This window comes from Oryza sativa, chromosome 8 (genome assembly GCF_034140825.1).
Source record: "Oryza sativa Japonica Group chromosome 8, ASM3414082v1".
Classification (NCBI taxonomy): Eukaryota; Viridiplantae; Streptophyta; class Magnoliopsida; order Poales; family Poaceae; genus Oryza; species Oryza sativa.
In genome coordinates, this window is record NC_089042.1 from 8,134,386 (window position 1) to 8,261,161 (window position 126,776).

Here is a 126,776-nt window from a genome sequence, read left to right on the forward strand (position 1 = left end):
AACTTTGTTCCATTAATGACGAACTCATGTCACTCATATGCATGTTTGGGAAGTGCTTAGGCCGACTCCCAGTGCTTGGTGGCTATGACTAGTTGGGCAGAGCGTTTAAACGTAATGAGTCATCTGCTCGGGGAAATCAAAATTGACAAGAGGAGAAATACATGTTTATAAATATTTTAAAATACTTGATTTTTTCTCGAGTATTATATTTATATCAGATACTACTCATCCTATATGTTTGTTCTGCAGGATCCAGATCCAGATATGCATAAAAGGGATTCATGGCTTTAGGCTTATCTCTTACGCTCCAGGAATGGATCAGTCAGAACATCACCGACTGGCTTGCCTTCGCCGCTGCCGACTGGTGTTTCCGCCTGCACGGCTGGCCTTTATGCCGCCATTGTTGGGCGTCTACGTCTTCACCGACCGGCTTGCCTTCGCCGCCGCCGACTGGTGTTTCCGCCTGCACGGCTGGCCTTTATGCCGCCGTTGTTGGGCGTCTACGTCTTCACCGACCGGCCGCCTCGTCCGCCGCCGACTGGTGCTTCCGCCTGCACGGCTGGCCTTTATACCGCCGTTGTTGGGCGTCTACGTCTTCACCGACTGGCTTGCCTTCGCCGCTGCCGACTGGTGTTTCCGCCTGCACGGCTGGCCTTTATGCCGTCGTTGTTGGGCGTCTACGTCTTCACCGACCGGCTTGCCTTCGCCGCCGCCGACTGGTGTTTCCGCCTGCACGGCTGGCCTTTATGCCGCCGTTGTTGGGCGTCTACGTCTTCACCGACCGGCCGCCTCGTCCGCCGCCGACTGGTGCTTCCGCCTGCACGGCTGGCCTTTATGCCGCCGTTGTTGGGCGTCTACGTCTTCACCGACTGGCTTGCCTTCGCCGCTGCCGACTGGTGTTTCCGCCTGCACGGCTGGCCTTTATGCCGCCATTGTTGGGCGTCTACGTCTTCACCGACCGGCTTGCCTTCGCCGCCGCCGACTGGTGTTTCCGCCTGCACGGCTGGCCTTTATGCCGCCGTTGTTGGGCGTCTACGTCTTCACCGACCGGCCGCCTCGTCCGCCGCCGACTGGTGCTTCCGCCTGCACGGCTGGCCTATTATGCCGCCGTTGTTGGGCGTCTACGTCTTCACCGACCGGCCGCCTCGTCCGCCGCCGACTGGTGCTTCCGCCTGCACGGCTGGCCTATTATGCCGCCGTTGTTGGGCGTCTACGTCTTCACCGACCGGCTTGCCTTCGCCGCTGCCGACTGGTGTTTCCGCCTGCACGGCTGGCCTTTATGCCGCCATTGTTGGGCGTCTACGTCTTCACCGACCGGCTTGCCTTCGCCGCCGCCGACTGGTGTTTCCGCCTGCACGGCTGGCCTTTATGCCGCCGTTGTTGGGCGTCTACGTCTTCACCGACCGGCCGCCTCGTCCGCCGCCGACTGGTGCTTCCGCCTGCACGGCTGGCCTATTATGCCGCCGTTGTTGGGCGTCTACGTCTTCACCGACCGGCCGCCTCGTCCGCCGCCGACTGGTGCTTCCTCCTGCACGGCTGGCCTATTATGCCGCCGTTGTTGGGCGTCTACGTCTTCACCGACCGGCTTGCCTTCGCCGCCGCCGACTGGTGTTTCCGCCTGCACGGCTGGCCTTTATGCCGCCGTTGTTGGGCGTCTACGTCTTCACTGACCGGCGTGCCTTCGTCGCCGCCGAGTGGTGCCTCCGCCTACACGGCTGGCCTATTATGCCGCCGCTGTTGGGCGTCTACGACTTCACCGCCGGCCTGCCTCCGTCGCCGCCGAGTGGTGCCTCCGCCTACACGGCTGGCCTATTATGCCGCCGCTGTTGGGCGTCTACGACTTCACCGCCGGCCTGCCTACGTCGCCGCCGAGTGGTGCCTCCGCCTACACGGCTGGCCTATTATGCCGCCGCTGTTGGGCGTCTACGACTTCACCGCCGGCCTGCCTCCGTCGCCGCCGAGTGGTGCCTCCGCCTACACGGCTGGCCTATTATGCCGCCGCTGTTGGGCGTCTACGACTTCACCGCCGGCCTGCCTCCGTCGCCGCCGAGTGGTGCCTCCGCCTACACGGCTGGCCTATTATGCTGTCACGTCCTGATAAATCCATTCCAAATTAAAATTCATTTTCTAAAAGGAATAATAGAATTAATTAAAAGTCGGAAAGAAATTGGCAAACACTAAAATACGTGCAAGAAAAATTCAAATGTGACCCGGAGAATTTTTGTTAAATTCTCCTTGGTCTAAAAGGAGCCCTCAAATTTCACTTGAATTTTCAGAGCACCGGAAATAATTATTAAACAACAAAAACAATTATCAAAGGTCAATAAAAAGAAAACCTAAAAATCCCTCCTCTTCCTCCTTTGGGCCAAGCCCAGTCCAAAGTCCTCCTCTCCTCCCTCTTTTCTCTCCCTCCTCCTCTTGGGCCCCCTTCCCCTCGGCCCACCTCCCTCTTCCCTCTCCCTCCCGGGCTGCCTCTCTCTTCCCCTCCCCTCCCGGCCTGCCCGGCCCAGGCCGCCTCTCCCTCCTCTCTTCCTGGGCCGGCCGCCGGCCCAAGCCGCCCCAGCCCCCGAGCCGCTCCCCTCCCGCACGTGCCGCGCGCGTGCGCGCGCTGACGCCGCCGCCTGACCGGTGGGTCCCACGCGCCAGGCCGGGCGTCGTCCCCTTCCTCCCGCCCGGCCGTCCTCTCTCCCTCTCCCGTGAACCCTAGCTCGCTCCCTCCTCCAAATCCGCTTGATTCGCTTGGTTAATTCCAAAATTAAATAGGGGAAATTAATCCCCATTGACTCCTCTTCATTTCCCCCTAATTTCCCCTTTGAATGCCGCCCCCAATCGCCGGGAACGGCCGCGCCAAGTCCGGCCGCCTTCCATTGCCGCCGGCCGGCTTTTCCGCCGCCGTTCCGACCTCCCCCGTGGCCGGCTCCCTCTTCTCTCATATAAAATGGGATCCCCGCACTCCGTTCTACCGTTTTAACCCCATCCCGAGCCTCCCCGTGGTCTCTAGCCCCATCCCCGCCGTCGCCCTCTCTCTCCCACGCCGCCGGCGACCTCCAGCCGCCTGTGCCGCCTCGCCCGTGCGCCGGCCGGCCGCGCCATCGCCTCCTCCAGCGTCGCCGCCACCTCCTCCACGCCGGCCTGCCCTCCGTTTCGCGAGGAGACCCCCGGAACTACGTTCCCGCCGTCGCCCTCCTCTTTCCTTCGCGCCGGCCACCTCCAGCCGCCTTCCTCTCCTCGCCCGAGCGCCGCCCGGCCGCGCCGTCTTCTCCCTCGGCCTCGCAGCTGCCTCCTCTTTCCCGGCTTCGCCTCCGTTTCGCGGGGAAATCACCGGAGACGCGTCCTCACCGACGACTAGTGGTGTCGCCACCACTCCACCATCTCCAGCTGTCCCGGCCGCCTCGCCTGAGCGTCGGCCGACGTCACCGTCTCCTCCCTCGGCGTCGCCGCATCGCCCTCCACCCCGGCTGCTCCTCGGTTTTCGCCGGAACGCCGTCGCCGCGCCGGTCTCTCCATCCTCTTCGTCGCCGGTGTCCTTTCGGCCGCCCCTTCCTCCTCCCCGGCTCGTCGGCTCGCTGCACCTCCACCACCTCCGGCATCGCAGCGGCAAGGTCGCTCTTGGCCTCGCTTCCCCTCCATCCAAACCCCTCCGCGGTCCATCATCGTCGTCTCCGATCGTTCTCGTCGTCGACGTCCCGTCGGTCGCCCGGCTCGTCGTCTCGCGGCACCGCCTCCGTCATCGTCATCGCAGCGGCGTGTCCCACGTCGTCCTCGTCTCCGTGCAGCCGCTGCCGGCTGTCCTCGTCGCCTCCTCGCCGGTTCCGGTCGTCGTCGTCATCGTCCTCTCGTCGTTCCCGGTTTCGCTCGTCGTGGCGTTCGTCCCTCCGTCAAGCCGTTCTCATCCGTCGTCCGCATCAGTCAAGCAAGTCGCTGCAGCCCCCGTCCTCGTCTTCGTCCTCGGCTCCGCGTCGTCAAGCCTCGTGCCGGCCGCGTCTCGCCTTCGTTCAAGGATCGCCGCCGAAGCCGTCCCCTCGCCGTTCGTCTCCGTTGTGCCCGTCTGTCTCCGCCGCGCCCGTTCGTCGTTGTCGTTCCCGCGCCTCGTCGCGTGGTGGTAAGGATCCGTCCTCTCGCTTCCCCGCCCTCGTCCTTTCGGTGTCGCCCCGTACCCGTTGTGCGGTTGTCGACACCGGTACCCGTGTACCGGTGTCGGTAGTCGTTCGCTTGTGCGTGTGGTGTCCGTGTTTGTGTGCCCGCTCGGTAGCCGCGTGGTTTCTACGTGTGCATCCCGTGTGGTGTCTAGTGGAGTCCGTTTGTTGGCCACTCGCCTCGGTTGACACACGGGGTCCGCCTCCGTCGACCCGTGGACCGTCTCTGTGTACCCGGTCTACCGCGGTCCTTTAGGTTGACATGTGGGGTCCACATGTCAACGGCGCAGCCTTCCTGTCCTTTCCAGGCTAGCGCTTACACATGTTTCATAGTTGCAAAACCTAATTATAATAATTCGCAAATCTCCATATAACAGCATTAAACTTCGGATGATCATATCCTGGTCATACGAGCTCCGAATCGACCCGTTCAAGTCTCTTAATGTTTGTTATAACCTAAAGAACCCTGTGCTTTCTTTTTATGTGTTGTTATTGCTTCTTTATAGGCTTGTAGCTTTGCTTGTGTGCTTCGCGTAGCTTTCGTCGTTCCGGAGGTTCCCGAAGCGTGGTTCGCGGTTGTCGCCGAAGGTTCGGAAGGCTGTTCTCTCTGAGCAAGGCAAGTCACATCATCCTTGAACATGTTGAATCCCAGTTTATAAAATTATTTTGATTTAAATTATTGCATTATCGCTTTATTTAAATTCCCGCGTGATCACTGTTTTATTTAGCCATGCCCATTTACCTTTGTTATGACCTTAATACTATTGTTATTGATATTATTACCTTGTTCACCCTAGATTAAACAAAACCCCAACTAGTGGGTACTCTATTCATGGTTCCACTAGTATGAATGTAGGTAGATGCTTCGCTGATTAATTAGGCAACATTAGGTGGTTTTTATAACTTTAGACTTTGGGAATTCTCATATCATTTGGACACTATGGAATTGTTGGTTTATGGTGGAATTGGACATACACCTCTCTTCCCCTTTCAAAACCCCTAAAACCTGTTTTCGGTGGGGTTTGGGTGCATGCCAGTTGTGGGAAGTAGCACCCCGGCCACTATAAGGATTAAGCTCGGGCCTCTGTTGCAAAGCACTACCGTACTTCCACATGTCTAGTGGGTAAGGCTTAGTTTGTGGCTCAGTCTAGTTATAAACAAAAGTACACGGATTGGAGATGGATGAAGTCGGGGGTCGATGGACATTCTCCAGGGCAAATGAAGGCTACACGAGCTGCGGCCCGGTAGTCGAGATGTCATATGGCAGAGGGTTGGTGCCCTGCTGCTAGGGGCTCAGTCCTGCCTGCCTGTCCCGGGGGTTCCGGCCGTAGGCGGGATTGGGTCGGTACTCTTGTCTATGGCTAGGATGGGTTGGAAACTATATCACGTCTTCCGTCTGTATACCGTGGTGGTATGTGGCACGTGGTTACACGTGAGGAAGATGTGTCTTGTGGGTAAAGATGTACACCTCTGATCAGAGTATAATCTATTCGAATAGCCGCGCCCTCGGTTATGGGCAAGCCGAGCAATGTACCCAAGTCAGTGTTTCAATTCTTAAAATTTGCTCAACAACTAAAATGTGGAATGGTTGGCCTGGGTTGGCTTGGGACGAGCTGGGACCCAGGGTCGGGTTGCCAGTTCGGTCTGAATCATCGTAGGCCTTGGGTTAAGGCAGGTTCGTGAGGGTTCACGGCCTTGGTTAATAATATTGTATAGCTAGGATCGTCTTTACAAAATAGCTTTGGGCAACTAAGTGACTTTTAAATGCCGTCTACTGCAAAACTTAACCTCTATGTTATTATCCCCTTGTACTCCTTTGCATTAATTGTGCATCTCCGGTGTGGCCTGCTGAGTACTGTGGTTGTACTCATTCTTGCTCAATCTTTCCCCTCTTCAGTAAGAGAAGCTTTGGAGAAGATGTCTTAGGTGGGGTCCTGGCTTATACCCCAGTTGAGCGCCTGTGAAGATGGAGCCGTAGGCCCGCTAGTCCGCTGCTGTTTATTTTTGATTGTCAGGCCTTAAGTGCCTTTGTAATAATGTAAATATTATCGATGTAATAAAGATGTGTCTTTTATATCATGTTTGTATGGTGTACCCCGGCTTTTCCTGGGACGGGGATTAATACACTAGCGTTCGGGAAAAGGCAATTTTCCCGGTCGCGACATATGCCGCCGCTGTTGGGCGTCTACGACTTCACCGCCGGCCTGCCTCCGTCGCCGCCGAGTGGTGCCTCCGCCTACACGGCTGGCCTATTATGCCGCCGCTGTTGGGCGTCTACGACTTCACCGCCGGCCTGCCTCCGTCGCCGCCGAGTGGTGCCTCCGCCTACACGGCTGGCCTATTATGCCGCCGCTGTTGGGCGTCTACGACTTCACCGCCGGCCTGCCTCCGTCGCCGCCGAGTGGTGCCTCCGCCTACACGGCTGGCCTATTATGCCGCCGCTGTTGGGCGTCTACGACTTCACCGCCGGCCTGCCTCCGTCGCCGCCGAGTGGTGCCTCCGCCTACACGGCTGGCCTATTATGCCGCCGCTGTTGGGCGTCTACGACTTCACCGCCGGCCTGCCTACGTCGCCGCCGAGTGGTGCCTCCGCCTACACGGCTGGCCTATTATGCCGCCGCTGTTGGGCGTCTACGACTTCACCGCCGGCCTGCCTCCGTCGCCGCCGAGTGGTGCCTCCGCCTACACGGCTGGCCTATTATGCCGCCGCTGTTGGGCGTCTACGTCTTCACCGACCGGCCGCCTCGTCCGCCGCCGACTGGTGCTTCCGCCTGCACGGCTGGCCTATTATGCCGCCGTTGTTGGGCGTCTACGTCTTCACCGACCGGCCGCCTCGTCCGCCGCCGACTGGTGCTTCCGCCTGCACGGCTGGCCTATTATGCCGCCGTTGTTGGGCGTCTACGTCGTCACCGACCGGCCACCTCGACCGCCGCCGACTGGTGTTCCCGCCTGCACGGCTGGCCTATTATGCTGCCGTTGTTGGGCGTCTGCGTCTTCACCGACCGGCCGCCGCATCCGCCGCCGAGTGGTGTCATCGCCTGCACGGCTGGCCTGTTATAACGCCAACTGATGCTATCTTCTTCACGACTGGCTACATCGCTGTCACTACTAATAGGCATCAGTATCTTCAACACAAGCTGCCTACATTTGCCATGGCTGCATGATTCTGCCAGTGTTGATTGGCCTTACCATCTTCATCGCCGGTCGTCTCGTCTGCTGCTGACTAGTGCCCTCGCCTCTACATTTGGTTTATACAGCTACCACTACTGATGGACATCATCGTCTTCCGCCGCCGACTCGTGTTATGCCGCCGCCGACTAGTGCTTTTATCTTCACAACTGCGCGTCTTCACTACCGGTTCACTTCATCACGGCAACACAACTTTGTCATCATGGTGGAGCGACTTCATCTTTATTATCTTCGGAACCAGCAAACTCTATTGCTGCTACTTAACAAGTTTTGCTACATCACCAACCATGACGTTGTTGTGAATCTCGACATCTCGGCATGCGATGCCGTGTTATTTTACTACAACAAGTGGCTCTCCAATATTCAGGATTTCTACTTGGACATCTTCAACACATATCTTCAATCAAGCAATGACTATTCGACGACAAGAAGCTACAGTTCTCGACTCTATGTTCAGTTGTTTCCCAACTAATCAAAGAGTCGGGGGCTACACAAATACAAGGCTCAAAATTTGACAAATTTTATGTCAAGCTGAAGAAATCAATTCATCAACCAACGAGTCAACTCCAGGAGTCATTATCTTCATTATCATGTTTCGACAATAAGGATGAGAAACTTTTCTCCAAATATCATAATCTTCAGCCATAATATAAGATTGCATCCTACTACACCAATGAGAAAAATCCGTTCCATCGAAAACATGAGGCTTAGTTGAAAACCTTGCGGGAGTAGCCATGGCAAAAACTCTAGATCGATAAAAATCCAAAGAAGAAAACAAGGCTCTGATACCACTTGTAGGAACGAATCACAAGAACTAAGCCAACCAGAGGGGGGGTGAATGATTGGTATACCCAAAAACCAAAAACTTTTAGCGGAAATAAAAGTTACCCTTAATTTCGATGAAATCGGTCTGACCGAAGTAGATTAGCTGGTCTGACCGGTGTTGATCTACCGGTCTAACCGCCGAGATCGCCTGCCGCTCGCTGTCGTCGCCGCCGGTCTGACCGCTGTGCTCCCGCCGGTCTGACCGCCGCAATGCCGCCGGTCTGACCGCCGGTGAGTTGCCGGTTAGACCGCCGAAACCCGGTGAAACACAAATCGAAGAACTCTTAAAGTAGATGACAACTTTATTGATTCTCTCTGTGCTTACAAAGTGCACCAATAGCACTCCTTACAAAAATTTCGACTAAACTCGAAACCCTAACTCCAAACTCAACTCAATTGCTCTCTAAAGCGATACCGGGAAGCCTCACGCTCCCCCTCTATTTATACATGAGGTAGGCAGCCTAAAGCCACGAACCAAACTCATACTAAGAGTCCTAAACTCATACTAGTACAAGAAAGAAACTTTACATAACCAATCGTACCAAATTTGGACTCCTTCCAAATTCAACTCCGCATCCCATATGCACACAATAACTCCATCGTATGACATATAGAATCTCCATCAACCATGTGCATCAACTCTAGCCTAAGTGTCCCGCATGATCTCTGACCACCACGGATGTCGCCTTATCCCCAAGCCGACTCCCGGTCCATCACCGCAAATACTCTCCCGAGACATCGAGTCACCTACACATGGAACAAACAAAGAAACCATATTCCGAGACCAAGCTATCTCCAACTTGACTCATTAGCAGCAAACAATAGTATTACATACGTATAGTATCCATCTAGAAGTCATAATCAAGAAATAAACTCGGATATCCAAACAAACAACCCGAAACCGAAACCGACACAGCGTCGGCCGGTCAGACCGCGGGCTGGCCGGTCCGACCGCTCGATCACCGCCGGTCAGACCGGCATACACAACCCGGTCTGACCGGTCACATAAAATAATGAACCCTGCGATCCACCTATGAATCCAATCATCTCCAAAACCACTTCGTGAATAAATTCCAAATAACAAAATCAATAATCTCCAATGCCCAATTGTTCATCACAGAATAATAATCAAAAACACCTTTGATTTTACAAGGACGTCATCAGCAGTCCGCTTGCATAACCCAAGAACATTTGCCTTGTCACCTGTGCAACATCAGATCCTTGAGAAGCAAAGAAGCTCACCCTCGACAAAAGAACCTCAGATTCAAGCAAATGCCACAAATTTTCACTTCATAACCAACTAAGTAATTTCCAGCCTGAAGATATTAATTTTCACCCAGTCAATGTCAGTAGTGTCGAAACTAGATTTCGGCAATAATAAAAGGGGGTGGCTATCAAGCTGGAGAAGTGTATGGGTTTGGAGACAAAAGATTTATACAGGTTCAGGCCTTCTTATTCAAGAAGTAATACCCTACTCCTGTCCGGGGATGAATCCGCCGAGTGTCTTATTGATTGTATGATTTGGAGAAAATCAACATATGCCCCTAGAGGCACCCGGACCCCCCTTATATATGGGAAGGAGTCCGTGTTACAAAAGATAATCTATATCCCTAACGGAATATGCAGATACAGATAAAATACAGTCGTAACCGACTAAGTCTCAAGGTATTTCCTTGATGTACAAGTTGAGAGACAAACCCGAGACACAAATAAGATATTCTATCTATATTTGGTATCCTGTATTCAATCCAAATACCATCGCCGTGTAGATATGGGATATCCATAATCTCCACAGTAGCCCCCGAGACCTTTGCAGTCAACCATCATAGCCTTCTCAAAGATAATAATCCGAGTGCTTCAAACCTTTCATGCCAAGATCTGCCGAGTAGCGAAGACAAAGACTGTAAAGGGCGAAAAGATAAAGAATATGGTGCATCGAATAGATGCACCTAATTAGGTGTAGCCCCCAACTATGTGATTAGTTAACAGACTAAACATATAGTTGAGAACAAAATAATAGCACAATCGTGCATCGTATGACAAAAGCATACGTGGCGCCTAAAGGGGCATTCTAGCCAACTGCTTTTTAGCCATAATAAAAGGAATCCGAGTGATTAGCACTCTAAAAGGTTCACGAATGAACACACTTGACGGGCATCCGAATATAAAACTCTAAAGATTACCCACCAAAAATTATAAAAATTATGGTAATGAATAAGTCTAATAGCCTAGGCTATGACTATTTACCATAATGAAAACAGGCATATAACATACCAAGGAAATGGCTATGGTAAAAACAAGTCATTCCAAGTTAACCCAGACAGCTTTTGTAGCCTAAAAAAGCTTACAAAAACAGCATAACACCTTTCTGTCGGGCACCTTTTAATTTGCATTGCAATAATTCCAAAGAATTATATGACCGCGTAAAAAGGATTTTATCAGCATTGGGCAACACTATTGTGCGCATAAATTGCCAAAGCAAAAAATGCCTAAGTCCCTAAGGAGCACAATGGGCCACGCTGTCAAAAGTACTGGGCTGAGGTACTGTTCAGGCCTAAGCCCATTTGCACCTCCGATACCCTTAACAAGAAATCCCAAGATCCAAGCGACACTTCATCTTCCCCGCCGGAACTCTCGCCATTTTCCCCACTCCCTGCTACAGTACAGAGCTGCGCCGGCAAACTAGGGTTCACCATTCCACTCGAATCCACCTTCGAAAAGTTCATCAAAATCCTTCCCGTGATCCACCGCCTCAACCCCTCACTTCTCCTTAGCCATCCCTCGAATCAAATCAGCGCATTCGGGTAAAATCAATGGCGGAAGAGAAGGAAAGCTTTGAAGGCCAATGGGCGCCATCCGACGTGACGGAGGAGAACCTGAAGGAGATGGTGGCGCACGGCGTTCTCCCTGCCAAGGAGATCATCGGGTGGCGGCCAGCGTGCGGTGAGGCTTTTCCGACCCCCGATACACACGAGGTTGTGGTCTTCTCCCATTTCTTCTATGGCGGCTTCGCTCCTCCGACCTCAAAATTTTTCCGCGGGATATTAAGCTTCTATGGAATCAGCTTGCATCACCTAAACCCAAATTCCATAGTCCACATCGCCAATTTCGTCCATGTTTGTGAAGCCTTCTTGGGAATTAAGCCCCACTTCGCTCTGTTTCGCCGAATCTTCTTTCTCAAGCCCCAACCGAACAAGAGTAAGCCATGTGTAGTCGGAGGGGCCGGATTTCAGCTGAGGGGGACTCTGAGCCAGAAGTACTTCTCTATGCCCTTCAAGACCTCAAACAAAGGGTGGCATGCAAGCTGGTTTTATATTCAGAATCCTGAGCCTGCCCTTCCCGAGTACTCTTGTCTTCCTCCGGTGTACCAAGATACCTGGAACTCTCTTCCGATTGGGGATGAAGCAGCCCAAGCCTTGGAATTGATGGATCGCATGCTAAAACTCAAAGAACAAGGCTTACAAGGAGAGCAGATTACTCGGCACTTCATCAAATGCCGATTGGCACCAATTAAAGAAAGATCCCGTACGGCATTCGAGTTTGACGGCAAGCATGATCCTAATCGTGAAGAACCAGATTCTCTGGATTTTAAAATCATGAAGGAGAGAATGTATAAAATCTTCTCAAATGCTATTGTCGTCAACTACTCACATCAGCTGCCAGTGGTGCCATATAACGCGTTCAATCCGCCTCCGCAGGTATGTATCTGAAACCTTCAACCCATGACCAAAACATAATCTTGTCTTCATGTTGAGTTAACTAACCGTGGAGGCATCTCATTCAGGAATATGTATTGATGAAGTCTGACCCCCCAATCACTCAGCGCCGGTCTCCTCGCCAGCACACCGTTCAGGGAGGTGGAGGGCCAACAATCAGATCAGACCCGCAACCTCAAACCTCCAATCCAACTGGGCAGACAGGTTCTCGCAAGAGAAAGCTGGTGCTTAGCGACGACGAAGGCGACGATGGCAGCAAATCTGGGAACAAAGGCTTGCCCGACAAACTCCCAAAGCATACCACTCCCAGGAAAAAACTGGCTAGCCGTCCAATGCAAAAGATTAGAACATCTTCCAGGTATAAACCTCTTGATACCATTTCACTTCGGCATGCTGCTCTCATGAAAATAATACTGAATGTTGAAAGAACACTTTGCAGGAAACCATCCGACATAGATCCAACTGGAAAAGATCCTGATCCGGCTGTGACAGAGCCAAGTTCATCCAAGGATTCTGAGCCGACTGCCGAAAGCCAGCCGACTGGCGCCCATACTTCAGGTGACAAGGCCGATCCGAGTGACCAGCCTCCGACTGGAAACCAGTCGGCAGCCACTGAAACTACAACAACCCAAGAGCCCCCGGCTGGAAACCAGTCGGATGCAGGTCCAGATCAAAAAATTCCCGAAGTTGAAGCGCGGACGACAACTTCTCAAGGACCAGAGGCTGGTAACGACTCGATGATTGGGTCTCCAAATAAAGAACAAGGATCACCTCACGCTCAGCTAGGAACATCCTCAGGTAACTCATCTTCTCAAGTGATGCCGATTTGAATAACTCCAGCTTATTCGTCTAACGTCTTGGAAATACATCAGGACCACCAGGCGATGACGAAGAAGAAATTCCTCGCATAAAGGCGGCTGATGATTCTCGTCCTCCTATCTTGCTCAAATGGTGGGACGAAAACTCACAAGCTGCCGGCATCGTCATAAATCGTCAAAAAGAAGATGAGGAAGTGTGCCAGCTGAAGAAGGCACTTGGAGAAGCCACTCGCATCGTGAATGTAAATCTTCCGGGCGACTGCCTTTTGACGACTTTGTTTTCTCTTCAGCAAAACTAAACCATGAACCATCATGCAGAGAATCCATCTTCGTAATGAGGCCAAGACCGCAACTTTAGAAAAGCTGGTTCCTCATTTGGGAACTCTTGAAGCAGTTAGGGACCAGCTACACGAGGCCAAGGAGCTCGCCAAAAAGACAGAGAAGGAATTGAGGGACCAAATTGCTCAGCTCCAGGATTCAAACTTCGAGCTGAGAGGTTCATCAAAAGGTAATCTCTAGATCTGTCCCATTAATTTACGCTGTTGTAACTGTATCCTCAACCATTTGGATTTCAAATAGCGCAAACCACCAGGATGGCTCAAATGGAGAAACAAATTGAAGCCCTGGAAAGAGACAAGGTAGAACTGGCTGCGCAAAGGGACTCGGCCTTGAAGGAGGTTGAAGGTACTGCCAGCTAACAATCTGAACTTCTCTCTTTTCAATGCAGCTGATTTTTATCATAAATGTGTTTTGTAGACTGCAAAATCAAATCTCAAGCTCAATTTGACGTCCTGGTTGGTAAGATCAAGAAGCTTGAAGGAGCAAGAGATGAAGTCGCTAATGTCGCTACACCACTCGTCCAAGCTATGTTCCTCAATAACAGTGGTCCGAGTGCACTCGACGCAACCGAAATCTTCGACAAGCTGAGAGTTGCTCCGGATGTATATTTCAAGAATATCAAGAAAGCTGGAAGTATGGGAGCTAGCACGGCATTGGCGATGACCAAGTCCTTGTACCCGAGAATTGAAATTGACGCCATTGATGGCTTTGCAGACGGGACAAGCGTAGAGGCTGCTCTTGATCTTATCAGCAATGCTCAAAATGCGGCTGACAAGATTGCAAGTGACGTTGTGGATCAATTCCGCAACGCCGACCTTCAGCCGAGTAGTAATAAATCTGATGATGAAAAGACTGATTCTGACTGAGTATAAATGTAGCAAATGGAGGCATAACTTGTACAATACTGGTGTATTTATGCTGTGCTTGATAATTCTAGCCAAGTCTTTGATTTCTTAAAAGCTTTTATCAAGCTTTATTAAGCCTAAAACCCAAAGAAGCTATTAAAAACTTTCAGTCCTCGCACACTAAGTAGAAAAACCAAACAAGGCAATGATAGACCAAGTAAGCAAATTAAATTGATAAAAAATCACACTCCATTATTATGATGATAGCCCCCGACTGACAACTTCAAGAAGAAAACTTGATGTTGACAGTCAAGATAGGGAAGTACAATGATAAGCCTAAGCGTAGAAACGACGAAGATGTTCGATGTTCCAAGAATTGTCGACAAGTGTACCGTCTTCGCGCTTGAGTCGATAGGAACCTGGCCGGGTGACTTCAGAGATGATAAATGGCCCTTCCCATAAAGGAGATAACTTGTGCCGATCTCGTGTAGTTTGAATTTTCCTTAAAACCAGGTCGCCGACTAGAAAGGCACGGGATCGAACATTGCGATTATGATAACGTCGCAGCCCTTGTAAGTATCGAGCCGACTGAATCAAAGCCGCTTCGCGGACTTCTTCCAATCGGTGCAAGTCATCCACTCGGTCCTCTTCGTATCGTTCTTCGCGGAAATTTCGAAAGCGCAAAGACTCGAATTCGACTTCACTCGGCAACATTGCTTCTGCCCCATAGACAAGGAAAAAAGGTGATTGGCCTGTGGCCCGACTGGGTGTAGTTCGCAAAGACCAAAGTACTGATGGCAGCTGTTTCACCCATTTGCCGGCATAGGGTTTTAGCCGGTCAAAAACACGCGCTTTAATCCCTTGAAGTATCATGCCATTGGCTCGCTCCACCTGTCCATTGCTCATGGGATGCGCCACTGAGGCATAGCAAATCTTAATTCCAAAGTCTTCACAAAAGTCTTTAAAAACTCCGCCAGTGAATTGTCTGCCATTATCAGTGATGATCCGATTGGGCACTCCAAATCTATGCACAATGTTGATGAAGAAGTCTCGAGCGTTATCTGCTGTGATTGTGACAACCGGTTTAGCTTCAATCCACTTGGAGAATTTGTCAATGGCCACAAAGAGGTGCGTGTAACCGCCGACTGCCTTTTTAAACGGGCCAACCATGTCGAGCCCCCAAACCGCAAACGGCCAAGACAGTGGGATGGTCTGCAACTCTTGAGCTGGTAGATGAATTTGTCTGGCGAAAAATTGGCAACCTTCGCACGTGCGCACAATTTTGTCGGCGTCGGACACTGCAGTAGGCCAAAAAAAACCCTGCCGGTAAGCTTTGCCGACAATGGTGCGTGCGGCAGCATGGTTTCCGCATATCCCAGAATGTATGTCTTTCAGCAATTGTCTCCCTTCCTCTAAAGATACGCAGCGTTGCAGAATCCCTGAAGGGCTTTTCTTGTACAACTCAGCTTCATGCATAACATAAAGTTTGCTCCGCCTTGAAATCCGCTCGGCTTCATCTTTGTCTTGGGGGAGTTCTTGAGAAGTTAAAAATCGTATGAGGGGCTCTCGCCAGTCGGCTTCAACCATAGCTACGTCATGAGTGCCCGCAACTTGAGTAGTATCTTTGTGAGGTCCTGTCGGCGTATAAAGGTGTTCGACGAAAACATCGGAGGGCGCCACCTCGCGCTTGGATCCAAAGTTGGCAAGTCTGTCGGCGGCTTCATTGTTGTGTCGAAGAACGTGACTGAGCTCGAGTCCATCGAACTTGTCTTCCAATTTGCGTACCTCTTGTCGATATGCCATCATGTTGTCGTCAAGGCAGGACCACTCTTTCATAACTTGGTTGACGACCAGTTGTGAATCGCCTCGAACTATTAGACGCTTTATCCCTAGGGAGATTGCAATCCGCAGTCCATGAAGGAGCGCCTCATACTCGGCGACGTTGTGGGACGCCGAAAAATGTATCCAAAGCACATAGCTTAATCTTTCTCCAGTTGGGGAAATTAAAACCACTCCTGCTCCAGTGCCCGAAAGTCGTTTTGATCCGTCGAAATGCATGGTCCAGTGCTCCATTTTCTCCGCGGGGGTATCCTCCTGGCACTCGGTCCATTCGGCGACAAAATCAGCTAACGCTTGGGACTTGATTGAAATTCGGGGCTTGAATGATATGTCCAAAGACATCAACTCCAAAGCCCACTTGGCAATCCGTCCGTTTGCTTCGCGGTTGTGCAGTATATCACCGAGTGGAAATGATGTGACCACCGTTACCGAGTGACCTTGAAAGTAGTGAGATAGCTTCCTGGTAGTAATTAGAATACCATATAATAGCTTCTGAACCTGAGGGTACCTCGTTTTGGAGTCGGCTAGGACCTCGCTGACAAAGTAAATCGGTCGCTGGACTTTCTGGACATGGCCTTCTTCCTCGCGCTCAACGACCAAGACTGTGCTCACAACCTGGGAGGTGGCTGATACATATAGCAACAACGGCTCCTGCGGGTGTGGTGAGGCTAAGACTGGTGGCTCGGTGAGGAGTTTCTTGAAATCTTCGAAGGCCTTCTGTGCTTCGGGTCCCCACTGGAAATCATCTGTTTTCTTCAGTAGCTTAAAGAAGGGCATCCCCCGCTCGCCAAGTCTTGAAACAAATCGGCTGAGCGCCGCCATGCATCCAGTCAGCTTCTGAACATCTTTCTGGGTACTTGGCGGTTTCATGTTGAGGATAGCAGTAACTTTCTCCGGGTTGGCTTGGATGCCTCTATGAGACACCATAAAACCAAGCAGCTTCCCTGACGGTACTCCGAAGGTGCACTTTTCAGGGTTTAATTTCATCCTGAAAGCGCGGATGCTCGCGAAGGTTTCTTCTAGATCTGAGATCAAATCATCCTTTTGCTTGGTCTTGACGACTACATCATCCACATAGGCTTCAACGTTGCGGCCGATCTGCGTTGAGAAGCATCTCTGGATCATACGTTGATAAGTTGCTCCTGCGTTTTTTAGTCCGAACGGCATGGTGACATAGCAGTAAGCTCCAAAGGGCGTGATGAATGAAGTCTTCAAGCAGTCGGATTCCTTCAGTCGGATCTGATGATACCCCGAGTAGCAATCCAAAAAACTGAGAAGCTCACAGCCGGCGGTCGAGTCGACTACCTGGTCAATGCGAGGCAACCCAAAAGGATCTTTAGGGCAAGATTTGTTGAGGTCAGTATAATCAACACACATGCGCCATTGCCCCGTTTTCTTCCGAACTAGAACCGGGTTTGCTAGCCAGTCGGGATGAAGGACTTCTTTGATGAAGCCTGCCGCTAACAGCTTGGTTAATTCCTCCTTGATCGCATCCTTCCTGTCTTGTGCGAATCGGCGGAGTCATTGTTTGATAGGCTTGGCATCTTCTTTGACATGTAAGGAGTGCTCAATCACCTCTCTAGGAATACCGGGCATATCAGATGGTTTCCACGCAAAGATATCTTTATTGTTCTGAAGAAAGGTGATGAGCGCGCTTTCCTATTTACAATCTAACTCGGCGCCTATTACAGCAGTTTTAGTAGAATCAGAAGGATCTAGGGGAATCTTTTTAGTCTTGGCTTCGCTTTCTCCACTTTTTGAAATCTTGGTAGCAGGCACTTCTCCTTCGCTCGCCGTGGCTGCAGCCAGTCGGATATCCTCTCGGGCAGACGCCATCTCGCGGGTTTGGGCCATGTCGCAACTCTCCTTGTCGCATGTGACGGCTTGCTTGATGTCGCTCCGTAGGGATAGGACTCCTCGGGGACCAGGCATCTTCATCATCATGTAAGTGTAGTGCGGGACGGCCATAAACTTGGCTAACGCCGGGCGTCCGAGTATGGCATGGTATGCTGTCTCGAAATCGGCGACTTCAAAGCTGATATTCTCTGTGCGGAAGTTTTCCCGAGTGCCAAAAGTGACCGGGAGGGTGATCTGGCCGAGTGGAGTTGCGGATAATCCTGGAATTACTCCGTGAAAAGGCGCATTGCTTGGTTTTAGCTCGGAGCGAGGAATCTGCATATCATCCAAGGTCTTGGCGAAGAGGATATTAAGTGCACTGCCACCGTCGATGAGGGTTCTGCGAAGCTTGACATTACGGACCACTGGGTCTAGTACCAGGGGGTACCGCCCCGGGTGGACCACTCGGTCAGGATGATCCGAGCGGTCAAACTTGATTGCAATCTCTGACCATCGAAGATACTGGGGCGTGTCGGGCTGAACAGCATTGATCTCCCGCTCGGTCAACTTTTGTTTCCTTTTAGACTCATAAGCCAGGGGGCCGCCGAAGATATGGTTGAGCTCCTTGCGGTGGTCTTGAAATCCTGCCGGGGTGTCGCCGTCGTCCTTCTTCCTCGACGTGCTTTGTTCTTCGTCGGAGTTCTTCCGTGTAGTCTTGGTGTATTGCTCCGCAAACTGCTTGTAGACGAAACAATCTTTGGCCACGTGGTTGGAGTTAGGATGGTGCGGGCATTGGGAGTTCATGATCTTGTCGAACGTGTTGACGCGCGAACGCTGTCGAGAAGAGTGAGTGGCGGTTGCAACAAGTTCCTCAGGCTTACGCTTGCGGTCCTTATGATTGTTACTTCCACCTCCTCCCGTAGCCGGCGTACCCTTGTTTGGCTTCCAACTGGGACCCGACTGCTTTGATGCGGTGACGGCGTCTTCAGCTTTGGCGTACTCGTTGGCTTTTTCAAACATAAGCTTGACTGTCCTGGGAGGCTTACGCCCGAACTTGCCGACCAATTGTTCGTGGCGAATCCCTTTGGTGAATGCGGCGATGATAACGTCGTCGGTGATGTCGGAGATTTTGTTACGTTGTTTAGAAAATCGCCGGATGTAATCTCGAAGGGATTCTCCGGACTTCTGAATAACGTTGTAGAGGTCGAATTGTGTGCCGGGACGCTCGAAGGTGCCTTGGAAGTTGGCGATGAAGTGATCGCGTAATTCGGCCCAAGATCCAATTGTACCACGGGGCAATCCATGGAGCCAAGATCGGGCGGAATCTGCTAAAGCCACTGGTAAATAGTTCGCCATGGCCTTGCTGTCTCCTCCTGCTGCGCAGATTGCGAGACCGTAGACGGTAAGCCACGATTCTGGGTTAGTGGTACCGTCATACTTCTCTATTCCAGTCGGCTTGAAGCTGGCTGGTCAATCCACTCGACGCAGGTCGTCGGTGAAGGCTGCTACTCCGTCAAGGTCATCGTCGTGGCGGTCCGGCGAATGATGATGGCCTCGAGCTGCTCGGCGCTGTATGATTGTGTCGCGAAGATCGACGGGGCGGCGACGAGGTGGTGAGCGAGGCCGTTCCACTCGGCGCTCCCCATGATGGTCGGGAGGTGAGTGAACGGACCGCTCGTCGTGTCCCCTGCTCCTGCGATTGGATCCTGCGCCGGTGATGCTGAGGCTTGGATGACGGTAGTCATGAGATCGGAAGTGAGGGACTCGGCTGCCAGTCGGCGTGCAGACGCTTTCGGAGTTAACTGGGACCGAAGCCGCAATCATGGTCTTCGTCTGGTTCAAGATGTTGACGACGTGATCAGATCGATTGAGCTCGTTTTCCTTGAGGAGGGTGTCGAGGAGGGTGATCGCGGCAACCGCATTCTGTTGAGGGGTGCGGAAAACCGGTGTCCCTTCAACATCTTGTTGGCCGATGAAATCACGCGCTCGGCGCCCTGCTTCCAAGGCTCGCTGCCGTCGATCCTCAGCCTCCTTCGCGGTCCGCTCACGCTCCTGCTGCTCACGCCGTAGCCGTTCTTGTTCTTGTGCTTGACGCTCCTCCTCCAGTCGGCGACGCTCAGTCTCGCGACGTGCTTCGGTTTCCCGGGCTTGGCGTTGCTCCTCCGTCTCGTTATCGGCCATGAAGACGCCGAAGTAGAGAGGGGTGTAGTTGTCATCTAGGCTTCCGTCGAAGTCGTCGAGATCCGGGTCGTTGTAGCGAGAGCTAAACTCGTCGTACTCCACGATGTCGGTGGGACGCGAGTCGACGGTGGGAGAGCTGTAGTAGCCATCCAGCTGATCCGTCGAAACCGTGCCGAGTGGTTGGAGGATGACGCCGACTTCCCTGAAGCTAGGCGAAATCGGTGTTGAAGCCGACTTCCGCCTAGGCCTACGGGATGGAGACGCTGTCGTGATGGAGACGGCCGCTAAATCGTCGGGGAGCTTCATCAGGATTGGTGGGTAAGCCCCATCATCTTGATCCGGTGTTGTTGGAGAAGATGCGATCTCGCCTGAGTGGTTTGAAGCCAACTCGATTGAGATGGTCTTGAAGTAACTTTCAGCCGCGTTTGGGAGTCCAAACGGGACTGAAATCCGGTTCTCTCCCGACTGGTCTGACTCCGAGTCAAGGATAGAGATCTTGCCGAAGTTGTTGGTGACGAAGTCGAGGCTGCCGAACCGAAACGTCTGCCCGGGTGGGAAGACGAGGTCGTCGATGCCGGAGACGGAACCCATTGCACTGATCGGCGAAAAGCTTGACGCAACCCCTACCTGGCGCGCCAACTGTCGAAACTAGATTTCGGCAATAATAAAAGGGGGTGGCTATCAAGCTGGAGAAGTGTATGGGTTTGGAGACAAAAGATTTATACAGGTTCAGGCCTTCTTATTCAAGAAGTAATACCCTACTCCTGTCCGGGGATGAATCCGCCGAGTGTCTTATTGATTGTATGATTTGGAGAAAATCAACATATGCCCCTAGAGGCACCCGGACCCCCCTTATATATGGGAAGGAGTCCGTGTTACAAAAGATAATCTATATCCCTAACGGAATATGCAGATACAGATAAAATACAGTCGTAACCGACTAAGTCTCAAGGTATTTCCTTGATGTACAAGTTGAGAGACAAACCCGAGACACAAATAAGATATTCTATCTATATTTGGTATCCTGTATTCAATCCAAATACCATCGCCGTGTAGATATGGGATATCCATAATCTCCACAAGTAGCAACTCGGTTCTGGCATGCTTGCCTTTTGATTTTGGTTTATTTTGCCCACCCCTAGACCCAAATTCCCAGATGCACACACTAATGTGCTAACAAAGGTAGAGCATAGTTTTAGAATGCTTTAAAATACAAAGACATGGAGAAGACCTATCTAGCCAGGGTTTAACTCTAGAAAGTGGCAGAAACAAAATGAGTATAGAAGCTGAACAATAAGGTCCTGCAGGGGCAATCAAGACAAGATTTTAAACACTCCATCGTTAGCATGCATTATGGCATCATGGTTGATTCACTCCGAGAAAATTATAAAAAGAAAAAAGGACAACATCTTCAGATAAGTTAAGCTGGTAAGTATAATTCAAACGCAAAGGAAATTGGAATTCAAACGCAGAGGGGGTTCTAATGCAGGCCTCCATTGCTGCTATTGTATAATTAATCAACGGAAAAATAATAATTTGATCATACAAAATTTCAAAAAGCAAAGCGCTAATGTCTAGCGCTGCCTCCACCGGGAGACCCGACTATATGTATGCCGTATTTGACATCTTAACGTATTATGGATGCAGCCTAACCGGCAGGCGCCTGCCGTGCCCCGTAATGGGAGGGGACCTTATGACTGCTCCATTTTTAATTTTTACAGCAGAAGGTATCCGCCAAGCCGTGGCCACGGTGGGGATCTTACTGTTGTATCTAGTCGGTGTGGGTGTCTCCGGGGAGGCGACACCACATAATCAACTAGCGTTTATAAGAGCAAGGATAATAATAGAGCCCACTTCCTACTATTAGCCTATTTTAAAGCCAATATATATAATAGATTAGCTATAAGGTTGGCTACAATTTTCTTCTCCTCTCTCTATCTCTCACTTACACATTTAATGCATTTGTGTTGGAGCTTGTGATAAGCTAGCTCTTGCATGAGAGCCAACATCCTTAATTTTTCACTACCTCTCTCCTCCACCTAAGCTTATAGTAAGCTTATAGCTCACTATTATACGTGCTCTAAAGAGGTCGCGCGTTCTGAGAATAAGAGCAGGTACAATAGGCTGACTCAGCGGGCTCCAAAACAGTGCCACATCATCATTTTCCTATGTGGATGAGAGAGAAAGGATGAGAGAGAATGAAGCGAGCGACTAAATTGTCGCCGGGCGCTAGCGCTTCTCTCCACGCCGTATCGCTCGCGAGCAGTCGACCCTAGCGCTAAACAACGCGGTTTGTGGGGCCCGCACATCCTCAGCCCGATCCCGTGAGGCGCACGATCCCCTTCCCCCCCACCGTGCGCGAATCCATCTCCATCGTCCGTGCGTAATCGTCGTCCATGCATCAGCGAAAGACTCGGCCGGTGAAAAACTCTCACGCCACACCGTTCAACAAAAATCCGGCTAGGAAATATACTCCTTCCTCGTGAGCTCTTCTTGCCCACGAAACACTAGTGCTTTGTATGAAGTAATTTTTATACAACAGATAACTTGGTTGGCATGATCTGTGAAATGATCTTGGTGTTTGGTGAACAAAGTTCATCTCACAACACAAATAGCTACAAGGATACAATTCACTCCTGATCACATATATTGATATGTGCATGTTATAATTAATTATTTGATTATAAGATGCAGCTAGCTAATAGACAATCTATTGTACTAGTAATTGTCTTTAGCCATGGGCTATTAGCCAGCAGCGGGCTATACTATTAGCCTTGCTCTAAGCGACGTGGGACAAAAACTGATTGCGGGATGGATTCAGTCCGAGCCAAAGCGCGTCGCGCAGACCCGACCTTAGCACTAGAGGCGGGCGCGTACCCCGTACCTGGTCTCCATGGAGGCTCGGCGGCGAGGGCACCGTCGATCTGGCTGGAGCTGAAGCCTCATGCCGTCCGGCCGCAGCCGTCACCGATGCCGCGGAGAACTACACACCGGCACGATCAAGATCCTCCTGGAGCATCCGCAGATGGCTGCTCGCCTCCGGACGTCGGGCAGCAGCGCCATCGGCGGAGGTCGGGAGGAGACAGGAGGAGAGGGAGCGACCAAGGGGATGTTTGGTTGGGCACTTTGGCTATTATAATTGTAGGCCGGTTGGGCGGGCCATATGACTAATCTTTCTCACCTTCGTTGCTCTGTTTCACTTTCTAATTCATTTTCGCTGCTCTGTTTTTCCCCTTCGGCCTCCGCAACTGACAACTGGGCCGAACTCTGGACAGCTACTGGGCCGAAGGACGATGAAAAAGGAAATCGCGCCGTCGCCGTAGGATTCGGAATGACGCTGATGAAGCGAAGTACGTCCCTCTAACGTAGGATCTGCTTCCCTCCATCCCCACCCTATCGTTCCCCATTCCCACCTCCTCCCCACTACGCCCCGCGCCGCCGCCAGCCTGGGGCTGCCGCCCGGCCGCCGTCCTCGCCGTGGTAAGGCCTCTCCTGTCGCCGCTTTCGTCGTCCGCCTCCCCTCCCCCCTCCCTCGCCCCGACGTGGTGTGCGCCCTCTCTCCGTCGCCGCCATCGTCGACCGCCTTCCTCCGTCCTCGCCACCTCCCTAAGCACCACCACCATTGTCCTCCCCTCGAATCCGCCTCCGTCGTCGGCCCATCAGCGCCGGCGCTCGCCCTCCCGCATCTCCTCCTCTCAAGTGATGCCTCCTGCCGCCATTCCCACACCGTGCAGATCGGGGGAGGTGGACCTTGGCCTGGCGGAGGTCCCCACTGCGCCCCGCTCCGCCGGCCGCCGTCGTCGCCGTGGTGCGTCCTCCCTCTGTCGCTGCCTTCGTCGTCCGCCTCCCCCTGGATTGAGTGGATCTCGACCCCCTAGATTGGCAAGGGAGGGGAGGTGCATGCGACGGCGAGCACCCTTCTTTCCCCCTCAACCCGACAAGGCACATCGGCCCTCCAACCTCTCCGCGGGCTCCCTCCCAACCCGTCTCTCCGTGCGCCGCGCTCTCTACCTCTCCACCACTCCTCCTACCTATTGCTTTCTGCCGCTTCTCTCTCCGGGTCAGCTCATCCCCATCCCCACCGGCTGGAGCAGCACCGCAGTGGGAAAGGGACGACGACTTCACCTGCCTCGACCACTCGAACGACCCCCAAAAGTGTCCTCCCCAACCTGCGAGATAACGAGGGGCTGGCTCAGCACCGAGCCTTCGACTGGAGTGCGCCTCCCTCAACATCATAGTGACGGAGTCTGCCGCTGAAGGACGTCAACGCCCTTGCCCAGAATGTGCCGTTGGATGGAGCAGAGGAAAGTGTTTGTTTTTCTGTTGTTTTGTTTGATTGACAAGATCTGATTTTTTTGCACTTTCCGTGTCCTGACCCTTTCTTCCTCATCTGAATGGTTTTTCCTCTATAGGTGCGCGGAGCATGTGATGAACGCAGTTGGCAAGTTTGCTGTTATGTGCAGGAAGGAGGGCATCAAGCAACTGGGAGTTGTGTTGCATATGGTGCATATCTGGAGCAAGCACATCCGCCTATACTCTGCAGGAATCTTTCTTTTGTGTTCTTCAGAGAATCCACTGTTCTTTTTTTTTTTACCTGTCAATGCGTCAGCGGTGGTTGATTCTGAATTTTGTTCGACTAAATTTTCCTTCTTCGAACGGCAGCAAATCTCTTAATTTTTGCTGCCCCGATTGGTTCTACGTGTTGTCCTGGTTTTTTCGTTGGCTTACTGTATGTCTGTATGTCCAATTTTTCTGCAGGAAAGTTGTGTTTTTATTTCATGGACCAAGTTTACAGGTGCTATATCTGATATCTCTTCCACAGGTTTTATTTTCTTTTTTATACACATACTACTACCTCAGCGCCGTTTATGAGTTTGATTTTTTTTTGTTCAACTGGATCGATGGACATTCTGAACTTTACACTTTACTACTAGACAAGGTTCATGTATGTACTACGTTTTGTGTTCTGAATTTTCTGGGCTCCAGATTCATTAATGTCAGTTGGAATTTAGAACTTATGTTAGCATTTATTTCGTGCAGTACCAATTTCTTGAATTTTTCTTGTTGGGCAGAGAAGCTCAGATCAACTCTTCTGGTGATTTTTATGTTCGTACATGACTGCTTGTTTTCATGTCCCCTTTCAGAGGTTGACGAAGGGTGTGTTTAGTTCACGTTAAAATTGGAAGTTTGGTTGAAATTGGAATGATTTTTTTAGCCTTGTATAATTGTTGAATTTAGGGGCTCCAGGTTCTGTTGTTGGAGTATCCCTTTCTGATGATATTGTTTGTTCAAAGGCCATGACTTACTGTCATTTTTTTTAAGGTTTCGTTCATCTTATCAGCAAATCTGACTCTGAATGTTCAAGTTTTGTCAAATTCTTGTACTTTCAGCAGCCCAAACCTGTGCACCAGCCAGAATGTAACAATGTCGCATCTGTTGATACTGGGATGTCAAACCCAGCTGCAAGGGCTGATTCCAGCCATTGTATTCCTGGTAGGAAGGCTATGTCCAGCATATCCCTTTCCTTCTCTGGTTTGACTGGTGAAAGTAGTGCTGGAGATTTTAAGATTGTGGGGTATTGTCAATGATCCTTATGGGTGAGCCACCCTGGCATCCTCCTGGTCCTGAAAGTTCATCTGCTGGAGGCAGCAGAGATAATGCTCTTACACGGTACAAGGAGAAGAAGAAGAGAAGAAAGTAAGTGCATCTTACTATGCATTTTCAGTTTTCTGAAAGTAAGTTCTCTTCTATAGCACTTACTGTCATTTTTCTCTTCAGATATTTACATGAGAACAAACTTACTGGAGTTATACCGCCGGAACTCGGGAACATGAGTAAATTCAAAATTATGTTATTTCCATTTGCGGGCAAAACGAGCTGCAATGTGTTCTGTATTTCTACTAATTTATTGTACAACATTTTTCTGTACCGTACACCATATACTTATATTATATGCTTCGTATTAACTCTATATGACGCCGCGCTTATACTTCTAGTATACATAAAACTTTTATTCCTAATCGATCGCACTGCCGAACCCGGTCAGCGGTCCATGTAAAAGAGCCGCGAGGAGCAGCTTAGGCGGCGGCACATGACTACATGAGGCGGCCTTCCCTCATTAACACACCCACCACCGACAGTGTTTATGACCGACGTATACGGGCAGACGCTTCACAGCAAAAATCAAGCCAGAAACAAAAATTTGCTAGTACTAAACATTACCACCTCGGATGCACAAAAGATAACAAACGAGAAGCAGTGGCGACACATTGGGTAATGCACAAAAGCAACTTCGCTATATTTTCGCCCTCGGAAACATGGGAAATGCTTCGCAGTAAGCATTTCTGCGGTCACTACTTGACTAGAAAAAGAGGACGCGATCCACACATCTGATTCACGAGATGTGTCTCAACATAAGGGCAGAGTTCATGTTGCCTTGGTGCCTTTAGATGATATCTTCAGAGATTCCATAGCTTCCCTGCACATCACAGCCACAATCAGTGTTGGATAATGGTGTACTGTACGTCTTTAGGCACAGATGCGTGACTGATCACAATATGGTCACATGTAATGGTACCCCTTTTTGTATAATAAAACATGAAACTTCTGATTGAAGGGATAATTCAGTTCATGCCATGAACAACATTGGCATTCCACATAAGTACAGAAGAACATCGGTAAAGAAGCAATACAGGGAATAGCATCCATCTACATCATTTGGGCCACAGATCACCATTTTGTGTTCCATAGTTCTATTTTGACTTTTTTTTCCCTTTCCTTTTCAGCCTAGAAAGCTTGGGCCTGTTTAGTTCGTGAAAAGAAAATTTTTGGGTGTCACATCGGACGTTTGACCGCATGTCGGAAGGGGTTTTCGGACACGAATGAAAAAACTAATTTCATAACTCATCTGGAAACCACGAGACGAATCTTTTGAGCCTAATTAATCCGTCATTACCAAATGTGGGGTTACTATAGCACTTATGGCTAATCATGGACTAATTAGGCTCAAAAGATTCATCTCACGATGATTTCCCCCCTAACTGTGCAATTAGTTTTTTAATTTATCTATATTTAATACTCTATGCATGTAAATGGTGTTGTGTGGACCAATGTAATGGATGGCATGTTATGAATCAACCCCTACCAATTGAAGGATACAAAAACAGGATATGGCACAAATCTAGCAAATAGATAGCATAGATGAAGATTTTAGGAAGCAAGAGCAACTGTAAAATTCCCATCCTAAAGTAAGCACATAAGAGAAATCAAAATAACACGTTTCCAATATATAACTAACAGTGAGATGTGCTGAAACATGCATGCAACAATGCAAAAGAGTATTATGTATACCGTAATGCACGCTCAATCTCTGCATTGTCCGGGTCCAACTTGAATCCATCAAAAAGTGCATCGCACGCGCTCTCGAAGTCCTGATGATGAAGGCCTTGTGAATTATTTAAAACACTTTGCATTGGTCAAAAAACTAGCCAAAAGGATCTTCTATTGCACCTTCAGGGTCATCAGAGCAGCACCAAGCCGGTAGCAGGCCTTTGGCCAATCGGGCCGCATTTCTCTGCATTCAAGAGCATCCAGAAAAGCCTTCTTTCCATCACCCATGCAGAGCCAGCAAAGGCTCCTGTTTGAGAACAAGGTTGCATCATTAGGGTCAAGATCCATTGCCTGCATCCAATAAGTTAAAGCAACACTTAGAATATTTGCTGAGTATCAAAAACAGATACGAATTTGTCAGCATTTTAATGGAAATCTGAAAAAGGTTTCTCATTGACTATTATTAGTGCAAGATATTAATAAAGTATGCAAATACCTTAATTTTCTTGAAATAAAAGTCAACCTATGAAACTCTTTCTCATATATAATTCATTCAATATAGCACAACAGAAAAGCAAGTCAATTGCAGATCAAATAAGTTCTGATTTAAGATTCCCTAACCCCATTGAAAATATGGAAGGGTGATAGAGAACGAATCAAGCAAAACAAGCCCCCTTGTTACATTCTTTTTTTTTTGGTCCAGGCCAGACCAGGTCTTGTATTGGTCCCTTGCTTACTAGCTTTCGAGTTGACAGGGATGAGGAATGGGAGATAAGTTACATTTGAGTACAAGATTCACTTTTTCATCATCATTCTATTGAAGCAGTGAGCTAACCAATCAAGCAGTAGGTTCCTGATTTGCCGGGCCGCCCAACCGGTGATTCAATTGGTAGGCTTTTAGAAAATTTTACTTTGTGGTAAATGTATCTGCAGTAATTTTAAAGTCGAAAAATGACTCATTGGCCCTGAAAAACATAGTATTCCCCAAACACAGGTTTATTTGCACCTCCAGCACACAATTCAGTTTGTGAGGGAAATGCAGCAGACCAGCAATTCCAATTCTGTCCTCTGCAAAGGCACTGCATTAATAAATGTACCAGTTATATTAACTAATGATCCTAACACAATCAGGAAGAATTCCTGCTAGACAAATTCCTAGTTGAACAGTTGTGGCCTGGTAAGGACAAATTCCTGCTAGAACACCAAGAGCCAAATTGGACCAGCAGCAAGGGCATGACGGGGCTGGTGGATTGGTCACCTAGCATAAGTTAAGAAAGTTGAGGAGCATTCGGAGATTTGTTTCATTTGGAATAAGGCAGAGATAAGGTAGGAGTTTCTAGTTTTAGGTGTCAAGTCTTGATACACTTATACACAAGAAGACTATTGTAAAATCTTCTGTTAAGCAATATAATACCCACACACAAATCAGTGCCTATCTTTACCCCTTACAATAGCCTGATCCCTTTCAAGTCATCCTAGCCCTATTTTTGCAAGGTAGTTAACTAGTTAACCCCTGACGATGCCACCGGCAAGTTTTCTTTTCATAACATGGCCTCGCATTTGGTGACTCAACCATAGCTAGAAGCAGGAAAACAACACAGAATATGGCGTTGTAACACACCTTAGTGTAGAACGCTGAAGCAGAAATGTAATCTTCTCTATCGACTGCTTTATTCCCAGATGTCTTCAACTCTTCTATTTTCTTTTTATTCACATGTTGATCCTGAACCATAGATAATATTAAAGATGTAGACATGAGTAATGAATGGAAAAATGCTATAATAGTAAAGAAACTACATAGGACTGTTCTGTAAATGTTTGGGAAAACATGGTCTTGATTTGGCACAAGAATAAAGTTTAGATTTCAAAGTACTTATGTGGTCATGCTAATCATACAGCATCCTACATCCATGCTCAGTACTGTAAAAATATTATTGGGCAATAGGCTCCAATAACTATATGGAAACTTAACAACCAGAATATACAGTAATAAATATTATTGGGTAATATGCTCCCAGATTAATGGAAACTTAAACAACCAGCAATATAATATCCTCATAAATTTTGCCTCATATTCTAGTGTAAGTGTGCAAGACTAACCCAGTTCATCTCCTGTTTTCTATATAATCTAAAGATTTAAGATGACGTCACAATCAATAACTGCTTCTAACAAGATGGGACACTAGAAATCTAGAATCAGTGTACCCTGCAAATTTTCTACCAATTTATCCATTTCGAACAAAAACTATACATTTTAAGTAAATTTGGTCAGTATAAGAAAAATAGAATCAAACAAAAATATAAGTAAATTTGAATTGTTCCGATTGGACATGTGTCATCTCACATTACTTAAAAGCAAACATAAGATATAAATTTCATATTTAAAGTATTCGTAATATTTCCTTGATAACATATTTGTAAATATTCCAACAACTCATTTTAAAAGTACATGCAAATATGGCATTTCATCAATATACTTCTCATGCGAAGCATACAAATATTTTGTGTAGAATGGTCAAATTGTTTTGAACAAAGCCATTAGTCAACTTAAGCATCACGTGGGATCACTTGCCAACATGCACCTTCATGATGTTTTCAGCATAAATTCACATTCAGCAAGAATCCAACCAGACTGTTAGATAATAAACATAGCTTAATTATAGAATTTTGGAGGCACCTAAGGACCTGGTGCCAAGGTTGGTGGATCATGTCCTCCACTAGGATGTTGCCAAACTTTGGCTGCCAGAAATGTGGCAAACTGCAGCCACAAACTGAATAGACCCTAAACTAAAGATGACAAAAACAACTGAATAACTATCCTAGAAGCACCTTAGGTTTTCACAAAACTCACCAAACACACAACTAAACCTCTTCACTGAGGTTAGCACAATCAGGCAGTAACTTACAAGTACAGAAAAAAACATGAACCTAACTTGTCTAACGTGAAAAAACAAAAGAGGACATATCCGGTGAAAATGAGCTAAGTGTTGAAAACTCGTGAAAATCATACCTAAAAGTTTCGTAAATTTATGAAAAAAATACTAGAGATAGGTGTAGATATAAAATACATTCTTACCAAATCTTAACTCCAAACTCAAGTTCGTTTATGAGAAACAAAAAAGACAAATTTCAGGTGAATAGTGTCCTGTTACTATTCACCTGAAATTTGTCTTTTTTGTTACTCCTAAACGAAATTGAGTTTGAACTTGAGATTTGGTGAGAATGTATATCATATCTACACCTATCTCTAGTATTTTTTTCATGAATTTACAAAACTTTTAGATATGATTTTCACGAGTTTTCAACACTTAGCTCATTTTTACCGGATATGTCCCCAAAACAAAATGGTACATGGATGATAAGCGGCGAGGCTGCAGTACTCTGAAGTGAATCACTTATATTCCTACTCCAGTCAGTATGATTGCCACCATTTCACACACAAATTTACTGAAGGTAGATACACAACACTTCAAGAACTCAGAACACATAAGGCAACAAACTAGAGCAATTACCACATTACATGACAACAGGTTCTTTTTCTTGAGGTTCAGTTTGATGTCAAGGTTATTACCACATTATAGAAAGCCATTTACCAGACACTTATGTTCCACAGCTTATGTCTTGAACAGTGCCATGTACGATATGCTTGTGTTTAGTGTTTACTAGTGCAAAGAGGCAAAGCTTACATCATTAGGGCCACCATAGTTGGCACCAGCCTCCATTAAGAAATTTAAGCACTCAGTTGAACCATCATTGCCCATTGCAGAATCAAGTGCAGCAGTTGAGATACAATCTGAGTTGACATCAGCACCAGCCTATCACATAAAAGGAATGTTTCTTTAAGGTGAATAATGTAAAATTTAAAGGCTTCCAAACTGAAGTGTTGGAAGAATGTTTTAATAAAGTAAGCAACCCCAGAGCAATGGTAGAACTTGACAAAGCTAAGATGAAGGTACAATACCTCAACCAGGAGCTTCACACATTCCACTGATGAAACATTTACAGCCTGAAAGAGGGGTTGTCATAGGATACAATCCAAACATCATGTACGTCTTGTTGCACTAGTGAGAGATGTGAAGCACATTAGTTGCTATTAATTGATTATAATAACTGGATGGAGAAAAATATCAAACAGAAAGGTAAATATACATGACCATATATCTATGCCAAGCTTTCAGTAAAAAAGAAGGAAACATTTCCCGTGATATTGCAATTTTCAAAAACAAATAAGCACAATGTTGCATAGCTGCCTTATTGGTCAACTCTTGACTAGTAGATTTTTCTTATTTGAGTGATTGATTCCACATGACACTTACATAGGAATGGCAACATGATAGAAAATCAACCATTATGGCAAGTGCATAAAAGGGCAATGCACCCAGAAGAAATCGTCCCATGCATGCAATTGGCTCTTTGAAAACCATACATACATGAAAGCATGCATAATAGATTTTCACATAAAACAATAGTGGTGATCCCAGTTAACATTAAACATTACTCTTGCGTAAGAATGGAGATTATAAAGCTATAGACTGGACTATAGCTTTGAGAATACATCGTTATGGATTTAAACAGAAGCAATGAAGTATTTCTGATTATTGTAACAGCTGCTACCAAGGAGATCTTGAAGAATAACATGTAACTAGAAAACTAGACAGCTAGGAACAAACATTTGAAAATTTAATTGTGCTGCAAATTAAAGAGCCATGATCACATTTCACATCTTAACTTACATTGCACCAAAAAAGCAAAACAACGTCAAGGGATGAAAGTACCAAAGAGTAACTACAATGGAGAATGAGAACAACACAGCTAACAAACAAATGAAGAAAAAGCAAATGTTCAAACTTAGTTTATGTTTACAGTTGAACATGCAACTTAAGGCAGAAGTAGCATGATCTTAAGCTTACATCTGCATTATGATCCAATAAAACCTTCATAGCACCGACTTGTCATTCCTTAGTAGCAAGATGTAGTGGCGTCCCACATTCATCAGCTACCGGATCAATATCAGCCCCCTTTGCCAGCAACGTTTCTATCATTTCACAATCTCCTGCATACAAGAAGCAATGATGGTAAGTTTTTTTTTTCCTGAATCTTTTTTTCTTAATTTGTATCTGGCTCTTGGCAGACCTCAGTTTTCCCTGCATATAGGCTACAAAGATCATTCTAAAGGGGTTAACGTTTCATAGAAACAACAACAATCCCTACTCGCCAAGTCAAAGAAATTGGGTGGACTGATAACTGTTGAAATCAAGCAAAGGGGGACATTTTGGATGTGGACATATTTTTCACACACCATTGAATAACAAAAGAACACTTATTTGATTAAAAAAAACATTCAGAGAATACACTGCCTGCCATAGACATTGAAATGTTTAAGGCTGAGTTCGGCACTTCATGTTCCCAACTCATCTCTTTCATTTTCCGCACACAACGGTGTGTTTTTTGCAAAAAAAATTCTATGCGAAAGTTGCTTTAAAAAGTCATATTGATCCATTTTTCAAAAAAAAAATTAGCTAATACTTAATTAATCACATGCTAATAGACCACTCCGTTTTGCGTGCAGGAGGGATTAATTCCCATCCTGCACTACCGAACACAGCCTAAGGAATAAGGATGTTGTGAATGATAGCTCAACAGAATTTAGCTATCAGCTTTGAAGATAATCTACTTCCACACTAACATAAGGGAAAGAAATATAAATTGTCCTGGAACGAGGTCAAATAAACCTTAGTTAGAACATAATACCGCCGCCTAATATATTACAAACAAAAGGAAAAAAAAACTGTGAACCTGTGGTGCACGCGTGTAAAACAGAGATGCATATGAATAGAGAGGACCTATTCCAGCAGCGGAATGTAGAGGGGTTAGCCCGTCATCATCAGCTTTGTCTGGATCAGCACCATGATCAAGAAGGTACTTGACAATAGCAGCATTTTCACCGATCACCGCAAAAACTAGAGGTGTTCTACCTGTCATGCACACAGATCGATGCAAACAAATTCAGGATCAGAAAAGAAATGTACATCTGAAAACTTTTCACTGGGCATCATATTTAGAAATATGATCAGCAAGATTACAAAGCATGGAACCACACATACATGAAATTCAGGAATCACATGAAATGGAATGTGGAAGGGCCTGAGACTGTGTTTGGAAAAAAGGACTAACTATTTCACTTTAAAAGTTCTAACAGACCCGTAAGTATGCAGAATCAACTGTAGGAAATTAATTTCCATCCCCGTGAGATGAAATTGAAGTATTAATAACACCAACGAATTCTTTTGGGGCATTTTCGCAAGTGCGAGTAACCAAACAATCACAGAGAATTCCCTCTCAATCGGTTACATGTTTGTATCTGATAGTGATAGGAAATATTTCATTGTTGAACATGGCATATTTTAATGAAGCATACGATGATGAATGAGGATAACATAACAAGACAATGAAGAGTAAACCCATGCTTATCATTTTGTGCTTTTTCTCTGCTAGGAATAGACACAATCACACAAAATTTCCAGCGTCCCGTGAACTCATCAATCATATCTAAAACCTAGTACGTATCAAGCAACCGATCAACTTAATTAATTACACAAGTATATCATCTTATAAGTTGCACGACAGCCAATACACTGGTTAATTCCCCATTGTGCAATCAATTAACTATTTTCCCCCACCAAAAAACACAAAACAGAGCAGGTTTTTAGATTCACAAATCCTAAAATGCCAGCACAACTAACTACGGATCAACAAAACAGAAACATACCCTCATCATCGGCGGCGTTCACATCCACGCGCAGCCCTTCGACGAGGTAGCGGCACACCTCCAGCTGCTCGTTGCCCGCGGCGAGCTGCAGCGCCCAGATGCCGCCGTCCGTCCTCGCCGCCTCCACCACCTCCTGGAGGCGGCCCCTGACCTTATCCAGCGCCCGCACCAGCCCTGCGCACATTCAAAAGCAATTCCGAAGATTAACGCCACCCAAATCCCCAAAATCGCGGAGGCTGGGGGTGAGTGAGTGAGAGAGTGAGCGCCGCGTACTCTTGAGGTGGCGGAGGTCGCCGCTGGCCGCCGCCTCGAGGAGCTCGTGCTGCATCGAAGCGGCCGCGGCTGTATAGAGAGAGAGTGAGCGGATTTAGTTAGGGTTTTTGGCGTACGGGTCAAGGCGCGGGGAGGAGGGGGGGTGGGGGCTTACCGGAGGAGGACGTCGGAGCGGCGAGGCGAGATCGCCGCGCCGCCATGGCGGATGGGTCGGGGAAGCGCGAGGGAGTAGGGTTTTGCGAATGGGGGTGAGACTGAGAAGAGGAGGGTGAGAGAGAGAGAGAAAGGAGGCGAGGTGGGGAAGAGAGAGGCGAAAAATGGTTGGGCATTTGATTTTTGAAAACTGAGGCGAGAGAAGACGAGAGAGAGGGCGTGGAGGAGGCGTACGCGGCAAGCCAGCGCGTGGGACCCGCCCAACCCCTGTAACTGCGGACACCTGGAGGCGGTAGGCCAAAATGCCCAACCGATTCCATCGTTTCGTCTACCAGTAACCTGTGCACGTTACTGTGCACGTGTAGTACACGTCGTAACCTGTATTAAAATTATATTATTTTTAAAATCAAATTTATAGTAGTATATAATTAAAAGCTACGACATACATTTAAAAAATCAATATACTTTCACTTATAAGTTTGAATAACATAACATAACTATTTTTTTTTGCTATTTAGTACCAAGGAAATCCTCCCAATCTTGCATCATAATACTTTTATATGAATTGAGAAAATATGAATTGCGCTTGAGGTATCTTTAATGATAATGAAACAAGTCACATATATACATAACTTTTTAACAAAATTATCAGTCAAGCGTCATGTCCTACAAGTCAATAATATTATATATTTTAAAATGGAGGAAGTAATATTCATGCATCAAAGTGTGACTGCAATCTTGGATTTTTCATCAGCCTCCTTGAATGAGCAATATAGCTGTTAGAAAAACTTAAGAGAAATAAAATTTGCTCATGTTCAGTATAAAATTTCTTAGAATTTTAACTGTTCCCTATCACCCTATGTGCCAAGGGGGCAAGAAGACTAAAGGGAATGCCTTGGTTAGGTATAAAACTGCTCGGATTTTTGTTTAACACTAATTTATTTGAAAATTGTAAACATAATCCCTTTCTCACTCCATGCCAAATTTTGCAAAGAACAAAATATAAAGTCCTGCTAGGTTGCTATAGAGTACAACCAATTCAACATTGGTAACACTTGATGAATTACAACAGCTAGACAGCTAGACGATTGTAAGGGTACAAAACACCAGATGAGAAAAAAAATAGTTTAACCTAAGATAATATATTGTTCAAAACATCTTCCTCATGTATTGCCTTTCTCCAACTGAATCATGTATTCTGCACTTTATGAATTACAGTATTGATATCCAAGATCCTAGCATGGTCAATTGGATCACCATGGAAAAGTTGTTTCCATTTCAGTTTCTTAACAATGAGTTTCCCTTTCATTTATGCCTATGAAGACATGGTCACAGACTAACTGTGCCCAAAAATAGTTTTATCACTGCCCTATGTTTTTGCCTTTTGCTCTTGAGCAGCAACCTGATTTTTTTTTCAATCTCAAACAATAAAAGCCACAAATGGATAAATTTTGATTTAACAAAGTTCATATAAGTAATGAAAGCTCCTTATGACAGACCATCCTAGATTCAAACTGTAGCTATTAGAGCGGCAATCTTGTGAGTTGTGATAAGAAAGTGATCTAGCTAGCTGCATACAACTTCCAACCTGCAGATAGGACTGAATAAATATGTAACCCTCTTTTCAATTTGGCAATTTAGAAAAGTATGAACTGGCATATGATGAACATCAAGAGTTTCTCCACAATTCCAGATTTGCAACAAAGTGGACATGCAGGAACGGAGGAATGGCAACGTAGGTGAAAAAAAAACAGTAGTTTTTTTTTAAATAAATTCAGCTGCAACCAATCAATAGAATATCAGTAGCATAGTGCCTCGTAAAAATAAAGAATTGTAAATATGTACCAATATGTTCATGTGCATAGCAGAAAAATGTTGGGCTACTTCTTTATGCGCAATCAACACAATCTGTTAAATATATCATATATGTCAACTCTCAGGTGTTCTGGAGTAAAGAAAAACTCTCAGATTGTTCAAGTATTACATAGCATGGAGTTGAGCTGATCAGTTTCATGCTGCTAATTCTAACAGCCATTATTGTAAGAGGAAATACCTAGCTAGTACGTATGCAGCAGGAATTCTAGTGACAAGAAGTATATAGTAAAATATGAATGTCAGATCATCAAATAGCAGAGCTGAGATTTAGAAATTACCTCCCAACCCAGATGACAAGTACTTTGAAGAGGTGAGTCCAAAATAACTACTATGAAACTTGATAATGTTGTATCATACAATTTAAGAGTAAATTGGAGAGATAGTAGAAGTGGGAAGCTACCAAGGTATTTTGGACATGTAGCTCTTGTACTAATTTTGCCCAAATCTTAATATCACCATTAAAGGACCAGAAGAAACCATGATAATTACGTTTAGAATCAAACAATCAACTTTGGTATTGAATCTGCCTCAGCTAATGGCATTCCTCCTTTTGTTGGTTCTAATGGCAAAGCAGCGGGATAAAGCAATATCAAACTGCAAATTATTAGTGGTCGAAGAAATTAGAACAGACAATTAAGAGTGCATGAGTGCATCGAAGGAAAAAAAGAATATGGCATTCCATATTTCAATGGTGAATGGCAGAGAAACAAAAACATACCAGTGGGCTTTAGCTCGTAATGGAATAAATCAATTAACTTGTAATACTGTAGACAAGTGGTGTTATTAACTTCCTTGGATTTGCAACTCATGGGAATGCCTGGACAAGAAACATATTATCAAGATCTCAAAGAATAATAATTCTTTCAATGCACATCGTCTGTTTTCTTTCCAAAAAAATGCAAATTAATTCTTGTTAGCAAAATAGAGAATGCATCTATTGAATTGCAAAGGGATAAATTTCTGACCACACGTACATATACCTTCCTAATCAAGATTTCTCCGATAAAATCCTTTCCAATCATTATTGATCCAATAAAAGTACAATTCCCAGCGTTGCTCCAATAAAACCCTTTCCAAACTGCCCCGCAAAATACTTTCCCAATAATGTTTTAAAACATTTTCCAAACAGCTCCCGACATATATAGCCTTCTCGACATCGACGCAAGTAAACAATTTTTGCTCATTCCATAATAAAACAGATTTCAGTCATTCCACAATGATTCACTATGACGTATCAGGATAAGAGCACATTCACCTACAAGAAAACAACGATAGCAACTATAACAACAAAAACTACTGAACCACCATTATGTCGTGTATGCTAGTTTATTCAACAAAGAAGTATTTAAACTACTTGATTTCTGGGGGTGTAGCAACTATTTCCTTTGCGCGCACCTGAACCGGCTCCATCACCGAAGAGGAGAAAACTCAGGTAATAAGCTCGATCCACAAAAATCTGACTGATTAGTGATTAGCCCCCACGCCTCCAGTACATCCTCTGTACCTGGTTCACCTACAAAGAACATGAAAGAAATGAGGGGGAAGAAAGAAAATGTTTCATCGTAATTGGACATGGTGGCTAGGGTGGCTGCAGTGCAAGGGTGGGAACTCACCTGGTGGGCGCTGGAGATGGGTGCTGGCCTGCTCGATCGGGCGGCGAGCCAGCGAGCGGCGGTGGCAGTTGATGACGCCCGACGATGGGCGACAGCCTTGATCCAATAGCGAGGGCAGTCAACGCCGGACAACGACCTGCATCCAACAGCGACGGCGATAGACGCCGGGTGGCAGCCGATGATGGGAGGGGATCCGGCGACGGGAGGGTGAGCAGCGACCGACGGATCGGCGACGCTCCCTGAGGAAGAGAGAGGAGCTTAGGGATTCCGTGGGGAGGGATTCTCGGAGGAGAGACTTTTGTGGGGCCGGCGCGGGCTTCGCATGAAGCTCAGGAGCTATTTGCGGAGGAGCAATGGGGGCGTGCGTCCATAGTCGTCGGGGGCAGTCCCAGGCGTGGCACCGGCGGAAGGGGATGCGATTGTGCGGTGGTGGCTCAGCGCTGGTCGAGTGAGGAGCAAGCGAGAGAGGATGCGCACGGCGGAGTCATCGCGGCTGGGTTTTGTGTGGCGGAGTCACCGCTTTGGGGCGAAATTGGTGGAATCGATGGAATTAGTGGAGATCCAACAGCGGCGGAATCGGTGGAATCGCCGTCGCTATTGGAATCAGCGAGGAGGAGCAGCGTGAGAGGAGCGAGGCGTGGTCAACGCGCGGTCATCACGGGAGTCACGTGAGGAGCAGCGGGAAGCAGGGGTGGGCAGAAAAAGACCGAACAGAAAAGATCGAGACCGAGACCGAAAAGACCGAGACCGAGAAATTCGGTCATCAATTCGGTCCTAGGTAGTGAAAGACCGAATTTTGTTTGGTCAATTCGGTTAGTCTCCTCGGGTAACCGAATAGACCGAAAAGACCGAATTACCAAAAAATGTCTAAATGCAACATACAATCCACTATGTTTAATAAGATTAAACTCTAATTTTCACATCCTACTTCTTCTAGCATGCAACCTATTAAGAGTCTTTACTCATAAGTGCTTACGAATTTTTTTTGTGATTTTTGTGTTGAAAATTTCTATTGTTTCTTTGCATATATGAAAATATTATTGAATTTCGGTCAGGACCGAGACCGAGACCGAAAAGACCGAGGCCGAATTTGTCGGTCCTGACATTTTTTACTGAAATTCGGTCTTCACTTTTCAAAGACCGAAAAGACCGAAAGACCGAAGACCGAGACCGAAATTTTCAGTTAGACCGAATGCCCACCCCTAGCAGGAAGAGCCGTGCAAGGATCAGCGCTCATTAGGAGGACGACAGAACGGATTAGGATAGAAGATGGACGGTCCGGATTAGTAGATAGATGTGGACGGATGGTAGGGATTGATCCAAGTGAATTGGCTGGTAGGATTGGAGGGGGGCAACTCCTCCTTTTTATATTAGTATAGATGAATTGAATAAGCGAAACGGAATATTTATAAACGAAAAATAATTTGTAAATAAAACTTTTAAATATGTATTATTTGTGATTTAGAAGTAAAGTATGAAAAATAAATTATGATAAAAAACCTTAAAATTAACTTCAAATTTAAGGTTTGACATTTAAATTTCGTCTTATAAGCATAAATTTTGGCTGCAATGCAGAATGAGTTTGTATCGTCTTAACATTGCATAGTAATGGCAGGGGTGGCATTCTCTCCATCCTAATCATCCACACCCAAGATCAATGGCTAATAATGTAGTAGGTTGTTAGAGCAAGTATAATTGGAGGCTATAAGTCGACTAAATGTTGAGATGAAGGAGAGAAGAGAGGAGAAAGAGGAGAAGCGGGCTATAAATTTATAGCCGGCTTGAACACAAGAACCAAGAAATTTGGGCCATATATTAATTGTAAATACTATTATATATGTGGGCTAAGAAAAGATTGCAAAAAATATTATAGCCAACAAGTTAGCTATATTATTAGCTTGCTATTATTGAAGTGCTTGTTAGTTATCCAAAAGCTCACGCTTCTTTGTTTCTAGCGGAAAACCTTTTTACCGCTCTCATTCTTGCCGCCAAAACATGAGACGGTCCACATTCCTTAATATTAGTTGGTATTACTATCGTCAAACATGTCAAACCAGCCACATATTGCAATACTTAGATTGAATGAAAGACACCAACAAAAATAGAGACGACTTGCAGTGCGATTCATTCTCCATTAGATGGCAAGGAAGTTCATCTCATCAACAATATTCTGTTCCAGTTGTTACATCTAGCAGGTAAGCAATATAATTCTTTCACACGATCAACAGCATTTGTTCCATGTGAAGAAGTTTTCTATGTTCTATTTTCTACAGAGAAGAACTGCAGCATGATTCAGTCTGATGGGCAGCAAGAAGATTCTTCTCTTCAATCTCCCTGTCCTGTTTCTACATCTAACAAGTAAGCAATACAATTGTTAGTTTATATGAGACCATATGTCCCAACCCTTTCTGTCGGCAACATAAAAACATTTTCAATGCTATATTTTCTACAGAGAAAACACCTTACCTAATTGGGTACCACAAAGTAGCAGACATTTAGTAGCTTCGTTGAGGCTCAAAAGTTTTGGAACCATTATGGGGGTCAAATTGGTTTTGATGTTAGAAAACGATGTGAGAATACTAGCAAACTTGGGCTGTGTTCTTAGGTAAGGGTTAGGGTTGGGAACCTCACCTCCGACATGGAAAACGGAGCAATGGATTAATGCGTAATTAATTAATTATTAGTTTTTAAAAAACTTCAAAAATGGATTTTTCTATAGAAAACTTCAAACATTAATATGATTTTTTGAAGCAACTTTTCTATAGAAAATTTTTGCAAAACACACACCGTTTAGCAGTTTTAAAAGCGTGCGCGCGGTAAACGAGAGAGTAAGGTTGGGAACATGGACATAAGAGCAGGTACAATAGCAGGCTATAAGCTAGCTGCAAAAATATTTTAAGGAGATAAATGAAGAGAGATAAGGGCAGCGGGCTACAGATTTGTAGCCAGCTGTAGCACGGACTCCAAGACACAGTGTGCGTATGACAGGCGGGACCAAGTACTACTAGTGTAATAGTGTAGTATGTAACTATTGTATAAATGAGCTGTTAGATTGGCTACAGATAAATTGGAGCTAGTAGTTGGCTATACTATTAAACTTGCTCTAAGGGGCCTGTTTGGGGGGGGGGGTTGTTTGGTTAGGTGCCACACATTGCCACACCACATGTTAGGCATGCCATAAATTATTAGTTTAGCGTTTGGTTGCTTGTTTCAGTTGTGGCAAGCCACACTTTCTTGTTCTATGGGCCTACATGTCATATACTCATTTTTTAGCCAAACAATGCCACACTTCTGGCCAACAAATTGTTGGCCACACTTTGTTTGCCATGCCACACCTATGGCAAATTGAGTTGTGGCAATGTTAGGCAACAACCAAATAGACCTTTAGATTCTGAGAAGCAGCTGATTGGTAACCAGCTTCTGAGAATCTGGAAAAGCTGGGTTTCCCAGCTTTTGGCTTCTAGTTCATTTTCTGGATTCTACAACTACAGCTTCTCAGAATCCAAACCAAAAGCTGAACTGTTTGGGGAGCTTCTAATTCTGGGAGAAGCTGGAGCAGCTAGAAGCTCCCCCAAACAGGCCCAAGAACACAGCCTTAATGGCAAGGTTACATCACTTGGATTTGTTTGCAACAAGAAGGCTTAAGAAGAAAGGATAAAAGAGATCATTTGATAAAGACTCCTCGAGTTGAGACTAGAACTGGATGCAAAGTTCGTATGGGAGTTATTGGCAATAATGCATACTTAGCCATTAATTTTATTCCAAGCATTATTATTTGAAAGCATATACAGCAAGCATAACCTACTTGCGACATGATAGGACAAGAAAAACTCATAAATTCTATCATTCTAGATATCAAACAAGACATAAATAACCAAACCAAGTAGGTCATTAGGCTAATCACAATGGTAATCTAGCCGTAATATTTTAATCTAGATGAACAGTGCCATGCATATACAAAACTCAGGTACGAACAAAACTAGATTAGAAATGCACTGGTTCCTTTCCTTTGTAAACGAAAGAATTCACTCACTGAATGGATCGACGGAGATCAATGAGTCGAAGCAGTGCAGTCAATCGATGATGTCGAGCGGCCACGTAGAAATACGCTGCCCAGAAACCTTTACACCGCCCCCGTGCAGCACCACAGCCGGCTTGGATCAACGGCGACGCAACACGGCGGCAGTAGAGGAATTTCAGAGTAGATGGCTGTTGTGTTCTGTGTCTTTCAAGGACGTCTCCCTAACTCTTATATAGAGCTAACACTGAATGGCAGCTCACGCTCAATCCGTTGCTCCTCTGCGTCAAAGCCGGATCGGCTCCGTGAGAAACGCAGCCGCCAAACGGCCACAAGCGCACGTTCTCTCTTCACGTGAGAACCAAGTCTTCAGGTGATTGACTCGATCAGCAGAGGTTGTTGTATGCAAGCATCTTTTCATCCAACACATGCTGATCGTGCGGCTAAGCATTAGGCATTTAAATTGATGAAATGATCAATGTCTCCAAGCATGTTATTTCCATCAGGAGTTACCCTGAATCGAGTGCTAGGAAAATATGAGATACATGATTTGGTTCTTGAGCATAATCATATACATCAAACCCCTGAACCCATCACTTGATGCCATCACAATGACGAATAACTGAATTGCAGGCATTCAAGATTAAAATAGCAGATAGTACTGGTATTCAGCCTAGAATTGCTCATGAATTGGCTAGTCATCGTGTTGGAGGAACTGCTAACCTAGGCTACACATGTCGTGGCCACAAGAACTATCTGCGCACTAAACGCTAAAGAGAGCTAAAGTATGGTGAAGCTGGAAGCTTGCTATATTATTTTCATAATTAGAGTGTGGAGAATCATATGTTCCCTTATGCTATACAATTGGACAGTGTAGAACAGATAACATATATTATAGGCTGATGCTAAAATGCTTATTTGATTATGCTCACTTTGGTGATGTTGTTACATTTGACACTGTCTTTGGAACTAATCAAGATATCTGACCTTTTGGTGTGTTTGTTGGATTCAACCACTTTAGAGAAATTGTAGTATTTGGGGTTGCTCTTATCTTATGTATGATGAATCATTTGATTTTTTTACATGGCTTTTTGAAACATTTTTATCAACTTATAGCCACAAACAACCAAAAACCATCTATACTAATCAAGATGTTGCAATGGAAAAGGTAATTGTAGAGGTACTTACAGAAGCATGGCATGGATTATGCACGTGGCATATTAATTACAATGCAATCAAGCATTTGAACCAAGGTAGGAGTGATAATTCAAATCTTCTTCGTGATTTTACTGCATGCATGTACTAGTATGAGAGCGAAGAAAAATTTGAAGATGTATTTGCTAGTATAAGAAGTAGGATACAGAAACAAACATGGTTGGGTAGCATTTATAAGCTAAAAAAGAAATGGGCTAAATGCCACATGAAGAACTTGTACACACTAGGAATGCGAAGTACTCAATTAAGTGAAAGTTTGAACAATGACTTGAAAGAATACCTTAATTCAGAATTGTACATTATTCGCTTCTTTGGGCACTTTGAGAGGGTTGTCCAAGCAAAGAGAGAGAGAGAAAGAAATACAGTCAAAGTGTGAGTCAAGACAAAGGTTGCCATGAATCAAGATGAGAACTCCAATGTTGTTGCAAGCAAGCAAGTGATACACAACACAGATATTTGAAGCCTTTCAAAGTTAATATGAAAGATGCATGGCAGCTTATACAAGGCCATCAAGTGAAGGAAATACATATATTGTTAGAAATTGATCTCTTGGTGAGGATTTTGTACTTGAGGATGACATATAGTTCTTAGTAATAGTTACGAGCGCACAGTTTCCTACACTTGTAAACTATTTGAGAGAACTGGAATATTGTGCAGCCATGCATTAAAAGCTCTTGTTTTGATGAATATTAAGCAGCTACCTGAGCAGTATGTCCTGGGTAGATGGACACAGGTGGCACATCCTAGAGCTGCAAAGGATGCAAATGGGAAAAATGTATAAGAAGATCCAATGTTAGATGTGACACGTCGCTACAAGTTCCTTTCACACAGATTTCTCATTGGCCTCTCGGACAGCTGGATTTGAAGAATGTTTTTTATTAGTTGACAATGTAATTGATGGCTTATGTTAGCAAGTTGAAGAGAAAATTGATCAGTTGTCTATTACTAATGGCAATCAGTTTGAAGCACAAGATACAACTCAAGCATCTAGTAGCTTTGCACATGTTGTTGGCCTCAAGAAAAGACAGACACGACAAGTGGGTCAAAGAGAAAGAAAAACTGGCTCGACAAATATCACAAAAATAACCAGCAAAGATCAGAAAAGAACAATCCTTGCAAACAAACTAATGAGGTATGCCAATTACTAAATCAACAAATATAATCTATTCCTTAACTAATCTGCCTTATACTTGTTTTTAAACAATGTTAATTATTAGGCAACAAAAGTTAGTGAAGAACCACCACCACTTCAACCATCTTCTAGGGTGAGCCTCAGCAATAACCGACAACATGCTGAAGCAGTTAAATTTTTTGGACGTTGCACTCAACTATTGATGGTATGATTCAAAAATATTCGCTACTTTTTTTTGCGACAACTCTATTGTTATTTGCATGGAAGTCATTTATGCTTTTATATGTTCACTTAGTCATGGGCGTTTCTTCATTTTAGGGTGACATGTATGGTCATGACATGAATTTTGGATTGATCAAGAAATCTGAAAATGCAATGTATTTAACTTGGTGTTGTCCTCCTTCTTACTTTACAGAAGAACTGTAAATATGTAAATCTCTATGTTTTGAAGTCTTTAGACATATAATTATAGAACTTGTATTAATTTTAGTTCTAAGATTCTCAGAGTGGACAACAAAATGTTTTGTTCACTCCAACTTCCAAATCAACATCTAGAACTTCAAATGATATGACTAGGTTTGATGTAAGCAATCAGAAACTAATTTGTGCAAATGTTGATACAATATGCATGTCCTATGGCTGCTATGCTTATTCTATTGTTGGTAAACAAGGGAACATTCAAACTAATGACAGATACATATATCATGTTGTTTGTATTTCCTATGACCACAGATAAATCCACAAGCACACGAAATACCTCTATAGCACTTCACCTTCGGGTGACCCTAAAAGGATATCGAACTCAGGGAACGTGTGTAATCTATCTAAGACTAAGGCTATCCAAGGACAACAACTAATGCTAGGCAGGCTAGGCTAGAGACGACTTTCTATGAGTTTTAATTATCTAAGCTAAGCAAAGGTAATTTCATATCTGTTGCTTCGGGCATTGACCCCTGCTGGTCTACCAGCGTGGTTCCGGCTATAGCTCTATGATGTAACTGGACATGGAGGATTACTTGGACGAGATTCAGGGCTGTCACCACCTGTCGTCTACCTCTGACAAATCCGTGGAATACACAACAAATAAAGGTAATCTCTAACCTAGACACAACGTCTAAGTTATTAATTTCTACTCTAATACTTGTACAGAAATTTCCTTCTTTATCCAGAGTCCTAGTACTAGAGCACTTAGTACGAATACTAAACAATGAACCCGCAAAGATGAAAATATATCTCACTTAGACTAAGTATTAAATAACATAAGAAAGGATCTCGAATGCTTACTTAATAGAAGAAGATTCTCTGAACCCGGAGCAGAGTGTACCGACAGCTCTGGTACTCCTCCAGAATTCCTCCTAGGAAGCTACACTCGTCGAGGTAGAAGTCTGATGAGCGCCAAACTTCCGGGCAATCCTACAGAGCTTCCCCTCACTCTCTACCTAATTCTAATGTATAAAAGATACAATAGAGTCTCTTGTAATTCAGCTCAAAGTTATATGTTGGAAATGAGAGTGAGCTCATCCTTTTATAGGCTCCAAATAACGGTTACATTGATGGGAATTGTAGGAAATGCCCCGCAACCGCCATTGAGAAGTGATCAGCAGCGTACACGTGGAAGATGGCGATCAACGGCCACAAAGCGGGTTCGGCCGAACCAAAAAACCCTCCTCTCGGCCGCCTCTTCGGCCAGGAGGTAGCTTAATGGGCCCCCAACATCATATACTATGTTTTGGCCCAATTATAAGTTGTTTTCATTGACATATGGGCCCTCTAATCCGTGTAAACGCGTCCTGAATGTGCAGAGGTGCATTTTGTCGCATGACAGATGTGTTTTCTCCTCAAATTACCTGCATACACATATTTCACTAACACTAGTGGAAATGATTAGTAATAATCCCTACCACTAAGTTGGATACCATGTTTTATTTCATTATATGCAGGTATTGACGGTCAGATATTATGATTTAAGGACCGTCAACACATGCATACACAACATTCTCTTTGTTTAGAACAATTTTAGATTACGAAAAGCCGATGACAGCTTTTCTTGAAGAAGGGGAGGATGATGAGGATCTACCTACAAATTGTACTTGTCCTTTGCATGCGGATCAGAAAATAAGGTTAACTCGTTTCTCTATAAGTCTATGTGTGAAATATATGAGAATTTGATGCTACATAATATTTGTCACTTTATTACTTTCAGACATGAGATATATGAACCATTGGCATGCATAAACAACATGTGGGTCCAGCGGGAGGTAGCGTCACATCATTCAGAGTTTTCTATCACCAACAATTGCAAGTTGAAGGCATGTTGCGCAAGCAGACCGGTTGATGCACGAGCAGTGGTATTGATGATGAACATGGGCCTTGCACGACATGCTTGGATGGAGTTCTACTATCCTAAGGCCCATCTTGGGTAGGGATGGAGTCCATCTACAAATTTTCCCACGAATTGAAGCCTTCCAAAACAAGGAATTTGAAGATAAGAAAGAAAATATTCAATTCGGATTCGGTTTGGGTCAGCCTGGACATACCTCGACTAAAACATTTGTTTTTCTCTCGTCCAGAGTCCATTTTGGACGTGTAAGCACTTGCTGGAAAGCTAACTTCATGGCCCATGTGATGGAGTGGCCCACGAAAACAAAATCCTTCTAGTTCCACTGCAAGAGCCAAAACAAACTGATGGTGCTGCAGAGAGGTTTCCATATTGTGTTGTATTTGATTCCTAGTTAGGTTTCAATTCAAATTCATTTAAAAATTGTTGTTCTTCCGTCATTGATGTCGCATGTTTCACGTCTTCTCGATTTTTCGACAACAATCAAGAGAACACGACATCGTTGATTGAGAAGTCTGGGTACAAGAACGAATACTCATTTGATTTGAAGTCGGGGGCTACTGTCAGAGTTACAGATAAGGCATACCATCTATCCTAGGAGTTGTGGGATATACGAATATGGTATATCTCATGGTATACGGAAAGAACACGTGTAAATTAAGGAATTAAGTGAATCTGTATGGTAAATATCTTTTATGAGTAGGGTCATATCTGTGTCCTACCTAGAGAAGGGAAAGACTGTGTTGTATCATGCGGGGTCCGATGTCTCTGAGTTCTACTTGGAGACCAAGCTGACCTATGGTATATACACACACCCCCTGAGAGGTTCATGGTATCGAATCCTTAGTGCAAGACACCCACCACCATAGAAGCAATCTAGAGGACTTGAAGCCTATTCGCCGATAGATCTCTTCGAGCCCCTCTCGACAAGGATCTCGTCAGTAATCTCAGAGTTCAGTTGTCTTCTTTGTACTATGTGGTTTTCTCCATAATCTCATATAAACTGGATTAGGGCTGTCACCTTACGAGGGGCCTGAACCAGTATAATCTCTATCTCCTTGTGTGCTTGATGTCGTATCGTGTAGATCCTCATACCCAATACCATCAGAATACGGTCTGCGGGTATCCCTTGACATAACTATATAGAAAGTATAGATTCAGCGACAACTCTTAGGGTATATTTGGGGTTTAAAATTCTGAGAAGCAGCTAGTCGGTAACCAGCTTTTGAAAACATGAAAAAACTAAATTTCTCAGCTTCTAACTTCTAATCATTTTATGTATTCTAAAACTATGCTTCTCTGAATGTGGATGAAAAACAAATGAGGTTGCCTCAACCATCATGGCAAGACAAGATCCAAATCACAGAAAATAATTACGGAATTTAAATAGAGAAGGCAATAACACAAAAAAATTCCTCAAATCATTTCCACTGTATAAGTGTTGCAAAACAACCACTCAACGAGGAGCAAACTAACAATTCAATTAAATATGAATTCAAACACAAAAGTTCAAGGGCAACCCACACAAACGCACCCAAAACTCTTTCAAAGAGCTACACAAGAGACTATCAAAAGGATATCACCACCCTTGCATCCGCCCCTCTATTATAGCCTAAGATCCCCTAAGACAATATCACAATTGTTCTTAGAGTTAAACCCTACCCTAGACTTAATCTAAGGCCTTGTTCTATTTCTCAATTTAAAACTTCAACTTCCTCGTTTTCCGTTACCACACTTTTCAAATTATTAAATGATGCATTTTTTGAATATATATATATATATATAAGTTATTCAAAAAAATTAAATAAATCCAATTTTCAAGTTTATAATTATTAGTACTTAATTAATCATGTGCTAATGGTATTTTTTGTTTTGCGTGCGTTAAAAATCTCTCTCAAAACAGAGATATCGAAAGCAGCTTAAGGGCAAGTTTTATAAAGTAGATGATACAAGCTGCTTATTGGAAGATAAGTCGAATAGCTAGTCCAAATTACGAGAGATTGTCATTAAGAATGTAAAAAGAGCATGGATAGGCTATGGTTATGGTTGACCCTCTGATGCATGCTACATGTAAGGTAATTAATGTTTTTTGATGCATGCTACAGGGGTAATTAATGTTTTTCTTTTGCTTTTCCGTTCCTATTTTTGCTTTTCTATTTGTAATTTTTGTGGGAAAAATAAATGAATTATATGTTTATATATATTTATAGACTCTTGACCGTCGAATAGCTAGTCCAAATTACGAGAGATTGTCATTAAGAATGTAAAAAGAGCATGGATAGGCTATGGTTATGGTTGACCCTCTGATGCATGCTACATGTAAGGTAATTAATGTTTTTGATGCATGCTACAGGGGTAATTAATGTTTTTCTTTTGCTTTTCCGTTTCTATTTTTGCTTTTCTATTTGTAATTTTTGTGGGAAAAATAAATGAATTATATGTTTATATATATTTATAGACTCTTGACCGTCACTATATTCGGGCTTTGTTCGATAAGCATGACCACTTATGCCTAGTAAATTGCCAGCCTATCTCATTAATTAATTGTGCTCCGAAATGAGCGGGCTAGACGATACTTGGTACAATGGCGCGAAGCTGAACTTGATGTTGAGGCAGATGCTGCATCTACAAAACCTTAGGCTGACAAGTTGGGGAAAAGATATTGTATAATTATGTAAAGTGATGGTATATGCACGTAGTGAAGCTGTAACATGGAGTAGCCAGTATATTTGTGCTTGCTGATTGTATGTACAAAATCTGATTTAATTGCTTTTTCTAACAGTTGATAAGTTGTTGATTTATCTGTCTTAAGAAATGTAGATGAATAATAACAAAATGTTGATATGGGAACTGTCGTATTTTGCTGGAGTTGTGAGTCTTATTGCAATACTGCCTTAGGAGATTTCATATTTTTTGCAATACTGCCTTAGGAGATTTCATATTTTTTGCAATACCGCCTTAGGAGATTTCACATTTTCATGTGTTTGTCAGTTTCAAGTTTCAGTAGTATGTAATAAAGTATCTATATTTGTGTTGGAATCAGGGTTATCTGGAGTGTTAGAAACGAGGGTTATATAAGGATAACAATGCATTTGTTTTGATATGAGACTCATATGAGGTTTTGTGCTGTTTGACCATACATCCTTGTTTATCATGTTGCCTCTACTTCAAAGAAAATACTTGATAAATGGTTTTCTTTGACCATACATCCTCTCAGCGGGGAGCAAACATACACCTTCAATTAAATATGAATTCAAACATAAAAGAGGGCAACCCATACACAACTCAACCAAAACTCTTTCAAAGAGCTACACAAGAGACTATCAGAAGGGATATCACCATCCTTGCATCCTGCCCTCTATTTATAGCCTAAGACCCCTAAGACAATGTCACAATTGCCCTTAGGGTGAAACCCTAGCATGGACTCGATCTAAGGCCTTGTTCTATTTCTAAACTTCAAACTTCAACTTCCTCGTTTTCTGTTAACACGCTTTTCAAATTATTAAATGATGTGTTTTTTGTAAACAATTACTATATAGAAGTTATTTTTAAAAATTAAATAAATCCAATTTTCAAGTTTTGTGTGTGTCAAAAATCTTTCTCAAAACAGGAAGATCGAACGCAGCCTAAGGGCAAGTTTTATAAAGGAGATGAATGCTACATCTAATTTTGACCACATCATCAACTAATAAATGTAGAGGTAACATGTACAATATATCATATCAATCAATACTTCTAAAGCTGGTTGGTCTTTGCTACATCTAATTTTGACCACATCATCAACTTATAGATGTAGAGGTAACATGCACAATATATCATATCAATCAATACTTCTAAAGCTGGCTGGAGACCAGCCAGCTAATTGGTCTACTTGGCGCATCTAGCTTCCATGATAAATGAGAGACTCCTTTGTGAAGAAAAGAACAATAATGGAGCAAGAAAAGATGCCACAGTGCTCAAGCTTTCTTGCAGCTTGTAGTCTCTCTTGAGACTTCTATGCTAATTCTCAATAAATTAAACCGGTAACATCACCTTCTGAAAATTGCAAAAGAAAAATTAGGAAACAAAATAAAGAAGATATAATAAAATAGGAAATAAGTAATGACATATTGGAATGAAAAATCAATATTGTCTATATGCCAAGCATGTCTCTAAAATCAGAGCTCAAATAAAACAAAGAGAGATACACTTAAGCTTAAAATGTAAAAGAAAATAGAAAAAATGACGCCATCGTCGAGGCTACGCCATAACTGGTCAATCGAATGCAGTAAAAATAGAAAATCTAAGTGCTCTTAAACAAAAGTTTCTAATTACTGAAAAGCTACACACATTTTCATTTTTTTTACTAAACATGCATTTCTCTACTATATATAGTTAAAAGGCAAAAAAAAATCGTTTACGTTGTCCGTTAATCCAAGCGACCTTCGGATTGTTCGTGCACTCCCACTTCGTTTTCCATCCCGTGTAAGCCGCATTAACATATCGATTTAGATTATGTTTGCATGGCAAGATGAGACAAGCCAGATCACTCCTCCATATACTAATGCATGCACCCTCTAGCGGCAACCATGCACAGATTGATTGATCCATATCGAGAAGAAGATCAAATCGCGATGGTTGGTAAGGCGGCGATGGCTGGTGAGGAGTGGTGGTGTTAGTATCAGTGGAGGCGGCAGGGCAGTGACACTCCGCAGTTGTGACGGCATGATGTCTAAAGTCTAGATAGAGACGATGGGTGTAGACTGGTGGTGTTGATCAACCGACTAGAAGTAGTCGAGCGCCATCACAGCCGCAGCGGTGATATCGACAATGCCGACACCAACCATCCCCAATGCCACCTCCTCTGTCCTCGCCCATGCCCTGCAACCGCCACTACGATGACTACGCTAGCTTTCCATGCATCGGACGAGTATCCTTTTTAATACCCTTTTTTACCAACATTGCAATGTTGAATAACCCATGTCAATCAATCAATCAATCTCAAGCCGGAACTTTTGTCAGTTGTTGATTGGGCCACGTGGCACAATAATGTTTTAGATAAATTCGGGAATTACTAGAAAAAAAACTAGACCGTGTAAATGGAAACAAATAAATAAATAGATCTAGATAGATCCAATGATGTGCATGAGATTAAAAGAAGAAAGGAAATAACTACTGTTGCAAACAAGAAAGGAAATAAGTAATCTTTATGTGATACTTGCTCAAAGGGGTTGTGTTAACCAGAGATAATTTGGCAAGAAGAAATTGGAATAGAAGCTTAAGATGTTGCTTCTGCATGAAAAATGAGACTATCCAACATCTTTTTATGGATTGTTATTTTGCAAAATTTGTTTGGAGGGCGGTACAGTTTGCTTTTGGCTTATACCTTCCTAATACCATATGTTTGATGGTTGGATTTTGGGGGTTGACAAGAAGAAAATCAAACTAATACCTGTAAAAGCATCTGCTATATGTTGGGCTCTATGGTTGAGTATGAATGATTTGGTTTTTAACAAATCACCATCTTTCTCATATATGCAGGTAATTTTTAGGGCAACATATTGGCTCCGGTCTTGGGCACAACTACAAAGGTGTGATGAAGATGAGAGCTTCTGAAGGTTGTATATCGTAAGCTTGAGATGACGGTCATGCAACTTTTTGCCAACTATGGTTGGAGATTCACAAATTGATTTGAATAATTGTGTGCTATTTATATTGGTTTGGTCGGCTTTATTTTTACTTGATTGTGTTTAATTTTGTTTGAACTACACTCTTTGTTTGAGTGATTCTTTATAATAACTAGTAAGCGTGCACGTGCAAGGCACGTTGATACATAAAATTGAAGAAAATACAATTATTATACATCATTAAAGAATCATAGTAGGAACCAAGTAAAAATAACATTATTGTAAGCAATACATTGGTAATTCATGAACTAAACCTTAATTTTTTTATTTATTACATGACAACCAAATGCAAAAAAATGTAATATTTGTTTGTCATTATCGATTTCATGTTCACTTCCAAATCAGTCACTCACTTCCAGATCAGTCCCTCTCAGGAGATGAGGTAGTGTCAGTGTCGCTCGGTTCTAGATTGATTGCCCTACATATTAAGGCAATCTTCACCTGATCGTGGAGGACGATACATTTATTAGGCCGTCTCAAACATCTGGATGCACATGTATATAATATGATGCATTTAGTATTATGTTAGTTTGTATATTGAAGCAGAAGAAATGAAATACGTGTATGTACCTAGAACAGTACCGTACATCCCATTGTTTGGCTAGTTTATTTTAGGCATCATAAAAAATCAAAGAGCTAATGCAATGGAGGTTAATTGACGACAATTGTAAAATGTAAAAAAGATACTTGTATGGTGACGCATTGTTGAACTTGTGCTGACCAAAAGTCGTAGAATCAATTTTTTTTATAATAAGCAAGAATCATCTCTTCTAAAAAAATATCTGCATGTAATTATTCTTCATGCCATCGTTACATCTTATCTAACATTGTATCATATAGCTTTCCAAAGGCCATGTTGACCTGGGCTTAGATAACAGGGACATACTCACATACACATATGAATCAGCTATCATGCCTGATAGTGTAGTTGACATTGAAGATAGCGTTGCATTATCCAGTTTTCGACAAGATTGTAATAGTCGAATTAGACTCGGTTTTCTAAGCTAGAGAATTGGTCCGGAACTCAAGGAAAGAAGCTGCAATCAAAATTCATTCCTATTTTCCTTGACTAGAATTTAACAATGGGCACAAACACAAGAATGCCTATGGACAATAAAGATATAAGCTGGAAGGAGATAACTTCTGTTGTCTAAACCAGAAGCTAAAAATGCAAAGTTCCACGTATGAAGTTTTGTATCATATTTTACACGAGAAAACTGGTTTCATAACAGAAATCCTTTCCTTGCAAAGATTCTCAGGTGATGAACTTAAAAAAATGGACTAATTCCACATGGTAATTTTTTGTATATATATACTACTCTTCAAATTATATTCGTACACTCATTTTTAGAAAGTTTAAAGGAAGAATGCCAACTGTTTTTTCTTCTTTTGGAGCATCCTTCACTCATTGTTTCCGTTCACTCATTATTGCTCCCTTAGAAGCAAAGAATGATGTTCTAGCATTTCAAAATCCCACACATTTCAAAGTCCTAGATGATATTAACAAGTTTAACACCAAGATATACTCCCTCCGTTTCATAATGTAAGACTTTTTAGCATTGCTCATATTCATATAGATGTTAATGAATCTAGACACACATATATATATATCTAGATTCATTAACATCTATATGAATATGGATAATGCTAGAAAGATTTACATTATGAAACGGAGGAAGTAGTTAACAATTTTTCAGTTTTGTATTAGCAATGCCTCAAAAAGGAATGAGATAATGTCCTACAATTACTAACCAGTGAAGTGTATTTACACCCATCAACTTGTGCTTAGATGGAGTTTTTCACTTTAGTCTTTTCATAAATCAAGGGAATTGAATTGCGTAACTCAGAATCACTGACCTCCAATTTTAACAAAGTTTATTAAAAAGAAAAATTAAAAATAATCCTCCTTCCTCCTTTGGGCCAAGTCTGGCCCAAAGTCTTCCTCTCTCTTCCTCGGCTCGCAGCCGAAGTCCTTCCTTTCTCCCTCCCTTTCTCTTCTCTCTCGGGCCTCCCCCTCCTCCCGGCCCACCTGGTCCATGCCACTCGGCCGCCTAGCCCAAGCTGAGCCGCCCAGCACCTGGCGCCCCTCCCCCTCACCTAGGGATGGCAGTCGGGCACGACAGGCACTACCCATGCCCGTGCCCGCGAGGTAATTCATGCCCGCGGGCATACCCATTACTACATGACAGGTAAGGAACACTACCCATGGGCATGCCCGTTTACCCGTTACAGACTCACAGTTCAGCACTTCAACCATAAATCTCCACAAGCAGAGACATTATCACAGTTTAAGAAAGGGTATAGTTCCACCAAGTTTAACCATACAAGTATTACAAGTTCATCAATACTAGATGGTGGCATTATACTAATTTGACTGAGGGACCACATATCAGTTGGTTTTTGCGGGTAAACGGGCGAAGCGGGCATGGGTAGTGACTACCCATGCCCGTGCGCCCGTTGATTATAGGTTTTGACCCCACAAAAAACCCATGGATACTAAATGGAGAACATACCCAACTCTATTAGGGTATTTACCCACGGGTAAACGGACAAACGGATTAAATTACCATCCCTACCCTCACCCGTCGCATGCGCAACACACGTGCGCCCGCACGCGCTGACCACGCCTCCCGTGGGTCCCATTGGTTAGACCCCGTCCCCTTCCTCCCGCCGACCTCCTCTTCTCTCTCCAGTGAAACCCTATGTGCCGCCGGCCCCTAATTCTGCTCCCCCATGCGAGTTCTAGCCAAATTAATTGCAAAAATGGAATCCCCATCCCCTTCTCATTATTTACCCTAATTTTCCCCCTCTAATCCCGTCCCCAATCGCCAGGATTTGAAGTTCATTCAAATTAATGTCGCCATTGATGCCGCCGGCCACATCCTCCGGCATCGTTCTCGGTCCCTCCCATGGTCGGCACTCCCTCCTTGGCCTATAAAACAGGGTCCCCTCCCTCCCCTTGCTCCGTTTTGCCCTCTCCCGAGTCCCTACCCACCTCCCCGCAGTGCTGGCGGTTGGATCGGGAACCAGAGTCCGCCACGCGGAGTCCTCCCTGTGCCGACAGCGGTTCGACGGAGGCGGAGCGCCGCGCGGAGCAGGCACCTTCCGGCGACAGCAACGGCGGATGACCTCCCAGCACCAGCAGATGAGACGAGCGGCAACGGCAAGGATTGCAGGATTGTTGATGAACTCGTACTTTTATACTACTCCCTCCGTTTCACAATGTAAGATTTTTTAGCATTACCCACATATATATATATATATATATATATATATATATATATATATATATATATATATATATATATATATATATATATATATATATATATATATATATATGTTAATGAATCTAAACACATATATATATCCAGATTCATTAACATTTAAATGAACTAGGCACTCTGGCGCGCTTTGCGGCGCCCCTTCGGAAGTTAGTGTGGTAATATTTAGGAAAAAAGAAATCAATGTGATATAGCGAGTACATGAGTATTGTGGGATTAAAAGCAACACATGACAGCATTGTATTAGATCAAGTAAACAACTAAGCAACACAACTTGATTCGACGACTATAGATAATGGTTTCTAGGTATTGCAAGGTAAAAAGGTAGGAGATAAGATTATTTCAACATCACGATTAGCATTGCAATTAGCGGAATCTATTGTTCTTTCTAAGCTCTTGAGGTAGACGGCGTCGTGGTGCAGATGTGGATGCTGCTTCGGAAGGCCCTTGATTTGAGTCCGCTACTCTTGGTGTCCACTGAAAATTCATGATGATAGGAACCCGGCCTGGAGTTTGTTTCCTCATAGTGTCTCAGCATCTCTCCATCTGTATCACTGCCACTACCATCATCAGAGTAGTCAAATAGCTTTTCAATATGCACTAAGACAGTAGCAGTTGCAGCCTCACGGTCCCAATCAACCTTGCTTGTATGTTGAGGACCTTTTGTTTCAATGTTCCAGTCCATAATCTTTGGTATCAGATTAACATCTGTTGTCCAAGCTGCAAGCCTAAAAATTGAGACATCTTGTATATGATACTGCTCATAGATTTCTTCTACCATACAACTATTGTCCAATAGTTCAGGTGTTGCCTCATCATTCCATGTTTCTGGGGGTATACCTTCCAGAGCAATGATAACTCTTTGTCTCAATGGGTTCTTTACACTGTGCATGTTAGGCTTGAAAGGATCAAACGCTAATCGAGTTGTCTGAAACGTGTAAGTTTTTTGTTCGATTAATCTTTCGGCTGCTTGTTCCTGCTCATCTTTATCCATGAACAAAGCTAGATACATCCTATGTTTGAATGGAAGAAGTGCTATGTCGCCTGGTTCTAACTTGGATATTGTAGACACCATAGCTACCACTTTAGTCTTTGTGGGTGTGCCAGCTCCTAGGACAGTGACAACAACTGCATTGTGATAAATGATATCTGCAAGTAGCTGAGATAGTGGTTTTAATTTGCTAAACTTGGTGCCTCTAAGTGGTCTGTTGGTTCCATATGACATCGCTAAATCTACATGAAAGTATCTTACATAAGTAGCAGGTTTATGCATGAAGGAGACAAACACTGAAGTAGACAGGAGAAAGAAATGTAGATTGAATGGTTGAGCTTGTTACCTTTTGTTGAAGACACTGAGCAAGGAGAAATCGCTGAAGCAGCAACGCGGGATAGAGGAAAGCTAGTGTGACATTGCTCAAAGGGACTCAGCGTTCTATATAGAGGATGCTTTCTACATTGAATTTGGGTTGGTGTGGTGTCTTGTCAAGTCCTGGTCAAGAAGCTGCAACGGTTAAAGTTTATGCTGGATATGTTTGAATGTAGCTATGTTATCTGGTTATGTCTGTATAGCGTTGGTTGAAACGGGTGAATTCCAGAGGAATCGTTAATTGTCGGCCTCTGCTTTGTTCATTAAGCTGATGGAAATGTGTGAGCGGTAAACGCAGTGCTCGCTATGAGTATGTGATATCTTTAAGCAGTAACTATGATTGACGAACGTTGGCTATTAGATTGTGAAACAAAAACATCCAGCTGTATGTTCGATGCACTGAGCAGACTAATAAACAGAGATTAAGGAAGGTGTTTGAATCCATTAGCTAACTTAAACCATTCCACATAGCATTCACTATTATCAAGGTATAGCCATGATAACCATGAATACTGCTAGCAATGGCAGATGTTGTTTGCAGCGTTACAAATTAAGTTTCAGATCACATGAATAGAAATGGCATTTTCGTGCGATATATGAAATGATCGCATCAAATGCAGGTTTGCAAAAGGCAGTTTGCAGGCTCGGCGACAGACATGATAAGTATGAGCTATCAAACAAAAGGCTCTTCTGATCTGCAACTGTGTAGAAGGAGTGAGCATCTACTCATTCTTGTCTGGGCTGCAGTATCGAACAGAGATTGTGTAAGTAAGATATAACAAACAATGCTACTCGAATCTGTGATCGTGTGAAGGGGAAGAGGAATACCATTTTTCACCCTTTTGCTCATCATCTTCCTTGAAAAGTTTTTTGACCGTAGCACTTCCTGGAGAAGACCGTGCCCTGCTGCAATCTATCTGTTGGCATACCACTGACAAAACAAAAGTATGTGGCATATAAATGAAAGGTGATATCTAAATCTAACCTCTTCCTTGGTGCCTTGGAAGCGCTATGCTTTGTGGCTGGGCTAGGACATTTCAGCGTGGCAAGTGTCGCATTGTCATCATCCTAGATGCATTATTATTGTTGGTTGGTGATAATGTAGTTTTTCTTAGATAATAAACCAACTGGCATAGTTAGAGAGAGACGTACCTCATCCTCTGATCGCACAGGAATCCCAGTTGGTGTCTTTGATGAGCATTCCTGATCTACTGCTTTGCCTTGCATAGGTGTCACAGGAGGGCTATTGAAGCCAAGAGAAGTTGTAGCAGTCAAGCTTTGCTGGGCAATAGACATTCCTTCAGAAGCACTTGGTGACATAGTCAAGAGAGGGACTGAAGACACCGCCTGAGATGATGATGGTGACTGAAGCAGTAGGGGAGGTTGTGAACCATTTCCAATAATGTTGTTAACTTGGAAGGAAATGCTCCCAATTGATATAGTTGTATCAGTCATACTAACATTCCAGGTGAACTGTTTTTCTAGCAAATCAGTGATCTGTTTAGGAATATATGCTTCATCGGCCGGGTGCTGATCCAGTAAATTCTCTACTGATTTGCCTATTATCCTCTATGCCATACGACCAAACAGAACAAACTTTGTATCAGCTGTGTCATCTCCAGCTATAAGACCAAGCTTGAACCTGTTTATAATAAGCAGAACAATCATCATTTTGCAAACATGAAAACAGGAGCGAAAGCCTAGCAAAGCTATAAGATGAAGGAAACCTTGGTGATGCTGGCACAGTTGCTGGGCAATCTCCACCTCCACAGCGATATGTTTTTCCATATGGCCTTGCAGTCCTCCTGCATCTGTCACATGCTACGTACCACCAAGACCCATATATTTTCTTTATGGTGACTGTGACGACAAACTCGAGTTTCTACAGTTTAGATACCATGAGCATTGGAAATAAAGACAAATGGTTTCATCTAATGAGCACATTATTTAATGTTGGTTTGTTCATTTTACCTTATGCACGAATGGGTTTAGGTCCTTGATCTCGATGATTGATTTTATCTCAGCAGCAGATCGCACGGCATCAGCCCAGGGTAAGTCAAGCCACCTAACTGGTTCCTTTTGAGTTGCCAGGCTGCAATTTGAGTCTGTTGTTAGCGCTGAGCTAGGCAGATTGCAAATAATAGAATACTAAAAATATTTTTTTATGGATCCTACCTATCTCTTAAGCTTCGGACTTCATCGCATTTAATATTGATGTACCACTTGCAAGCAGAATTTCCTGAGAGGTAGATTTCCCCTGCAAAAAAGTATGTTTGCATGGCGCTATAGGATGAGCATGTAGCAAGATGCACAAGAACTTCCTAAGAAAAATCATCAGGACATGCTTACTTTTGAATCCTTTCACCAACGTGCCGACAAATATCACAATTTGTTGTTCTGACTGACCCCTAGAGAAGACCGACCACTTCTGCAGGAAACTCAGTAGCGCGGTCTCCCCAAAGCGAAACACGAATAGTGGCATTGCTAATGAAGTAAAGTGATATTACATGTTTAAAATATTTTGTGGTTAATGGGGGTTAAAAAATGGTTGTGGAAATTTCTGTGTGCATGTCACATTAGGCAAACAAATGTAAGAAAAAAAATAGTCAAATGAAAAGCATAAGGATGTCTAACTTTGCATGCGGATGAACACATTGCGCTTTAGGCTGTCGCCATCCCTTGTACGTGATCGAACAAAAGTAATAGATGAAACCTCAATGATGACTCCGATAGTATCTATATCAGGAAAAAATTTGAGTTTTGAGTTGTCTGTGATAAAAAATGATTAGCAATAACCAATGAAATGTAACCATGTGTAAAATTGGCATAATTTATTTTACCGGTGAATGAATCTTTGCTGTCAAGAAGCGCACTGAGCTGGTTGAAAGATTTCAGGGAGTAGGTGTAGAATGGAAAGCTGGTGGGTGCATTCACATACTCCTCAACAACAGTCCATCTTGTGAATGCAATAGCAAGAGAGTTGCTCACTGGCTTGTAGGATCTGCTACAATTCCTCACAATATAGTGTGTCAGGTAGTAAATCTTTCCTTCCGACAACAGGGGCTTAAAGAGTTTATCATCTAGTGGGAATATCTGAGCTGCAATGCTGCCTTCCTGTAATTAATATCCATACTAATTCAGTGCCGGTTTAGTAAGATATATTTTACTGTATAGAAGTGTGTGTATAGCAGTAATTATCTTACCGTCTCATCAACCAATACAAGTGCTACATGAAGAAGAGAAGTATCATCCTTAGGGTCATTGAAGTTCCACATACGCGAAAGACGCACACAAATGCGCGGATTGCCAAGACCAGGCTCAAGCTTAGAGATAATGCAATGATCCATCTGTAAGTGAGGAAACACAAAAAAAAATTGTCAGCTCAACCTATGATACATTGATAGCGTAGGACACTTAAAAGCACGACATAGGTGGCAACCAGTTGTATTAATAAGAGCTATTGTGCAAAATTAAACTCCATGGTAACCTATATGTGCAAACATCTCTGTAACTATTCCCCTTTCATGTTTGTTGTTCCTGCGTTTGACACAGATAAATGAATGTATAAGAAGCGTGTCCAGATAAGAGGGATAAACCACTTAAACATCCTATAAAGCACACTGTCACCTCTATTGCCTGAAGTATCTCATGATACACCACATTCCTAGTTTCCGAGGAACAATTACCATCATCATCCTCAATTAGAATTTTGAGCCCTTTGCGTGAAGTGGCTCTTGACACAGCAACATATAACTGGCCATGTGTGAATACAGGTTTCTTCAGGTAAACCCCAACGTGCGACAAAGTTTGGCCCTGGCTCTTGTTTATTGTCATTGCATAGCAAACACGTATGGGGAACTGTCTTCTTTGCAAGATAAATGGCCACTTTGAGCTAGTAGTGTTAAGTGCTATCCTTGGTATGAAAACCGTTTCACCAATCTTAGATCCAGTCAATACAGTGCACTGAAGAACCCACTGTCCTAACACATCAACTAATAACCTAGTGCCGTTGCAAAGTCCCATTGATTGATTAAGATTTCTCAGTAGCATAACGGTGACACCCTTTTTAAGCACAAGCCTATGGTTTGGAAAGTTGTTCACATTTATAGAGTTGAGAAATTCAGTAGGATAAAGCAAATCGTAATCCTGTATGTGCTCACATGATTTACAGATTGTGTCACAGCTAAAGTACTCCTTTTCTTTTCCTGGTATCATGTTAACAACATAGCTATTAATGTCGTCGACAGTAGCATTGTTAGGACACACAATGGCACGACATGAAAGGTATTCAGGATTCCTGTGGTTATTCAATAGATCAGGAAAGACTTCATTAATTAATGCAGGTATTTTCTCACCATCTGTCTTTATCAGCAAGTCATCAGGAATCTGAACCCATGATGGCTCAGATTCGTTGTTTTTCACTGTCGTTGGAACTGTTCCATTGCTTATATCTAGCACCCATTTGGCAAACCTATCAAGTTCGTCCTTATCTATTTGCATAAGGTCGTTTCGAAGCAACCGCATGTTTGTTTTTAGACTGAGAAGAGTAATATGGGGCCAAAGTATTGAGTTTGTTATCGAAGCATCAATTATTGTTGTTTTTGAACCTTTTTGTATAACTGGTAAGATCTGGCGGAAATCTCCACCAAGAACTACCACTTTTCCACCAAATGGTCTAATAGCATTTGCAGGTTCCTCCTCAGAAAGTAGGTAACGCAATGTCCTATCTAACGCTTCGAAGCAACGTCTATGTGTCATTGGCGCTTCGTCCCATATAATCAATGATGTCTTTTGAATTACGTCAGCAAGCATGGTGCCTCTTCGAATGCTACATATGCTGGTTTCACTGATTTCAATTGGTATCTTAAACCTCGAGTGTGCTGTTCGTCCTCGTGGGAGCAACAAAGAAGCCACTCCTGATGATGCCACCGCCAAAACGATTTTTTTTCGGATTGTATTTTAGATATTATAGTGTTTCATAGAAATGTCTTGCCCGTACCACCATGGCCATAAACGAAAGAAAAACCTAGGACGGCCATCGTTGACACAATCCACTATAGTATCAAATACTTTTCTTTGCTCACTGTTCAGTTTTGGGATCAATGCATTTGCATGGGAGGCTAAAGCATCACAGTCAACATTCAGTTCTTCATCAAGGATTCTATTGCCAACTACATGGTCTGGGACGTTGTTTGTTTGTGGAAGATCGTAGTCAGCTATGGAACCACCACTCTTTGCAAACACATCAGCAAGGTTCTTAAGAAGCAGTGCTAATAACTAGTCATGTGGCACCACATATGAAGGGTTCGAAAGAGCATTTTGTAATCTATGTTGGATGTCGTCTGTAAAGAAAACCCATTATTTGTTAAACAGTTCACGCACATTGGTTACTGAACAAAACATAACAATAGTGACAAAAAGCTGCCTATGCTGGTATGAATTTGCACTCAAAATAGCCTCGTCAAAAAGCAAATGCCATTCATTATCACTGTCAAGGAGCCCTCTAGCTTCGCACACTTCTTTAAATGTAGAATATGTCACACCATTGAAAGTTCGGACATCAGCATAGCTACATGCACCTTTGACTATCATAAGAAGCATTCGCAAATAGTATAGCTCCCCGGCAGTCGGGCTTACATAGTATATCCTACCAATTTTTTCGCTTGGAGTTCTAGGGCGCCAATGTTGTGCACTACTATCCCATGTCCATTCCTTTGGAAAGTCACAGTAAGTCAAATTATGTGCAGAGGTGTGTTTTTTTGTTAGCCTCAAACCATTCTATGAGCATAGTTTTCTTTGTAGCAGGACTATTCACCAATGCAGAAAGATCTGTTCCTTTTTTATATCTAACAAAGTTCATGTTTGGTAAGTGCACCGTGAGTCGTTCAACGGAGGGAAGTCTGTAGTGGATGTCAAATTCATAGGCACGCCAGAAAGCTTCACATGTAGATAGGAATCTAGCATCTATGTATTCTTGTATTTCGTTCCTAGGAGCATTATTTTCACTATTTGATCTGTTCATTGTTTGGGTTGATGTCTCAAAATAGCATTTTGTGCGATCAGAGCCTTTCGTCACATACTTGAAAAGGTACTTTATCATGTTTGATTTGTTGCACCATTCTACATTTATATGAGCTTGATATTTTTTGAGTAGTTTCATATTGTAGGGAACAACGTTTCTATTATCTAGTTTTTTACCATTCTTAATTACATAGCGACCATCGTCTCGTCTCTTGTACACAGTGAACCCAAACTCATCAAGTATTGTTTCAGCTTGGAATGTTTTAGGGAAATGTTTAGAGCACGAACCTTTTTTCATACATGGGCAAGTTTTATTGTCTACACCGCACGGGCCATGTATCATGAACTCCTCGACTAACGCATAACCCAAAGGATCAGCAAATACATCAGGTAATTCTGCTGAGATGAAGCCGTCCACAACCGCTGCACTAAAATCAGCATTTTGAGCTGCTAACCACACAATGCAATGGATATGAGGAAGCCCACGTTTTTGGAACTCCACAGTGTAAAGAACTGCACATTCGAAACCTAGATGTAAGGACTTGTGTGAGCGTGCTTGCTTAGGTCAACAGAAAAGCAACATACCTGCAAGGACAGGACCAAACGTGTTGCCCTCTCTGATATCAGCTATAAACTCGTTAACTTTCATATTAAAAACTCGCACTATCATATCAGACCTATCACTTGGCACTTGGCCAGGTTCATAAATAAGGGCATCATAAATTTCTTGCCACTTCGAATTGCACGTGAATGTCACAAATAGGTCAGGTGCACCTAATACATGGCAAATCGCCATCGCATCTTGATAGTTCTGCACCATATATCTTTTGCCACCAGTGAAGCTCGTTGGAAGAACATACTTTTGTCCAACAGAATCTCCAGTGGAAAGACCATGGTCAATTGCAACATCAATGCCTTGCACACACTCAGTACGTAGGTCTGGTTGGTGATCAGCTATAAACTGTAGCCTCGATGATTCAACAGTGGAGTAAGCATCTACAACTAAGGAGTCGCTTAGCCTTCCACAACATGTGTATGGATTGGGTTTGTTAAGTCTGTAGTGCATCCTATACCTGTAGTATTCTAGCATCGTCACGTAACATCGTGCAGTAGGTAGCAAGCTAGGGAAATCAGTATACTTGATGCCAAGGTGGTAGCCCCTTTCTCCATATGGGAAAAGCAATGGATATTGCAGCGCCATATATGAGGGATGTAGAGCTGAGACCTGACGCAATCGATTGTCAGTAGATTTCACTAATACATCATAGGTATATGTTTTTTTTGAGCAATCCCCAACAACAATCGCAGCTATCTCACCACTTGAAGGCAGATTGTACTGCACTTCATCCTTCACATTACAGCCCATGAGCCTAAGAGTGATCTCCTCATCACCATATCCATCTAATCTCTCTTTTGCATATCGAAAAGCTTTGACCAGCTCGTTATTATCATCAAGCATTGCACCTAGGTTATCTACAATGTCTTTGTCAGGACCACTATCATCTGATCGTTCTCTCTCAAACATATTAAGCCTATTCTTTGTTTCATTATCAGTGTCGTATATATATAGCTGCGCAAATTTCAGTGGAGCCCCACGGCGAGGAAGCAAGCTTCCTATACGGTGGTGGACAACCCCATTTATCTTGAAAACACAAGGCGCTGAACCTGTATTTATTGATTTGTCGACATCAGCTCCTAGGGATGTAAATGAAAAGAGAGTATTGTATGAGCGGATTTGTCTAAGAAATCGCTTAGACCTAGCATCACCATCATATCGGAGCAACTTAGCTAAGAACGGAGGAGGAATTCTCAGTTCGGGAAGTTCAATCTTGCCTCCCTTGCAACAAAGATTGTAAACAATCTTACGTTTCGATAACGTGGAGCTCTTTTTGACCCTCTCTTGGTACCAAAAGACAACACCACAGTATGGACACTCGTGAGAAGGGCCACCATAGTATGAACGGTCAGGGTGCAGTGCTGCAGCAAATAGTGAGTCATGCACTGGCAGAACGGGACGTAAAACGTGACAAAAATAAGAAAACAAACAAACTGTAACCTTTTAGGGATTCAATATAATCCTTAGGGAGTGGCAGGATGTCTTCATATGAACCGCGTGGACCTATATGTCCAATAGATGGTAAGACTCTATAACCAGGCTAACACTTGAAAGCAGACATGAGAAACCTGTTATTCCAATAACATACCGTTAAGTACGCCACGAACAAAAGAAGGATTTTCGCCGGCCGTTCTCTTGACACGGCGTCTCTCCCTATTAACAGAGGCCACCTTAGATGGCACATCGAGCAACGTCCTTTTTCCTGAAGCATGTAGACGTAAACATCGTAGCAACTGGATCGCATGTTTGTCTATGCAAAATTAGATGGGCACTTACTGCTCACGATAGGAACATTAGGCTGAGGTGCTATAGCTGGTGTGGGCTGTTCAACCCCAATAACACTCTCTGTACCACTTGCTAGTGGCTCTTCGGTAGTTTGAGCAGCAGAAGGCTGCTCAGTAACACCCAAGACAGGTGTTTTGAGGTAGCCTCTAACAACCGCTGGGAAAACGATGTCAGCTGGAATGGGATGACCCAAAAAGATGGTCAATTTTAATAACAAAGACGCTAACCTTGACCTATCGCGAAATGGCGGCGTTCTCGGCTCTCTTGAGCCCTCTGTACCCGGCGCGCAGATTGGGGTGACACAAAACGGGATGACATCTAACCACACATATATAGAGCAATATGATATTGCACGCGTGTGTTGCAAACATATGTCAGTACATAGTTCTGAAAATGCTAATAGAGAATCGCATTACTGGAAGTAGAATAAATGAGATACAGTAACCCGACAAATAATTTAACAGCAACACAAACAATCCTATTACACAAGGGCAATGCAAAGGGCAACCCGGAACAAACACCAAATCTCAGAAAACGATAGTAGCCGAAAACAACCTAAAAACCACCTACATCCAACCAAAATGATTAAGGTTGTGCTCTTCTGCCACAAAAGCAAACCACACTGAGCAGAACTCTCTAAAGAGCGACTCAAACCTAAAACAGTGGAGGTCATGTGGTGCTCTCATATGAGCTAAACAGGTTGAAGCAGCTATCGCCAAATCAATCGCAGACGCGGCTATCTCTCTGTAAGACACCATATATCTGAAATTGTAGTCATGAACAACAAATCCATAAATGGACTGAAGGAACCTGACAGCCTCCCTAGCAGCAGGTTCGTGTGCTGTCTCGTACGGCTCGAATGCAACACACCAAAAGAAGCGACACCCTCTCTGGCCTGAATGTTCCCCGCTCACAAGCACAAGCTCCACTCCAGCAAGAAGAACACCATCACTCCCCATTTCCCACAGGTATGAAACCAACGGCAGCTGGCAATGGCTAGCCACAGCGTTCAACAGCGACACAGAGGACACACCGATGGAAGACACACCGAGGGATGGCATACTGTCAGGAGGCTGCAGCGCGAAGCGTATTAGCGTGAGAGGAGAAAGACTACAACTGACAAGAGCTAAAGAAGGAGGCGGACCAAACATGTAAAGAGTAAATGTACAGCAACCGGTCAACACGGTCAACCAGCTCAACTGCCAATGTCTACATGGGGCCTATCTTTTTTAGTCTGCCTGTTTCTTAAAATAAAGGAGAGCCGATTTTTTATGGGCACTGTAGAGGATTGCCATGCGCACAAACGGCGAAGCGGAAGAACAACATCAGCAAAGAAAGAAAGAGGCAAGGCCATTTCAAGCCACAGCATGAGAAAGAACATGCAAAGCAGAACAGAAAGCAAAACCAGGCATTACCTCAGAAGACACCGAAGCAGCAGTAAGCAAGAACAGAGCGAGCGGACAAAGCGAACTGCCCCCCGAGTGGCAACTCCAGGGACCAGCTCACGCACGGTGCCACCCCTGACCGTCTACTCCAGCGATCAGCTCTGTCGTTCGATCACGAAGAAAATGTGTTAACCGGGAAGCAGCGGCCGCAAAACAATGAAGAGAGAGAACAGAAAGAAGATCAGATTACCAGGCTAATTTCTCCATTGGCAAACAGCAAGAGCTCAAAGTAAACGTGAGAGGAGGATAAGATGGTATCGCCCGGCTTGCTTGACGCAGTAGAGAAAGCAGCCTTTCCTCGGGACGGGGCGAAGAGAGCATGGGGCGCCGTGTGTTCTGATGCAAGCCAGCCGAGCGGCATGACATGAGGAACAGGAAGGTGGCCCACCAGTCAGCGGCCAGCATTGCCACGACGGTACAAAACAGGCCAACCAGAGCGCGAAACGTCGACGACTCTACCGCGGGCTGGGAAACGTAGGCGAGACAGGCAGCGATACAATACATTCAATATGGGCGACAATCTGGGCCCCACCAACGCACGTCTCACAACGCCGCTCCTCCTCTAAACCGCTCGGCACATCTCACAGGGCGACACATCGGCCGTTCGATGTCCTCTGCCTATTTCGGCCAGCAATCCACAGCGAGGCCCAACGAAATAAAGCCACAACAGGCCAGCAAAGCAATCCACACTTAGGGCCCAGGAAAGGAGCTATTGGCGGACCGCACAGACAGCCCACGACCCGAACAACACACCAGGCAGGGGCGGGAGGAGGAGAGCAATAGAGGGTCGACGTGGATATACAGCGGAGCGAGCACGTCGCCTAGAAATCCCTCGAGGCGCCCGCGGGGGGCTATGGGGCGAGCACATCGCCCTCTCCTTTAATTTATCCAATGTGGACAATGCTAGAAAGTCTTAGACTGTGAAACGGAAGAAGTAGTATTTTAGCTCTTCAGAACAAGAAGGATATAAATAAATCAAGTGATGTATGTGAGGATCAATAAAAGGAAAGATATATCTGATTGATATCAAACATGCTTCCAACTTTTAGTATATGTAGTTTTTGCAAAACAGATAAACATTCAATATAATTTTTCATTCCAACTTCTCCGAGTGAATATAAATCCATCATCAAGAAAAAAATCCATAAAAGATCGAACATTGAAAAAAAAAATAGTCTCACTCGCCTCCTGGCTTTGGCACCATCCTCATTGCTCAGCTTCATGGTAACCCCCACCAAGCTCATGTCGTTGCCGTCGCTGCTGCCATACCAGTGAAACAAAATGGCAGATCGCCCCTGCCTATCCACCAATGTATCTGACGACGCTGAGCGACATAAGCGAAGACGGTCCTGGGTGCTCACAAAATGCACAATGGACTTGGCGATGGAGAGCGACGCCGGCACTGACCCTCGTGCTGGACGGTGAGATCGGTGGCAAATCTGTGGAGTTGTGAACTTGAAGAGGACAAGCGGCTTGAGTTCAACCGAGTTAGTAAGCCCCTGTGTATGATACAGCACATCATGTATTGGGATACTTATTAAACGTAAACTAATGACAAAAACCATTTCATAACCCTGGACTAATTCGTGAGACGAATCTATTGAGTCTAATTAATCCATGATTAGCGTATGTGATGCTACAGTAAACATGTGCTAATTATGGATTAATTAGGCTTAAAAAAATTGTCTCGCGAATTAGCTCTCATTTATACAATTAGTTTTGTAAGTAGTCTATGTTTAATACTCCAAATTAGTGTTTAAACATCCTAGTCCCTCGATCCAAACATCATCTAAATTGTACTCCCTCCGGATTGATAATACTTGTCGTTTTGGATAAGGACACGGTCTTTAAAAAGTAACTTTGATAACTATTTTCTATTATAAAATATATAGACATTTTAACAAATATATTATTTTATTGAAGTACTTTTTAAGACTAATCTACACATGTGGTTTTCATATTTCTAAGATAAATATTTTAGAAATCATTCGTAGTCAAAGATTTTAAAGTTTGATTTTACTTTTGTCCAAAACGACTAATATAGGGAGTAAACAATTCCCAAATCTTCCGTATGTTTTGTCTTCCCTCCGTGGTCACGCATGTGCATGCACTCGTGCAACCTAGCGCTGGTCAGCTTGATAACCATCGAATGGATGCTCAATGACTAACTTTGCCACGATAAACTATGGAAACATAAAAACTGAATATAAATACAAATTACTACCATAAAATTGCTTACAATTGATTCATAACATGTATTCTTTTATATACAAATAAAACATAATCATTCTTTTGTACAAATTATTTTTTTAGAATAAAGTAACGGACCTATTCAAATATACTGTATTGTTTTCTTAATGCAGTCTTCATTAATTCAACTTTGATTGAAACCAATTAAAGGATTTTACTGAAATTGGATTAACAATGGACAAATAATCTTCTATATATATTTTTTTTTAAAAAAAGAGATCTTAGTATGAGTTTAACTATGAGGGCGCGCCAACAGACGCGCTGATTTCTAGTATATATATACTAATTCTAATAGATTAGCCCCAATATTTGTTTGTCCAATCTACTTTTCCTCTCTCTCCTTTTGTCTTGAATTTTATATAGTCGTTACCTCTTGAGGGGTGGTTCTTTATCTCTCCAAGAGATTGTACTTGGATATTTATAGTACTTACCCTAAGCTATCCACTCTTCCTTCTTCTCAAAAAAAAATACTCCAGATGATTGTGTAATCGATCCGAATTTTCCACACCAAAACAGAGGGATCAATCTGTGTCATTCTCCTTTCGACGAACCGAAGCGCGACACGTTTCCGAGCTGAAGCCGCGCGCGCCGCTTCCCTCCTTGGCCTATGTGCAAGCTAGCTAGCCAATCAACTAAAAAGGGAAAAGTACAGCGGAGGTCCCTCATTTTATCACCGAATTACAAAATCGTTCTTGAACCGTAAAACCAGATATAACGCATTCTCTAACTTAAAAAACCAAAAAACCAGTGCGAACGAGATCCCTTGACGGTATTGTCCCCGTTTTTAGCTGATGTGGCGCCTAGATGGCTGCTTTGACTAAGTCTTTGCTCCACGTAGTACTTATGTTAGTTACGCTAGAAAATAACTAAAAATGATGGGCTCATGTGGGGCCCGCATGCCATCCTCATTCTCTTTCTCCTCTCTCCTTCCTCTCTTCTCATTTTCTCCTTTCTCCTCGCATACGGCGTTGGGCAATAGGGGTGGGCATTCGGTCTAATCGAAAATTCCAGTCTCGGTCTTCGGTATTTCGGTCTTTGAAAAATAAAGACCGAATATCAGCGCAAAAATGTTAGGACCGACAAATTCGCTCTCGGTCTTTGTCCTGACCGAAATTCAACAACATTTTCATATATGCAAAGAAATAATGGAAATTTTCAACACAAAAATCACAAAAATAAATTCATAAGCACTTATGAGTAAAGACTCTTATTAGGTTGCATGCCTAGAAGAAGTAGGGATGTGAAAATTAGAGTTTAATCCTATTAAATGTAGTGGATTGTAGGTTGTATTTAGACATTTTTGATAATTCGTTCTATTCGGTTACCCGAGGAGACTAACCGAATTGACCGAAAAAATTTGGTCTTTTACTACGTAGGACCGAATTGATGACCAAATTTATCGGTCTCGGTCTGCCACCCCTATTGGGCAGAGTGGGCGAGCTCCTCGGGCCCACCTTCTCATTGGTTTTACAATTTAAGGACGATTTTGTAATTTGGTGACAAGACGAGGGACTTCGGGTGTACTACCCTTATTATTATGGGACAATTGCTCGTTTGACCCTATTCTGAACTATAACTACTAATTTGACCCTACTTTTTAAAGTTTGCTTATTTGACCCTGCTTTTCAAAATTGGAGTTGCCGTTTGGCCCTGGTTTCATCACACCGTTAGGGTTTCATTTAGAAAATAGAAAAAAATGTTTTTTTTATGCCACAATGGATGGAGTGTTCTACGGGGAGGGAGGGAGCGCCGGCGGTGGCGTCGTACGAAGGAAGGGAGCGCCGGCGCACGGAGCAGCGGAGCCGGTGGGCGGAGAGAGGAGTGGTGGCCTCCGCCGCCCCTCGGCAACTACCTCCGCCGCCACTGCCGAGCCGACGCCGACGCCGCCCCTCCGCAACCGCCGTCGCCGGTGGTCTTCCTCGTGCCGAGCCGACGCCACCGCCGGTGGACTTCCTCATCACCAAGCCGCAGCCGCCACCGCCGCTCATCTGCCGCCAGCAGCGGCCCTCCTCGTCGCCGAGCCGACGCTGCCCCTCCATTGCCGCTCCTCCCGCCGCCCCTGGTTGCCGCTCCTCGGCCACGCGGTGACCTATTGCTTGACTTTTTTTCTTTTTTTTTGTTTTTGGTAGACATAATTTTGCACCATGTATTTTTGTGTTTGAGGCAATATATACTGATAAGTGTAATAAAAAACTTTGAGAAACATGGTTAAATTCATAAGGGTATAAATGAAACTTTTGTCTTGAGTTAACACCGTCATCTTGCCTTCACGGAATAGGGCCAAGTTCCATCTTCGTTTAAAAAAAGAGGGTTAAATGAGCAAACTTGAAAAAACAGGGTGAAATTAGTAGTTAGTCAAATTAGTAGTTAGTCTTCGAAATATGGCCAAAAACGCAATTGCCCCTATTATTATCGGCTCTAGCCAGCCAACTATGTGGCCCGTAACACCATCTCATTCGGCCCAAACCAATCTGGGCCGTCACATTTATGGATGTCAGCCGGCCCAACAAACCTTTGACCAACCTGGGCCGTCACATTTCCGCACACCCCCTCGGAAGATCTCCCATTCGCCATTTCCCATCCCTCCCAGAGCCCTCCTCACCCGTCCGATCACGCGGCCGCGGCAACCACAGCCGTCCGATCCACACCCCGAGCCGCGCCCGAAACCCTAACCCTAAAACCTCCCGCCTCCCCCATAAATCCCCTTCTCCCTCCTCGCCGCCGCCTCTTCCTCTCTCTCTCCCCTCTCGATCTCGTCTTCTCTCTCTCGCAGGACTCGATCGCGGTAAGCTCCCGAACCCTAGCTCGATCCAGCGACTGCTCGGCCGTGCGGATCTCTGAGCGGTGTGTGTGTGTGTGCAGATGGCGGCGGAGGTGGCGAAGGCGGCGGTGGTGCCGGAGTCGGTGCTGAAGAAGCGGAAGCGGGAGGAGCAGTGGGCGGCGGACAGGAAGGAGAAGGCGCTCGCCGAGAAGAAGAAGGCCGTCGAGAGCCGCAAGCTCATCTTCGCCCGCGCCAAGCAGTACGCCCAGGAGTACGACGCGCAGGTGAGCAGAGCAACCTCCCCGCTGCCCGTTGATTCGCGGAACCCTGTGGCGTCTAGGAATGGTTCGTTTAGATTTGCGTTGCGCATCGACGCATCGTGAAGTCCGCTAAAAAATATGAGAATTGTTTTCTCCTGTGACGATTGATTGTTTAGAAGCGTCTAATGCGCGTCTGCAGGTGTCCGTGGTGGATGCTGAACCCGTTTAATTCAAGATTTCAGTTTCTTTTAGCTAGATGCCAGTAATTAGCAACTTGCGTTAGATTTAAAAACCAACGGTGTAGTCATGTTCTAATTAATCTGTTTTGCTGAGAGCTGGTATGATTAAATGGTCTAATTATCCCATGAATTTGTTTTAATGCCAACACACTTAATCTGGTGGGCGATTGGATTATGTTTTTTTTTTTGCTTTTGAAGTGTAGTTAATCTGTTCGTTGGCATTGTTCAAGGGATAGTTCCTTTCTGAAATGATCATTATCTTTTTGAATTTATTGTGACGATTGTGTTCTTTGCAGGAGAAGGAGCTTGTGCAGCTCAAGCGTGAGGCTCGGATGAAGGGTGGGTTCTACGTCAGCCCTGAGGCCAAACTTCTGTTTGTGGTCCGCATCCGTGGGTGAGAAACTATACCGCTACGGCTTAAAATTGTCTTTGTTTGCATAAGCATTGACAGTTCGCTATGCTTTATGTAGTATCAATGCCATGCACCCCAAGACCAGGAAGATCTTGCAGCTTCTGCGGTTGAGGCAGGTTGGTTTATGAACCAGTTTTCTTAGAAATGCGTGAACTCTTGCGTACGCTGGTGTATTAACTTTGTGCTTAATTGTTTGATTCTACAGATCTTCAATGGTGTCTTCCTCAAGGTTAACAAGGCAACCATTAACATGCTGCGCAGGGTTGAGCCATATGTTGCATATGGGTATGTTATCAATTTTAGCTGCTGTTCTGTTTATATATTTAGCTGTGCTAATTATTGCTTGCTGTTACAGACTTGTAATCCTCCATCGCAAATTATCAATGCTTTTAAGACCTAAAATTGTGTGATGAACATATAAGTTTCCCCCTTGTTTATAGTCTGTTGTGGACTTGTGGTATTACCATTTAGACATTCTTGAAAGAGTTAATCTTAATGGCCTTTGCCTATTTCTGTTCAATCTTGTTTGTTTGATCTAAGTTCAGAAGCTATTGAAAGTACTATGGTGGATATGTCAACTGTTGCAGAATTAGAATGATGACACTATCTCAATTGGGTTATTAGATTATTGCTAAGCTGCTTGAGGCATAAATGTTGCTTTGATAATACTTTGATCAGCAGTAGGGTTCTCATAGTGACTTTATAGCTTTTGAGCTTGTTAGATACTTGGTTATTTTTAATGTTCTACCTGGCTGAATCAAGTACCTTCTCTGGTGTGATCAGGTACCCAAACCTGAAGAGTGTCAGGGAATTGATCTACAAGAGGGGTTACGGAAAGCTCAACAAGCAGAGGATTCCTCTTCAGAACAACAAAGTCATTGAGGAGGTATGTTTGCTCTTGTAGGCTTTCATTGTGTTGTATATATGCCATTTACAGCTAATCAAATTCTTATTTGGCCTATTGTTGGTCAACCATTAGGGCTTGGGGAAGCATGACATCATCTGCATTGAGGATCTTGTCCACGAGATCATGACTGTCGGTCCACACTTCAAGGAGGCCAACAACTTCCTGTGGCCCTTCAAGTTGAAGGCACCACTCGGTGGCCTCAAGAAGAAGAGGAACCACTATGTCGAGGGTGGTGATGCCGGCAACCGTGAGGACTACATCAACGAGCTCATCCGGAGGATGAACTAGGCTTTTCTTCTGTTACTGGGGAGAATGTCTCCTTATCTATGTATGCAACATGGTTATTTTTATCTTTAGGCTGTCTTGAGCTGGATACTGGATATGCAATTTTGGCGTTCCAACAGGAGGTAGACTTGGCCTGTGTTTACAGTGAGACTTCCGGTGGGAAATCTGTACCCGTTGGCCCTGGGGTTTGTTCCTGTCTGGATGCTTTTGTTTCTTGATATGTTCGCTAGTTGTGCTTGCTTTATTGCCTTATTTGTTCTGTTGATCAACTCTCTGCATTGATCAACAATCTTCATTTAGGCTGAGTTCGTGGGGTTCGTATCCTCTACCATTGCTACAATATCAGCGGCCGATAGCTTGTGCCGGGCCATGTCATGGTGATTGCTGTTAGTCAGAATCTCATGCTTGTTGGTTTCTCGCGGGGAAAAAAGTACCGCTCTACTTCGAGCTAAATCCTGAGAAATTGCAAATTCCTTCTGATTAGTTGCCATTGTCATCATTAACGGACAAAAATAGGGATGACTTTGCAGTGTTATTCGTTCTCCGATGGACAGCAAACACGTTTTATCTCATGAACAATCTTAGATCGAGTCTTATTTAAGTTGTAATTCGTTCGATTAAGATCGACAAGGAGAAATGAATCTAGTCGCCGTGCCTTGAAATCGCTCATTGCCAGGGCGTGACACCGTCTCAAAGCAAAGAAAAAACCAAGTTCTCATTGCCAGGGCGTGACACCGTCTCAAAGCAAAGGAAAAAAACCAAGCATAATCAAACTTTGCGCTAAATTTGTTGGGGCTAGTAATCTCACAAATAAGTACAGAACAAATCGTCAAGTATTCCTAGGTCATGCTTCATGCCTTCATTCACATACAGCACTACAGGCTAGGAAAAAGAACGAATTGCTGTGGTTCTGCCAGTTCATTAAGCATTCCAGTGATAAATTCGAGTCAGCTACATAAATCCATAAGAAATGCCTTCCAGTGAAAAATGTTTGTTTTGCTGTGTTCGCAACCAGTAACCCAACATGCTCTGTTTGAAATTTGTTTCTTTTGTACAAAAAGAATCAGTAAGCCAAACCCAAAGACTTAAAAAGGATATTATTTAGGGACGCGTCTCATCTATCAAATTTACAGTGCGTTACACCTAGACATTACTTTGCTCCGACCAGCTACAGCTAAAATTTGTGGTAGTCAGGTTTCAGCACCTCATTTGCACATCCTTGCAACGTTGCCAACAGGTTCTCAAACAGCAGCATATCCATGGACGGAATGTGGTTCTTGTTCTTAAAAAAAAACTTCTTGAAATGTTCAGTTATGCTCATTGAGCTGACTGAACCACCATGCAGTCGTATGAAGGTGTAGATTGGCGGATTAGGACTTCAAAATGAACTAGTATCTTCCTAGTAGGAGGTCTTAAAACAGTTCAGCAGGGAACATGCTTTGCCATTTAGAGCACCCACCTGAAAACAGAATGGTGCTCCAACAGCACCACTGCACCAGCTCGTCCAATGATCCAGTCCATGTAGCAACAGAAAAATTGTTGCAACTTCTAAGTATCCATGATAGGCATAAAACCTTAAAGCTTCAGCTTCCCTTTATGACGCCTGTGAAGCTTCTGCTTCTTCTAGGCGCAGCTTCTGGTAATCATTAGCATGCATTATGTCCTCATGATTGATTGCACTCTGAGAAAACTAGAAGAAAGGGTATCCTTTTCAGAAACAAAAATTGACGCAAATTACTCGTGTGGGAGATCATTTTTCTTTTTGCTTACATGAATGCCTTGAGCACAAAAAGGACTTCAAAATGTTGGATACTTCGTCCATGCTTGGATGAGCTCAGCTCAGTCTCAGAGGTTGTCGGAGCAGCCAAAGCAGCGCATAGCCGATCTTATTGCTTTATTTGGAATCCCGGTATTGACATCTTCAGACAATTGGCTGAAAATATTTGATTGATGTTTCACTTCAATCATTATTTCCATTGTCTTGCAGCGTGAACAAATCATTCACATCTCTGGCTTAAAAAAAATCACCTCTGCTAAGAGTATTTCAGTACTTCGTTTCACAGGAAATTCTTTGCATACCTGCTGATGATAGGCTCTCCTCTATCGCCACATCTCTAATTTTTCCAGTTTGCTATACACATTCCGTAGTCTATACCATAGATAATTTAAGCTGGTAAATATGGTATTCAAATACAAATGCAAAGGAAATTGGAATTGAAACGCAGAGGGGGTTCAAATGCAGGCCTCCATTGCTGCTATCGTGATTAATCAACAGAAAAATAATAATTTGATGATACAAAATTTCAAAAAAGGCAAAGCGCTAATGTCTAGCGCTGTCTCCACCGAGAGACCCGACTGTATGTATGCCGTATTTGACATCTTAACGTGTATGATGGATGCAGCCTAACCGGTAGGCGCCTGCCGTGCCCCGTAACGGGAGGGGACCTTATGACTGCTCCATTTTTATTTTTTTACAGCAGAAGGTGTCCGCCAAACCGTGGCCACAGTGGGGATCTTACCGCTGTATCTAGTCGGTGTGGGTGTCTCCGGGGAGGCAACACAATAGAATCAATCAGAGTTTAAAAAGAGGTCGCTCTGTCGCAAAATGAGCGAGGTGGGACAAAACTAATTGCGGGATGGATTCAGCGCGTCGCGCAGACCAAGTTAGGAGTAGAGACGAGGCCTACCTGCTCTCCATGGAGGCCCGGCGGCGAGGGCGCCGTTGATCTGGCCCGAGCTGAAGCTTGGCGCCGCCCGACCGCCGCCGTTGCCGATGCCGTGGAGAGTATGGCCGATGGAGCAGAGATGGCGCATCTGCAGCTGGCTGCTTGTCGCCGGACGTGGGGAAGCGCCGCCATCGGGGAGAGAAGTCGGGAGGAGAGGGGCGGCACGACGGGAAGCGAGATCGAGCCTTCCATATAAGGTGGGCCATGAGATAAGATTACCATGAGTCCAGTTCACGTCCTCCAGGCCCAGTTCACGGCTGGGCAGTTTTGCCCCCTTTTTTTTCTTCTTTTTTTTAATGTTTTCCCGAAGGATTATTGTTTCTTGTATGTGCTCAAATTGGTATTGGGGTTGTTTGGTTAGTACTAGTCATTCCGTCGCAAAATAAATATACGATCAGGACTATGGATTGGTGACAATTAAGACCTTGGTGAGGGTCGTGGCTTGCGTGCCGTCGACAAAAATGACTTGATGGCGTCAATAAAGGTCGGTTAGGGTGTCAACGGTAGCTCCATAGGCCACCAAAGTCTCGGGCAAGACCTATTACCATCCGCTTGCTCATATGCTTGAGGAATTTGTGAGTTCTTGGATTTTGGAGAACTTGCAATTTTTTTTTTTAGTTTTGGGAATTTGTGATTGTGCCTACAATTACTTATAAGAAGTTTGGGAAATTGCATATTATGATTGGATCTTAATATTCTTTTTTTCTTTCCGTCAAAAACATTTGAAGAAATGGTTCACTTTAGAGGACCGCCTAGGAAAACTAATTTGGGCAGTTTGTGAAATCCAATTTTCACGGGTAGGTCTCTTAGAGTTGGCCGCCTATAACCACCTTAAATTATTTATTTTCACAAGCCTTGTTTAGACATTATAGCGTGAATTTTCTGTGAAAAATAAATTTAGCCGCATATAAAAACCTTTTTTAAGTAGTGTTAATTAATCGAAAACAAGACTGCATACTTAGACGTACATATGATATTTTCCTCTTTTGTTTTGCCAAATAGATACGATCTGAAATGTTAGGTACTCGAGAAGACCGGAAAATTTTCATAGTAGTATGAACTAGGAGTATCTAAGGAAAAGTCATAGTAGCGTGCACTTTAAATATTTGTTCAAATCGATCGTCTGCTCACTTCAATGTGTTTTGGGCTCAACCATGCTCTTTCGAGAAACAGAGTTGGGCATTTCAAATTTCGAGTGAGGTTTGGACTGTTGGACAAGCTACCCCTGAGTTGGGCATTTCAGTAATACTACATCTTTTCATTTTCCTTCTCTTGGACTCTTCTTAAAATCTACTTTTCACCCGTACACTCAAGAATGGTAATTTTCACTTCAAATTATTTCCCCCTTTTTGCATTTGTGGAATGAAATGTTCACTACTACATGATAATCAGCTCTTGTTTCGTTTACAGCTGCAGCAAACAATGATCAAAAGAAAAAGGAACAGAACTCCAGCCAAGGGCGTCTCTACAGGCACACCATACTTGGTCATAGGACAGGTGAAAATCACATGTTGAGTTGCATCAAGCAAATTTTTCATTTTACTACGGAACATCAAGCAAAGGAAAAACAACTTTCAGAACATATTTTCCCATTGAATTTCAAAGTAAAAAAAAGGGGTTATACAAACTCTGCTGCCGTCTCGGTTCTAATCTGAACTCACATGAAAACAGAGATATATAAATTGGATTTCTGAGAAATATGCATTGCATGTACAAATACTGTTTGCCGTGACTAACGGTGTTGTATTGAAAAGTATTGATTGTTCACATTGACAACTGAGACATCATCAGCTTGACAGGGCAAATACCTGCAAAAATACTTTACATAGCATGTACAAATCTTGTGCCGAAGCAAAGTTTTTGGACAAAAGAACATTTTGAGATAGTTTGCTCCATGCGGTAACAAACGAGCATGTAAAAGCAAATAAGATTATTTTTTGTTTCTTCAGCCAGCCAAAGTTCCTAGCAGATCAAGCCTCCACATGCAATGGTGAGGTGACATGCATCTGTAACCATGGCCCTCTCAACTTGTAACTTGCACTTCAAATGGTACCCCTGCATATGTAAATGACCTAGTTCACCTATATTTCCATGAAAAAACATAAGGATAGCAAACCTGTGTCACAATCCAGATGATGCTGAGGATTGTCAGCAACAGCGCAACAAAATTTGAGCAATGGTTAGGGAACAAAATATGAGCTGCTAGTAGATTTGAAAAGACTAGATAGATTCATAAAGTTTTAAGCAGTTCTGTGTTCAAGACAATCTGCTACCGTTAGCTATATATCTCTGGTTTCACTATAGCTGGAGCCTGGCCTTCAATAATGCACTACAATTTCACTTGACTTTAGCAATAGAAACATTCCTGCTTGGGGTGTAGTGTAGCACATCGCAGTTGCGCCAATATTTACTCCAACTGCCATGGTCTTTGACTACAGAGAGATCAGTAAAGTGCTTTTTAATATTAAAACAATTTTTGAAAAAATAATTATTATGTGAGCCAATCAAATTATCATGTTGTATTTGTCTAGTGTGGAATGATCATGTGTTTCTGTTTTAAATGGGTGCAAACATGTGACATTTAATCTTCATCGCTGCAATTCGCCCTAACTAGTAATATAGTGTCGCCATATATAGCACACTCAAAGAGCAACAGTTTTGAAAAAATATTGTAATAAATTGAGAAACTGCATATTTGATTGTTCTATTTCCTCTGTGCTTTGATTGGTTAGGATGTCATTTTCTGATACATTGCCATCATTCGGTTCAATTTTTTGCCCCCAGACCTTCCTGCGCAATTAATTGCATGACTTGTCCAATGTGTTATTTGTCACCCTGGAAAATTGGGGACTTCCTTGTACTGACATGTTGCTTCCATACCATTATGGTACGGCTACGCCCAGAAAAAAAAAATCAAGATTACTTTCACTTTACATCAGTAGTTGACTAACTTAGTACTTTCCCTTTCCCAAGTCCAGGTCCAGGTCAACGTTCTTGTGAGTTGTGATTATCCCTGATGTTGTGTTTTAATTCATGTGCACATAATAGGAGGTTTTTGTGTCCTGAATTTATTTCCTTACATGAGAACCAAGCAGTTCATTTTGCAGAGCCCAAAGGAAGAACCTCCTCTGGCCAAACAATGTTCCCTTGTATTATCCCTCTGTGCCTGATTCTCTTCATCATCCAAGCTAGTCATTCCATGGGAGCTCAGATCAATGAGACAACCATTCCTCAAGGTTCTGAAATCAACACAGCTGGCCCCCAAAGTTGGGTCTCCCCCTCAGGGCGCTTTGCGTTTGGCTTCTATCCCGAAGGGGAGGGATTCTCCATTGGTGTGTGGCTTGTCACTGATCCATCCAGGTTCATCTTGTGGACAGCCTTCAGAAATGATCCCCCGGTTTCTGGTGGTTCAATTCTGTTAACCGCTGGTGGTTCACTTCAATGGATTCCACCTAATCAAGGATTCCAAGGGAAGGTAATATGAAAGTTCAGCGTCCTCCACCACCGGCATCATTTTCACAGTCACTACGCTGAAATCGTCCAGAGTATTTCATGTCCTATACTCCTATTGTCTTAAGTCAGAAGGCAAAGGATGACAAATCATCCAGAGTATGATCGAAATTGTGCGTCTTACGGCAAAACTGCTAGCAGTAAGGGCATATCAAAAGATCAATGTATCTCCTCTGCTACCTATCTTAATGTCTAGTTGTGTGTTTATTGTAAGATTCTTTCAAAAAATTAAACTTCTCTCGGCTAAATACACTGTTTTTGGAGTATTATATATGGAGTAATCGAACTATGCATCCAAAGGATGGAATGGTCAAATTGCAATTGGTTCGATTAACCCATGAGTAGCAATGAGTTCAACATAGAAAAAAAAATCTAATGTTACAAATTTCAAAAAGCCAAGCGCTAGTGTCTAGCGCTGCCTCCACCGAGAGACCCGACTGTGTGCCTCTATAGGGCATCTTTTCGGCAGGGGGTCGCCTGCCGTGGGGATCTTTTTTTTTTTGCAGCTGGCCGGCAGGGGGTCGCCTGCCGTGCCCCAGTAGGGGATCTTTTCACTGCCTTTTTTTTTTTGCAGCTGAAACGGTAGGGCGGATACACGCCCTACCGCTGCCCATTGCAGTCGGGGTGAGTGTCCCTGGGGTGGCGATGGAATAGAATCAAATCGAGCTAATAAACAGGTCGTGTTGTCTCAGAATGGGCGATATGGTACAAAACTTATTACCGGATGGATTCAGTCGGAGCCAAAGAACAGCGCGCAGAGCGACCTAGGGCTAGGAGTAGAGCTGCGTGGCGTACCTGCTCTCCACCCCACGTCGACGGCGCCGTCGATCTGGCCGCCCGGCCCTCGCCGTCGCCGTCGCCGATGCCGGCCGGATCCAGATTCTCCGGCAGCAGAGAGGGCGCATCCCCAGCTGGCAGCTCGCCGCCGGTCTTCGGGAAGCGGCGGCGTCGGGGAGAGTGGAGAGAGTCGGGAAGGAGGAGACATCGAGCCTAGCTCCCATCGATGACTCAGGTATACTACTATGCAGGATGCTGGGCCATGACCTAAAGCAGGACGATGAGTCCATCCTTCTGACACATGGGGCTCGAGACGAAGCTTTGCCAGGCCCAGTTTGCTACTGGGCTGATTTGTTTTCTTTCGTTTTTGAAAGGAATAAGTTTATTTTAGGTCCCTTAACTTGCAGCTAGTTCGATTTTCATCCTTAAACCGCACTACCAATATAATCGGTACCTGGACTGTCAAAACCGGTCTAATATATGTATCAAGGTGGTTTGGACGGTGGTTTTAGCCGATGAGGCACGCTACATAGCTAATTTGACTCGATTTTCATCTAACGTGGCACTGACATGGCATATGAAGCAAAATTTAATAATTTAAAAATTAAAACAAAATATATGAGCCCATGTCAGTCAAAAAAATAATTCCCAGATGGCCTGTTGAAGCTGAACTCGATTAGAACAACAGTTTGAGTTTCTCCATTTATAGAATACTGGTTTCCTTCAATTCCCAAAAAAAAAAAGAATACTGGTTTCCTTTAAATATACATTTATCCATTTAGTTTTACATTTCTTTTTTTTATCTTATGCATACGTCACTTGTGAATATGAAAAAAAAACATCCCTTCTGATCAGCCTTTACAAGATTTTTTTTCTACCTAGTATTATAGGTGATTAATTTTAAATAAATTGGAGAGTGAAATAACATGTATACTACGGTAACTCTTTCACTTTCTGCCATTTTTCCCCTATTGATGAATATGTACAGCTTTTGTTACATGAAAATTTTTCAAAATCACCACTTGCTTCAATTGGTTGGTGATAACATCGAAGTTTCCTATGCATTATGTGTTGGAAATTTGGTCATAATTAATTCGGCATATTTTAATCCAAAATATTAAGACAACAAACATGACATTTGTAATTTGAGTAGATCTAGTGGCAGTACTAGATGTGTACAACATGAGCATGCTTAATATAGAATAAGCATCAACATAGATAAGAGAACGCAATAATATTGCGACAGACAGTTGTAGGAAATGAAGAACGAACGGTAATAGTGAAACGTTATACCCCGAGAATGGCCCTCTGCTGGAGTTTGAGGCAGTATTGCTTCTGTTGGTATTGACGAGAGGCTCCTTCTCCTTGTCTCCAGTGTTGTTGTTGTCACTGGTTGTCGACATGTTGGTGAAGATGATGCAGAGCAGTCGCGCTTGAAGCGCTACCCAAAAACTTGATCGCCCGCCTACCCGTGCAGGTTCTCAAGCGGACGGAGTTTCGGAGGCACCTGCTCGTTCCGATCACCCGTGCGCGCGGGATGAACAGAACCGGGGAAACAGAGAGACAGCGCAGGAACAGAAGGAGAGTATCACCAAGGAACAATAGTAGGAGGAAGACACACACTTTGAGAGCCTCTGCCTTGCGTTATATGTAGAGAGAGAGATCTCCATTACCACACAAATAAATCTCATTTGTTGTGAAGGTTACCACAAAATAAATCTCATTTGTTGTGAAGGTTACCACATAATGAATCTTTCATTTGTTGTGAAGGTTACAACAAATAAATCTCTCATTTGTTGTGGATGTTACAACACAATGAATCTCTCATTTGTTGTGGAGATTACAACACAATGAATTTCATTTGTTAATGGTGACTTTATTCTCGTCTGTTACAAAACAGAAGAGCAGCAAGCAGGCTCGGCTCGGTCGGCCGCCTCGCCTCGCTACGCCCACGGCCGAGGGCGACTCGGCATGCGCGCATGCGTGTGGCAGTCCAACCATCACCTCAACCGGTTAACAGGGAATTTCTAATATCACCCTATTTAAGTTGAGGTTCTTCCACCTAAATTTTCAAGGCAGTATTATTCTCTCTAACATTACTTGTGGGCTCTTGAGATTTTAATTGAATTAAATTGAGCCTAGCCCATTTATTCCAACATTATGAACTAATTTTGCTCACAATCCAGTAAAGCATGTATAATTTTGATTATAACAACAGTTCTGGTTTTTATTTTGAGGTTTCCTTTTCTTTTTTGGTATAGCTCATAAATCAGTAGAACCTCATTTTTCTATTTTGTCATAGCATGTTCCATGAAGTTTGCCATTAAAGGAGTAACGTGTGATTATCTCAGCTTTTAGTACTAATTTTTGTTATCTATATATTGTGATCAAACTCTTAAAAGAACTTTTAAGTAGCATAAATTCTTTAATGATCAATTCTTAGATAACTCTAGTTATTAGGTCTATAACTTTATATAATGACTTTTAAAATCAACATATGAGCACTTGTTCATTCTTATATATACTAGAAAGAAACACGTGCTACGCCGTGTGCGATCTGAATTGATCAAAATGCACAGAAGAGTCTGCTTGTCCCTTCATATATAGAGTTGTGCATCCATGGAATCAAATAACCTTTGACCATCATCACAGTGTGCCTTTATGATAATCAGAATTTTCTACATAAGCATTATTACTCTATAATGTTGGCCAAATTTGGAAACAAACTATACTGTAAACGAACAACTTAGAGAATACATATACATAATTTTATATAGGCAACATTGATCGAATTTAATCTAAAATTACAATGAAATCTTATTATATAAAAGGAATGACAACATGGGTTACAAAATACTGAAGAACCACAGTGCTAGCTAGACATCTACTGGCGCCCCTGCTCACCTTGAACATCATCTACAACATAAAGAAGAAATATCTGGGATTTAGTTCACTTGCAAAATGACAAATAATATGCTTATCAGCATATGCCTACAAAATCCATCAGAAGAACACGTAAATGCATGATTAATTCAAAAGGCTAAATATTTATAGCTGGTGAGAGAGGAGCAGTGGCATTTTGACTGGTCAGCACAGAACTCAGAACCGCGAAGATTGACCATAATAGAATCAATTTGTAGCTATTATCCTTGTGAATAATTAATTAAGAGCAAAACACAATGACATTACATAGCTTGTGAGTAGCTAACAGTAGTATGGTCCATTGTTGAAAATAAAATTATTACTTCCTCCGTTTCAGGCTATAAGACTTTCTAGCACTGTCCACATTCATATAGATGTTAATGAATCAAGGTATACATCATCTATATGAATATGGACAGTGCTAGAAAGTCTTATAACCTGAAACGGAGGGAGTACTAAGCTAATCATACCATCCAAGGAACTTCTCATAGAAAAACCAATAAGTTTGATAACAATATTGGCTGACGGGAACAAGTAGATAATTAAACAGGACTTGGTAGAAAATGAAGCAAGGGGAAAAGGATGTACAGTGATTGTTACAATAATATGATATTATTGCGTGGCAAAATGTCTCTCCATTGTAAGAAAAGGTGTGAAAAATGTACATGCAAAGCAACCCTTATGTAGGAGCCCTAAAGCTACCAAAATTTTGGATCACGAAATCTCCATGTCATGGTACTAAATAAATAATCCACCATGGAGCAACTGTAAATTATAAGTGCCCTATTAAGCGATCAAAACATATGTGGAACATTGTGAGAAATAGACAATAATTTGTATGTTTTATCAGAGGTTGTTTAATTGTTTTGTTTTATTTAGTGCCTCTCACAAGGTCCATAAACTGATGTCATCGGGTTTTATTGTAACCTGGTAAACAATTTTGTTCTAAACTAAGGAAAGAATCATAGGCTCACAGCAGCTGGTCATCCTGCTGAATACATAAACACTGGAAAATTCCAAGTTAATTATAAAGGTACACTCAATAAACTGTTATTTATCAGAAAAATGGCTCATCATAGCTTGCACATTGAGTTATGTGTAGTAAATTTCTCAGGCATTTCAAACGGATTACCCGCTGAGCATGATATTCAATCTTTTACCCCTCGCGAAAGTAAAGTATGTCGATTATGCAAGTGATAGAAAGCAATAATCACTGCATCAGGGACTTCCAGTTTGCAGAAAATTATTAGTGATGTGGGTCAACTATGCAAGAGCAATCAGTGTTGCACGTTTGGTCAAAACTCCTTGAACATGCGGCGGCAGACCATGCCAGTGCTGTCACCTTTTACAACTAACTAAAGAGCTATGTTCTCTAAACAGCACATACTATTTGGAGAACTTATCTGGCTTGATCTTTTAAAGAGAAGAGTCACATCAGAGCTAACAAATTGAACAGGAACAGGAATTTGCTCAAAGAAACTTGTGTCTTGAAAATCGCCCTACGATGTTTGATCTATCAAGAGGATTGGGAAGACATACTATTGGTTATGGACGAACGCCCCAAATAAAGAACAATTCTGGTAAACTCTTTCTTATGAAAAAAAAAATATTGTGCACTGCACGGGGATTTTTCATATCTTTTAAATTGGAACTACTATTTTTGACGCACACCGCAAAATTGTAGCTCTCGATAATTTATTGTGCCATATTTGCTATTCATGTATATCACACAGAAAGAACACTAAGAGATTATATTCATGTGTAACCACGTAAAATTAATTTGTATAGACAAAAATGAGAGAACAACCACATGCAGAGTTACATATAGGATTTTGTTTGGGCAAAACTGGAAGTCTCAAACCAAACTTACCTACGGATATGTTGTACCAATGAATGGATAAGTCTTGTTTCAATGTTGGAAACATGCAAATTGGGAGCTCTAGAATTAGTTTGGCTATTCATCATTAGCTCTGCAGGCACAAACTATTGATTCCCAGTAGGCTATACTATCCTTCAGGTTCAGGAACACCACAATAAATAAAGTGTTGAGCATATTACTGAAATAAAATGGAACATTAGCCTGGGTTCATCACTGAAACTCCAATGCAAGCACAAATAGTCCTTGAAGGGCATGCCATGTCAATTCTGCAAAAATTGCTAGAAATTCATATAGCATACCTTGGCAGTGGATTTTCTATAAAGCAAGAACTATTTTTTTAAGGAAGGAAAGCAAGGCAATACTATGCAACCATTGGAGTAAGGAGATGATGAAAACAAATTTCATTCACAAAGAATGCCAATATATATATGGTCATGTCCACAGGCCAACTGATGCTATCCACCTCCTCACCAATGCTAGTGCTACTATACTTGCAGAACAAACACACGGAGAGAAAGAAGCAATAATAAAGTGAATTGCTAATTTTGGGTACCAATCATTCCTCCACTGATCTATTTTGCTAGTATGCACATTTGGTTGCATGTACATCATTAGAGTAGCATTACCAGCAATCAACCAAGAAATATAAAACCAATAATAATAATACTAAAACGTGTGTGTTACATCTTGTTGCGAGAGAGTTGGCAAATATGACATACCATGGCTAAAGCATGCCTTCTCCAGACCATACAAAAACACATGATACATGTCTACCTGCAATTAATATTAACAGGTTAATTCCAGGGATAAGTGGATTTGTAAAAATGGAAAAAAAATATGACTAACCCATCGTCCAATTGAGGGGATGGTATTATGTTTCTGTGATATATAAACAGCAAAGCTAAATTGTTGTTCATAAAAAGGAGAATAAATGTGAGAAGGAGAAAGGAGGCATAGCTGCTGCTGACCTGGGGAAGGAGGGGAATGGAGGAGCACATTTGAACAGTGTCCTTGGCTGGGAGATAGAAATGACCTTGAAGGTTTGAGGATGGGAGGCCCAAATCCACGGCGCACCGTCGGCAAAACCTGACCACCTGCTGCGCAAGCAGCACCATCGTCAACAATCTTTAGTGTTTAGGCCAACCTAGGGTTAGGGGTGAGATTGGGGATGGATGGAGCCATCAATGGAAGAGAGGGAAGAAGGGAAGGACATCGTCAGGAGAGGAGAGCCGCGAGCTGGGAAAACGACGGCGGCACTGCACGCCAGCAGCAGGCGTGGCGTCGCACTTCCGCTGTTGCCGATACATCGCGCTTCCACCGCCGTCACCACCTCTCGCGAGACAAAGGCGAGGAGAGCGAGGCCGGCTGGGCCGGGAGTACATGTGCGGCTTGGGTTTTTGTCCCTGGATCTGCTCGAAGATCTGAACCGTCCATTCTAATCTCACCGTTCCTATGACTCCGAAAGAACAACCACGCTGGGCCACGTGGACGGCCAGATCAATGCTAGCCCGAGATCGAACGGACCTTGATAGCCTGAGCCAAAACACAATTAACCAGAGATGAGGGTTGTTTCTGAAAATATTGATGAGTTGGCAACCTAATCTTCCACCATTCCCATGGTGTTTAAGTAAAGTTATTGATGAGTTGGCCACCTAATCTTCCACCATTCCCACGGTGTTTAAGTAAAGTAATATAATATGCTCAAGAGTCCGACGGTACTGCAAATACTGGTAATCAAACCTTAGTAACTTTTATTATATGTCACTGCAGCTCTTTCTGTAACACTGTTTCACACTGTGTTACAACCTTTTCATGTAACACATACTATGTGCTACTGCAGTATTCCCTGTAACACATTTAGTCAAGTGTTACCAGTTTGTGCTACAATAGCTCTGTGTCCATTTATCACTCTAAAATGTATATCCTTTGGATATTATATGGAAGAGAATTGGGCACATCATAGTGTCACTGACACCCTAAAGAAAATATTTCATGCAAACATATTGTCCAAAACAGAAGGGGAAATTACACTATAATTATGGGAAGGGGGTGTAAGAAGATAAAAAATAAAATAAAATGATGAAATATGAACAGACTAACCTGTTATTGACTGGCACCTGATTTCATATTAATGGTACATTAAGCATTGAGCAGTACGTATGGGAATTGTGGGTAAACGAAACATATGGGCTATCTTATATAGGGATACATTCTTAATTCTTTATCAAGGATATGTTTGTGCAATTGAAACTGGAGATATAAATGAAATGGTAACAATTTTGTTAGAATTAACGACATTGATGGCCTATTGGTTTTAGATTAAATTAGATCAAATACAGAGAATTTTAGAAGAGTGGAGCAGTGATTTATGGTGTTGTTTTAATTGAGAGTATCTTATATTGAAGTAAAGTTGGGCTAGCAATCACAAAGTATCCAATGCTCATATTTAATCAAATGGTTCATATCACCCATATTCTCTCATCTAATAGCTGTAATAATATCGATGCTGTGGCTGCACCAAATTATAGCTGATGGGGATACTTATATAGGATTTATAGATAAGTCCATCAAACCCATAAAATCTAGGCCCAATAGCCAAGTATGTAACTAATCCGGAGGAGACTACCCATCGGACGTCTGATAAAAAACAAAATATCGGACGCCTCTCACAGCCCTTAGTAGCAGCGCACTGCGCACCTAGCACTACATGCAAAGTGCAAGTGCATGCAGCCATGCATGTGCTAGCCTATGTATGCAGCATGTACGGCTACTAGTATTGTATTATAATGTATACATATTTTTTTATTCTTTGAACTCTTTTCTCTTAAAATATATATTTGATTTGTGATTTGATTACATCATTGGATTTGTTATAATAAAATCTTTATAACAAGATCTCACATGGCTATATTTTGATAAAAAAAACTACTGAAACATCGTGAAATGCTTATTGCAACAACAGGTAGTACCATATGCGACATTTCAGAAACCCATTGCAACAAAAGAAACTTTAAAGTGCAACATAGTCCAATTCTAATTGAAACATTTGTTTCTCATTGAGTGAAACACTGAATTTTAACAGTTGAAACATATATTTTTTCGTTAGAATATAATCATGCAAGATCTCATTGTAAAGATTTAATAACAACAAATACACCACAATAATCGGATCATGAATCGCATAATCAGTTTGGAAGAAAAATGGTTTTAAAGATCATGTCTCAATTTGTATGTTCCTATATGCTTGCATGCAAGTTGTGCATGCATGCAGGTTGTGCATGCATGCAGCTGAGGAAAAGTAACAGGGAAAGAGAAATCAGAAAAAACACCGGGAAATGTGAATCAACTTTAGACTAGTATAGAGCAGGAAGCTAGCGTCCTATGTTTGTCTTCCTGTCGGACGCACGACACAAAGCATTTTCCAACTAATCCCTGTCCTAACCCCAAGACCTAATCAACCACCCATCCTGCTATCCACCACTCCACCTCCACACATGTGGCACTATGGTAGTCGGCACACCGCCACTCATGCTCGACGTCGATGCCGCTCGATGGCCAACTCCACGACACCGATCATTGCTGGCACGCCATCCGCCACCAGGATGCTGACGGTTGCCTGCATGAGATCCTCTGCCAAGCCGCCTTCCAGATCAGGACACCAAAGACAGTATCCGCTGCTAGCCCACCAAGGCACCGACACCTGCCCTCACGCCATCCAAAGTATGTGGACCTAACATATTTGTTTTATTTTTTCTATCTAGGTCCTTGCTATCATGCAGGTCTCATTGGTGTTATTATTTCTTCTTTTTTTTTCTTCTAGTGCCACGTAGGCACCACATGGGACAAAGACTAAGGCACCACTTTAGCCGAAACCATCCTCAATATTGTTAAGGGACTCAATTTGTGCTGATTTTAAATGTTGAGGGATACAAAGACGACTACGGATCGGACATCCGATGTGATTGTTTTCGTCGGACGCCTATTCTACTGTTGGATCCACATCCATTCGATTAAAAAACTATTACCTATGCATGCAGAGAAGAGCAACAACGACAAAAGTTTTACCGTGCATGCATAGTACCAAATGAAAGAGGTACAGGGATAGTGACAAGCTTCAAATGTTTTTTTTTCTCAAAAACCATTTATCTGATTTACAATCCGAGTTCACTGTTGTATTTGTTGTAATTAAATCTCTATAACAATACATAACATCATTATATTCTAATGAAAAAATACAAATGTTTCAACAGTAAAACTTGGGTGTTTCACGTGCGAGAAATAAATGTTTCAATTGGAGTTTGACTATATATTAATTGCACATTTTAAATTTTATGATGTGGTAGATCTTTATAAATATTGCACGTGATATTATTTAGATGATTCAATAAGTATTTTCTAATGTTTCACTAGTTTAACGTAAATGTTGCAACGGTGTTCTTTGAGTGTTTCAATAAATAGGTGCGGTGTTGCAACACTTGTAACTCGTTGTTTCATATATGGAATAAAAATGTTTCAATTAGGATTTAACAGTGTTTTATTCTTCTTATTTATTTTTTGATCAAAATATAATCAACTAAGATCTTGTTGTAAAAATTAAATTGCAACGGATATAATATTGTAATCGGATTGTAGATTTAATAAATATTTTAGGATAAAAAATAGTTTGAAGTTACTAATACATGCATAGCTTTTATATACAGACATGCATACTTATATATTAGAGTGAAGTACTAAGGAAAAAAAGCAAGAGAGAGAGATGTGCAGCCATGCAGTAGCCCCAGAGAGTAAAGATAAGACAACAGCTAGACATGCATGTAGGCCATGAGTAGATCACGTCCGATTTTCTTTGCTGCGTCGGACGTCAAACCGCAAGCATTTTCCGAGGATACTCTAACAAGAATGTAATTCGACGTATAGTTGAGAGACGAAAGTGAACATTTTTTTCCATTTCACTTGGTTGGGTTCAAGTTGGTAGCAAGGGTTGCTTCTTTGGTTCGCAGTTAGGCTATGCTTTTAGTACTATCTTTATATAGTTCATGATATATCAATAGAGTTTTAATGTGAAAATTTAGATAGTTAGGCTTAGGACTATAATTGATCCACCCTTGTCTCCCCCCGTGTACACAATCCATTTTTACAAAATACGGTACTTAAGGTTAAGGTAGAGCATTGCTTTAGAAAGCCTTAAAATACAGAGACATGGAGCCTATCTAGCAAGGGATTAACTCAAGAAAATGATCGAGTGAACAATAAGCTCCTGCAGGGGCAATCAAGACAAAATTTTAGACGCTAAATTAAAATGCTGGCATTAGTCAGGCAGAATTTGCTCAAAGATCTAACCCAAGTAATGACTTCACTCCTTGCTGTCCCAAAGCGAAGAAAAACTAAGCATAATCAAACTTTGCGCTAGATTTGTATTACCAGGTCATGCTTCAATACATATACAACACTGCAAGCTGGGATAGAACGAACAGTTGCAATCGGGCCAGTTCATTAAGAGGAACATGGCACCAATCATTCGAGTCAGGTACATAAATCCTCAAGAAATGCCTTCAAGTGAACAATGTTTGCTTTCCTGTATTTACAACCAATCAACCAACATGTTCTTGTTTGAAATTCTCTTCTTTTGTAGAAAAATAATCAGTAAGCCAAACCCAACGGTTCTAAAAAGATATTCCCTCCAGTCAAATTATTTGACATGTTCACCTACAAGAAGAATCAGCTACGGCTAAAATTTCTGGCAGTTGTTTCAGGCTTTCAGCACCCATGTTGCACCTCTTTGCAACATTGCTATTTGCTTCAGCAGGTTCTCAAACAGTAGGATATCCTTGGACAGTATGTGGTTCTGAACCACCATGCAGTTGTATGAAGGTGCAGATTGGAGGATTAGGACTTCAGCCTGCACAGTTATTCTTCCTAGTAGGTGGTCTCAATACATGAGTCATGACTATTCTATGATGAACTCGATATGTGGTTGGAAAGTCAATCCCAGGTTGACCTAATGTTCCAGTGCATCAGAAGCCACTCCCTATCGGATTCCATGAATCCTAGTCAAAAGTTCAGCAGAGAACATTGCTTTGTCATTTAGAGCACTCACCTGATGACTTTGGCCCATGCTATTTTAAGTTTCTGATGGCTGAGAACTATTAACCAAACTGGCTATAGAGTGTTGACACAAATTTCCTACGGACAGAGAATGATGCTCCAACAGTCCAGTGATCCAATCCATACAGATGTAGCAACAGAGAAACTGAGACAACTTCTGAGTATCCCTGAACCGTGATTGGCATAAACATAAAGCTTCTGAGTATCACTTGTGAAGCTTGTGCTTCTAGGCGCAGCTCCTGCTCATCGTTAGCATGCATTATGGCATCATGATTGATTCACTCTTTCTCATAGAAAAAAAAGATGGACATCAGCACTAAATCACTTTGATTGAATCGAAGCAAACAGATCCTCAAAAGATAATCCAAAACCAGAAACAAAAATGCCTATACTGATTATTAGAAATCTTATACGAAACCTGATCGAGTACCAGGACCTAGTATCAAATGGATGTTGGCTAGTGATAAAGCATACTTGTTAATAATTTACAGAAACAACCGAAAATTTCCTCGCATTCATTTAATTTGATCAAACAAATAAATCAAACATTGATCTTATAGCAAAGTGAAAGGAATAAGATTATTCTCTCTAAAAGACTGTCTCCCAATGCAGCCTGTCAAAAACAATGAAAAAACAAAACAGATAAGAACTGACCATGCTAAGTTCTACCCAAAAAACAAAAAACTTGATCAAAATATTCATCCACCTAAATAGCATAAGTGCATTATGCAACTTCTAAGCAATCAATTTTCTCAAATACAAGAAACATGAGTGCTATTTTAGAACATTAATTACTAACGAAAATAATTGCACCTATTCCATTCGAAGCCAAATAGCATTGCATCTAGAGTACGGACTTTAACTTTTTAAGAAAACTGATCGATTTACCAATATAATTCTGCATCAAAAGGGCAAATAAATACACATAGCAACGAGTGTTTTACTGAAATAAAAGAACCATAGCACGCCTTGTGTAAAACTTTGAAGTCTTTTTAAAGTTGTGTTGCAACATAAAGAGTGATCAGTGAAACAAGACTTGTTGGTGATCGCATCTAGGTTCTGAACATTTCTGTGCTCTCTGAATTAGTTTGAACAGTTATGAACTTGTCCATTTATCTGATGCTTGAACGGTTCCAAAATCCATCACGATCTTTGCTTGTCTAGAGTGTTACCTGGGACTTAGCAATATTTCCAAAATCCTGTGCGCTTGTCGTCCAAACTGAAGTACCTGGTGTTGCCCGGGTTGGCGAAGCCCTTGCCGTTCTTCCGGGTGGTGTTGTTGAGGTAGCTGTGGATGCAACTGACACAACATTCATCAATGGTTTACCAGTTGTGCAACCTACAGTTAAAGAAGTAGCAGGGATCGATCTTCAATGTTCAAAAACATTTACCAAGTTCAAAAATCTTGTGTCTAATAAGTTTTGGAAAGCTGCTTGATTTTATATTTTACACCCCAAAGTTCGGGAACCACATTGACCACATCTTTATTACATGGTGTCTCAGAAGCACTGATCCATTCTCTGTGCTATTTATCTAGCTAAGAGAATAATTCAAGTTATGTTACAAATGCATGACAGTAACAAAAAACAATGAAATTGGCAAGCATGATCATAACCAATGAGTTTTTAGCTGTAGCTTATGTTCAATAAATTTGGCAAGCATGATTATAACCAATGAGTTCAACGGAAAAAAGATAACTTCAAAAAAGCAAAGTGCTAATGTCTAGCGCTGCCTCCACCAGAGGCCCGACTGGAGAATACTTTTTCCTTTTTTAGATAAACATGGAGAGGATATATATAGGCAGGGATGAACTGTACAATATGGTTGAAACAAACAAATGAAACGTCAAAAGTGAATACTAAGTTCCTGCATGGGCAATCAGAAAAAAGAAATTAAAATGCTGGTACTAGTCAGAAAATGCTTGCCTAATATCAAATCCAAGTAGTGGGTTCAGTTACTTCTCGATATCTCAAAGCAAATAACAAATTAAGCATTCTGTTGTTATAACTTTTTCACGTGCACACTCCATACCAGGTTCCCATAACAAACTTTGCACCAAATTTTTTGGAGCTCGTAATCTGACAAATGAGAAAAGAACGAATTGTGAAGGAAGTATTACCAGGACATGCTTCAATATATATATGGAATTGAAAGTTGGGAAAGAACGAATTGTTGCGGTCCTCCAGTCAATACCAAATGTTTGTATTCCAGTATGTACAATCTGTCATCTACATGTTCTTGTTTCAGATTTGTTTCTTTCCTACAAAAAGAACCAGCTAGCCATACCAGAAGGTTTTAAAAAGACATGGGAGACATTTCCCATCAATCAAATTTGCATGTCTTATCTGAATGAAATTAACGTTTGCAGTATGCTACACTAACAAAACATTGCTACGGTCAGCTTCAGCTAAAATTACTGGCAGTTATTCTTCAGCACCCATGTTTCAGATTTTGCGCCTCTTTGCGACAATGCTATTTCCTTCAGCATATTTACAAAGAAAAGGACAGTCATTTTTACAAATAAAAATTGAGGAAAATCATTTGACTCAAGGATCAGAATTATTGCTTACATGAATCCCTGAGCATCATAAAATACTTTTCAAAATGTAGGATTCTTCATCTACCTGATCAAAACTATGCTGCTATGGTCTATTTTTCCCTGTCCATGCCAGGACGAATTTGGTTCAGTCTCAACGGTTGTCTGCAACTCTGCACATACCTGATCTTGTTGCTAGTTATTTGCAACTTTGGTAATCACATCTTCAGACAATTGGCTGAAAATATTGGATGTTCCAGCCAAATCTTTACCGTCATAGTCTTGCAGCGTAAATTAATTCAGATATAAGTGCAAATTTTACAGAGAAATTTACTATTAAAAACAAAACTACATACAAGCCAAAATTCAGTGAACAAATGACAAAGCATTACTAATACTATGCTAACCATAGTATCTGCAGAGTAAGATCAAAATTATTCATCTGCCAAGTCATCTCTGACCGGCATCCAGTCGAAACTTGGAAATGCAGTCGGTTAGAAGTTTTGCGTCTTAAGGCGAAATTGCTAGCAGTAAGGGCATATCAACACAGCAAGTATCTCCTCTCATCTCCTACCCTATCTTAATGTTTTAAGACTTTATTTAAGCTTCTCTTGGCTTAAGACAAGGAATTGAAAAACGATTCAACAGAAAAAAAAAAGTTCATCCAAATTCACCTTATTTAAGCTTCTCTTGGCTTAAGACAAGGAATTAAAAAACGATTCAACAGAAATAAAAATTTCATCCAAATTTTAAAAAAGCTAAGCGCTAGTGTCTAGCGCTGCCTTCCACCAGAGGCCCGACTGCATGCATATGCCGTATTTGACAACTTACCGTTGCCGTATTGACATCTTAACGTGGATGCAGCTAACCGGCAGGGGGTCGCCTGCCGTGCCCCATAACGGGAGGGGATCTTTTCACTGCTCCTTTATCTTTTTTTTTTTACAGCCATTAACCGGAAGGGGATACACACCCAGCCGATGCCCACATTTGGGATCTTTTCGCTGTATTCGGTCGGGGTGGGTGCCTCTGGGGAGGCGATGGAGTAGAATCGAACCGCGTTGATAAACAGGTCGCTCGCTCTCAAAATTGGCGATGTGGGACAAAACTCGATAGCTGGACGCGATTCAGTCCGAGAGCCTACAGACGCCGCGCAGACCCTACCTAGGGAGTAGAGGCGGGGCATACCTGGTGGTCTTCGCTGAAGCCGGCGGCGAGCGCGCCGTCGACCTGGCCGGAGCTGAAGCTTCCCACCGCCCGGCCGCCGCCGCCGATGCCACGGAGACTACGCCAGCGGGATCCAGATCCTCCTGGAGCAGCGCGGGCGCATCCGCAGCCGGCTGCTCGCCGCTGGAAGTCGGGAAGCGCCGAAGCGGCGCCGTCGGAGGAGAGCGAGCGAGAAGGGGAGGGGAAGCGGTGCCATGAGGGAACGTCTTCGCTCGAGCCCAACCCGCCCAAGGCCCAGTTCACGCCGAACCGCCTGGGTCGTTTCTTTTTTTTTTCTTTTTTTCCCTTTTCCCCATAGGAGTATAGGACCACCTGGACCGGACCGGTGGGGGCTCTGGTTCCGGTTTTTTCCGGTCCGATCGCCGGTTCGGTCCGGTCCGGTCTTAATAACTGTGCATAGGACTGTTGTTTTTGCTCAAATTGGTGGGTTCTTTGCTTTCGCTGTTATAAAGGGGTGTGTTTAGCTCACGCTAAATTTAAAAGTTTGATCGAAATTAGAACGATGTGACAGAAAAATTGAAAATTTGTATGTAGAAAAGTTTTAATGTGATAGAAAAGTTAAAAGTTGAAGCTCGGCCAAGCTGCAGCCAGAATTAAGAGGAGAGTAAGCGGACCGTAATGAAGTGTAGTAGTGACGTATAATAGGAATTCTAAAAATTATAAAAAAGACAACCTGACGAGACCAATTCTTAAACAGAAAATCTACATAACAGCATTACGTGGGAACAGGATAACTTAAAAGTTAATATAAGGCAAACGTTTTTTCGATCACCGATCAGATACACCCATGATTTCTGACTACGTGGTGGGGCTAGCGTTTCACCTTTCCTGCACAAGGATTTCTAACTCACACTGACACATGTGGTCATGTGATCCGTTTGAGCATATGAATCTGTTGGCTTGATCACATCCCATCTATACCATAGACCATCCATGTGACTTTTTTTTCGTTTTACCTTTTCTCTTGCTTTGTTTTTTAATTTTCTTTTTTTTCCAGTTGGAACGCTTTTAAGGTTTGACTAGAAAGTACCCGCGGCAAAGTCGCGCAACAGTAGATGGGCCAGCTCAAATTGAGCGTATTGAATGTATGCGTATACCTTAACATCTTAGCTGGGATGCTAGCAGTGATGCTATCTCATTCAACACTTAGAAACACAACAACATGTTGTCAGCAAATTTATATATGCATAGATACTCGAATAATTAAGCTGCTCTTATAGTCTACGGGAACTGAACGGAAGACATTGTGGATCACATGGCATCCCTATTTGTTGAAATGTTCTTTTTTCTAGAGGAATTTGCAAATATATCTTAAGACTTCTATTAGTCAAGTCTATCATATAGAGTGTCTATTACATGGGCATAGATAGTTCAGGAGATTAAATGATCAGAGCTTTTGATAATGCCCCATTTCATTTTTCTAGGCAATATAAACTGGCTAAGAGCACCCGCAATGGTAAAGTAAGGTGCTATCTACAAAACATGTACATCTCAGCAATAGACTAGATTAATAGTAAACCATGGGTATCTATAGCTCTCTTATCCATTGCCTCGTTTTTCTCTATAGACTATCTCCAGGTTAGTAGATAGCTTTACTCTCTCTCTTCATTTAATCTCTTCCAAATAGGAAAATATGCTAACATGGATCTCTCGTAGAGAGTCTATAGATAACCATTGTGGGTACCCTAAGGGCACCCACAATGGTTATCTATAGGCTCTCTATAAGAAATCCATGTCAGCATATTTTTCTACTTGGAAGAGATTAAATGAAGAGAGAGAGAGCAAAGCTATCTACTAACCTGGAGATAGTCTATAGAGAAAAACGAGGCAATATATTAGAGAGCTATAGATACCCATGTAGACATACTATTGAGATGGTTTACTATTAATCTAGTCTATTGCTGAGATGTACATGTTTTATAGATAGCACCTTACTTTACCATTGCGGGTGCTCTAATGGATGAGTCTAGGTACTGAACGCTGCTTTTGTCCATGCATGCATATGCCAGAAGTTAATGCTGTCTATATAATTCATATAGCAAAAGATAGCTTTAAACAGAGAAGTCATCAAACAGAACGCTTCTTTAATGACGATCCATGTGTTCATCATCACTTTCCTGCAATTATAATGGCACAGTGAGTAGAAAGGAACTTTTTTTTATTTCTTATCTAGATAAATAAGCAGAAGTTATAGTTATTGAAATTAAAATACTCTAATCTGTGATCCTAAAGTTGCATACATGCATATATATAAGTCGATCGTAGTGTCTATGGGCATTTTTTTAAGACCAAGAGAAAACAAATACTTGTTTTCATGAATGGAAAAGAAGAACAAATGTGACAAAGATAAATTATATGAAGCTTGGAACAAAGCAAGATATTTCAGACAGTCCAATAATAAATTGAGAAAATTCCCTATCTAGCATAAAAAAAAGTTGCTCTTCCCTCTATAGCACCAAAACTTCAAAAGTTCCCTATCTAGTCACTTCTAAAATTTTCCTTCCCTATGTAGCACTTCCGTTAGTTTTTATACTTGACGGTGTTAACTAGCGGGAGAAAAGACGGTTTTGCCCTTCTTTAGTTTTCAGACTTGCCCGTACATGATCGTTGGTATTTTAGACGTGCTTTCTCTTGATTTAACGTAGCACTGCAAATATAACATGTCAATCCACTCTTTTGAAAAATAATAATAATTATCCTCCTGTGGTTTCACTTGTCATTAATTAACTTAAGTAATTAATAACAAACATCATGTACATGCAAGTCTGAAAACTAAAGAAGGGCAAAACCGTCTTTTCTCCCGCTAGTTAACATCGTCAAGTGTAAAAACTAACAGAAGTGCTACATAGGGAAGGGAAATTTTAGAAGTGCCTGGATAGGGAACTTTTTAAGTTTAGGTGCTATAGAGGGAAGAGCAACTTTTTTTGATGCTAGATAGGGAATTTTCTCTAATAAATTTGAGATGATGGAACATATACAACACATCAAACTTCTGTAGTTTTTTATCAAGTTGATTCAAACTTCTCTACCTAAGTTTATTTTAGATGAGCTAAGAATAGTAATATGAAAAGGAATTGAACTTTGATATGTGTCGAGGAAAAGGAAAATCTATGAATTTTGCCTGTGATCTTCTGTGTAGTACTAAGCGGCTGAAGCATACCATACCAGTCTTTCATAATTTAATATTAATATAAATATATAATTTAAAAAGGGAGAATCAACATTTAGCTATTGGCAGTCAAAATTATAGAATCTTGAAATTTGTGAATTGCATTATACAAGGTCCATGCTTCAGAGATGGTACTTTGTAAAAAGAATCCTTAAATTATGAGGCATAGCCTGGTAACACTTTGAACTGTGCACTGCAACTTCCATCTATGCAAACACACAAATCTTACCGCTGTATTTTTTCCAAGCTATAAAATAATATTAGCTTGTTCATTAATTTATAGCAGGTGCAGGCAGCTTTTAAGGTTAGTTATGTTGATATATAGGTAACTATAAATCGAGTTATGTTGTTGTACATGATGAAATCCCAAATTCTAAAGAGAGTCGTATTTGAAGTTTATTGATGTTAGAGCCTTAAGAGTCATTTTTTATTGGAAACAATCCAGCAACTTAAAATACTACCTCCGACTTTTTCTCACATGTTTGACCATTCGTCTTATTCAAAAATTTTATACAAATGTATATGATATAAATCACACTTAAAATACTATGAATGATAAAACAACTCATAACAAAATAAATTATAATTACGTAAATTTTTTAAACAAGACGAATGGTCAAACATGTGAGAAAAAGTCAACGGCGTCATCTATTAAAAAACGGAGGGAGTATCCTACATGGCGCAAAAGTACACACCTTTTATGGATTAGTATTACAGATTATAACTTATATACGTATAGGAAAATTAGCATTACTTGAAACATATAATTTACATATACTTTTAATCTTTATTGTCTTAGAGGCATATGCCCAGGTGGCAACAACAGCAGAGGGCAATAATAGAATATGCAATTCCTATGACATGTAGCATATAATGCAGAAAACATTTTTGAAGATAAAATCATACGATGGCACGTGAGGAGGAGGCAACAGCAGCATATATAGGGAAATGACAGGAAGTGCAATTCATATGACATGTAGCATATAATGCAGAATTTATTTTTTTAGATAAAATCATAGGATGGCACGTGAGGAGGCTAGACTCCTCCTCCTCATCGTCGCTGCGGCCGCTAGCGAAGACCAACGCACAGCAATAAGCTTCTTCAGGCCATGACCGGTCGGCGTCTGGCCGTCGGCGGCGGCGCCAGACATGGCATGCATGCGTGCAAGTTAGGGACTACATGAAATCGATTTGCAGGCTCTATTCATATGTAACATCTGCATGAAACCCAACTGAAATTAAACTACCAAACATTTTATCATTAGACGCAAACGGAATTGATCGCCCTATCGCATAAATCCGATCAACCCAATTCCAGGGCATCCACCCAAACTGCTGATTAATCTACCGACTGATATGAGATCATACAAATCAAAAGAAATCAGGAGATTGCCAAGTACTCCTATTTAGCTTACCTCGAAATTGATGTCGTGGAGGTGGGGATGGAAGTGGATGCGGATGGTGGATCGACTTGATCAGCGACGGCAGTGGATGCATGGGGATGGCGGCGTCGATGGGAGTGGAGGTAGTGACGGCGATGGACGGTGATGGCGGCGATTTTTGGAAGAGAATAGCGAGAGCGATGTTTGCGCTATTGTGGGAGAGAGATATCGGAAGAGGAAGAGACGGCGATTTTTTCGGAGAAGAGATGGGGAGCGGAAGAGGCGCGAGCTTTCCAGAGAGAAGGCGGCCGGCGTATTTTTTTTTTCACATTTACTCACGCGTGGGAATAGATTAGATATACTTACGCAGGGGAGTATCCCCGAATAATGCTGCGCCACGTGGCGTTTGTCTCTGGCCGGGAACGTGCATGGAATTCGTATATAGAGATACGGACCAAGAAAATTACATTAGCATAATAATCCGTGTGTAACACATATTATATTTTTTTCCTTTTTAACCCGATACCTACACCTATCAAATTCGATACGTGAGTATCACCCCCGATACTTGAGTATCAGAGCCAATACCTATAGATAGGGGTGGGAAAAAAAAACCGAACCGAACTAACCGAAACCGAAAAATTCGGTCATCAGTTGTAACTAACCGAATTTTATACGGTTTTTTCGGTCATATCCTTCAGTTAACCGAACTAACCGAATCAATATGAAGGCCCAATACAGCCCAATAGCCCATTAGCGAGAAAACCCTAATCCCCCGTCCCCACCTCTCCTTCCCACTCCTCCCGTCCTCCCCAGGCCCCCACCTGCGCCGCGCTCGCGCCTGCTTCTCTCCGCTTTCTCCGCTTTCTCCTCACATCGCACATCTCCGCTTTCTTCTCCTCGCGCCGTGCCACAGCCGCTACCTTCTCCTCGCGGCGTGTCGCCGCCTTCTCCTCCTCGCGCTGTGCCACCGCCTTTTCCTGCTGAATCGCCGCCGATCTGCACATCCTCGACTCCGACGAACCCTCAACTCATGGTGGCGCCGCCTCCTCTCCGACAGGTGCTGTGGAGGTCACTCATAGCTCCTAGATCCAGCGCCGCATCCCGTCGTCAAGGTCCTCATGCCACCGGCGAAGCCCACCTCCACGTGTTGCTCGCGCCCCTTCAACTCCTCTTCGGTTAGCATGCACTTTTGTGGGGTTTTTTTTTCGATCTAAAATTGTGGATGGTCTGTGTTTTATTCATCTCAAGAATCTCGGTCGAGACCGAGACCGAAAAAACCGAGACCGAATTGTCCGGTCTTCAATTTTATCGAGGACCGATCGGTCTTGACTTTCTGATGACCGAAATTTCATCCAGGACCGAAGACCGAGACCGAATTGCTCGGTCAGACCGAATGCCCACCCCTACCTATAGATATCAGATCCGATACATGAGTATTAAATCCGATACATATAGATATCAGATCCAGGACCTGAGTATTTGTCACACCCCAATCCGGCACCGCCGCACAACGGCACCTGACAGGAGCGTGTCGTAGAAAAAACGGCGCGAACCGCTTCCTTACGAAACCGCGATCTCGGTACCAGTCCCAGGACATAGTGCTGGTACCCACGGTGACAAATATGAATCATAGCAATCCTTAAAATAAATAGAGGACTTATTTACCTTAACTTAGGTTGCAGCTCAGACAGCCCGAGAATGCAACCGACGACACGGACGAGGCGAACACCAACAACAGCAGCAGCAGCGGAACCAACGGACTAACACCCAACACCACAGGCGACGGCTGGGAACCAGGACGAAACCCTAATCTTCACTTCACTTTATCTTCTCTTCAGGGCGGAGGAACTATATATATATATTTATATAGAGCAAGAGTGAGTACTTTCGTACTCAGCAAGTCACGGGAACTTAGGTGTTTGATGCAAGCTTGGAGGAGAGGCAAGGTTGTTTTACAAATCTTTTATTTGAAGATATTTTGAAATCACTAAGTGATTTATTTCTTTCTATGTTTGGGCGAAAAGAGACTTGCGTCTCGATTCGACTTTATGAGATGCTTTTCAACAGCTCATTTAGTAACGTACCGACCTCCCGGGTCAGATCATTACTTCTCGGCTCCCAGAGCTTTTTTCATTTTCTCGGACTCCCAGAGTCCAGCTGCCCAGCAGCACAACAATCCGCTTCCACTCGGGAAGCCTAGTCTATGATGCCCGCAGACATCCCGAATCACACAGATTCGTTTCTGACCACTCAGGTCATCCATCTGCCACATAGGCTGATTCTGGTTACGATTCCCACACCACAACAACTTTTCACAAAGCACAGGCAAACAAATCTACGCAACGGGAACCACCTCACATCCGCCCATGACCGTGGGCACGGCTGTTCGAACAGTTTGTTAACCTCTGCAGAGGGGTACACTTTACCCACAAGACACGAACTTACTCCAGACACTGGCCGGTGTCAGAGGTTCGCGACAAAGCCTTTCTCAAGCCGACCCAGGGATACCTCATGCCACATAGAAGGATCAAATCCTCACATAAACATAGGCCATTTTAGGCGTGCACAAATCAAACTCCAACCACCTCGATCGGTAATCTGGCAAGCTTCGCGTTCTTGCCTTACCAGGAACCCGGTTTGGCTCCAACCGACCCCGCCCCGGCGTTCCCAACTATTGGCATGCGAGGTTTCCCTGAACCGACTAGCTACTTAGCCAGGGTGTCCCATTCCACCTTGTGGTTGCACTTTGATTATGTTCGATGAGTTTCCCACAGGAATCGGTCCTTATATGCGAATACGGGACAGTGCCACATAGGCACAACCCCCGCATCGCGAGTTTTCACAATTCATTTTATTTTCAAACACACCGACACCACATGTCGGGTTTTGAAGGCTTCACAAACCCATTTCCCAAGTTTTCGACAAGCAATGGTGTATGTGGGATATTTGGTATACGCGCTCAGAGAGCACGAATACCGAGGTACCACAAGGGTGGAGCGACAAGGAATCAGGGTAATACGACCTACGGAAATTAGTGCGACTACTGGGTAGGTCCGTCGGTTTGGCACGCAAACCGAGGCCAAGCAAGTTAAGTGTGTGATTCTAATAATGCAAGTTACAAACAAAATAATAATGATTTTCCAATTATAGGAGCAATTGGTCAAAGGGTGACTTGCCTTGCTCAAAGTCTTCACGAAGCTTCACGAATCTTCAAGAAAACCCGCGATCGACGAAAATCCGGTAACCGCAACTATACGCAAACAACTGAAAACCTAAGCAAAAGACCAAAAGAGGGATCCTATTTAGACTAATTAGTAGTGCCATTAAATAGATCTCAATTTTACGGAATTACTGGAAGTGGAACGGAGGCAATCGGACGAACGGATAGAGGGATATGAATTTTGGAAGTTTAAAGGAATTTTTCTGGACAAGGAGACGATTTGTCGGAATTTTCTGGAATACGAGAGATAGTTTATGGAATTTATAGAAATAATATTCTCAAGAATATTATTGACATCCACTGACATACGGGCTCGAGGGGACGAATTATTGGAATCTCCGGATTAAGAGGATGGGTTTATGGAATTTGGAATATAGGAAATGATTTATTGAATTTCTAGAAAAGAGAAATATGTGTGGAGTATTGAAAAAGATATTCCCAAGAATATCTTTGACTCATTGACACGTGGGGCCAATAAGAAGGTGAGAGAGAGAGGAGCAATTGGAGGGAGTAATTGTGGACTTTTAGCTCTTGGGTGATGGACACTGGGCTTGGACAAAGGGAGTGTATGTGGACTTTGTTTGTCTTACTTATCAGGCTGAGGAGGAGGGTGGCTACTGGGCCAAGCCCAAGAGCAAGAGAGAGGGGGCGGCTGCTGACTGGGCGTCGGCTGACTTGGTCAAGTGGGGCCGACGGCTGAGGTGGCGCCAACGTGGACGTCACGTCGGATGGGGAAGGGAGAGGAGGCCGGGCGGCTCATCGGACGGCTCACGGCGTGCGGCGGGATCCGGCGAACGGCGGCAAGCCGGAGGGGCGGCTAGCACTGGCGGCAGGAGGAGGAGAAGGGGAACTCATTCCACGGCTCGGATCAGGAAGACGACGCGCGACGACGGCCGGCGGCGGCGGCCAATCTCGCCGACACGCCAACGTGGCCGCACGCGAGAAGAGCGAAGGGCACGCGGGCTCGGGCTTCACCGAACCGGTATGGGGTTGCGACGCGCACGCGGTGACGCGGGACCTGATGGTCACCGGCGACGCACGCGCGGTGGCGTTATGCGGCGGCGGAAGGGGCGACACGGCGCGGAGGCAAAGGAGAAGGCCGGTGGCCTAGGGACAGTCAGGGGGAGCTCAAGGGGATCTCCGGGAGCGTGGCGGCGAGAGGAATCGGCTCGAGAGGTGCCGACGGCGGTCGATTGCGGCGGCGGCAATCACCGGCGAGCAAAAGGGGAAAACACAACGAGACGACGAGGATTCGATTCAAAGGGGTGGGAGCATCTCCGGGGTTCAAGGAATCCGTTTCTGGTGTCGGATGGGGCGGAGAAGCACTGAGGAGGGCCGGCGACGAGCAGCGGCCTCCGGGAGCGGACGGTAATGGCGGTGAGGCCATGCCGGGCGACGGCGGTGCTAGGGAATGGTTTGGGGAGGTCCTAGGGAGCTCAAGGACGGTGTTGGCGAGGGTGGTCGACGAGCTGGGGCCCGACGACGGCGCGCGACTGCGCGCGGCGGCGGAAACAGAGCAACGGCGAGGCGCGCGGCGCATCGTGCGGCAGGCTATGGCGTGCGGCGGCGGGCGCGGCATAGCGAGCGGTAGGAGGAAAGGGTTCGGCGGGGAGCTCACCGACAAGAGGAAGCGGCGTCGGCGGATCGGAGGGAGTCGTGGTGAGGTGGTCGCGATGGTGGGACGGAACGGCACCGGGTGGGCGCGGCCGGGGAGGAAGAGAGGAGAGGTGGCGCCCGGAGCTCCTCGTCACGCGCCCACGCACGCACCGGTTCCTCCGGTGCTCGGCGGCGGACGGCGACGACGAGATCGAGTCGAGCGGCAACAGGGCGGCGACGGTTGTTCGGCTACAATGGCGCGGTGGGGGGCGAAAACGAGAGAGATGGAGGGGAGGGGCTCGGCTGTGGTTTTATAGGCGCGGGATGTGGAGCTTCGAGGGGAAGGAACCGAGCACGGGCGATCAAGGAGAGGCGGTGGCGGACTCGCGGTCAAGTTGTGACAGAGGCGGTCACGGGTGGCAAAGGAGGTGACGGTGTGGATGCGTTGGGCGGCGAAGGCGGTGGATCGAGCGGCGGAAAATCGAACCGCGGGAGCGGGAGGATTAGCACGGGCTGGCGCGGTCAAGTTGGGGGTGGCGAGCTGGCGCTGGCGTCTGCGTCTCTGCCTCCGAGCGCTTGCGGCCAAGGAGTGGAGGCATGGCGTCGTTGCTTGGGAGGGAAAAAGAGAGGGAGGACGGTGGAAAGGGGGGGCTTTACCATGCCGGTTTGGGAAAAAGGAGGTGGGAGAGGGAGAGGAGAGCGCGTGAGGCAGAGAGACGTGCTGCCTCCACGTCTTGGACGCACGCGCGCACAGGGTGGGGGCGAGCGGCAGGGCGGCATGGGCGGCCGTGCGGCGCAGGCGGCCAGGGCTGATGCGGCGGCGACCGGGCGGTCTGCCACGCGCGGGCGAGCGCGGGAAAGAGCGAAGGCGGTGGCGGGTTTTGGGCGGCGACGGCGGGAATCGGCGCCGGGAGGGGAGAGAGCAGAGAGAGAGAGCGAAGACGGGAGAGAGAAAGAACGAGAGAGCGAGAGAGCTCTCTCTCGGCTCACATGCGTGCAACGCACGTGCGAGGGGGGTTAAGATGATGGGCTGGGAGGGGAGATGGGCCGGGGGAGAAAACGGCCCACAAAAAATCCGAGGGAGGCAAAATAGACTTTTTCGGAGGGGATTGATTCGAAGAGAATTTGAACTTGGAATTTGACTTAGATTTTGGAATTGGGATCTCGATGAGAGGAAGGAGTAGACGGAGGATTCAAGATGGGGTTTTGGATATTTTGGATCTGGGGAAGTATTTGGCGATGATTCAAAGAGAGGGATAGAATTTCAGAGTTTGATTTGGAGACTTGAGTCGGAAGAGGAATTTCGAGGGGGCAAATTTGTGATGGTGACGAGAGGGATCAAGGACGGATTTGAATTGAGATCTTGGCACAACTTAGACTCGCACACAAAGAACGAAAATTTTCGCAATTAGGATTTTTGCCGAATTAGTTTTTAACGCCTCACGAAAAGCGGAGCGTTACAGATTGGTGTAACATCCCGGCCTAGGGATTAATAGGATTAATAGAATACTCATATCAACAAGTTGCAACTTCTTTTCCGGAAGCCAATCTCCAAAGAACTCCAGGGTTAAGCGTGCTTGGCCTGGAGCAATTTGGGATGGGTGACCGACCGGGAAATTCTTTCCGGGTGCACACGAGTGAGGACAAAGTGTGCTTCCGGGTGCACACGAGTGAGGACAAAGTGTGCAGAAAAGACATGTGTTGGTCTGTGAGGGCAGTCTATGACCTATGAAAGCTATCAGATGTAAGCGGGCCCGGCCTAGGGGAGGCGGGACGTTACAGTATTAAACCCGATACCTATAGATATCAGATCCGGTACCTGAGTATCAAACCCGATACCTATAGATATATGACTCATATGTACCATACCTAGTATTTGGGTATCATGTATGATACAATCTAATACCTGAGTATTACGTATGATACATACATGTATCTTGTATGGTATCTGGTACTTGCGAGGCATATATAAATCAGGCATTGTGGGAGCCCAACGTGTACTAGTCAATCTCAATACCAGATATAATAGTGTATCATCAAATATTATCAAGACAAAAAAATCTTTTTATTTTTCACAAACCTTGCTCCGTGACTCGGGAGGCATATTGCTCTGCCAAGACATCCGGCCATGCCTACCCAAGCTCAATTAATACTCCCTCCGGGTTGATAATACTTGTCGTTTTGGACAAGGGTGAGGTCAAACTTTAGAATCTTTGATTATGAATCATTTTCAAAATATTTGTCTTTCAAATATAGTGACTACATGTATAGATTAGTCTTAAAAAGTACTTTAATAAGATCATATATTTGTTAATACTTTTTTACATATTATGATAGAAAATAATGGTCAAAGTTGTTTTTTTAAGACCTTGCCTTTATCCAAAACGATAAGTATTATCAACCCGGAGGGAGTATATCACAACTCAGAGTGCTCAACTCAGCAGCTCTCCTGAGACCTGGTCATTGAGACTAAATTAATATGCAGGTAGAATGGTCCAAGCTGGTGCACTTGCACTAGTGGAAACACGGAATAGCTCACTTTTGGTGTGGAGCGGCATGTGCGACTTGGGTTCGGAAATGGTAGTTGGGAGCGATGGAGCGCTAGATCGATGCAGGGGAGGTGATGTCAGTACTTATCCTGTTGAAACAGAATCCCGTTGTCTAGCCGTTTTTATTTTTAAAGGGTTAATTGGATTCATACCATTACAAATTTATCTATTAAAAAAAATACCATTACAATTCATTTATCTAAGGTGAAGGCGTCAAAGTCCTCCTCCCGCTTCTTCTTCGCCTCCTCGGGCTCGTCGCGGCAGCGTTGCTGCGTTGGCGTGCAGGGTGGCGGCGTCGGGGGCGGCGTTCTCGTCGTCGACGGAGACAGGGATGGAGCCCGTCGTGTCTTCGGCAGTGGCCGCGGCGAGCTGGGTCCTGCGCCTTGCTGGAGGTGAAGGCATCGAAGTCCTCATGCCGCCTCTTCTTCGCCTCCTTGGGCTCGTTGCGCGCGTCGCGACGGCGTTGGCGTTCTGGGAGGCGTCCTCGTCGTCGATAGAGACTGGCCGTGCGTCTTCGGTGGTGGCCGCGGCGAGGGAGTCGTCGTCGCCGGCGAGAGCTCGTGCCTGGTCAATCCTCCGCGCATGCCTCCACGTCCTCCGGTGGGAGGGGCCACCAACGTCGAAGAGAGGAGGAGGCACACCTGACCGGATCACCGGAGTAGCTTCAGCTCGGCGGCGTTGCGGGTAAGGATTGGTGAGTGGAAGAGGTCAGTGCAGCCAGGGAGGAGGTAGTCGTCGGGCAGGCCGAGTGGATCCACCAACTCCGCCATCGACACTCCCAGTCCCAGTCCCAGTAGCGCCACCAACGATGTCGTCGCCCACTCCGCCGCCGGCGTAGTGCCACCAACGACGTCGTCGTCCACTCCGTCACTGCCGGCGACTGCCCCGCCATCGCCAGAGAAGGTGAGCAACGACGAGGACGTAGGTGGAGGAACGACGTGCGACCTGTACGACGGGGAGTGGGTGCGCGACGGCGACGAGGAGGCGCGGCCGCTGCACGCGCCGGGTCGTGCCCCTAGGCCGACGACGAGGCGAACGCCTGCGCGTCGAACGGCCGGCCGGACGCGCCGCCTACACACGGTGGCGTTGGGCGCCGCGCCGGTGCCGCCTCCCTAGGTAGTACTAGCAAGCACCCGGCCACCGCTTGGCTCCGTGCCCTCCTCATCCTCCAGCCACCCATGGGCCATGGTTGATCCAATCTCGCTAGGTTTGTATGTTCAACGTGACGGATTTCCTGGCGAGGCTGTGCGCGGCCATCGGCTGATGCTCATTGGCGACTCCATGAACCGGAACCAGTTCGAGTCCCTGCTCACCGCCGCCGTCGCCGCCACAACTAGCCCGCTGCCCATGGCTGCTTGTTCAGCAGAACAAACAAGTTTCGTTCCTCTATTACTTCAGCTTGCGAATGCAACTTGTTTTCTCAGAAACCATCTCCTCATTTTGAGAAAACATCTGCTCCTACTCAGAGAAGAAGATGGGAGAAAGAAGGAAGAAGACGGAAAAGTAAGAAATAGATGGAAAACGTGACAGTAGTGGCATGGTTCTATTTTTGTAAAATTCTAATGACACGACTACGAATAGATAAATCGTAATGTTATTTTTTATTACACAAATTTGCAATGGCATGAATCCAATTAACCCTTTTTAAAAGTTGCAAGGAGAATAAATAGGAGCCGCGGCACACCAGGTAAGCAAATAAAGGATAGGCAAAGCAGCCAGGGGTGACGGCAGATGCGTATAAAATTGAAAACCCGATTATGATAAGATTCATTTTTAAAATCTTAAGCAACGAGATGACTATTTAGCAAAATTTTAAGAAAATTATTTTTTAATAAAAAGTTAGTTAATTTTAAATAGGTGCTAGCTAGCCGTATAATTACGCAGGGCACATCTAGTCAGTTATGCTAATGAAACTAGGTTTTGTGCCAATATATATAATGTAGCCCATGTGTAATACCGGCTTCAAGTGGAATGACGGTGGTAAACCCAGCATGCATGCTTTGACCTGGAAGATGTAAAGTTTCGTTCATCCATATAGGAAGTGCTATAATCTCAACAACTATGTTTCTTTTTTTTTTTTGAGAAACAACAACTATGTTTCTTGAAAGTGTTTTACCTTATGTCAACCTTAATAAATTCGATCGGGGCACTTCTTCACCACCGATCCGGTGAAAAAAATAATGCTACCTCCGTTTCTCCGTTTTTTAATATATAGCACCATTAACTTTTTAACATTCTTTTTTATTAATTTATTTTGCAAATATAAAAAAAATAATTCATACTTAAAGAACATTTAATAATAAATTAAGTCACAATAAAATATATGATAATTACATAAAATTTTTAAACAAGATAAATGATCAAACTATCTCAAAAAGTTAAAAGTTAATGATGTCGTATATTAAAAAGGAAAGAGTAACAACCGTTTTGGAAGACTTGTCGTTTGATTACACTGCAACCTCGTGCAACAAAATATATCTAGAATGCAATGTACAATCGATACACAGGCGAGAGAGAATTTAAATTCAGAACTTGAATTTGCCCGTGGAGACGGCCCTGGCCCTGTCGCTGAGCTCCTTCTCGATGTGGCGCCACAGCTTGTCGATCATGTCCGTGCGGGTCTCCTCGTCCAGGGTGGTGTCGAAGTAGACCTCCCCGATCGCATCCATCTCCTTGAACCGATCGTCGTACCCGCTCGCGATGATGTACTTGTCCGTGAACTCGCGCCACAGCTCGTTGTGCTCCAACGACTCCTCCTCCTCTGCTTTCTTGATCGCATCTTCCTCATCATCATCATCATCATCTGAATCGTCGGCGTACTCCGGTCGGTGATGACAGCCACAGGTGGTAGAGGAATCACGGTGGTCGGAGGAGGAGTCGCCGCCGCCGCCGCCGCCGGCGGGATGAAGATTCGTCTCGGGATCATAGCGGGAGGCCGATCCGAGGACGATGAAGTAAGGATCGATGCACTTCTCAGCGAACCTGCGGCACTTCTCTTCTTCATCCTCATCATCATCTTCTTCTTCCTCTGCGTCGCCCAACTTGACGTCCGATCGGTGGCTACTACTACGACCTCTCTCGCCGGCACTGGCGCCGGAGGAGTCGCCGTCGCCGTCGCCGGCGGCGGCGGGATCAAGGTTCTCCTCGAGATCACGGCGGGAGGGTTCGAGGACGAAGTGGGTCTGGACGATGTCCCAGAGGTCGAACTTGAGGTCGATGATGGCGCATGACAGGTAGAACCTCATCCTCCGTTGTGCCTCTGGGGACAGCGACTGTGACGGCCACTGTTTCTCGCCGCCGTCGTCACCGGCGACCTTGAGAGCATCGGCGGCTACATCTCCCTCGGCGGCCATTGCTGGATCGGGTTTCTTGGCTCCTCGAGTTAAGCGAAGAATCAAATCAAAACTAATACGTACTAAATCGTACGTGCAACTGCTGTGTACGTGGTGCCTGGAATAGTTGGCTTGGTAGCAAATAAATAGGGAGGAACAACAACTCCGAACCGGATTAGCAACGCAAAATGCAGCTTAATTTCCGAGTAATTAATTGTTTCTGGATTTATCAAAGCCTTCGATACGTACAGTATCCGAGTCGGAGAAGCTAGCATCGCCATCATTGAGAAAACAAATAAATAAAAATAATAATTAGAGATATTGCATCGATCGATACGAATCCGATACTAGCTTAGATAGACGGCCCACTAACCCCTCATACAACGGATTGACGGCCCACAAGATAGATAGCCATCCGTATTGAGTGAGATGAGAGATCAGAAGATCACCGCCTTCTTCGCCGCACGCCGGAGCTCAGTCGGAGAAGCCGCCTTCCTCATCAATTCCTCGCCGGATGTCTTCTCTGCACCGCTTGCTCGATGCTGATCCCTCTTGCACCTGAATTGGTCGGAGCTATGCGCGTGGAGGGAATTTTCTTGGTCGTCGTGGACGGTTTGCGGGAGACTCTAAGGCCCTACTTGGGGAAGCTTGTTCCAGCTGCAGCTTTTCTCAAAAGCTGCTTCTGCTAGAAGCTGCCCCAAACAGTCCACAGCTTCTGAGAATCTATAGTTACAGATTCTAAAAAATGAACTAAAAAGTCAGAAGCTGGAGAAGCTGGGTTTTAAAGCTTTTCCAGATTCTCAGAAGCTGGCTACCAAACAGCTGCTTCTCAGAATCTAAAGCCCTCCAAACAGGCCCTAAGGCCATTCCCAACCCAATGACTAGGATGTTGTCCATAGCATTAAATAAGCTGTCACCTAAAATGAAAAATAATGTGACAAGTGAATAAATAAGGAAAGAGAAGGAAACCATGTCTTGCATGAGACATGGTTTCTACGCAACATTCAAGACATCATGTGAGATAAGTAGCATTAAATTCAAGTATAGAATAATGATGTTTGCATTGGAAGAGTAGTGTAGTACAGTTTTTGATGATGTGGAGTTTATGGAAACTATGTATAGTGTCTTGGGTTGGAAATGGCCTAAGGGCAAGTTTCATGGGGGAGCTGGGTGCCACGTCTAATTTAAACCATGTCATCTTCTTATTAATTAAGAGGTAACAAATACAACATGTCACCTCTAGTACACAAACCCCAATATTAGTTTACTCTCACATTATCTTACATTTTTCTTGGAGATTGTGTAGAGGTTGCCCCTTGCATGAGGGCTGGTTTATTCTCTCTTCTAACTTCTCTCTTCCAACTCATCACCTAATCCTATTTGGCAAATTTAGAGGCAACATGTAGAGGCTTATAGTACTTGCCCTAACAGTTACTCCTACAACTTCTTTTAAAATCTCCGGAGGGCCCCATTCGTTTATAAAGAAACACAGTATAACTACTAAAAATAATTAGCCGTAAACGTAACACTTATGTCAAATCTAGAGTTGACTTAAATCCAGATAAACTAGTTCAACCTCAAATAACCTAACCGGTTATTTGAGCTATCGCACAATCAATCCCAATGTTTGCAATGTTTTGCTTTGATCTAACAAAAACCCTGTGCGATGAGATAATTACTGTGATATGCCAGTTTTTCTGGCCCCAACGAGAAAATGAAAATAAACTACACCGGTTATCCTGGGATCTCTCTTGTGCAGCCGCAAGTCGAAAGGTGGGCTGGGTTATAGAGAATTGCATCTGTTCTGGCCATGCTGTGCTCAAGTTCTCACGGCGAAATACTACCGTGTGGCAAACTTCTGAATGCTAGGGACGGGCCGGGGATTTCGGGGATGTTTAGATTCAGTGGTGTAAAGTTTTGGCATGTCATATCGGATATTATATAGGGTGTTATATGGGGTGTTGAGACACTAATAAAAAAACTAATTATAGAATCCGTCAGTAAATCGCGAGACGAATTTATTAAGTCTAATTAATCCGTCATTAGTAAATGTTTACAGTAGCACTACATTGTCAAATCATGGAGCAATTAGGCTTAAAAGATTCGTCTCGCAAATTAGTCGCAATATGTGCATTTATTTATTTTTTAGCCTATATTTAATACTTTATGCATGTGTTCAAATGTTCAATGCGAAAGGGTGTAAAATTTTAAAGTGAGATCTAAATATACCCTTCATATCCCTGGAGATTGGAGAAGTATTGTACGAGGCTTGAAAGCTCTGAATGAGTACTGATTTGGGGAGTTGGTGATGCCAATCAGATTGACATTTGGAAGGATACATGGATACCGGCTGGCATTACTCGTAGGCCTGTCACGCAGCAGAGCGGGATGATCTTTGTGGAGATTATGGGTATCCCATATCTACATGGCGACGGTATTTGGATTGGGTACCGGATACTTAATGTAGATAGAATATCTTATCTGTATCTCGGGTTTGTTTCTTAACTTGTATATCAAGGAAACACCCTGAGACTTAGTCGGTTACGATTGTATTTTACCTATATCTTCATATTCCGTTAGGAATATAGATTATCTTTTGTAATCCGGACTCCTTCCCATATATAAGGGGGGTCCGGGCGCCTCTAGGGGTAGATGCTGATTTTTCCCGAATCATACCATCAATAATACACTCGGCGGATTCATCCCCGGACAGGAGTAGGGTATTACTTCTTTTATAAGAAGGCCTGAACCTGTATAAATCTTTTGTCTCCAAACCCATACACTTTCCGAGCTTGATAGCCACCCCCTTTTATTATTGCCGAAATCTAGTTTCGACAGTTGGCGCGCCAGGTAGGGGTAGCGTCAAGCCTTTCGCCGATTAGTGCGATGGGTTCCGTCACCGGCATCGACGACCTCGTCTTCCCACCAGGGCAGACGTTTCGGTTCGGCAGCCTCGACTTCGTCACCAACAACTTCGGCAAGATTTCTCTCCTTGACTCGGAATCAGACCAGTCGGGAGAGAATCGACTTCCAGTCCCGTTTGGATTCCCAAACGCGGCTGAAAGTTACTTCAAGACCATCTCGATCGAGTCGGCTTCAAACCACCCGGCCGAGATCGCATTTTCTCCAACGACGCCAGATCAAGATGATGGGGCTTACCCACCGATCCTGATGAAGCTCCCCGACGATCTAGCGGCCGTCTTCACCACGACAGCGTCTTCATCCCGTAGGCCTAGGCGGAAGTCGGCTTCAACACCGATTTCGCCTAGCTTCAGGGAAGTCGGCGTCATCCTCCAACCACTCGGCACGGTTTCGACGGATCAGCTGGATGACTACAACAGCTCTCCCACCGTCGACTCACGTCCTACTGACATCGTGGAGTACGACGAATTTAGTTCTCGCTACAACGACTTCGACGACTTCAACGACTTCGACGGAAGCCTAGATGACAATTACACCCCTCTCTACTTTGGCGTTTTCATGGCCAATAATGAGACGGAGGAGCAACGCCAAGCCCGGGAGACTGAAGAACGTCGCCGACTGGAGGAGGAGCATCAAGTACAAGAACAAGAACGGCTACGGCGTGAGCAGCAGGACCGTGAGCGGATCGCCAAGGAGGCTGAAGATCGACGTCAGCGAGCTTTGGAAGCAGGGCGCCGAGCGCGTGATCTCATCGGCCAACAAGATGTCGAAGGGACACCGGTTTTCCGCACCCCTCAACAGAATGCGGTTGCCGCGATCACCCTTCTCGACACCCTCCTCAACCAAAACGAGCTCAATCGTTCCGACCACGTCGTCAACATCTTGAACCAGACGAAGACCATGATCGCAGCATCGGTCCCAGTTAACTCCGAAAGCGTCCACACGCCGACTGGCAGCCGAGTTCCCCACTTCCGATCTCATGACTACCATCATCCAAGCCTCAGCATCACTGGAGCAGGATCCAATCGCAGGAGCAGGGGCCACGACGAGCGGTCTGTTCACTCGCCTCCCGAACTTCATAGGGAGCGCCGAGTGGAACGGCCTCACTCACCACCTCGTCGCCGCCCCATCGATCTTCGCGACACAATCATACAGCGCCGAGCAGCTCGAGGCTACCATCACTCGCCGGATCGCCGCGACGACGACCTTGATGGAGTAGCGGCCTTCACCGACGATCTGCGTCGAGTGGATTGGCCAGCCGGCTTCAAACCGACTGGAATAGAGAAGTATGACGGCACCACTAACCCCGAATCGTGGCTTACCGTCTACGGTCTCGCAATCCGCGCAGCAGGAGGAGACAACAAGGCCATGGCGAATTATCTACCAGTGGCTTTAGCGGATTCCGCCCGATCTTGGCTCCATGGATTGCCCCGTGGTACAATTGGATCTTGGGCCGAACTACGCGACCACTTCATCGCCAACTTCCAAGGCACCTTCGAGCGTCCCGGCACACAATATGATCTTTACAACGTCATTCAGAAGCCCGGAGAATCTCTTCGAGATTACATCCGGCGATTTTCTGAACAACGTAACAAGATCTCCGACATCACCGACGACGTCATCATCGCCGCATTCACCAAAGGGATTCGCCACGAAGAATTGGTCGGCAAGTTCGGGCGCAAGCCTCCCAGGACAGTCAAGCTCATGTTTGAAAAAGCCAACGAGTACGCCAAAGCTGAAGACGCCGTCACCGCATCGAAGCAGTCGGGTCCCAGTTGGAAGCCGAAAAATACGCCGGCTACGGGAGGAGGTGGAAGTAACAATCATAAGGACCGCAAGCGTAAGCCTGAGGAACTTGTTGCAACCGCCGCTCACTCTTCTCGACAGCGTTCGCGCGTCAACACCTTCGACAAGATCATGAACTCCCAATGCCCGCATCATCCAAACTCCAATCACGTGGCCAAAGAGTGCTTCATCTACAAGCAGTTCGCGGAGCAGTACACCAAGTCTACTCGGAAGAACTCCGACGAGGAACAAAGCACGTCAAGGAAGAAGGACGACGGCGACACCCCGGCTGGATTTCAAGACCACCGCAAGGAGCTCAACCATATTTTCGGCGGCCCCATGGCTTATGAGTCTAAAAGGAAACAAAAGCTGACCGAACGGGAGATCAATGCTGTCCAGCCCGACACGCCCCAATATCTTCGATGGTCAGAGATCGCAATCAGGTTTGACCGCTCGGATCACCCTGACCGAGTGGTCCACCCGGGGCGGTACCCCCTGGTACTAGACCCAGTGGTTCGTAATGTCAAGCTTCGCAGAACCCTCATTGATGGTGGCAGTGCACTCAATATCCTCTTCGCCAAGACCCTGGATGATATGCAGATCCCTCGCTCCGAGTTGAAACCAAGCAATGCGCCTTTTCATGGAGTAATTCCAGGATTATCTGCAACTCCACTCGGCCAGATCACCCTCCCAGTCACTTTTGGCACTCGGGAAAATTTCCGCACAGAGAATATCAGCTTTGAAGTCGCCGATTTCGAGACAGCATACCATGCCATACTCGGACGCCCGGCGTTAGCCAAGTTCATGGCCGTCCCGCACTACACTTACATGATGATGAAGATGCCTGGTCCCCGTGGAGTCCTATCCCTACGGAGCGACATCAAGCAAGCCGTCACATGCGACAAGGAGAGTTGCGACATGGCCCAAACCCGCGAGATGGCGTCTGCCCGAGAGGAAATCCGACTGGCTGCAACCACGGTGAGCGAAGGAGAAGTGCCCGCTGCCAAGACTTCAAAAAGTGGGGAAACCGAAGCCGCGACTAAAAAGATTCCCTTAGATCCTTCTGATCCTACCAAAACTGCTGTAATAGGCGCCGAGTTAGACTGTAAATAGGAAAGCGCGCTCATCACCTTTCTTCAAAATAATAAAGATATCTTTGCGTGGAAACCTTCGGATATGCCCGGTATTCCCAGAGAGGTGATTGAGCACTCCTTACATGTCAAAGAAGACGCCAAGCCTATTAAACAACGACTCCGCCGATTTGCACAAGACAGGAAGGACGCGATCAAGGAGGAGTTAACCAAGCTGTTAGCAGCAGGCTTCATCAAAGAAGTCCTTCATCCCGACTGGCTGGCAAACCCGGTTCTAGTTCGGAAGAAAACAGGGCAATGGCGCATGTGTGTTGATTATACCGACCTCAACAAATCTTGCCCTAAAGATCCTTTCGGGTTGCCTCGCATTGACCAGGTAGTTGACTCAACCGCCGGCTGCGAGCTCCTCAGTTTTTTGGATTGCTACTCGGGGTATCATCAGATCCGACTGAAGGAATCCGACTGCTTGAAGACTTCATTCATCACGCCTTTTGGGGCATACTGCTACGTCACCATGCCGTTTGGACTAAAAAACGCAGGAGCAACCTATCAGCGCATGATCCAGAGATGCTTTTCAACACAGATCGGCCGCAACGTTGAAGCCTATGTGGATGACGTAGTCGTCAAGACCAAGCAAAAGGATGATCTGATCTTGGATCTAGAAGAGACCTTCGCGAGCATCCGCGCCTTCAGGATGAAATTAAACCCTGAAAAGTGCACCTTCGGAGTACCGTCAGGGAAGCTGCTTGGTTTTATGGTGTCTCATAGGGGCATCCAAGCCAACCCGGAGAAAGTTACCGCTATCCTCAACATGAAACCGCCAAGCACCCAGAAAGATGTTCAGAAGCTGACTGGATGCATGGCGGCGCTCAGCCGATTCGTTTCAAGACTTGGCGAGCGGGGGATGCCCTTCTTCAAGCTACTGAAGAAAACAGATAATTTCCAATGGGGACCCGAAGCACAGAAGGCCTTCGAAGATTTCAAACAACTCCTCACCAAGCCACCGGTCTTAGCTTCACCACACCCGCAGGAGCCGTTGTTGCTGTATGTATCAGCCACCTCCCAGGTCGTGAGCACAGTCTTGGTTGTCGAGCGTGAGGAAGAAGGCCATGTCCAGAAAGTTCAGCGACCAATCTACTTCGTCAGCGAGGTCCTGGCCGACTCCAAAACGAGGTACCCTCAGGTTCAGAAGCTGTTATATGGTATTTTAATTACTACCAGGAAGCTGTCTCATTACTTTCAAGGTCACTCGGTAACGGTGGTCACATCATTTCCACTCGGCGATGTACTGCACAACCGCGAAGCAAATGGGCGGATTGCTAAGTGGGCTTTGGAGTTGATGTCTTTGGACATATCATTCAAGCCTCGTACTTCAATCAAGTCTCAAGCGTTAGCTGATTTTGTCGCCGAGTGGACCGAGTGCCAAGAGGAAGCCCCCGTGGAGAAAATGGAGCACTGGACCATGCATTTTGACGGGTCAAAAAGACTTTCGGGCACTGGAGCTGGAGTGGTTTTAATTTCCCCGACTGGAGAAAGATTAAGTTATGTGCTTTGGATACATTTTTCGGCGTCCCACAATGTCGCCGAGTATGAGGCCCTCCTTCATGGATTACGGATTGCAATTTCTCTGGGGATAAAGCGTCTGATTGTCCGAGGTGATTCACAGCTGGTTGTCAACCAAGTTATGAAAGAGTGGTCCTGCATTGATGACAACATGATGGCATATCGACAAGAGGTACGCAAACTGGAGGATAAGTTCGACGGACTCGAGCTTAGTCACGTTCTTCGACACAACAATGAAGCTGCCGACAGACTTGCAAACTTTGGATCCAAGCGCGAGGCGGCACCATCTGACGTTTTCGTCGAACACCTTTACTCGCCGACAGTACCTCATAAAGATGCTACTCAAGTTGCGGACACCCATGACATCGCTATGGTTGAAGCCGACTGGCGAGAGCCTTTCATACGATTTTTAACTTCTCAAGAGCTCCCTCAAGATAAAGATGAAGCCGAGCGGATTTCAAGGCGGAGCAAACTTTATGTTATGCACGAATCTGAGCTATACAAGAAAAGCCCTTCAGGAATTCTGCAACGCTGCGTATCTTTAGAGGAAGGGAGACAATTGCTGAAAGACATACATTCTGGGATATGCGGAAACCATGCTGCTGCGCGCACCATTGTCGGCAAAGCTTACCGGCAGGGTTTTTTCTGGCCTACTGCAGTGTCCGATGCCGACAAAATTGTGCGCACATGTGAAGGTTGCCAATTTTTTGCCAGACAAATTCACTTACCAGCTCAAGAGTTGCAAACTATCCCGCTGTCTTGGCCGTTTGCGGTTTGGGGGCTCGACATGGTTGGCCCGTTTAAAAAGGCAGTCGGCGGTTATACGCACCTCTTCGTGGCCATTGACAAATTTTCCAAGTGGATCGAAGCTAAGCCTGTTGTCACGATTACAGCAGATAATGCTCGAGATTTCTTCATCAACATCGTGCATAGATTTGGAGTGCCCAATCGGATAATCACTGATAATGGCACACAATTCACCGGCGGAGTTTTCAAAGACTTTTGTGAAGATTTTGGAATCAAGATTTGCTATGCCTCAGTAGCACACCCAATGAGTAATGGACAGGTCGAAAGGGCTAACGGCATGATACTTCAAGGGATTAAAGCTCGAGTTTTTGACCGGCTAAAACCCTATGCCGGCAAATGGGTGTCACAGTTACCATCAGTACTTTGGTCTTTGCGTACTACGCCCAGTCGGGCCACAGGCCAGTCACCTTTTTTCCTTGTCTATGGGGCAGAAGCAATGTTGCCGAGTGAAGTCGAATTCGAATCTTTGCGCTTCCGTAATTTCCGTGAAGAACGCTATGAAGAAGACCGAGTGGACGACTTGCACCGACTGGAAGAGGTCCGCGAAGCAGCTTTGATTCAGTCAGCTCGGTACTTACAAGGGTTGCGACGTTATCATAATCGCAATGTTCGATCTCGTGCCTTTCTAGTCGGCGACCTGGTTTTACGGAAAATTCAAACCACACGAGATCGGCACAAGTTATCTCCTCTATGGGAAGGGCCATTTATTATCTCTGAAGTTACCCGGCCAGGTTCATATCGACTCAAGCGCGAAGACGGCACTCTCGTCGACAACTCTTGGAACATTGAACATCTTCGTCGTTTCTACGCTTAACTTTATCATTGTATTTCCCTATTTTGACTGTCAAACATCAAGTTTTCTCCTTGAAGTTGTCAGTCGGGGGCTATCATCATAATAATGGAGTGTGATTTTTATCAATTCAGTTTGCTTACTTGGTTTATCATTGCCTTGTTTGGTTTTTCTACTTAGTTTGCGAGGACTGAAAGTTTTTAATAGCTTCTTTGGGTTTTAGGCTCAACAAAGCTTAGCAAAAACTTTTAAGAAATCAAAAACTTTGCAAGAATCATCAAGCACAGCATAAATATGCCAGTATTGTACAAATTGAGCCTCCATGTATTACATTTACACTTAGTCAGAATCAGTCCTTTCATCATCAGAGTTATTATCGCTCGGCTGAAGGTCGTTGTTGCGGAATTGTTCTACAACATCACTTGCAATCTTGTCAGCCGCACTCTGAGCATTACTGATAAGATCAAGAGCAGCTTCTTCACTTGTCCCGTCTGCAAATCCATCAATGGTGTCGACTTCAATTCTCGGGTACAAGGATTTTGTCATCGCCAAGGCCATGCCAGCTCCCATACTTCCAGCTTTCTTGATATTTTTGAAATATACTTCCGGAGCAACACTCAGCTTGTCAAATATTTCGGTTGCGTCGAGTGCACTCGGACCACCATTATTGAGGAACATGGCTTGGATAATTGGTGCAGCGGCATTGGCGACGTTATCCCTTGCTCCTTCAAGCCTCTTGATCTTACCAACCAGGACGTCAAATTGGGCTTGCGATTTTATTTTGCGATCTACAAAACACATTTATGATGAGGATTTATTGCATTATAAAGAGAGAAGCTCAGATTGTCTGCTAGCGGTACCTTCAACTTCCTTCAAGGCTGAGTCCCTTTGCGCAGCCAGTTCTGTCTTGTCTCTCTCCAGGGCTTCAATTTGCTTCGCCATCTGCTCCATCCTGGCGGCTTGCGCTGTTTGAAATTCAGATGGTTGAGGATACAGTTATGCCAGTTTAAACCGATAAAACGGATCTAGGGATTACCTTTTGATGAACCACTCAGCTCATAGTTTGAATCCTGGAGCTGAGCGATTCGGTCCCTTAACTCCTTCTCCGTCCTCTTGGCGTGCTCCTTGGCCTCATGTAGCTGGTCCCTAACCGCTTCAAGAGTTCCCAAATGAGGAACCAGCTTTTCCAAAGTTGTGGTCTTGGCCTCATTGCGAAGATGGATTCTCTGCATGATGGATCATGGTTCAGTTCTGCTAAAAAGAAAAACAAAGTTACCGAAGGCTGTCGCTCGGAAGACTTACATTTACAATACGAGTGGCCTCTCCAAGCGCTTTCTTCAGCTGGCACACTTCTTCATCTTCTTTTTGACGGTTTATGACTATACCGGCGGCTTGTGAGTTCTCGTCCCACCATTTAATCAAGATAGGAGGACGAGAGTCGTCGGTCGCCTTTATGCGAGGGATTTCTTCTCCGTCATCACCTGATGGTCCTGATGTGTTTCCAAGACATTAGACGGATACACTGAGGTTATTTAAATCGCCGTTGTATGAAAAGACAACTAACCTGAAGATGTACCTAGCTGAGCGTGAGGTGATCTTTGTTCTTTGCCTGGAGATCCAGCTATCGAGTCATTACCAGCTTCTGGCCCTTGGGAAGCTGTCGTCTGCGCTTCTACTTCAGGGATTTCTTGATCAGGGCCTGCGTCCGACTGGTTTCCAGTCGGGGGCTCTTGAGTTGTTGCTGCTTCAGTTGTTGCCGACTGGTTTCCAGTCGGCGGCTGGTCACTCGGATTGGCCTGGTCACCCGAAGCATGGGCGCCGGTCGGCTGGCTTTTGGCAGTCGGCTGGCTTTCGGCAGTTGGCTCGGGGTCTTTGGATATATTTTGCTCTGCCATGGCTGGATCGGGGTCTTTTCCAGATGGATCTATATCAGATGGTTTCCTGCAAAGTATTCTTTCAGAATTTAGCATCATTTTCATGAGAGAGCTTACCAAAGTGAAATCATACCGAGAGGTCTTATACCTGGAAGATGTTCTAATTTTTAGCATTGCGCGGCCGGCCAGTTTCTTCCTGGGCATGGTGCGCTTTGGGGGTTTATTAGGCGAGCCCTTATCCCCAGATTTATCATCGTCGCCTTCATCGTCATCAAGCACCAGTTTCCTCTTGCGAGGACCCGTCTGACCAGTTGATTTGGAGGTCTGAGGTTGCGGATCTGGTCTGATCGTTGGCCCTCTACCTCCCTGAGCAGTGTGTTGGCGAGGAGACCGGCGCTGAGTGACTGGTGGATCTGACTTCATCAGTGCATATTCCTGAACAAGATGCTTCCATAGTTAGTCAATTCAGCATGAAGACAAAATTATGTTCTGATCATGGTTTGAAGATTTCCGATACATACCTGCGGAGGCGGATTGAACGCATTATATGGCACTACTGGCAGCTGATGAGAGTAGCTGACTACAATTGCATTTGAGAAGATTTTATACATCCTCTCCTTCATGATTTTGAAATCCAGGGAGTCTGGTTCTTCACGGTTGGGATCATGTTTGCCGTCGAACTCGAATGCTGTGCGGGATCTTTCCTTGATTGGCGCTAGTCGGCATTTGATGAAATGCCGAGTGATCTGTTCTCCCTGTAAGCCTTGTTCTTTAAGATTTAACATACGATCCAACAACTCCAAGGCTTGTACTGCTTCATCTCCGATTGGAAGAGAGTTCCAAGTATCTTGGTACATTGGAGGAAGACAAGAGTACCCGGGAAGAGCAGGTTCAGGATTCTGAACATAGAACCAGTTTGCATGCCATCCTTTGTTCGAAGTCTTGAAGGGCATTGAGAAATATTTTTGGCTCAGAGTTCCCCTTAGTTGGAATCCTGCCCCCCCGACTACACATGGTTTGTTCTTGTTTGGTTGGGGCTTGAGGAAGAAGATCCGACGGAATAGGGCAAAGTGAGGTTTGATCCCCAAAAAGGCTTCACAAGCATGGACGAAATTGGCGATATGCACTATGGAATTTGGGTTTAGGTGATGCAAGCTGATTCCATAGAAATTCAAGATCCCGCGGAAAAATTTTGAGGTCGGAAGAGCAAAGCCGCCGTAGAAGAAATGCGAGAAGACCACAATCTCATGAGTATCCGGAGACGGGAAAGCCTCACCGTGCGCTGGTCGCCACCCGATGATCTCCTTGGCAGGGAGAACGCCGTGCGCCACCATCTCCTTAAGATTCTCTTCTGTTACGTCGGATGACGCCCATTGACCTTCGAAGCTTTCTCTCTCTTCCGCCATTGGTTTCACTCAAATGTGTTGATTTGATTTGAGGGATGGCTTGGGAGAGGTGAGGGATTGAGGCGGTGGATCACGGGAAGGATTTTGATGCACTTTTCGGAGGTGGATTTGGCCGGAGTTGTGAACCCTAGTTCGCCGGCGCAGCTTTGCACTGTAGCGGGGAGTGGGGAAAATGGCGAGAGTTCCGGCGGGGAAGACGAAGCGTCGCTTGGATATCGGATTTTTTCAGTTAAGGGTATCGGAGGTGCTAATGGGCCTAGGCCTGAACAGTACTTCAGCCCAATAATTTTAACAGCGTGGCCCATTGTGTTCCTTAGGGACTTAGGCATATTTTGCTTTGGCAATATTATGCGCACAACAGTGTTGCCCAATGCTGATCAAATCCTTTTTATGCGGTCATATAATTCTTTGGAATTATTGCAATGCAAATTAAAAAGGTGCCCGACAGAAAGGCGTTATGCTGTTTTTGAGCTTTTTTAGGCTACAAAAGCTGTTTGGGTTAACTAGGAATGACTTGTTTTTACTATAGTCATTTCCTTGGCGTGTTATATGCCTGTTTTCATGGTAAATAGTCATGGCCTAGGCTATTTGACTTATTTATTACCATAATCTTTATAATGCTTGATGGGTAATCTTTAGAGTTTTTATATTCGGATGCCTATCAAGTGTGTTCGTTCGTGAACCTTTTAGAGTGTAAACCACTCGGATTTCTTTTATTGTGGCTAAAAAGCAGTCGGCTAGCATGCCTATTTAGGCGCCGCGTATGCTTTTGTCATATGATGCACAATTGTGTTATTATTTTGTCTTTCAACTATATGTTTAGTTTGTTAACTAATCACATAGTTGGGGGCTACACCTAATTAGGTGCATCTATTCGATGCACCATATTCTTTATCTTTTCGCCCTTTACAGTCCACTCGGCAGGTTTTGGCTTGAGGAGTTTGAAGTACTCGGATTATCATCCTTGAGAAGGCTACGATGGTCGACTGCAAAGGACTCGGGGGCTACTGTGGAGATTATGGGTATCCCATATCTACATGGCGACGGTATTTGGATTGGGTACCGGATACTTAATGTAGATAGAATATCTTATCTGTATCTCGGGTTTGTTTCTTAACTTGTATATCAAGGAAACACCCTGAGACTTAGTCGGTTACGATTGTATTTTACCTATATCTTCATATTCCGTTAGGAATATAGATTATCTTTTGTAATCCGGACTCCTTCCCATATATAAGGGGGGTCCGGGCGCCTCTAGGGGTAGATGCTGATTTTTCCCGAATCATACCATCAATAATACACTCGGCGGATTCATCCCCGGACAGGAGTAGGGTATTACTTCTTTTATAAGAAGGCCTGAACCTGTATAAATCTTTTGTCTCCAAACCCATACACTTTCCGAGCTTGATAGCCACCCCCTTTTATTATTGCCGAAATCTAGTTTCGACAATCTTGAACAAAGTTGCAGACCTCATTGATCCAACCACTGGTGATTGGGACATGTCCTTAGTGAAAAAAAAATTGGGAAGGAAATAGGAGGAATATCCTGGCAAATCCACTGAAAAGAGAAATGGATGATTTTGTGGCATGTCATTTCAACACAAGAGGTATCTTCTGGTGAAGTCAGCCTACCATGTGATTAGTTTTTTTTAGCAGTTTTAGATCTATTAGGTACTTTAGGGTTTGTCTTTCATCATGTCTATGGAGTTAGCATTGTCTAGGCTCTTTTTCTATTTTTTTTAATCCCTTTGTTGATGTCTCTCTCGCTGTCGTGGTTATCATTGAAGACCTCGAAACACATGTCTATCAGGTTGTCCATGATTCAATCGGTGGCGTTGGCTTCAGGTTTTGGATCACTAATTTGTTTGGTAACGTTGGTTCGCAGATGTCTGATGCGAAAACTACCAAAGGATTGAGAGATGGTAGCCGGTGTACACATTTGTATTGTCATTGTCCTAAATATGGGATACCCCATTGACATGTAATTACCTCGGCAAGACCACCGTATATCAAGTCATCTATGAAAACAAATCTCATACATATGGATAAGATCTATATTATATAGGAAGGAATCCCAGATAAGTAAAGAAAATACAAATTCATGCTTAAGTCCGACTAGTACTATAGGACTAGATAAGGTTTTCCTTCCACATACTTTGTACTTGTAAGAGATTGATGGCAACACCGGTTAATAGGAGTGTGGTAATTACCCATATCGGGAGCCTAAACCTAATTAAAAATCCATGTCTCCCTTAATATTGCTACACCTTCATTTACATCCTCATACCCCAACCCCGCCTACGTCCTCAAAATATAATGTATGTGTACCAATCCCTGTGGATGCATATAATTTTGGAAAAAGTACGAATTACCCCCCGAACTATCGTGGTCGACCGAATTACCCCTCTAAACCATAAAACCGGACATCATTCACTCCTAACTTTGCAAACCTTTCAAATAACCCCCCTGCTCTATCCACGACGGTTTTGATCCTACGTGGCAGTCCAGTCAGCAATTCATTTATAAAAAAAAGGTGGGTCCCACCTGTCATTTTCTTACCATCACTATCTCTCTTCTCTCTCTTTTCCAATCTCTCTCACTCTCTCTCTCTCTCTCTTCTCCATAGAGAGCGACGGCGGAGGCAGCAGCGAGGCGAGCGCGGCGGCGGCGGCTGAGGAGGCGAGGCAGCGTGGCAGGGCGGCGCAGGGGGCGGGCGCGAGCGGCGGCGACGTCGCAGCGTACAGCATCAGCCTTCAACGTGCCCATGGTCGTCAGCCCGCAGGCCGTCGGCGGCGGGAAGTGCCCCGTCCTCGGCTGCGTCGTCGACCTCAACTGCGAGTGCCTGCCGGGGCAGCGGTTCTCCGACGATGCCGCCTGCCGCGGCCCGCCGGAGTACTTCAAGGGCCGCCACCAGCTAGAACGCTCGCGCGCTTGCTCGCTTCTCCGCCGAGACGACGACGAGAAATCCCATGCCTAATGCTGATTAATCAATTAAACTGTGGCTTTGTGCATGTTAATTACTAGTACATCTTAATTAATCTTAATTAGCATCATAGATTCACAATCACTTCCAGAACAATTCGCTAATCGTGGTCTCGGCCACCGTGTGCCGCCGTCCTCACTGTCGCATCCCACGCCGCCACCGCCGCCGCCGCCGCCTTCGCATCCCAGGTGCCGTGCTCGCCAAGAGAGATGGAGAGAGAGTGAGAGAGGGGAAGAGGAGAGAGACTCGCCGAGAGAGAGGGAGAGGGAGAGAGTGAGAGAGGGGAAGAGGAGAGAGTATATATGACAGGTGGGCTCACCGTGTTTAAAAAAAAGAAAATGCTGACTGGGTTGCCATGCGTACGCCACTGTTTGGAGAGAATTTTAGCTAGAATCTCCCCGCCCAGGAAAATAAAATGTGCGGACGTGCCAGTGTACTAAGTACACAAAAATAAAATGGACAAAGGAAAATGTATTTTATTATAATTCTCAAGGAATTACTAAAATACAAAATCCTTAGTCAAATGTGCTCCACAGCCCATCGGCGAGGTGGATCTGACTTGGCGATTGTGTTCTCATGGTTCCCGGGGTCTCGGAAAACACCCGGTTAATTACTCTGGTGGGTTAAACCCGCGAGACACCTCCGATTAAGCTGCGCTGTCGTCATTGGTCTTCGCTTCACGTTCTCCCATGCATGATTGTGATGGTGGTGATGATGTAGATGTGTGTAGGCGCCGGCAGCAGTCCACGGCCTCATCGGTCCGTGCGTCGGTGTTGGTGATGTCGCCTTCACATAGACTCCGCCCGCTCTGCCGTTCAGCCTCGTCGGTGGAGGTAAAGATGGTGCTTGTAATGGAGACTAGCATGGCATTGGTCGTCGGTAGAGATGCC

At 44.4% G+C, this 126,776-nt stretch overlaps 6 protein-coding genes, 4 long non-coding RNA genes and 2 pseudogenes across 20 annotated transcripts; 3 read left to right on the forward strand and 9 right to left on the reverse strand.

The window, feature by feature from the left end:
• Window positions 1–17,365: 17,365 nt before the first annotated feature.
• Window positions 17,366–18,898, reverse strand: LOC136351304 (uncharacterized). Its single transcript, XM_066303306.1, has one exon. The coding sequence runs from the start codon at window positions 18,896–18,898 to the stop codon at window positions 17,366–17,368; it is 1,533 nt and encodes a 510-aa protein (XP_066159403.1).
• Window positions 18,899–23,113: 4,215 nt separating this feature from the next.
• On the forward strand, window positions 23,114–25,694 carry LOC4345004 (uncharacterized). Its single transcript, XM_066303441.1, has 2 exons — window positions 23,114–25,420; window positions 25,502–25,694. Exon 1 carries the CDS (start codon window positions 24,324–24,326, stop codon window positions 24,888–24,890), a length of 567 nt encoding a protein of 188 aa, XP_066159538.1. The 5' UTR covers window positions 23,114–24,323; the 3' UTR covers window positions 24,891–25,420; window positions 25,502–25,694.
• Window positions 25,695–25,914: 220 nt separating this feature from the next.
• Window positions 25,915–34,364, reverse strand: LOC4345005 (uncharacterized; annotated as a pseudogene).
• An 867-nt stretch (window positions 34,365–35,231) lies between these two features.
• Window positions 35,232–38,405, reverse strand: LOC136351383 (uncharacterized). 4 transcript variants are annotated; one of them, XR_010734449.1, is made up of 6 exons: window positions 37,736–38,405; window positions 37,518–37,635; window positions 37,103–37,377; window positions 36,841–36,939; window positions 36,401–36,716; window positions 35,232–35,835 (listed from the first exon to the last, which is right to left on the reverse strand). It is a non-coding gene; the product is annotated as an uncharacterized lncRNA (long non-coding RNA). The 4 variants fall into 4 exon arrangements; XR_010734452.1 differs by having other exon boundaries at window positions 37,097–37,377; XR_010734451.1 differs by lacking the exon at window positions 37,103–37,377.
• A 2,172-nt stretch (window positions 38,406–40,577) lies between these two features.
• On the forward strand, window positions 40,578–43,513 carry LOC136351521 (protein FAR1-RELATED SEQUENCE 5-like; annotated as a pseudogene).
• Window positions 43,514–57,176: 13,663 nt separating this feature from the next.
• On the reverse strand, window positions 57,177–66,839 carry LOC4345008 (uncharacterized). 2 transcript variants are annotated; one of them, XM_015793571.3, is made up of 13 exons: window positions 66,812–66,839; window positions 66,592–66,722; window positions 59,958–60,101; window positions 59,595–59,868; window positions 59,389–59,490; window positions 59,104–59,238; window positions 58,930–59,011; window positions 58,726–58,846; window positions 58,482–58,636; window positions 57,907–58,396; window positions 57,740–57,822; window positions 57,583–57,657; window positions 57,177–57,495 (listed from the first exon to the last, which is right to left on the reverse strand). In XM_015793571.3, the coding sequence occupies exons 3-10, from the start codon at window positions 60,099–60,101 to the stop codon at window positions 58,324–58,326; spliced, it is 1,086 nt and encodes a 361-aa protein (XP_015649057.1). In that variant the 5' UTR covers window positions 66,592–66,722; window positions 66,812–66,839; the 3' UTR covers window positions 57,177–57,495; window positions 57,583–57,657; window positions 57,740–57,822; window positions 57,907–58,323. The 2 variants fall into 2 exon arrangements, with proteins under 2 accessions (XP_015649057.1, XP_015649056.1); XM_015793570.3 differs by having other exon boundaries at window positions 57,583–57,660.
• LOC136351237 (uncharacterized) lies at window positions 60,277–66,135 on the reverse strand. The gene is made up of 9 exons (XM_066303700.1): window positions 65,754–66,135; window positions 65,168–65,350; window positions 64,980–65,093; window positions 63,361–64,470; window positions 63,135–63,288; window positions 62,137–62,323; window positions 61,839–62,031; window positions 60,382–61,487; window positions 60,277–60,291 (listed from the first exon to the last, which is right to left on the reverse strand). The coding sequence occupies exons 1-9, from the start codon at window positions 66,133–66,135 to the stop codon at window positions 60,277–60,279; spliced, it is 3,444 nt and encodes a 1,147-aa protein (XP_066159797.1).
• Window positions 66,840–71,602: 4,763 nt separating the features above from the next.
• Window positions 71,603–73,979, forward strand: LOC4345009 (large ribosomal subunit protein uL30x). Its single transcript, XM_015794636.3, has 7 exons — window positions 71,603–71,656; window positions 71,734–71,916; window positions 72,428–72,525; window positions 72,602–72,659; window positions 72,749–72,828; window positions 73,327–73,429; window positions 73,523–73,979. Exons 2-7 carry the CDS (start codon window positions 71,734–71,736, stop codon window positions 73,736–73,738), a joined length of 738 nt encoding a protein of 245 aa, XP_015650122.1. The 5' UTR covers window positions 71,603–71,656; the 3' UTR covers window positions 73,739–73,979.
• Window positions 73,980–74,699: 720 nt separating this feature from the next.
• Window positions 74,700–76,626, reverse strand: LOC9272560 (uncharacterized). The gene is made up of 4 exons (XR_010734282.1): window positions 76,423–76,626; window positions 75,815–75,884; window positions 75,506–75,668; window positions 74,700–75,425 (listed from the first exon to the last, which is right to left on the reverse strand). It is a non-coding gene; the product is annotated as an uncharacterized lncRNA (long non-coding RNA).
• A 1,557-nt stretch (window positions 76,627–78,183) lies between these two features.
• On the reverse strand, window positions 78,184–80,954 carry LOC4345011 (uncharacterized). The gene is made up of 2 exons (XR_001548290.3): window positions 80,767–80,954; window positions 78,184–78,516 (listed from the first exon to the last, which is right to left on the reverse strand). It is a non-coding gene; the product is annotated as an uncharacterized lncRNA (long non-coding RNA).
• Window positions 80,955–83,378: 2,424 nt separating this feature from the next.
• Window positions 83,379–86,897, reverse strand: LOC9270781 (uncharacterized). 5 transcript variants are annotated; one of them, XR_010734718.1, is made up of 6 exons: window positions 86,761–86,897; window positions 86,518–86,643; window positions 86,396–86,428; window positions 86,269–86,323; window positions 85,541–85,815; window positions 83,379–83,664 (listed from the first exon to the last, which is right to left on the reverse strand). XR_010734718.1 is itself a non-coding variant. In XM_066303682.1 (5 exons), the coding sequence occupies exons 1-5, from the start codon at window positions 86,854–86,856 to the stop codon at window positions 83,633–83,635; spliced, it is 342 nt and encodes a 113-aa protein (XP_066159779.1). In that variant the 5' UTR covers window positions 86,857–86,897; the 3' UTR covers window positions 83,379–83,632. The 5 variants fall into 5 exon arrangements, 2 of the variants coding, with proteins under 2 accessions (XP_066159779.1, XP_015649050.3); XR_010734717.1 differs by having other exon boundaries at window positions 86,518–86,646; XM_066303682.1 differs by lacking the exon at window positions 85,541–85,815.
• Window positions 86,898–91,006: 4,109 nt separating this feature from the next.
• Window positions 91,007–95,624, reverse strand: LOC136351507 (uncharacterized). 3 transcript variants are annotated; one of them, XR_010734721.1, is made up of 5 exons: window positions 95,376–95,624; window positions 94,374–94,471; window positions 93,580–93,732; window positions 92,827–92,993; window positions 91,007–91,893 (listed from the first exon to the last, which is right to left on the reverse strand). It is a non-coding gene; the product is annotated as an uncharacterized lncRNA (long non-coding RNA). The 3 variants fall into 3 exon arrangements; XR_010734720.1 differs by having other exon boundaries at window positions 91,007–91,937; XR_010734722.1 differs by lacking the exon at window positions 93,580–93,732 and having other exon boundaries at window positions 93,774–94,471.
• Between the last annotated feature and the right edge of the window lie 31,152 nt (window positions 95,625–126,776).

Coding starts and splice junctions, on each gene's coding strand:
- LOC4345009 (XM_015794636.3), top strand. CDS start 71,734: ATGGCGGCGGAGGTGGCGAAGGCGGCGGTGGTGCCGGAGTCGGTGCTG. Junction 72,526..72,601: donor TTTGTGGTCCGCATCCGTGG/GTGAGAAACTAT, acceptor TGCTTTATGTAG/TATCAATGCCATGCACCCCA. Junction 72,660..72,748: donor AGCTTCTGCGGTTGAGGCAG/GTTGGTTTATGA, acceptor TTGATTCTACAG/ATCTTCAATGGTGTCTTCCT.
- LOC136351237 (XM_066303700.1), bottom strand. CDS start 66,135: ATGGGGAGTGATGGTGTTCTTCTTGCTGGAGTGGAGCTTGTGCTTGTG. Junction 63,289..63,360: donor GTTTGGTCCTGTCCTTGCAG/GTATGTTGCTTT, acceptor TCGAATGTGCAG/TTCTTTACACTGTGGAGTTC. Junction 61,488..61,838: donor ATTGATCCCAAAACTGAACA/GTGAGCAAAGAA, acceptor GTTGCTTCGAAG/CGTTAGATAGGACATTGCGT.
- LOC4345008 (XM_015793571.3), bottom strand. CDS start 60,101: ATGGATCATTGCATTATCTCTAAGCTTGAGCCTGGTCTTGGCAATCCG. Junction 59,869..59,957: donor TTGTATTGGTTGATGAGACG/GTAAGATAATTA, acceptor TATTAATTACAG/GAAGGCAGCATTGCAGCTCA. Junction 58,847..58,929: donor GTCCGAAGCTTAAGAGATAG/GTAGGATCCATA, acceptor CTCAAATTGCAG/CCTGGCAACTCAAAAGGAAC.
- LOC4345004 (XM_066303441.1), top strand. CDS start 24,324: ATGCGTCAGCGGTGGTTGATTCTGAATTTTGTTCGACTAAATTTTCCT.
- LOC136351304 (XM_066303306.1), bottom strand. CDS start 18,898: ATGGCGAACTATTTACCAGTGGCTTTAGCAGATTCCGCCCGATCTTGG.
- LOC9270781 (XM_015793564.3), bottom strand. CDS start 86,856: ATGTATCGGCAACAGCGGAAGTGCGACGCCACGCCTGCTGCTGGCGTG. Junction 86,647..86,760: donor GGCTCTCCTCTCCTGACGAT/GTCCTTCCCTTC, acceptor CTGCTTGCGCAG/CAGGTGGTCAGGTTTTGCCG. Junction 86,324..86,395: donor TCCCCTCAATTGGACGATGG/GTTAGTCATATT, acceptor TATTAATTGCAG/GTAGACATGTATCATGTGTT.